General features: G+C 41.8%; 2 protein-coding genes across 12 annotated transcripts in view; both read right to left on the reverse strand.

Moving 5' to 3' along the window:
• Positions 1-7,842: 7,842 nt before the first annotated feature.
• PUM3 (pumilio RNA binding family member 3) lies at positions 7,843-73,308 on the reverse strand. Of its 5 annotated transcripts, XR_003432663.1 has the most exons (21): positions 73,199-73,308; positions 69,030-69,342; positions 49,127-49,218; positions 47,983-48,201; positions 45,245-45,380; positions 44,576-44,651; positions 42,403-42,496; positions 42,075-42,141; positions 40,494-40,668; positions 39,406-39,509; positions 38,331-38,409; positions 36,090-36,188; positions 35,115-35,168; positions 31,162-31,242; positions 23,884-24,026; positions 23,000-23,222; positions 21,283-21,370; positions 18,851-18,941; positions 15,038-15,170; positions 14,639-14,732; positions 13,177-13,672 (listed from the first exon to the last, which is right to left on the reverse strand). XR_003432663.1 is itself a non-coding variant. In XM_027105775.1 (20 exons), the coding sequence occupies exons 2-19, from the start codon at positions 69,035-69,037 to the stop codon at positions 15,038-15,040; spliced, it is 1,962 nt and encodes a 653-aa protein (XP_026961576.1). In that variant the 5' UTR covers positions 69,038-69,342; positions 73,199-73,308; the 3' UTR covers positions 7,843-9,789. The 5 variants fall into 5 exon arrangements, 4 of the variants coding, with proteins under 4 accessions (XP_026961576.1, XP_026961575.1, XP_026961574.1 ...); XM_027105775.1 differs by lacking the exons at positions 13,177-13,672; positions 14,639-14,732 and adding an exon at positions 7,843-9,789; XM_027105774.1 differs by lacking the exon at positions 14,639-14,732.
• A 19,907-nt stretch (positions 73,309-93,215) lies between these two features.
• LOC113620093 (histone-arginine methyltransferase CARM1-like) overlaps positions 93,216-144,179 on the reverse strand; it is a 271,720-nt gene continuing 220,756 nt past the window's right edge. For 3 of the 7 annotated variants that reach the window (XM_027105782.1, XM_027105781.1, XM_027105777.1), the window contains 7 exons: positions 142,983-143,073; positions 128,137-128,218; positions 126,819-126,904; positions 124,173-124,262; positions 122,145-122,282; positions 105,420-105,509; positions 93,216-96,243 (listed from right to left, as the gene is read on the reverse strand). In XM_027105782.1, coding sequence (XP_026961583.1) covers positions 96,210-96,243; positions 105,420-105,509; positions 122,145-122,282; positions 124,173-124,262; positions 126,819-126,904; positions 128,137-128,218; positions 142,983-143,073 — 611 coding nt within the window. In that variant the 3' untranslated portion in view covers positions 93,216-96,209. Of the gene's footprint in view, positions 96,244-98,715; positions 100,079-105,415; positions 105,510-122,144; positions 122,283-124,172; positions 124,263-124,285; positions 124,678-126,818; positions 126,905-128,136; positions 128,219-142,982; positions 143,074-144,179 lie in introns of those variants that run through there. The other 4 variants (XM_027105778.1, XM_027105779.1, XM_027105783.1 and 1 more) reach the window with 4 other exon arrangements.

A 144,179-nucleotide genomic window follows, 5' to 3' on the forward strand; every position in this document is an offset into this window, starting at 1 on the left:
CTACAGCAAACATTATTAAGAGAGAAACAAATGTCAGGACTGAAGAACCGATTAGAACTCTAGTTTCTTTCCATAAGGCAGGCCTCTAGACCCACAAGAAATTGCAGCTCTGTTGGAGGGAAAATAGATTTTGGCAAAATTACAAAAATAAAAATGATAAAGGTTAGACAAAATTCCAACTCTCATTTCTGACTTCTCCCATGGCACATACCTGAAATAATCTGTGAAAGTGAAGAAAGACTGGACACAGACCATGTTCAAGTTTTCCAAGTGGGGAGAAGGAGAGATTCCAGAAACAACTGGCAAGCAATAAAAGTCCTCCCCCAGAGTGCTTAGCAGGTGGTTTGCCATTTAGAATGGAAAACAGTGGTCTTCAGGAGGCAGCATGGGTCACTGAAGCAAGCCATGACAAGGTGACTCCACTTCCTACAAGGACTGGACTGACAGCACAGAGGGATGCAAGAATGTAGAGGACTTGCCATTAGCAGAATTCCTGACATTTTCTTGTAATAGTGGACAAAGTATTTAGAAACATGGGCTGGATTTTAGTAAAAAGAGTTAAATCTGTAGCTTGCTGGGCTTGCCCGAAGAATGTTGACTGACGTATCCAGAACAACTTGGACAACAGAAGAGAGTTCTCTAGTTGGCTTCTGAGCTTGATCCTTGGCTTGGTTTTGATCAAAATTTTTATTAATATCTTGAGTAAAGATATAGAAGCCGTAGTGTGCTGAAGCTGGCTTATGAGCATAGATCATTAAATTCTTAGAAAATTTGTGAACAGGTTGACATGTTAGCTTGTAATTGGTCACAGCGGGGTACTTAGACTATAGAAATTAGCAAGCACTGTAAATCAGGCCCTTTCCTTTCCCTTCCCAACGAGAACTGGTTGTTCAACATTTACTACCACACCACTAAATAGAAAACAGTATACTGGTTAGGACTCATTTGACTGAAGCTAAAATTGGCTTAAGCAAACAAACAAAAGAACAGCAATTTCAAGTAACTGGAAAGTCCAGGTCAGAGCCTTAGGCAGAGTTGGACACTGGCACAAATGGTGTCACAAAGACTCAGTCTCTCTCCCTCTACCGCTCTCCCTCTATTCTGCTTTCCTCCATGTTGGCTTCATTCAGTAGTAACTCAAGGCTTTTATCATATTGGTATTGAAATGCCAGTGGAAAGAGAGGCCCTCTTCCTCAATAATTTAAACGAACGATCTACACGCTATGATGAAGGGAATAGTGTTTTGATTGTTCAGTCCTGGGCTGTGTTCCTATCTCTGGGTATAGACTGAGAATGCGGAAGTAACCAGCCAAATCATGATGACGTTACCAGGAGAGAGGGAGGTGGATGCCGGGCATCTAAGGAACGTGTGTCCAAAGTGCATTTACTTGATCTGTGAAAAAGACTGAGAAATTACAATTCAGCTAAAAAAGTATAATCTCGGGATGATTGAATCAATGGGCATAGAGTGCCAAATCAGGAAATGTAAGAGCTGTTCTATAATTACTTAACTACTCGGAGTGTTGTATTCAGTTCTTGGCACTGCAGTTTACAAGGGCCATTAAATATTCATGAGAAAGTCCTAAAACCATGTATGTAGAAGAATGTACTAAAAATGGCTGAAGAAATCAAAGAATGTTTGCTTTGGAGAAAAGAAGATTTAGGAGCATATGGGATCTCTGTTTTCAAGTATTGAAAGTCCTCTTCTCACAGAGGCTGTCCTGTGTGTGACTCTAGAGGGTAGAGTCACAGGACCAGGGGACAGACTTGGTTCAACATAAGAAACTACTCCCTGACCCTGAAGGCTGCCCAACAACCTGAATGGGTTGCCTCAAATCAGGGAGCTCATGGAGGTTAGACTCTATAGTCGGTAAGGCAAAAATCACATGCAGCCAAAATCACCTTGAAAATTACCTATAAAGAAGGGTTAATATAGATCACGGGTTTGTGCCTGTATATGTATATATAAACATACAATGTATTTAATAATGTACAACATAATAGAGAGCACAATCTTTTAAACACTGGCATGACAAAACCTTTAAGAAGTGTGTGACGACCAAGTAAAACCACCACTGATTCAAGTCTCCCATTCACATTCACTGTGGGGCACATACCGATCGGGTGTGACAGTCACTCTTGCCTCCCACTCCTCTGCAAGCACATCCTTTGTCCCTGCTTCCTGGGAGAAAGACTCTTAAGCCTTAGAATTTCCCAAGTAATAGGAGCATGTATTTATTCATGAGCCTCTTGGATCACACCTGAGTTTATGCTACGAGATGAGGTAAGTCAGGGTGGGGGCTGGTCACCAGAAAGACTACATGATTGGAGTTTGGGGACTTGGAGCCAGCCCAACCTCCAGGGAGGGGAGGGGGGCTGGAGATTAAGTCCAATCCCATAACCAATGATTCCATCTATCATGCCCACTAAAAACTCTAGAGATCAGCTAAGTGTAATTTCCTGATTAGGGAACACACTGAGGTACTGAGAGAGTGATGTGTTCCACCAGGAGAGAGCACGGACGCTCTGCATTTGAGACCCTCCCACACCTTGCCCTATGCATCTCTTCATTTGGCTAGTCCTGATTTGTATCCTTTACAATAAAACTATAGTCACAGCATGGTGCTTTCCTGAGTTTTGTAAGTCTTCTAGTGAATTATTGAACCTGAGGGGTTGTGTGAACTTCTGAATTTGTAGCCAGTGGTCAGGAGCGTGGGTGGCCTGGGGACTCCTAAAGTGTGGCTGGCATCTGAAGACAGGGCAGTCTTGTTGGGGATCATGCCCTTAAGTCTATGGATATGACACTAACTGGGTGATTAGCATCAAAAGCACACAGCAGTATTCTAGTTGGTGTCAGAGCAAGCGTTAACTTAAACATGGGATGTGATTGTACAGTACATCTAACAATAATTCTCTAATACCTCCAAAAGTCTACTTTTTTAAACTACAGACTTAACAAAATTAATACTTTTATTTTGGCCCATAGAAAAGCCAATAGGCAATAGTCTTGTATTATCTTACTTTACAAAATTTATGTTTAAAAGAGGCAAGGGGGCTTCCCTGGTGGCGCAGTGGTTAAGAATCTGTCTGCCAATGCAGGGGACACTGGTTCAAGCCCTGGTCCGGGAAGATCCCACATGCTGCGGAGCAACTAAGCCCATGCGCCACAACTACTGAGCCTGTGCTCTAGAGCCTGGGCGCCACAACTGCTGAGCCCGCGTGCCACAACTACTGAAGCCCGTGCGCCGAGAGCCCGTGCTCCGCAACAAGAGAAGCCTCCGCAACGAGAAGCCCACGCACCACAACGAAGAGCAGCCCCTGCTGGCCACAACTAGAGAAAGCCCGTGTGAAGACCCAGTGCAGCCAAAAATAAATTAAAAAACAAAAAAAAAGAGCCAAGAAAACTGGAATCTGAGAGTCTTTGGCTCATGCAATTTCACATTACTGATTCAGGTTACCAGAGAGCAGCTAAGGTCTAGGGACGCAACAGCTTCTCCACAGTGGGGTCAGGCCAATTCGGAAAGGAAAACAGACACCCTCTTTCTAAATCAATCAGAATATGACCCAGGAGACACTAGCACCGTAATAACAAGATGTGCACTCCCATGCCTAACGGCTTACAAGTTTGCCGAGATTTTTCTTTTCCTTTTTTCTTTGAGACAGATGTGAATCAAAAATATCCACTGCCAATTTCACAGAACTTTAGAGAGAGGGCAAATCCCCTTGCAAGCTCTTTCAGGGCAGAAAGGACAATGCATTTTTTCCCAGCCCCTTCAGTCAGAGGCCAATGGCAGCAGTATTCATCCCCAACACAACATCTATTCAAATCCCTTAAGATGCCCCCAGAGATGTTGTCCTGCTCCCCCGGTGGTAAAGGGCAGGGAGTGAATTCCCAGAAAGCAGAATTGATCAAGGGGGGAAGTTATAGGGGTCCTTCTCAGCTGAGTGTAAGGAAGGACTTTCTGAGTGGAAGGGGCTTCTCAGGAGATTGGGGATGAACTCCCTGTTACTAGCAGGTCTAAGTTCAGGGTCACAGCCAACTCATGGGGACAACTGGACAAGGAGATGTGCAAACCCGATAAGGGATGAGGACATCAGAAGACATTTCAGTCCCTGCAGCTCTGACAGCCGGTGGTTCTGTCTGTATGTTCAAAGTAAAACCAGGGAAAATAATCCCATGCAATGAGACTCATCTGCTGTGTCCTTACCACAGATATTTCTCAACAATAAATCCCACTAGAGTACTTCCTGGATGATGTTATTTAGGGAAGTTAAGGGAGATTTTGGAACTACTTCAATGCTCTTAAATTCATTATCTAATGCTAATTAAAATGATCTGTTCTGCTGTCACCAAGGAAAATCTTGTTAGCGAAACTGATGAGTTGCAGCGAGCTCTCTGTCACCGAGCTGGGAGCAGATGCACGCTTACAGCACCACACATCCTATGTCACGGACAATTAAAGGCGAAGGGGAATTAACCTGGCCGTGTACCTGGCCTCGAGCAGGTTTCTAGGGCCAGCCACACATCTGACGAGCACTCCTGGATAGCAGGGGGCCTGCCTCTGACCCTCTATGCCACCTTGGGGCCGGCACCTCATCTCTCTGAGTTGGTTTAGCTCAGCCTTATTCAACCTATTAAAATCACCACAGGAACTTTCAACAATTCAGTACCCTGGCTCCACCCCAGACCAGTCAAATCAGAATCCCTGGAAACGGGGCCCAGGCATCAGTATTTTAAAGCTCCCTAGGTGATTCCGACGTGCAGGTAAGGTGATTACCACTGCCTCTGATGGCCTCTAAGGACCCCTCCCTCCAGCCCTGTGCCCCTACCCGTTTCCAGACTAATCAAATGATGAGAAGTCATTTGCTCATTTCATCACTCTCTTGCAGACACTGGTTATAATGAGTCTGATTCAACGGGACTTCCACATGAGTATCAGCTGTTAAATCCTGGAGGTTAATCAGGTTAATCACTGTTAATCATGACCACGTCTCAGTTATTTCTGTACATGCCTAGCACATACCAGGTGCTCAGTACCCATCTGACATGAATGATGCAGAGGCCCAAAACTCCTTGTGCAGTTCATCCCATCTCTCTGCTTCGCTCTGAGGGGCATTTTAGTCGTGTTGCTGCTCCTCAACACTCAGCAGAGCAAGAAGAGTTACTTACTAAAGTTAAATAATGTGTAAGACGCAACTTTAATAACAAAATAGCCCCAAATCTTGTTTAACCCCTTAAACAAGAAAAGTTTATTTCCCTAAATGCGTAAAACCTTGGCTTTCAAAACATGGTTCTGGGACCAGCACAATCCGTATCACCTGGGAACTTATTAAAAATGCAGACTCTTTGGCTCCAAACCATTATCTACTGAATCAGAGACTTTTGGGGTAGGGCCTAGAAATCTGTTTTAACAAGCCATCCAAGTGATTTGAGAACCCTGCCTTTATAAAAGCATTTGAGAGCTGATAGTCCAAGGTTAATGTAGCAACTCCATGAAGCTGGCAGGGACACAGGCTCCCTTCTGCTCACACACCTATAAGGTAAAAACCTTGTCCACATGCTCCAATACAGATGCTGAAGTTCCAGCCATCACATCTAAGTTCAAAGGAGTGAGAGAAAGAAAAGACCAGAGGAGGGCACTCTTTCTCCTTTAACGTGACTTCCTGCATGAATACATTTATTCTTACATCTCATTGGCAAAAAAACTTTTCTGTGAACAAGGCGGAAATGTTTTTGAGTTGGGCAGTCCACCCAACCAAAAACTGGCGTTCTGTTTCTGAGGTACTGAGATAGGAAACTAGTTGTTTCTATCTCGACTAATCACCCAATGATGATAATAAGGAAAACGAAAACTTATGAGCGCTTTTCATGTCCAGGCACTGTGTTCAATACATCACATGACAGTATTCTATGGGGAATCGTTACACAGTATGCGTTCTTAGCCTCAAAGCTATGCTACTCTGATAATAATGCTGGTGGAGGAGAAGAAAGAAGATGAGCAATAACCAATATTATATATCCATTCTTATTTAGCAGGAATAATACAGCACTGGATTTGCCATCACTTAATAAAGTTGAGCTTGCAAAGCAACACCCACCCCATTCCAAATGGCTGGTTTGTTCTTTCTAAGGGTGCACGTTCAGTTCACTAGGACGGGTGTGTAGTGATGTCGGTACATTAAGAAGCTTGCGTCTTGGGCTTCCCCGGTGGCACAGTGGTTAAGAATCCGCCTGCCAATGCAGGGGACATGGGTTCGAGCCCGGGTCCGGGAAGATCCCACATGCTGTGGAACAAGCAACTAAGCCCGTGCACCACAGCCACTGAATCCCACGTGCCTAGAGCCCGTGCTCCGCAAGAGAAGCCACCGCAATAAGAAGCCTGGGAACCACAACGAAGAGTAGCCCCTGCTTGCCACAACTAGAGAAAGCCCACAGCACAGCAACAAAGACCCAACACAGCCAAAAGTAATAAATAAATTAAAAATAAATTTCTAAAAAAAAAAGAAGCTTGCGTCTAACGCAAGGGATCCAGGATTCGTGGGGCCTAAAGCCTGTACAATTTAGGATCTCCCCTTAAGAAAAAATTAAAGTATGAATACAAAATGATGTAGCAGGCTTTGGAATGCCAAGCAAGCAAGCGGCCCAGATGCTTAAGCCTCGTGGCTTCACAGGAAATCTGCTCGCAGTCTAATGCCTCCCTTCTGGCCCAGCTTGCTGACTGCATGCAGCACTGAGGACACCGTGCAGGAGATTGCAATCTCAGTGGTTTTCTAGCTTTTTGTTTGTTTTTAACAGCAGAACCCTGTTACAAAAAGAAACCTAACTCCAAATCTGAACGTGTTAAACAGATATTAGCGGGGCTGCTCTCACTGGAGCCTAGGTGGCTGGTCAAGAGCCCCATCGGCTCTGCCCCCACCTCCTACCACAGTGCTGCTCCCCAAGGCATCTCAGGGCAAGCTGGGACTTGGAGCATCCCATCTAGAAACCACCTGATCTACTGGTGGGTTGCGGGTTAGAACTCACATCTATCCCAAGCTCCTTTCATTCTACCATACTAATCCTTCGATTCCCAGGCCAGGCCAGGCCTCAAACGCCGTTTGCTGAGCTCTCACCTTATCCCAAATGCATGATTTGTTGTACTGTAGAATCAAAGTACCACGTATTACCTGCTTCTAAGGTGAGTCAGGACATGCCTGTCCCCCCACAATCCTGGTGGAGGAGAGCTGTGTACTCCTTGTATTAACTTAAGTCACCGAAGGTTCTTCCCCTGGAGAAGGTCCTTTCTCCCCTTCTTCCACCCTGCACCTCTGGCCGAGTCCCCGGCACACTGCAACCCTGTGACTTGGGAACCAAACAAGGCAAGGAATATCCAACCTATCTCGGGAATCATGAACACCTACAAAGTTTTACAAGGCATCTTCACATACACAATCTCATTTGATTCTGACCTCAACCCTCTGAAATTTTCAGGTACTATCTCTATTTTTATAAATAAGAAAACAGAAGTTTCTAAAGATTGTGACTCACATTCCTGGTCAGACTCAGGGCCGCGCTTCAAAGCCAGATCTTCTGAAAACACACTCCAAGTGCTTTTCACTGCGGTACTGCTCTCAAAAACCCCTCCCAGGGGCTTCCCTGGTGGCGCAGTGGTTGAGAGTCCGCCTGCCGATGCAGGGGACACGGGTTTGTGCCCCAGTCCGGGAAGATCCCACATGGTGCGGAGCGGCTAGGCCCGTGAGCCATGGCCGCTGAGCCTGCGCGTCCGGAGCCTGTGCTCCGCAACGAGAGAGGCCACAGCAGCGAGAGGCCCACGTACCGCAGAAAAAAAAAAAAACAAAAAAAACCCTCCCATTTGTAGTGAATGTTCTTGTTTAAAGAAGTCTACTAATTGAGGGAACGTGAAGCAGGTGGCTTGTTTTGTAGATGAGAAAACTGAGGACCAAAATCACCTGCCTAGTAAGGGGCAGAACCCACGCTGGGTCCAAGCTTCTCAAACAAATCCAAGGCAACTTCCTCTACAAAGCAATCACCTGGAGTTGGCCCAGTGTCTCCCGGTGCTGACTCACACCCATCTCTGCATGACAAGACCACTAAGCAAGTTGAAACCCTGGACTTCTCTGCTGTTCCTAGGCTTTTTGGCCCAGGTGAATGACCTCAAATTACCCCTTGCTCCTTCCCAAGGAAACAACTCCCTCTCCAAGCTGCCTAGCTCTCAGCATTCTACCCGAAAAGTTGATAGACTTTAAAGGAAGGTGTTAACCACGGGCTACAGCTAAAGGTGCTGTTCCTATCAGGGTTATTTGCATTTAAAAAACAGCCAATTTGGGCTCAAGTGCTTTCACCCTTGCTTCCTAACCTGTGGGCAGAAGAGACTGCAGGGGGCCTGCAGACCCTACCTTGCCCCAACCCCTAGCTACAAATGGAGTGAAGCCTTTTCAAAGGTACACAGCTGCTTTAAATTGATTGTAAATTATGTATTTAAAAGTGGTAATGAATTCATGGACCTTCCTATGTGATTTCTTAGCCAATACAAACTCAAAAGTGCAAGTGTAATACTGCATTTTGGGGCAAGGGTTGCTGAAATGTTTGATGTCAAAAAAACTCAACAATGGGAACTCTGACTTCCAAGTCACGGCTTTGTGACAACAAAGCTTTCCAGCAATCTCCAAATCTCCCATGATTCTACCTGGCCATTAGAAAGCCTGGCCCTGGGACTGAGCCCCAACCTGTGTATTCAGGCCCAGTTCTAGGTCCTTTTCACATGTAAACTCAATTGAAGTTGAGTTAAACCTCACAGCGATCCAGTGAAGCCCCAGAGCTCTAAATGCTCTTGTTTTGGTCCCATGCCAGATTCTGATTTGATGCTATTTGTTAAAAGGCGCACTTTACCCATTAACTAAACACCGTGGCCAAGTGAATGGTGCTGTGATTTGGGAGCCCTGGGTCACGTGCATCTGATGAAGGCAGGTCATGATGGGCTCACCCTACACAAACGGGACGACTGAAACGTGAGACGAGGGGAGCCCCCAAAGAGGCGCCAGCCAGACCAAAACACACGTCCACCAGGTTACATTACACGCAGATGCAACGGGTTTCAACACATCTATGTTTAGAGCTAGATTTAAGTATTAAGCAATACAGATGGGGCAGAATAGTTGATTGGGCAAGAAAAATAACACCCAAGACTTGTCCATTTCCTCAAAAGCACTTCCTTGCTGTTACACAGGTCTTTAAAAATCATGTTCATTCTTTCTATCACTGTCTACTGTGGAATGTAACAGCAGCAAGTCAATGTGTTCACTGGCAGGTTTATCAATAAGAACATGAGTTTTAAATGCAAGAGGATTTCTATCTAAAAGCAAAGTCTGTTTTCAAGCATCTGGAAGTCATTTAAAATACCTAAATTATTCATTATGCTTAATTATAGTCATCAAGAGCACAGTCAGATGATTCTCATAACCTTACCAGATTTCTATCACCTTCCACTTAAGTGCTATCACATATCGGCACAACGAAGAACTAATCATTTTCCCCAAGATAGAATTAATTCCCCTAAAAACAAGACAGCATGGACCAAAATTTCTCATTACCATGTTTTTGGAGCTCTCTTCGTCCACTTACATTCAGCAATGGGCATGAGGCCATGTTTAAACATTAGAAATCATTTTGATGAAAGATTCCAAACACCACTCCTTCACAGGGATGCAAGTGGAAACATCGGCACTATCTTCCAAGTCACTGTTTTGGGTACAAACATGCCCACAGCAATCAGTGTCTGTTTGCAAACTCTGGAATGCAGAGCAGAGCGGGCCGTTTAGTTACCATTCAGAAAAGACCAATCCAAATAACGTATCTACTGGTTGACTTCATTTAAACCCTTAAGAGTTCATCTGGGAAAAAGGGTAGGGAATTTGGAGGCACTGTGGTGGTAGAGGTTTTGAATTTAGAAAAGGTGTCTTAGTTTCCTAAGGCTGCCTAACAAATACCGCAGACTGGGCGGCGAAAACAACAGCAATTTATCTCCTCAAACAGCTTTTGGAGGCTGGAAATCCAAGATGAAGGTGTCAGCAGGGTTTGTTTCTTTTGGAATCCTCTTTCCCTGGCTTAGGGATGGCCCTCTTCTCTCTTGCCTTCACATGTTCTTCTCTTTAGGTGTGTCCTGATCTCTTCTTACAAGGACACCAGTCATACTGAACTAGGGCCTACCCATAAGACCTCATTTTACCCTAATTACCTCTTTAAAGACTCTATCTGCAGATAGTCATTTTCTGAGGTACGGTACAGAAGTGGGAGTGGCGGTTAGGATTCCCACACACACACTTGAAGGGGACAAAATGAATTCAGTCCTTAACAGATGGAGATGATTATAACCTGTTTCCTTACGTTAAACGGTTTCAGAGGTGAGAAAAAAGTTCAAGTGGCAGATTTTTATGCTTATTTAAGTTCATTAGTTTTAGAAATAGTTTGATTAGCGGCTCAGTATAAACTGTTGCTGCTTTTTCTGAGACCCTGTACTCTCTTAACCATTATTCTAAAAATATACACACACTCTTGTCTTTGTAAGATGTACTCTTAAGAGTGACTAATCTGCTATAAATAAGATGTAACCTTTTCAAAATTTCATTGCAAACAGAAACAAGTGCCATCACATATTTTAAAGAGCCTATCCTTTGCGTTCAGGCAAGCAGGAAGCCTTATTCCATTAGGCAAACACATATTACCCCAGGCTTAAAGGGGAACAGGTTCTCCTTCATTCTAGGCAACGTCAGATCGATCCCTGAGAAAAGCATGGGGTGCAATCTGAAAGCTACAAAAGCTAAATTTTAAAGTTAAAGACATTCTCAAAAGCAGGAAACTTTTGCATGGAAAATACATCCTCCATTCAGCCAGGCAGGTTGTTCTCAATTTGGTTAAAACCATTTGTTGATTTCTGCTAAGAATAAATTAAAATGGTAGAAAGTCAAAACAAAGAAAGAAACAAACAGGAGAGAAGTCATCGTCAGTGAACAACAACAAATATCTGGAAAAAGAGGAAGCCACGGAGAAAGTTATCAGGGCCAAGAAAGCTGAACACCACGTATAAGCAGGGGAGCAAGTTAATTCTCACTCTGATCTACAGAAAATCCCAGCAAGCAGAGGTGCTAAGTACTGGGAAAAGCTGGAGTGAGGCCTAGGATGGAAAACAGGAGGATTGGCTAAAACTGGTTGACTACCCCTCCACACACTGGCAGAAGGCTGAGAGTTTAGTTTGTGGACTCACAGTGGTTCGATTTCTTCAGACAAGGGGGTCCCAGGCATACGAGAACATGAGGGAGAGGTGCTGTACTCAAAGCAGGTGGGTTAATGAAAATCTGCACACAGTGTTGAGCACCCAGAATTCTGGCTGCCAGGTGGACTTCCCCCTAGAGGCACAGAATGGCCCAGACACAAGGCCCATGGATCCTGACATCTGGAGGACTCCAGTGAAACAGGAGCATCCCTACCTCATCACCTGTGTAACGAGCAGTCAACAGTCCAGAAGGGCCTGCCCCCTTTCTGATCAGCTTTAAATGTCTTAAGTATACAAAGGAGAGCCAAAGATCTCTCCCAGAAAGTCTCAAACATGAGAGACCAAAATAAACAAAAAGTGCAGACACAGGAGAGAAAGCAAGGTAAAACAAACAAACAAAAAAGACAACATTCCCAGGGATTTAAGAGATACTTCATTCAAGAAACAAGAAAAGAACAGGTCAACGGAAGGGCTGACAGAGAAAGTGGAGGAAATATCTCACACAGAAAGCAAAACAAAGAGCCAAAGAATTGAAAAAGAAAATTAGAGGATCAAATCAGCATTCGAAATCTGCAAAACAGATTTCTTTCAACGAGAAAGAATAGAGAAAATAGGGTTGGAGGAGCAGGGGGTTAGGGAGACAATACAGATACAGCCCCCAAATGGAAGGGCTTCACGTCTCCGACTAAAATCCTCAAGTACCCAGCACGAAGAATAAAGAGCAGACACACATGACACATAGCAATGCACGTGATCCTGAAATACAAGGAGGCTGGGGATAAAAAAAGTCCTGAAACCTTTCAGAGAAACCCCTCACAAACCCCCCCCCCAAAAAGGCCACATATAAAAGACTGAGAATAAGAATGGCATTAGACTTCCATAGTAACTCTGCAAGCCAAAGAAAATATTGACCAATGTCTTCAAAATTCCAAGGCAAAATGAATTTCAAACTAGAACTCTATATCCAGCTAAACTAGGTGTCCAGGTGTGAAAGGGTAGAACAGACATTCAGACTTTAAAATTTTCCCTCATATGCATTCTTTCTCAGGATGCTACTAGAGATTGTGCCCCATTCAAAAGAGGATGTTAAGCAAGAAAATGAAATGCATGGGATCCTCAAATGGGCTCTCCATAGGAGACATGAAGGGAAGGCCTGGGATGAGGACGGCTGTGCTGCAGGTTCTTAGGACGCCCAGAAAGCCAGGTGGCTCCAGCGGAAGTGTCTGCCAGTTGACCTGATGTAGTGGATAGTGTGGAAGTCAGTATTCACTGACAGGTTAGCACAATTTTGGCTTCAAGTTTCTAAAGATTCAGCTCAAAATGGCCTCAATGATAAATGAAAGTTAATTTTCTCACATAACAGGAAGTTCAGGGGTAGGGCAGCTCCAGGAGTTGATTTATTCAGCAGTTCAACATCAAAGTTTCAGATTCTTTCAACCTTTTACTCAGCCATCCTCAGTATGCTTTCTGCATATACTGAAGTCAGCCGGCAGGAAAGGGACTCTGTTCCTTGTGGGTGTGAGACCAAAGGAACCTCTCCCAGGAATATACTTCTCTTCTGAGGTCCATTGGCCAGGCTCCTTCCTAAATCCATCACTGACTTAAGGAAAGGGCCCCTGGGATTAGTTCATACCAGTGATCTTTTGCATGAACCACACAAGGGAAATGTTTGTATGGCCTGTTGGAGTAAGGGCTGAAGCTGTTAAAATTTCAGCACATCTATGACCCACTGGAGGCACACTAGATGGGACATACTGGAGCCATCGGGAAAGGGGTTGACCCCAGAATAACATGTGAGCCTTGCCAGGCTGAAAAAAGAGGAAAATGCCTACTGGAGAAGAGTGTATGCAATTCTGATGGACAGTTTGAGAAAAATTAATTATAGGAATGTAGGAAAGTAAGCAAATAAAAATAAACGAGGCAATTTATTAATTCCAGGAAAAAAAATGGTATAGGAAATGTCATGACAACTCACTACTTCCTTCAGTATTTAACAACTGACGTCAACATAATCATATAAACTGAACATCAATTTATCAAAGATGATGCAATTCTACTGGGAAAATGGAAAGAAAAGAAGTAGGGAGACAGTGGTGGTGAAGTCTCAATCTGTATTTTTCCATAACAGGAAGTTAAAAGAAAATGCCTAAAACGGATAGCTTTTTTTTTTTAACCCACAAAAATCATATATTTAAAAACTTAGCAGAGCTAAAAAGAACTGAAAGTCGTTGCTTCTGGGGAGGACAAGGCAGGGGTGTGGAGGAGTGGGGCAGAAGAAGAATTTCTTCTTTCGTTATATGCTTCATAATATTCGAACTTTCCAAACTACGGATGTTATTTTTTTAGTCTTACAGATGGAACAAACAGCAGAATTTCTGTCCCCCTCTCTTTCCAAATGGGCCCTTTATATGGAAAACAAACACACAATATATCAGTCAAACAAAAGCAAGCTCTTCCCCATTGTCTCCCACACCACCCCCAGTTCCCCCAACGGTCCCACCTCTACCCTTAGACCTGGCTGGGTCGTGGTGGTGGGGGGGCGGGGTACAGGGTGGGGGGTAGGAGGAGAATCCATGCCAAAAGAGAATTACAGGCATCGGCTCTTTTGCTCCTGCAGGGTTCAATGCACCCACAGGAGAGGGCAGCAGGTAACGTCCTGGCAGCTCATCCATTGGGAGTAGTCCTGGGACGCAGCGGTCTGGTAGGAAAGGCACAGCTGTTCACCTGAGGTGTAACTGCAGTGACAGACCTGAGTGGGTGTCCTGTGACATCAGGCTACTTAGAGGAAGCCCCAAGGCCTGGTTTTGAAAGCAGTCAGGTATTCATAGGCAGGGCTACATGAGCCTGGCCATGAACTCTTCCAAGGTTCACCAATCCTTCCAAGCTTTGTTGCTTGGAAGCCAAGTGTAGTTTTAAAATTCAAACATCCTACTTGTACTTAAATTCCAACTTCTGCACTATTAACAAATTGCATATCCTTCTAACTCAAACCCTGTAGGCCTCAACTACTTCAGGGAAAGTCCCAAGAGAGAAAGTCTCACTACAAGGAGCTATTTACTTGGAAGGCCCAGTTTCAAAGACAGGAAAATCTCTCCTGTGACAATGACCTTAACACTGCTACCCACTATGATCCCCTAATTCATTCAGCACATTTCCTCCTAAAAATCTTAACTTCCTGGAGTGGCTTGTTTCAAATAAAATCTAACATGGCACCCAATCCATAAGGCAGCTAGGAATGCAGCTGTCCTGGATGCAGAGTATCCCCATGACGGTACCCAACAAGCCCCAAGCCTTCCTGAAGTTCAGTTCAAAACCACTGACTGCCACCTCACTGCTCCCACCAAGGACTCCCCGTGGCTCTCCTTTACCACATCCTGCCTTCCTCTGAAGCAGGAAACTCTCAGGTTCCTCCTCCTCCATGAAGCCCTCTCAGACTACTGTTCACTGAAGATGTCTTCTCCCCTGAATCAATGCACAATTAAATAAAATTAAATTTTATATAAATTTGGTTGGTCTCACTGTGCATGACTGTTAAACATTTTACATTGTAATCTGCTTACTATTCAATATGATAAAAGAGAAGGCTGAGATTTTTTTTCTTAAAAAGGCCATTTTTAGAAATCATTTTATCAATAGATTCTTATACAAAGAAGAAACACATATACAGAGCACCCAAATTACCAGTAAGATGGACCCTAGCCCTTCTTTTCTGTACTGGGAAAACAGAAGAGGAAAAATGACTCCAACTTGTTCTTAGCAGTTTCTACCTAGGCAGTCAGTTTTTCAAGTAGCATTTCTATTCCTTTGCTGGTGTTTTTGCTTTTTTCCAATGTGGGAATAAGGCTTTTCAATCCAGCTTTGACTTTATTTGCAACATCTTGATCAGAGCTCTGGAGAAGGCTGAAGAGAGAAGACAAAAATTAACAAACAAAAAATTAAATTTCATAAAAAACCCTTAGATTGTCTGCAAATACTACCTTCGCACACAGTACAAAAAATTCATTGACTTGTGAGACAAGTTGTGTAACTATAAATACTTTTTTTTCCCATTGATCAGATGAATGATGGGGGCTAGTAGCCTATATTCTAAAACCACATAATAGGTCCTGCTTTCACTTTGTCTTAGGACGAACACCCTGCCTCAAAATTGTTTACTACATTTATTCTACCTTTCCTTCTCCACCTAGAAAAGCTCAGGAGCAAGGACCCTGTGCTTTATTTATCTCATGGCACCATGTACACAGAGCAGACAGTCAAGAAATGCTCAGAGTGACTGAATTAACATGCGTGAATAGGTGTACACGGAGGAACGGTGGGGAGCATGAAAGGTAAGCAGTTAATGAATGGCCTTCTTACTGAACTCTATTGCCAAAACACTGAGTGAAGGCGTAAAGAGCTTTACCTTGGAGCTTAACTGCCCAGATCTGAAACCTGCCTCTGCCACTCAGTAACTATACAACCAAGAGCATGCTATTTAAATTCTCAAAGACTCAGTTTCCTGGCCTGCAGAATGGGAACAAAAGAACCTGCCTTCTTCACAGGGTTGTGTTTTGAGGCTCACATGATCCTGTATCTGAAACACCTATAGCCAGAGCCGGGCTCCTAGTTAACCACTTGATCAGTGTGACTCATTCAACAAAATGAGGTCAGCTCTGCTCTCTGAGACCTTGCTGGCGTACTTTATCACAGGTGAGCAGAGCTCTTCAGACTGGCAACAAGTAGGCCCCTTGCTCTAAATAGGGGCCAAGTCACAGGCACTCAACCACCAAACCCCAGGGCCGAATTTCCTATTCTCCCCTGACGTCCTCACGACCACGTTTAAATGCTGACCACTGAAACACAACCCAGAAAGAAATCACGTGGCATGTTTGAAAGACCCTGGTCCCAATAATTTCCATCATGTCCACAGAGAGGAGGACATGCTTGTGGAAGACAAGCAACAAGTACTGCTTGCCACCTGCAAAGCTGAAAAGTAAAGTGCCCTCTCAATAGACTTGTGACTCACAGGTGTTCGTATTTTCTAAACCTTGGCTAAACACACAGTCACACAGTGCATAATAGTGACACAAGTTAATATTTACTGAACACACGCATTAAACATAATGCTAAGCACTATGTATGCATCATCCCATTTAGTTTTCATAACAACCTAGGATTATTATTAATCTCATTGTACCTCCAAGAAAGTTAAGGCTCAGAAAAGCTGAGTAATTTGCCTAAGGCCACACAGTGAGCTGGGACTGGAACCCAGGCAGTCTGTCTAGAGCTCATGCATTTAAATGCTAGAGAATTATGCTTCTCTGAGTTATTTTTCAGACTGCATACAAGGCTGACTTTTTCACCCAGAATGACACTTTGTCACTCTAAAAAAGATTTAGCAAAACAAACAAACAAAAACAAACACGCACACACACACATACTGCACGAGTTTTAAAGAAAAATATAAACAAGGAAAGAATTTTGCCAAACAAGCACATGACAGTATTCTAACGCCAAATAAAAATAATTATTATATTAATCAATTATTAATTTATCTCCAGTTTCACTTCCCTTTAGAACCTCAGATACTTTATGTTCAGATATTTCATATTCCCGTTTTAAGGAATATTCCATAATAAACCTACAGTATCCTTCTCATGTTTGAAATCCACCCAAGGGGAGCTCTGATTGATGAGCAATCTTTAAAAATTAATTCTGTTGAGGATTTTTGCATCTATGTTCATCAGTGATATTGGCCTGTAGTTTTCTTTCTTTGTGACATCTTTGTCTGGTTTTGGTATCAGGGTGATGGTGGCCTCGTAGGATGACTTTGGAAGTGTTCCTCCCTCTGCTACATTTTGGAAGAGTTTGAGAAGGACAGGTGTTAGCTCTTCCCTAAATGTTTGAGAGAATTCGCCTGTGAAGCCGTCTGGTCCTGGACTTTTGTTTGTTGGAAGATTTTTAATCAGTCTCAATGTCAGTGCTCGTGACTGGTCTGTTTATATTTTCTATTTCTTCCTGGTTCTGTGGCACATATACAATGGAATATTACTCAGCCATAAAAAGAAACGAAATTGAGCTATTTGTAATGAGGTGGATGGACCCAGAGTCTGTCATACAGACTGAAGTAAGTCAGAAAGAGAAAAGCAAATACGGTATGCTAACACACATATATGGAATCTAAAAAAAAAAAAAATGCTCTGATAAACCTAGGGGCAGGACAGGAATAAAGACGCAGACATAGAGAATGGATTTGAAGACATGGGGAGCGGGGAGGGTGAGCTGGGACGAAGTGAGAGAGTAGTATTGACATATATACACTACCAAATATAGATAGCTAGTGGGAAGCAGCCGCATAGCACAGGGAGATCAGCTCGGTGCTTTGTGACCACCTAGAGGAGTGGGAGAGGGAGGGTGGGAAGGAGATGCAAGAGGGAAGGGATACGGGGTTATATGTATACATATAGCTGTATAACAAAGTGAATCAACTATACTCCAATAAAGATGTTAAAAAAATTAATTTTACGGCATTGCCATAATTTTTAGTTAATTGAGTGTAATGAAAGAATGTGTCAGTAGGTGTTAACATTCCAAATGCCCAGGAAAGAAATTCATGTCAAAAAGTTCATGTTTCAGCTAATAGACTCTGGCTGTTCAACACCAACTGGAAAATTAGCTAATTTTAATGAGAAATAAACTAGTGATCTGTATCACCCATATATTTGGAGATACTGATATACCTAAAAATAATGAATGCCCGTTTGGAATGTACGTATTTGTGAGTATATGTGTACCAAATCAAAATATATATTGAAGAAATGCCTACAACATTTATAAACATATACAAATTAAACTGCATAGTAACTTGCATGTGAAATACTGTGGGAAATTCAAGCTGAGACTGGTAACTGTTTTTCCAAATCTCGGTAACACAGCAGGGCAAAAAAAATCAACAGTGATTACTTCAAAACAACACACAAATCTATTTTAAAATGAATATCCTTAATAAAAGGATCTTATCTGGGAATAGAATAGATGGAAATTTCAATGACCTGTAAATTATAAACTCAACCTATGTCCAAACAACAATATACAAGTTAAGCATATGTCTCAATTCACAAATCATCAGTTTTCTAACATTTTAATTAGAAACAAAGATTAATTAGCATGCAGACTTTAATAGCAAATGCTTCTCGAATCCTTTTAGAATAGTTGAAAACAAAGTCAGTAAAGTCAGTCACGATTTGAAAAACAACTCTGTCAGTTTTTACAGGAACAAAACTAATCCATTAAAAAAGAATACAAGTAAACTTTGGCCCAAACCATACATGTGGTGAAACAATCCAACGACGCCTTGTGAATGCCCTAATTCTATGATCCAAAAGAGGGCGTATGAGAAAAACTGTAAGGACTGATGCAAGAGTTACATTTGCTCTCTAATATTTGGTATCCTTGTCTAGACCAAGAGTAACTGACAGGAATGCTGGACTATTGGAAACAGACATTAGAACTGAGAAGTAAGCGTGAAGGAAGCATGCTGCGCACCCACGGGCATTGAGGACAAGGACCCTAAGCAGAAAAAAGGCACACTTTCTACACACCTGGAAAGAATAATGGCTCCTCGATTGACACTAGCCCAGGACTTCAGGTTCTTCATACCAACAAGCTCTACGAGTGTTTTTGCAAAACAACCTGTAAAATAAACTTCATGAACATCATATACCCAGATTTAAACTCCCAATCTCTCTCCCTACTAGGCTTAAAGCTGGAAACCTGTTTTAATGAGAAAGCTAATAAAGCGTTCTCACCCAGTATCACTTAACACTAAAAATTCTAGCTCAGCTTTATGTAATGAGTTTTTAATACAGCCATTTCTCTCCACTCTGACCCAAATCCTCAGCTATGTTTAGCAGTAATTACTCAAGAGAAACAATGACTTCTTATAAAATGCTCGCTTGGTCACGTTTACATTTCTTTGTACTATTTAATGATTTAACCCTGACCTGAAAATTATTCAGGAAGTAAATGTTTGACAGCAGCACCTCGTGTTTGGTTAAAGTCAAGTTTCCCCTCAAGGAAAATGCTCACTCAGAAGGTGCCTTGAACCCAATTAACGGTCAAATGACTATTCTGGCTTATACCTGGCAATTTCTCTCTACAATACTAAACATTCGTTCACCCATCAAAAATACGATTCATGTTTTGTTATTATAGTATATCCGATTCCCAAGGTCTCAGAGTGTATTATCTTATTCACTGTGCCACCTCAGTGTTAACTAACTCTTGGACAAAGGAGAAATTCTGAAGACTAGGATCTGGTACAGATGGAGGTGGGGACAACCTATCTTAAAGGCAAACGTCTTGGGGAGGTAGCACGTAAAATTCAAAGATACCCAAATATGAGGAGCCTTTAAAAGCCAAGAGGCCCACGACTGTTTTACTCTTCGTGGCACATGCTCAAGAGGGACAGAAATCAGCTGGTGAGGCAGACAGTGTTTTCCAAAGGTGACCACAACAGTATCTCCTGTCTGTGTATGCTCCTAGAGTAGTGCCACTCCCTCATCTAAAGGTGGAACTGATGTCTTCTCCTTTCGAACTGGGTGGGCCTTTGTGACTGACTTACTCAAGAGAGTACGATACAACTGCCCTTAAATAACTTCTGAGGCCAAATCATGAAAGTACCATGCACCTACTTTGTCCTTCTAAAACCCAACCACTATATTGTGAGGAAACCCAACAGCCTAGGGAGAGGAAGCGAGGCTGCTGGACGTAGCCACTGCCAGCCATTATGAAAGTGGATAATCCGACCCCAAGACAAGCAGCCCTAGATGACTCAGAGTAGAGCTTCTGAGCTCCACCAAACACTGACCAAATGACTGTTGTTTTGAAAACTAAGTTTTGAGGTGGCTTGTTACACAGCAACAGATCACCAAGACAGCTAGCCACTCATTTGGTGCTACATGAACATGACAAATACATCAAGTTCAAACAGATGTGTTTTAGGGTTGCCAGGGCAATTTAAATGAGGAGAAAAGTCACTAGAAAATTGCTTGGATTTTAAAAGCAAGACAACTTTTCTGACATAAGCTCAACTATGCACCAACTTTTTAATAATAAAAAGATAATTCAATACATTATTTTTTCTTCAAAATTTATTACCAGAAGCTTCCTCTTTTATAAAAAATTTACAGTGAGAAATAGGCCCAAGTCTCTGTTCTTAAAGTTAGAGTGAGAAGTAACAGTTCTATTACTATACTGGTTGCCTCGCTAGCCATTAGAACTGCAACTTGCCTCAAGACATAAATTCATGATCTGTCACTCTTTTCAGACACAGTAACAGAACGCCCAAACTGTTTTAACTCAGTGGCAGGAAGCCTCTTTAGTGGCTAAAATACCAGATGGAGTTTGAATTTAGAAAGAGAAGGTCTGGTCAAAGACAGGACTGAGAGAGGAATGATACGCAAGTTTTCACTCATCAATAAATAAAAGATGCTGTCCTCCTCTTGAGAGCTGAGTTTCTACAGAGCAGCTGTAAGGTTTATGAAAAACCAGGAAGTGCCAAGGCCTGGCTTGCTCTTTGGTCATATATATTTCAATGCCAAATAGGCACCAGTTCAAAATTCTCTGATGAGGATAATTTTCTTCTGCTTATCCTTTCCTCAAAACTAAAGATAAATATGCTTTTCAACTGGGATGATGATACTCACAAACTGGCCCTCCTACTCTGCTCTCACCATCCTCAAAGAATAAAATGGCATTTTAGAATGTTGGACAAGCCCGTTTTGAAGTCTGAAGTAGCAGAGGAGGGAGGAGAGAAAGGGAGGGAGGGTGGGAAAGGGAAAGAAAATGAAAGGATTCTAGGAGACAAGTTTCCAGGGGGAAAAAGCATTATTTGCAACCACTAAATCATTTCTTACTCACAAACTCAACAGACTCTCATTTGAACTTAAATGGCCGGCATAAAGTTCAGGGATGCCAGATATGACTGAAATTCCACATCCAATACAAGAAAAGGTCAAGTTGCACAGCCTACCTTCTCGTCCACTTTCTTTCATCTTTCTATCTTGCTCTATTAACCACTTCAGAACTAGATGTCCTGCAGGATGTTCTGCAACGTGAAGCTGTGAGGGGTCAAGAACATATTAATTAAAAAGCTGTTTTTATCCACTCTATATCACCACATACGGATAAAGTCTCAGGCGAGTTGAAAGTTCCAAAAGGCTTAAGAGGTCTTTATCTACAATGACTACTACACCTGGAGGGACGAGAGATCTACTCCAACCCTGACTGAAATGAAGATGGTTATTCAAGATAACATGGCCACTGAGGCAGCTCACATTCAGCTTCATGAGCTCCAGTTTGAACAGCTCCACCACCAGGCTCATCTTAAGATCATGCTAACCACTTTCCAGATTGTCATACGCAATTCTGAGGAGCAAAGAAACCGATGGGACAGAACACTACAGCAGAAACATTAAAACCTAAATGCTGAATGATGTTTAAATCATCCTTTAAGGTGATGCCCGAGGAGCACTAGCTGATGAGCAGGCTCACTCCTCTTCAAGGGCCATACCAACTGCTCGCACAGAGATCCCCTAGGACCTCTCCTTGCCCAGCACGGGAGACAACAGGCCCTGTGTCCTTACAGAGGAACTTTCATTACACATGCATCGTCCCAATTTGTTAACAGGATCTGCCCTGTGAGGGCAGGAGCCAGGGTGTCTCTAAGATCCATGGCCCATTTCTTTCCCCATCTCCTGTGTCAGAGAACAGTGGGCTCCCCATCCATGTGGGTCCATCAGGAGCTCACAACCCAGCGCGGGGCGAGGGCCTGGCAGGATCTGGCTTCCGCCTTCCTCTTCCCTTTGCTCACTGATTTCCAGCCCCCTGAGCCTCCTGTTCTCAAACATGCCGAGCTTCTTCCTTCCTCCAAGGCGGCCGCACATGCTCTTCTCTCTGCCTAGAATCTTCTTTCTTCACTCAGCTACCAGTCCTTTGGGTCTCAGCTTAGCTTTCACTGCCTCAGGAAGCCCTCCTAGGACAGGTTGCCTCCCATTTGTATATAATCCCATAGAACCTGGCGTTTTCCTTCACAGCACGTATCTCTATTCTACAATAATCATTTGTGTGCATATTTATTTAAGTATTGTGTTTCCCCAAACGGTATTCTCTTTTTTGGGGGTGGGGGGTGTTGACCACTGCCTAGCACATATTCAGTGCATGAACCAAGAAACTTAAGATACAGGCAGAATAACACAAGGCCCAAATAACACAGGCAGGAGCTTTCAGAAAGAGGGAAAACTTTCTGATTGAGAGGGAACTAAGGGAGACTTCACGGAGAAGGATTCCAAGGCCCTGGAAGGATTAATAAGGCTTTCTACAGGAAGAGCGCAGGAAAATGGAAACATAAGTAGCACGTGAGGTTGAGAAAAGAAGTACATACAAATGAAGGAAGTGCAAAAGTCCACAGCAAATTCAAAACAAAATTAAGAACACAGAATATGCTGGAAAGACAGCCTGGGTCAATCACGGACAGCATTAAGAGGATTTTGTTTTTACTCTACAGGTATGTGGAGTCATCAGAAGACAGTGAGTGTTAACAGCACTGTTTTGAATTCGCAATTTCCAAATGTACTGTGGGTATGAGGTGAGTTAATTATCACTAAAATTCTCTTTATAGCAATGTTCCCAGTGATTGGCGTTTTTGCAGCCACTGTGGCTTTCCCGCCTGTCTCACGATAGCACAGTACCTCTCCGTCCTTGCCACCAGGATGCAGCTCTGCCGCTGCCAAACTGGCGACGGCATTCATGGCGGGCTGCACATCTCCAATGGCAGCTCCCAGGATGTCAGCCACAAGCACACACGCAGACTTATCCAGCACCACCTCTTGGGCGTGTCCTTGCAGGTAGCTTAGCAAAGCTGGAGAAATGGATTCTAAGAGTTCTCGTCGGCGGATCTCTGTATCTTTCTTACTGTGGTAACATGTTGAATGAAGAATTAAGGTAAGATAAATAGCAAAGGAAATATGGTGTTTTATTATCACAGAAATCTCTAAGGGCTTATAACAGTTTGTGCCATGCTCTGTTGTCTAATTTCTGTTGTGCATGTAGATAAGCAGTTTGAGGGCGGGATATCTGGCTTTCATCTTTGTGTCCCCAGGATCTGAACAGTGCCTGGCACAGAATGAGCGCTCAATAAGTGAAGCTTGCCTTGTGTAATACAAAAAAAAAAAAATCCCGAACCAACCCCAAACCAAATAACGACAGTAACAAAATATCTTACAACACATGTTTAGACTACTTTATGGATTCTGCTCCCTACAGTACTTGATTAAGTGGTACCAGTTGCTTTAAACATAAAGCAAAACACACACCCGAGCGCCTGCTATGTGCTGGGCCTCAGAGGCGTTCTTTTGGCGTGATGCTTTCATTTCCTTTTCAGGATAAAAACTTTAAGAATCTGCCAAAACTACAGGCTGAAAAATGGAATTCACCTTTGGAGTTTTAGAGAGGGAGGGAGCATGAGAGGTGTACACATGTGAGTAGATTTATGGAAGCACATGCCACTCAAAATGAATGAACAATCAGAGCAGAGGAATAAAGGGCCCAAGCCCTTTATTCTACTGTCCCTCACCTGTGTGCGTTACCGTCTCCTTTCTGCAGAACTTCAATGATCTCTCTTACCGTGTGTGCAGGATCTCTGGGGCTTAGTAAATACAACAGGACCTTCCTTCCATATTTGTCATTTACTATGTTAGGCAAGGAATTAATAATTTCCTGTAAAATTATAGAAACAAAAAGTGAATCTATATGCTTAAAATAAACTATGATTGGAATCTGAATGGTAAAGAAGGATACATAACTTTTCCCCAATGTACTTAATGAAAAATGTAGAGCTAGTTCTGAAGTCGTCTCATTAAAGCACAAAGAAATTTACACTCGGAATACAGAACTGCCTCTCTACTGGGACTAGCATTACTGAACAATCCATCTGTATTTAACCGACCAAGCTCAAGAACTTAAAAAATATATGTCTAAAGGAGTTATCTCATTCATTGTAACCAATATTTCTTAGGCCACTATTACTAGGGACATTGCTTGCTGGGCCCACTGAGCAGATACAGTTAATTTGCAGCTGCACTTAAATGGAGCAGCAGCATTGATGACGACCATTCTTATTAGAATTTCCCTAATGAGATGTATGTGAAAGGAGATAAAGAAACTCCGTTAAATAGAACAAGTGGATAAAGGCTTTTAAAGTTAGGTTACTTACTCATGGCAAATGAAGGCTGTTTAAGTATCACGTGGAAAACAAAAAGAGCGGGGAGGGAAATAAATGCAGAAAGACTCCATGGAGCAGTTACAAATAATTGCATTCTATGACATCTCCAATCAACTTAACAAGAACAGTAACCTCCTTTTCTAGTTGTTTGATTAAGGAACAAAGGCAATGTCATCCCCACCCCAACTGAGCTCCTGTGTAGATTTGGCGATACTTGCAAGGACAGAAAAATCATTGTTTAAAAATTCGTTTACTCTACGTATGCAACAGAAAAATCATTAGTCTTTCCCTCTCTAACATTCCTATTTCTTACAGCAAACCTAATATTCAAAGCCAAGTGTGTCTGAACACCAGAGATTCTTCAGAACTGGCTGGGGCCACAGAAAGAATTCAGTCCAACCACCCAGCTTTACAGATGAGGGGCCCAGAAAGGGGGGAGGTGACCTGCAGGAGGACATGAGAGTGGCAGTGCAAGGGCTCTCACTAGTTCTGCTCCTCTGACTTCAACTCTAGTCTCTTTCAAAGAAAACATACACCCCATTCTTAAGGAAAGGAATTCTCCAGATGATATACTCAGATCTGCTATTCTCTTGAGTGCCTACTGATTACGAGATTAGTAATTTAGGTGCAGGAAAAAAAAAAAAAAAACAAGCTAGAAAATAGGTGCAACAGATCTAACCACCTGAAAATGAATATAAATTTTAACCACTCAGAAAAAATGACTTAAAATTTCAGTACTAAAGGGGAAGACAGAAAAAAAATGTACATCACTTCATGGGGATGGGAGCTCTTTTGCAATTTCAAGGTAAACGTGTCCCAAAGTAGACTCAAAATATGCATTTTTGAAAAAGAGGCATTTAGTGCCACAAATATGGGCTACTTTTAGTGTGGCTTTATTTAAGGTTTAACCAACTCATAAAAGAAGATAAATGCTTTAATCAGTTTAAAGAGGAGACTGAGAATGATACATAGCTTAGGCCAATCTGTACAATCATTAAAAAACCTCCACAACTTTGCTGTCCTTAAAAAACCCTCTGGGGTATTATACCTTTAAAACACCTGCTTTGGGCTTCCCTGGTGGCTCAGTGGTTGAGAGTCCACCTGCCGATGCAGGGGACACGGGTTTGTGCCCTGGTCCAGGAGGATCCCACATGCCGTGGAGCGGCTGGGCCTGTGAGCCATGGCCGCTGAGCCTGAGCGTCCGGAGCCTGTGCTCCGCAACGGGAGAGGCCACAACAGTGAGAGGCCTGTGTACCGCAAAAAAAAAAAAAAAACTTGCTTTAAAAAAAAAAAAAAAAAAAGGGAGGGGGGGAGTAGGCAGTGAAGAACATAAATGGCTGCTATTTATTTTTAATTAACTTTTCTTTTCTTGGCCTAGCAGGAAAAGGGGTGGCATGAAGCCAGCAATGTAGTCTTCAATGTACTTGATCTTCTCTGTGGGTTCTACACTTAAGGACTAGTGCATCGTATCTGGCTTGGGCAGAAATGGTTTCACCTTAACACAAGATGCATATAAAATCCATGCAAAAATACTACTCAAGGACTAGTGCCCAAATTCACTGAACTTTTACTACCTTTCAGTCTGTAATTAAGGAATTTAGAATCTACACTTATGTTGGTCTAAGATTCTGAAAAGAGTGCAATGTTTATAAACTAACAATCATATGAAACTAAAAAATGTTTACTTAAAAATGTGATATCAGTTAATTCTCCCCCAACTCCCCCTTATTCCTGGTTTCCTACCATCAAAAACATTCATCTTGGAAAAAATAAAACAGTATGAGTGATGCTATTTTATGGAGTACTAATTCATTTCTCTTTAACCTGGGTCACACACAGAGGAGAGAAATTTCTAGATGATCACCTGGAGAACACTGAGTGTCGAAACACGTAGAGATAGGGAAGAGGCAGCTACAGAGCAGTTGATTTGTGCTGAATTTGGTCTTTGGGTTCAAGCTGTGTAGCCTTTGGAAAATCCTTTAACCTCTCTATACATCAATTCCCTTATCTGCAAAAGGAAATGATACACCTGCCCCACCTGTGGGCCACTACCAGGAGCAAATCAGAAAATTCACGCTATAAACTGGAAACTGCTATAAAGTAATTATTTTCATATGGAAAACACCCATCAATATACAGCATCTTTAACTATGGAGGTTAAATAAAGCTGATGGGAGTCATGAGTTTGGCATCCTCAAAAGAGCAAAGAGCCCCAACAATGAAGGTTCAAATGTAAAGGTTTTCAATTCACTTTCCCTCTTACTTAGAGAAAATCACAAGAAGGACCACTGTTGTAATATCTTCCCCTTATGCTTTACTCTAAAGCAGGTATGTAAACAGAAGAAAAGTGCAAGAAGAACAAAAGATCTCCCTTGTGAAAATGTGTGGCCATTCTGACCTCGTGTTGGACGCTTGTCAGATTCTTTGGCATTCTTGTTTTGCCAACCCTCTTTTAAAAGGGAAAGGTAAAGGTCAAAATGAAAGGTGAACACTGGAAGTAAGGTTAGAGCACATATGCATTTTCAGTGGAAGAAGAAATGCAAAATGCAACACACATTACTGAGCACCATGCCCATCCATGGTGCGTGTTCCTCTATGGAAGGTTGTGTGTGAACAAAGAGAAACACAGGCTGACCTTAACCTTAAAGAGCTAAAATCTAGCAGAAGAGGCAAGAGGAACTCTTTAAAAGTTAGAAATAAAAATAAGAGATTTAAATAATGGATAAAAACAGAAGTGTAAGAAGAAGGTTAGATCACTGGCAGTGACTGCAGCCTCTTGAGTGTTTTGTTTTAAAAAATGCGGTGATTTTATACAAAAGTCCAACTTTTTGGCTGCACTCAAAAAATTGGGATGAGGTTATTAAACGTACAGAGTTTTGGTTTTGCAAGATGAAAAAGTTCTGGAGATTGGTTGTACAACAGTGCGACTACACTTAATACCACTTAACTATATACTTACAAATGGCTAAGATGGTAAATTTTATCACAATTAAAAAAGAAAAATAAATTGGAAGATCTATCACCATGGGGCTCACACTCCCAGAGGCTGGAGCCAAGGGGGGCTACCGCCTTGGACAGGGCAGGTGCATTCTAGTCCCCCCCCGCCCCTCCCAACCTGGCCTGCCTCGCTCATTTACCTGTCTGGTCAATGAATGTTTCTGAGTTTGTAAGCCCTGGGTCGGAGCACAATTAACTGCTAAATGAATAGACGGCAAAGACAAAAATTATAAGAGTTGAGAGAACGGGGAGAGCAGGTCTGGCTGAGAGATCAGAAAACATTATCTGGAGATTGAATCGGAGCCTGGTCTTAAAGAGAAAAGGAGTGTTTGTTAGGCTATGATTTCAACCTGACATTTCAGGATATCCAGTTACTCTGAATAGAATGCTTAGCAACACTAAGTTTTCTTGGCTATTTTTAAAAGCACTGCATAATGCAACAGGTTTTGTAGTGGCTGCGTGGGAAACACAGACACATGACTCTATATAACATATGGGCAGCATATCTGGCAACCCACAGTTCTGCTAAGTAAATGCCTTTGAGAAACGAGGAGACATACAAGAATGCTTACAGAATTATTTGGAATAGCAAAAAATAATATGAATGTTTAAAGTTACAAATACTATAAACAACCTAAATGTCCATCAACAGAAAAAATGGAAAAATCAACTGTGGTATATTCATAGAGTAAAAAACTATTTGGCATTGAAAAATGAATGGTTTAGAACAGTGGTGGGTAAACCATGGCCTGTAGGTCAAATCTAACCAGCAGCCTGTTTTTGTACATCCTGTGAGCTAAGAATATATATATATATATATTTTTTTTACATTTTAAAGTGTTGCTAAACAAAAAACAAAGCAAACAAGAATATGCGACAGAGACCATACACGACTCACAAACCCTAAAATAATTACTATCTGACCCTTTATTAAAAAAGCTTCTTCCTGGGCTTCCCTGGTGGCGCAGTGGTTGAGAGTCTGCCTGCCGATGCAGGGGACACGGGTTCGTGCCCTGGTCAGGGAAGATCCCACATGCCGCGGAGCGGGCTCACTGAGCCTGTGCTCTGCAATGGGAGAGGCCACAACAGTGAGAGGCCCACGTACTGAAAAAAAAAAAAAAAAAAAGCTTCCTGACCCTCCCTGATGATGACTCACAAACATAATGCCAAAAGGAAAAAGCAAGTTGCAGGAGAAAACACACATCACTTATACAGAATTTGTAAACATGCAAAGTAATACCATAAACATCTACATATAGCAAAAGGATAAGGGAATGCATGCAAATAATAAGCACCAATCCATCACAGCAGAGGGGGGTGGGTACAAGGATTTGCAAAAAAAAAAAAAAAGTACACAAAGGGCTTGAACTTCAACTGTATTTGGCAAGTTTTACTTCTTCATGCCCAATCAGGTGGGAGGCTGGGTGTACACTGTTATTATCCTTTATATCTTCTGTATAGCATCTTAAAGATACTACACTTTAAAGTATGTATCAATATTCACTCTCAAAGAGCAATTGGCCAGTGTACTTACTTCCTTTTTAGAGGATCACTGCTGTCAAAGCAGTTGCATCATACCAACAATTCCAGGGTCGGATTTTATAAGTATGTTTATTTTAGAAAGTACAGTAAGTGGGAAACAGTGTGTATCCATTTTGAAAGGTGAGGGCTCAAATGACCAGGCTGTGATTTCAACCTGACATTTGCAGGAGTCTGGTTACCCTGAACAGAATGTTTTGCAACACTAAGCTTTCTTGGGTATTTTTAACAAGCACTGCATACTGCAACAGGTTTTGTAGTGGATGGTGGGGAAAATGCAAGAGCAATTAGCATTCCATAATTTTATCACTGGCTACGTAGTTTAATGATACACAAAACCCGTTGAGCATTTGTCAGCTGGAGGCAAGACATCAGCAAATGAGGCCATTCTCAGGGAAAGCTGCCTTAAGTATGAGAAAGTCACTAGGAATGTGGGTTAAACAGTTGTGCTTATCAAACTGATAAGCACAAAGAATTAAAACTGTTTCAACAGTGACTTTAAGTGGGATAAATCTTTGGAAAAAATTAATCTAGCAGACAATTGTGGCAAATCCTGAAGGGAGTTTGGTTTCTCTTAAAATCCATTTGGAACAGTTATGCAAATTTTAGTTGTCATGAAAATATTAAACAAAAGCAAGCTTTCAATAGCCCAGCCTGTTTCCATTTTCATGAAACAACTTTATTCATTAGCTAATCTATGGCCTCACATTTCTGTCACTGGAATGAAAAACAATCATTATTGATTGGAGTCAAAAGGGTAATAAAGTCACAAGGAACATGTCAAAATACTCAGTTTGTAACATCAAAGTCCTGCCAACTTGTTTCTTCCCACAATCCTATCCCAAAGAAAGTCATCACAATCTTAAAACAGTCAAGGGGAAAGCTGGAAAATGACAGCAAGGGCATGAGAAATTCACACACTGGGACCTAGAGCTGGCATCTGAAAAAACAAATCTCCTATCCCTCCACTAGTTGGGACATTTTTCCTAATCAGCCAGCTCTAACTGGTCCAGATAGGCTACAAAGAGGCCACAGCACCACCACAGGCCAACAGGTAAATTCTCTTTCTGAACATCCATATGCTTCTCCCTGCAGATGGTGTGGAAGTCGCTTTTGTCACTAAGATTTCTGCAAGGGCCCCATCCATGTGTACCAACTTTCAAATGAATAATCTGTGTCTATACAGATTATGTGCTTTTTAAAATATTTCCAGGTTCGGTCCCTGCTACCAATGTTGCAATTTCTTATGCCTTCCCCCGAAACCTCTATCATACACCTAACACAACTTGCATGCTAGAAATAAAGGAAGGAAAAATAAAAGAGGATCGCAGAATCTCAAGTCAGAAAAGGGGCAGTCATTGCAGAAAGAAGAAAATTATTTCATAATACAGTTTTTACTTGGGTGTAGTTTTTATAAGAGAACAGCTCAGTTGTTCTGAAGGCAAATTTAGGGTTAAGTAAACCGCATTCAATTATTACCACTTTATGGTCATTATACCAGGCTAAAAAATTGAAATGAAAAAAGGAATCTAGTATTCTAATTTTAGTTAAAATTTTTAATCTAACTCTACACCAGCTTTCATGAAATCTCTAAGAAGCCATCACAATTGAGTGAACTTCATCAGTTTTTCTTCTCCAGTTCAAGTCAGGACAGATGTATCGATAAGCTATGCAGAGGCAGTTTCTCCAAAGGGAGAGAAAAAAGGTCATGGATAGCTTCTGCCTGGGTGGACATGAGTTCTTGAATAACTGAGGAATTACTATGAAAATAAATTTCCGATCAAATCTAAACACTGCATCGCTAATTTTTCTTTTAGTATGTTACGTGGTCTAAAAAGTCACATTACCCTAATTTAAGCAGTCTTTTACATATTTAAAGCAACATTAATTAGTAATAATCAAGTAACAGGACTATGGTTTGTATGGGAATAAAGCAACCCCCCAAAATAGGCTTAAGGCAACTAAAAAATAAATACTGGCAGAAAGTATTTACACATTTCAAAATCTTTACACATCTACGTGTGAAATCAAACTTACACACTCACAAATGATGTATCAATTTAAATTAAATTCAAGACTATGTGAATTACTTACTGATATGATTATCTGCTTCACAAGCTTAGTATCATCAATACAGTCAAACGCCGCCAATAAAACCAAGTGGGAGTATTGGCCCTGTAGGAATTGAAAGCCAGTAAAGGTTAAAAAAATATACAGATTCTCCCTTTTCTTCCACCTAAGGAGTTACGTTAAAAGGTTATCACCCGGGGGCTTCCCTGGTGGCCCAGTGGTTGAGAGTCTGCCTGCCAATGCAGGGAACGCGGGTTCATGCCCCGGTCCGGGAAGATCCCACATGCCGCGGAGCGGCTGGGCCTGTGAGCCATGGCTGCTGAGCCTGCGCATCTGGAGCCTGTGCTCCGCAACAGGAGAGGCCACAACAGTGAGAGGGCCGCGTACCACACACACAAAAAAAAAGGTTATCACCCTGACGACGTATCCAGCATAATATAAAGGAGATGGATAAAAGTCATTCCAAAAAATGTGCTCTTATATCAGGACCTAGTTAATTATATTCTAGGGTAAGAAAAAGAAACAGGTAAGCACATCCTTCAATATTAAATAGCTGAGACTCATTTTTTTAAACTAATCAGAATATAACACCACTCAAAAATAGGTATCCTGTTAATGAATAGCTACTTGAAAATTAAACTCAAAGAAAGTTACAGTGACAAGTGGGAAAAAAAAAACTAGAGTACTGCAATCATAAAAAAGAAAATATATAAACTTAGATATAATTATATATACAAAATATACATAATACACATACACAGAAAATCCTGGAAGGAAAAACACTGTCACCACTGTGTTGAAGGATTACAAATAATTTTTCATTTTCTTTGGTATATTGTACAATTTCTTTAAAATAATCCTATATAATTAAAATAGAAACACTAAAAAAAAAGAACTAGAAGAATATACTTATATGCTGAATATGAGAGTAAGATAAAAACAATTGCTTTCAAAAAGGAGAGCAGCACGAGATCATACAAATATACATTAGGACTTTCAGAATCATTACTATTGAAATAACAATTTTTTCCATGATGCTGATATTGTTCCAAGATTTAAAGAACTTCTACTTTGTTAAAAAAAAAAAAGTTTTCAAAGCTTGTGGCATATTCCTTTTAAGTATCCCAGATGATGATATAAATCTTTTTTTACTTTAAGAGGGATTTGACTTTTGCTACCAGCCAACACTCATTCAGAGCCAGATCCGATGAATATGGCAGGAATAACATCTCAACTAGAAACAAACTGGAGAAAAACACCAAAGTCTAACATTTTTACTATATATAAGGCCAACAATCAACTAAGAATGGGCTAAGAACATGAAGAATCAGTTCACAAAGAGAAGTACAAATGGCTTTAAGCATATGAAATAATGCTCATTAATTAAGGACTATAATTAAAACAATGAAATACTATATCCCACCTGTCCTATACACAAAAGTGAAAGCCCTTGATAATATACTAATTTGGCAAAGGTTTGGGGAAAAGCAGGCACACTTTTATGTTGCTGATGAGACTGTAAAGTGGTTCAACCTCTTTAAGGGCAACTGACAACAACACTAAAAATTTTAAATGCATGTACTTTCTGATCCAGCAACTGTAGTTCTAGGGAGGTATCTTACAGACATGCTCCCACATATGAACAAAGGATATGCCCTGGAGAATTATCTGAAATAAAAAACTAGAAACTAACATGTCTGATAGTAGGGACTTGTTAAATGAACTATGGAAGTCATATAATAAAATATCATAAAGTCATTAACGAGAGAGGTAGATAGATGAATATATATTGACATAAAATGACCCCTGAGATGAATTAAATGAAGGAAACAAAGTAGAGAATGTTGTGCATATAGTACACAACCACAGGTTTCTGGTTTTTTAAGTCCCACACACAGAGGCACACCAAAGCGTAAAATCTCTCTGGGTGAATACAAAAAGTGGAACAGAATTTAAATGAGAAATAGACAATTCTACAATTATACTTGGAAGTTTGAACACACTTCCCCAGCAACTGATAGAACTAGACAATGATAAGTAAAATCAGTAAAAACATCCATGATATGAAAACACTACAAACCATTTTGATCTAACTGACGTTTATAGAGGACTACACCCACATATTCTTTTCAAGACATTAACGTAGACCATCCATTGGTCCATAAAATAAGTCATTATAAATTTCAAAAGACTGAAATAATACAGAGTATATCAAGAAATCCCTAATATTTGGAAATTAAATACTTCCAAATAACCCATAGACCAAATCCATGGGTTATATTAGTTTATCTCACTCCTTTAGAAGCAACTCCTTGAGATAAAAGAGACACTGAATTGTTAATTTGCTAACATCGCAATACCTTGTGGGGATGAGGTTGTCCAAAAAAATTTACTGTTGATGTAACCAAATTGTAAAATTAAAACAATCTAATTTTATTACAAATGAGTGTCTTTTACTATTAATACCTTTCAGAACATTTTTTCTGATGTCATTTTATTTTTATATTTTTATTTTATATTGGACTATTGCTCATTTACAATGTTGTATTAGTTTCAGGTGTATAGCAAAGTGATTCAGTCATACATATACATATATCCATCTTTTCTTCAGAATCTCTTCCCATCTAGATTATTACAGAATATTAAGTAGAGTTCCCTGTGCTATACAGTAGGTCCTTGTTGATTATCCACTCTATATAGTAGTGTGTATATGTTAATCCCAAATCCTAGTTTATCCCTCCCTTCCACCTAATAGAACTTTCTATTAACATTCTATTTTTACTCATTTCTGATTTAAAATATTCAAACTAAAATGTTATACAAAAAGATTTACTTAATGATGAATTATGAATCATAAAATTCTCTCATACTCTGAAAACTCCTCACTAGAGAGCCTCTTATTTCATTTTGTTACAGCCAAGTTAGCTGCCTTCTATGTGGTTTTATACTAACTCTCTTCCTAGTCTTGAATCCTACAGAAGACAACAGATATGTATACAATCACAGAGCACCGGTTTATCTGAATTTGAATTAGCATTTACTATATCACGTATTCACTAGATGCCAGTAGTTCTTACTGGATTTTTCAGAGGGAAAAGTTGTTGATATCACTAATTTTAGTTCACCTGTAAATTAGAAGCTATAAAACATAATATATAAAATAGTTCAAAAATTGAAAACTAATGCTTACTACTACATATATTTTAGAATTATTATGGAAAACTATTTAGTATTTAAATACACAGAAATACTATTTTTTGAGGCAACTAATCCTTTAGAAAAAACTTTTTATATCCTCCAATTTCATTCGAAAAGCTGTTATACCATCTCCAAAAGATTCCAAAGAATTATAAAACTTAACTAAAATTTTCTTTGACCACACTACAAATTTAATCTAAGAAAAGAGACAAGTTTCACTTTCTTTTATGTTTTGGTGGTAATGAAAATTGGTAACAAGTTTCTGAAGTGCAATTTACCTAGAGACTAAATATCAGGTCTTCAAAACTTATCTAATAAAAATGGAAAATTGCCACAGTACAATGTTAAATGAAAAAAGGAGAAATTCATTTTGTGTAAATTTAATAATATATAAAAAGACATGCATATGCATAAAAATAGATTATAACAAAATGAAACAATAAATAATTTTCTTGGTAATTTTCTGAACTTTTCAAATTTCCTATAATAGATATAAATACGTTTTATTGTTAAAAATAGTTGAAAGAAATACGTAGGTTTTTTTTTTTTTTTTAAGAATTTTTTTTTTTGATGTGGACCATTTTTTTTTTAAAGTCCTTATTGAATTTGTTACAATATCACTTCCGCTTTATGTTTTGGTTTTTTGGCCCCGAGGCATGTGGGATCTTAGCTCCCCAACCAGGGATCAAACCCACACCCCCTGCATTGGAAGGCGAAGTCTTAACCACTGGACCGCCAGGGAAGTCCCCAAGAAAGAAATATGTAGTTTTTATACTTACATTAGCCACCTTTTCAACATAAGTCTTCATTGTTTTCACAATCACTTTCCTGTCCTTAAAAAAGAAAAATTGTCTCAATGAACTTATAGCTACAGGTTTAGTGATGGATTAGTTATAGATTAAGGTATTTCATAGTTAAAAATTTTATATAATATTAAACTTTCATTGGAGTGGCATACTTTTCATTAGTGGAAATAGTTATTCAACCAGAACCAAAAAATGCAATACACTATAAGTCCTCTCAGAGCTATTATAATCTTAGACTTCTATGTGACAATCCATTGAGACATAAATATGGAACCATAAAATTATTAGTTGCAAGGCAAACCTAGTGAAACTACCTCCTTTTATAGTAAGAACTGAGATCCCTCTTCCAATGTCTGAACTGTCTTCAAATGCATAAAAGTCTAGCATACAGATGGCATTCAATACATTACTTGTTGAGGAGAAATTAAATTTGTATTAAAAAGTGGACGAAAGAAAAAAGTGGACAAAATACAACTGTCTTTTAAAGGCAGAATTATACCAATCAAGGAAATGAGGATAGTTTCTGTTAAGTTTCTATAATTAATATGGATCGTTACTTTTTCCCTCAAAGTACTTAAGAACCATGGGAGCAAATGCACAGCTGCTTATTTTCTTCTCTTTCCTCTCCCTCTCCCACAACAAGATCATTAAATGAGGAATCAAAGAGGCTGACAGGTACCAAAACTTTTATAAACTTAAGCCTAACATAAATAGTGTGTTTACTTGCTTGACACACGCCTCCCCATATGAGACAGCCCAAGGTTTTCAAACTTTAAGAAGACTCCAGTAGAGAAGAAACAAAAGGCTCAAAGGGGAGCCAGTTTCTGTGAGGCCTTGAGGCACAACTTTGCAAAGATAATATTGTTGTGCGCAAGAGGGCAAAACCCCAACCCCAAGGAGACCGAAAAAGTCTAAGGAGAGGCAAGTCAAGCCCTGACTGACGCTTACCTTGGGCGTGCCGTGCCACAGGCAGTGCATGGCCACCCTGGCACCATCGTGTGTGTGCGCCAGGTATACCACTGCTTCTCGGATGGCTTCAATCACTTCCTGGGGAATAAATGCAGTTCAGGGCTTTGGTTTACTCTTTCTTTTTACTTTCTCACAATCTGTCTACTAAGGAGCAGTTATGCACAGAGGATGAAAGGCAGAAAGTATAGGTAGCAAACAATTTAACAACCGCTTCCTGGAAACATTCTTTTCCATCAAGAGCAGTAAGTACTGCTGGCAGGCAATTTCTATTAAAATCCCTGAGTTTTACCAATGTCTGTTCAAAAAAGTACGTATACGGTTGACCCCGAGTGCGATTTGAACCAGGCGGGTCCACTTACACGCGGATTTTTTCAGTAAATATGTACTATAGCACTACACCATCTGAAGGTGGGTAAATCTGCAATCAAAACTGCTGATGGGGAGGGCTGATTATAGGCGGATTGTCCACTGAGGGGGACGGGAGTGTCGGCACCCCACCCCCCATGTTGTTGTAGGGTCAACTGTATACGTATAGTATATTCTAAAGGACTTCTCAAGAAAAAAAAAATCTAAGAGTTGGCTGTGGGAAGAAGGGAGTTTTTAATAAAAAAGCCAGATAAAATAAATAAAATGTTCTTCCCTAAAAGAGTCATGTATATAACAAGCAGAAAACCAAAACACTAATTTTGTCTGAAAAAGTTTTTCTTTTTTAATTTATCACTGGATTACCTCTGGAAATCATATTAATAATTCACCGTAAAGACACTTAAATAACATTTCTCTAAGAAATATTTATCCCTACATTAACATTTAGACTAGGTCTTCACTAGGCCTTTACTCAATGACCTTTAAGTAAAAACCCAATCACTAGTTTATTACAAGGTAATTTTAGCTTATTTTTAATCTTTATTCCTTATTTTCAATGTATATAATTTCATAATTATATTTGGAAGTCTAGCATATAGGACATAAGTGAGTTCTGCCAGCTAACAGCTGCGGGGCCAGTTTAGTCCATTCCCAATTTTAAAATTTATATTAAATAAATACAAAGTCTCCTGCCAGGAAGGAGAAAAGTGGCCTATTTTTATCAATAAGGAACAGCAATTTCACCCTTAACTATCTCACAATCTTTTTCCAGGATAAATCTCAAGAACATAGCTTTCAGCTTACATACCTGAACTTATGAATCTCTTCAAAGCTATCCAGTTGGGGAGTTAAACATATATTCCAATTATGCTTCTTTTACCTCCAGAAGTTTTTTTTTTAAAGTCTCTCTATTGAAAATGCCCCCGGGGCCACAAAGACCTGTCTGATTATTTTATATTCACACTAAGTTCCCAATGATTTTTTGCTATTACTAAAACATATTCAACATTAAAAAGATAAAGACTTTCTACTATGGAATATATTCAAATGATTATTTTCTCAGTTCTGAACATAAAGTCCTGCCTCAGTAAATCCAGAACTGTGAGATACTGTGCGGTGCCAGAACAAGAGAGAAATCCCCTAAAGAGAATCAGCAGCTGCTGTGGTCACTGAACCACATGCTTAGGTAGGCGGCTACTCTTGGAAAACTATTCTGCATGTCAATTTTGAGAGGGTCAAAATTCCTATGAATGTTTAATCTGGCATATTTGTTAAAAAGACATGAGTCTCGTTACTTGCTTATCGCTTATTATTAGAATGAGAACAAATGGATGATGAGTTTACAGTATGATGAGGCAAGCAAAATTCAGGGGACTAAGTGAATTCTCATCTATATTCCCATCACTGACTTGAAGGGCAGTACAATTTACCTTCACGCTCATGTAAGGTCCAGTTTTTCACGGTTCACTTAGTGTCCTCCCGTAACCTTTTAACACCAATATAATTTTTTGTTTTTGTATCAATACAGGTGAATTTTGAACTCCCTGAATGCTGAATATTCCTCCATGTTAGTTAATTTTCTTATTAGGTTAAGCTAGAGGATGCTCTCTGGATTATAATTAAAATATAAAAATTCAATGAAACTGATAAAATTATGGTCAATTCTACTGTCTTTCTGGCAAAAATCTAAATGGAATTAGTAGACTTCTTCAAAGGGAGTTTAGAACATTATCTTTTCTAAATAAGGAAACAATTGTTTAAAATTTTCAAAAGCCAATATACATCAAAGCAGTATTCCACGTTTTTTACACAGTTCTACATGTTTCAGTTTAAAACCTAAAACCGAGAACTTACTGATCTCAGCTTTGGGGGTGCATAGGTAAAAAAGTCCAAGAATACTTTATGTACCAGTGAGTGCTTAATCACAGCTTCTCTGAAAACAGAAAAAAAGAAGAAAAAAAAGTCAGAAATGGTACCACAATAATACAGAGATAGGTAACCTCGGTCGCCCTAAAATAATCAAAACAAGTGAAATGGTTTTAGCAAATTTCATTTGTCATAAAATAAATCATATCTTTAGCAATACTAAGACTAAAAAAAAAAACTTTTAGACCTATTAAAAAATATATAGGTCTTGGTTGCCATCTACAACCAAGACCAGAGTACAAGTTTCTAGTATCTAATCAGCAAATATGAAATTATCGTTCAAAATACACTCGACTTTCTTAAATAAGGACATCTATATTCTTTTACACAACAATGGACATGTTATTAGAAATCCACATGTAGACTATTTTTTAATGGCTATTTTCTTTCTGTCAAGCCTCCTTTATAATGCGTCAGTTTCACAAAATCATTTTAGGAGTTAAATCCTAAATAGATCAAAACAGTATCAGCAATCGCAACAATACCTAGTTGATCCAAGCCTCCTAGTGTGACACTTGGTGAATTCAGGTGTACAGTGGAGGCTAACGATCAGGCACCAAAGACTTCAAGTTCACACGGAGTATCCACGGAGACGGCAAAAACATGTTGTTTTTAACAGCAAAGCACTGTTCTGAGCGCTTTGGAAATATTAGCCCATTTAATCTTCATAAAACTCTATGAAATATATACTACTATTATAGTAATTTTACAGATATGGAAACTGAGGCACAGAGAAGTTAAGTTGCCCAAGGTCACAGTTAGTAACTGAGAGAGGCACCAGGATTCACACCCAGGAAGTCTGGTCCCAGACGTAATGCCCTAACCACTCCACTGTGGTACAAATTCCACGAAGGCCAAATGCATGGGCTTTTAGGTCTCACAATCCAATTTAAATAACAGACTATAACTGGGAAACTATCCACCTTTTCTCTGCAAAGGCTATGTAAAACTTTCCTCCTTCAAATGCCATTTGTTAAGAAAAAAAAAAAACCAGCTTCCTTACTTCTGGGCCATTGGAGTTAGAATCTGTTTCATTTCATCCATGATAAGCTCTAGTTTTTCTGGTTGTACCTCTAATACTTTGTCCAGAGTTGGGTGATCTGCTGACTGCAACAGAAGAAAAATCAAACCCCTCTAAATTTAATCAAGTTTCTTCAACTTCGGAACAAAGAAAATCAATTATTGTCGTTTTACATAAACTTAAATTTTTAGATTTGCCATATTTACATAACAAAAGCCCCGCTGTAGATACACTCACAGGGTAATTTTTGATTATCTAATTCTCATTCTATACACCCACCATCGTACTTCCAGAGCCAAGCTAAATAACCAACCAGCCAGTTCATACTTGCCAAGCACCTAGCATGTGCCTAATCATAAGATCAAGTAGTCAGTTAACAAATTCTTGCCACCAGGTTTTGTAATTAGCTGGATATTCCTATAGTGACTGTGACAAAGGAAACAAAGCACTAAGTTCAACCCAGGGGCTGAAACTGACTAGCAGAAGAAACTCAGGAATCAATCCATCTCCCTTGAGATAAATATGTGTATTTGTATCCTAAAGTCTGAAACTGATCCTTTAACTGTCCTAGTCCCATTACTAGCCTTGTACTAAATCCAAGGTTGGGTCTCTCTACTCTGCTTCCTCTCTGCATATGACCCAGGGAAGGGTAATCCACAAACATGAGGAAACATGAGAGAAGGCAGCAACAGGGAGCTCGATGCCCTTCAACCAGAGCTGGTTAAGGGGTGTTTACAGAGCTTCACTGACTATTAAGAATCTTCTTCCTTGGTCTATCTGACTGTAGAAACAGAAGTACCAAAGCATTACACACAGTACTTGGGAAGGAGTAACAAAAGTAGTTTTAATTTATAGGGGATTTAAAGATTGTGTTCTGGGAGAATGAAATGTAAGTATGATCACTTGCTTATTACACCAGAGACAAAATAATCCAAGAGGATAAAGGCTATGAGGTAGTCTCTTAAAGGAACAACCAAAGTAAAAATACATTCTGAAAACAGGGCATTGGAAGGTAAGGAACAGCACACAGAGAAAGTAAAATCTCTAGGAAAAATGTCTTGAAATCTCACCTTGTAAAGCTGAAATGTGTTCCCATAGAGCTCTTCTGTCAGCATGTTCCTCTGCTCCAAGATGGCTTTATCATTGTAGGCGTACTCCACGATGGCGGACGCTTCCGCATGCCGCAGCATCTTCCTCACGTGACCTTTAAAGCTTCTCATTATCTCTGCAATCTGTGCTTTACTCCTAAACCCAGCGTGACCATGGGAAAAGAGAAGTGATAGAAGGAGAAAGATGGGTGGCAACAAAACATAACACACTTCTTCTGAGACCAGCTCATCATTGTGTGTGGAGGTGGCTAACACAGAGAAACGCTACGAGAAGGAAAATCAAATTGCCTTGTATTTCTACCTTGTATTTCTTTCTTTTCTTTTTCTGTTTTTTTTCTTTTTTTGGCCGCGCTGCACGGCTTGCAGGATCTTAGTTCCCCAGCCAGGGATGGAACCTGGGCCCTCAGCAATGAAACTGCGGAGTCCTAACCACTGGACCGCCAGGGAATTCCCTCTACCTTGCATTTCTAAGTGACTCGGGGGCCAGCCTGCCTAGGTCTGAAAAGACCTAGGGTCTTACCAGCTGAAAGACCCCGGGCAAGGTATTTCACCACTCTGTGCCTCAGCTTCTCTAGTCATAGAATAGAAAGAATAAGGTTGATGTGAGGATAAATGAGTTAAGATGCACTGAGAACTGTAACCAGCACATAGTAAGTGCTCAATAAATGTCAGTTCCCATTAGTAAATTGTTCAGCTTAAAAGAAGCGGGGTAGAAGGAGAAAAGGAGACGGTAAAAGTCAAACATGCAGGATAATATGAATAAAACATATTCCAGGATTCTTTTTTTTTTTTTTTTTTTGGTAGTACGCGGGCCTCCCACTATTGTGGCCTCTCCCGTTGCGGAGCACAGGCTCCGGACGCGCAAACTCAGCGGCCATGGCTCACGGGCCCAGCCGCTCCGCGGCATGTGGGACCCTCCCGGACCGGGGCACGAACCCGTGTCCCCTGCATCGGCAGGCGAACTCTCAACCACTGTGCCACCAGGGAAGCCCCAGGATTCTCTTTTAAAACAGGGCTTAATCACAAATATTTCTATTCTATCCTAAAATAATCAAGCGGCCAGTAATTCTAGTCAGGAACACAGTTTTTGAAAATTTGTCAGCTGTACTTTTTGTTGTTGGTTAGCATATTTTGGCCCATTATTATACTTGAGACAGGAAGACAAGTATCAATTCCACCTAGTTTAGGAAATCCTCCCATCTCGACATTTCCTAACCCACTAACCCTGCTTCTGAGCCTACTCACCTGCCCCTCCCATCACTCCATCTTCTAAATAACTGGTGACTAATTTAAAGTTCATTATAACCATTTCTCTTCTTCCAGGGCTTCAGGATATACTCGTAAGAACAATGAAGACAATACCATCATTGTACATTAATTTTAATAACATTAATTTTTTAAGACCATACTCATTGCAAACATCACAAGCATCTGCTTAAGCCTCCTATTATGCAACTTTTAAGCAACATTTATTTGCACACAATAGGTATCCACACCTTTAAAAAACTAATAAAAAAATATTTTATAAATAGAACAACTCACCCATACATGAGAAACTTCTTAACAATATTTCTGGAATACTTAGCTTTACTTAATTCAACCAAATCACCTGAAAAACAAAATACATTACATTAATGATAACCTCATTCCAGTCCTCCAGAAACAAGGGAAGAACTAACTGCACAATCTTGGGAACACAAACGAATAACTCCCTATTTGTCCCAGGCAAAAAATACAAATAAACAGCAAAGGTCCTGCAGAGGACACACTGCTATCCCTCAACAGAATTCTTTTCCAGGACAGTGTTGGGTATTTCAAGAGAAAACAAGCGACTTCTTACAAACAATTACGAAATATATATAAGAAATACCTCGCAGTTCTTCAAAAGCCTGTTTCCTCTGCTCTTCGTTGCCATACTGAATGTAACACTGGATCACACGAGTTGAATCATGTGCAAACGCAATCTGCAGGAAAACAGGTGGGGCCTTTAGACAAATTCTCTCTGAAAATATGTTTCTATCATATTATTTATGTTGTATTGCTGCCTCTTTTACAATTCCTTGTGAGGAAAAAAAAGTAGGGTCTTCATAGCTAATCAAACCTAGTTTACTTGGGAGTAGAAATTCTTGTTTAATTGTTCAGAATGGCATTCTTTGGTTTTGCTGGCTACCGTACAGCATCGAGACAGGAATGCATTTAAGTATTCTGCAAGATTCTATCATAATTCAAATCAAACCTGTCTAATGATTATACACACTTCATTTTTCATTTCTCTGATAGTTACTTTCCCTAAAAGAGGAATTTTTCAATGCAAAAATTCTATTATTCTATGATTTTTTAAAAAATATAAATGATCTAAGAATGTTTGGCTTTGGCAACCAAAGTATTACTACATAAGTAATTATACCTAATTATTATAATAATCTAGATGCACACTGGCAATTACATTATGAGCTAATCACTCCATTTCTCACATTTTCATTATAATCCCTGAACATACATCCAGTTATATTCCTAGAATTTCAAATCTGATTCTCCAACCCAAGCCCCCTCACAACTGAAGCCTCCTTCAGTGAGGATTAGATCCTCACTGAAGGACTTGCTGATCAATTTTCTAAAGCAATAACCACAGATAATCAGTCATGCACTATTATTTTTTATATGCTACAGTCTACTTTAATAGTGCTTATTACTTGTTGCTGAGTCTGTCTTTAAATTTTTAAATTCTAACAAGTCAGAAGGTGAAGGTATACCTTCATTAAAGTCATGGATTTCCGAAGAATTTCCTTAAGGGAGATTTGCAGAGACATTTTTGATAAAACTTTAAAAATAATTTTTAAAAAGAAATAAGGCTGTTTTGTGCATATGTTGATTACCTACTATGTAACCAATATATGTGCTTAAGTATATTTTTCTCATTTAAACTCAAAGCAACCTTAAAAGTGGGTTGTTGTTATTAGCACTTTATAGATTAAAGTAAGTTTATGAGAAGTTAAGGAACTTGCTATCCTTGGGACCCTGGGGATGAAACTCAACTTCTCTGAGCCCAGATGTATCAAATGTTTAATAGGGATGATGACTAAGTTAAAGGATACAAAGTATGCACTGGTTAGCATAATTCCTAGCACACAGTAAATAATCAATAAATAGGCTGTTATTGTCTAAAGGCACACGTATGTTAAATAGCAGAGTGGGTATTTGAATACCAGACTAACCCCCAAGTCCATGGGCATGCAGTAATAACCTAAGGGTAATTGGGAAAGGATCTTGAGTGTAAAATATTTATAAATTGAGTGTAACAGACTACTGCTAGAGACGAGGAGGAGTTCCAACCTAAAAAGACCTTGCTGGCTTTAAGAAAGTCCTTCAAAAAAAAAAAAAAAGACAGTCCTTCAAACTGCAATACAGCATCTGGTTAGACCCACGTACGTGGTTCGGCAAAGGCTGCCCCTCAAGGGTCTCCAAACATACTGAGTCTGTTGGCTTACAAGTGAATATCACTAAGTATTTATCCAAATACACAAGAATCAACAGAAGTTTACTATAAAACAGGATTAAACAGCAACAACAAAAATCAATTCAGAAGTCCCAAATCTATTATAAAGATCTTTGCATGATGCTTGTAAACGCAGGAAGAAAGTAATCATGTGTTTGCATCACACATACAAAATAGCCAGCAATTTAAAACATATAAAAGTATAGAGTTCACAGCAAGACATTCTAACAAACACTGTTGAACTAATAAATTTCTCGAGATAACTTTAAGAGAACACTGATTTTTTTAAGTAAATTAAAATAAAACACTGATATTTTAAGTAAATTATTTTAAAATGAACAGCCAAATACTTGATCGCCTTTTTATAATTTCCCGGCAGTAAGGTCTCTCACTATTAAATTTTTTAATCAGTATTATAAAAGGTATTTGAAATTTGAGGCCAAATACATTAAAAACAGAAACAATTTCACCTGCCACAATGGTCAACTACCCTTTATTGAGAGTCAATTTCAACTGTTAAAATTGCAACTAAGTATGCCCTACTTACAGTTTTAATTTTCCCTTGAATCAACTTCTGCAAATCATTCATCAACTTCACTCTTTTTTCTTTGTCACAATCTTTTCTATAAAAGAGGCAGGAAACATAGCCTAAGTAAAGACATTATTTTAAACACACAAAAATAAAAACCATACCATTGTATGTTCACCCAGTTCAGTATGATTTTCTCTTTGGAGAGAGCAAACTGGACATTAAAATTACTATTCCAGAGCAGCCAGAGAAAAGTAATTTTCTCAAAGGCAGAAACTCATCTCACAAGGTATAATTTTACACATCAATCTAAATCTTAACAGCCAGAACTTCAAAAGTAAAGAAAATAATAAAACAAGTCCAAGACACCAAGTACTCAAGTATTTTAAAACCTAGCCGAAAAGAATTGTCCTTCATTTTCTCAGAAATTTCTCAGGAAGGACGTCAAATCCATTTTAACTCTCATTCATTTTCATAAGCAGATCTGACACCATCCGAATGATTCCACACATTTCTGCAACAGGCAGACATCCAAACACTGATGCCTCTACTGGAGTATTACGAGTACTCCCTAAATAACCCAAGCGCTATGTCATTTATCTTAGGACATTTCACTATTTACTAGGTACACTGTTACTCCTCCATCATCTCAAAGGGCCTAATAAAGATGCCATTAAGTAGCATTACCTTCTTAAGATCTCCCAGATCTGCTTTGCCCGAACAACAATGTCGTAGTTGGTTTTATCACTGAGTTGCCTGCTCTGCTTCAGTTCTTTTTTCTTTTTTTTGAACTCATCCCATTTGGGTTTCTTGACTGCTGGGTCTAGTCATTACAAAAATTATTTTCAATTACATTTAACATTCTCAGTGCCATAAACAAGGACAAATTAGGCACCTATGGCAATCACTAATCAAGATCATTACTCACTGAGGAAACCAGAAGGAGGAAAACATCATTCCCTACCAACTTATACTTTATTTCATTTTCTGAGCAGTTTACACATTTTAAATTTGGTTGACACCAACCGTTCATTTATTCAACAGCTACTTATTTAATCTTAACAGGATACCTATTAAGAAAACAAAAGGAAACTAAACAGATTATAAAAGCAATTTAAAAAGTTTAAGCATCTTTCTCAATTGTAAAATAAAATTTTACTATAGAACATTAAGGTCATTGGACTTTAGGTATAATCAGTTCTCAATGAAAACAAAAATTAGTCCAAACTAACACAGGAAAAACCATATTCAAAAATTCACTCTTCTGAGTGCTGTTATGTATTAAGTGATTTAATTCTTACAACAACCCTACGAGGTAGGTACTATTATTATCCCCTTCATGTCAGGGAAACAAAGGCACCGAGCAGGTAAGTTCCTTGTCCAAGGTCACGTTAACTCCTAAGTGACAGAGTCAGGATTCAAACCCAGACATGGCTCTAAAGCTTTATTCTCTGCTGTCTCTTACTCATGACAATGCACAATCAAAATTCCTCAGTTCTCTACAATTAGGGTCATGCTATAAAAGTTGAGTATCTTTCTATAGGTTATTGTTGGTCTTCACAATCTAAATAACTTATTAATTGAATGAAAAAACCCAAAGAGGCCAAACAAAAAAAAACTTAATAAAATGGGTATTATTTAATGAGTACCCTGCAAAGAACCCTTAGGAGAATAAGTTATTTCTAGATATCTCCCCTTCTCTGATTAGAAATACACTCAAAAACCAAAATTCTCCTATAATCTCAAAACCTAGGGATTAACTATTTCCTTCTTGTCTTTTCCCCTACACATTTTATATGAATTTCCTTATTGTCTTTACTTAAACATTATTATACTGTAAGTATTCTTCCATGAAACTAAATATTCCTCAAGAATATAATTTTTAATGGCATTCAATATACTACAGTGTATTTAGTTACTCCCCTTTCTGCTCACTTGCTTATTCCCAGCCTGGTAATAGAGGATGACAGGCAACAGAAGGCATATTTACCATTAATATTAGGGCATCATGTACTATGCAGCAGAGGATAATAACCAATCCAGAGTTCATTTAATTCTACAAATATTTGGGCACCCTTGACATATGCCATGCTGGGTTGCAGCAGATACAACCAATTCTGGGGATGTCTAGTATCCAATCCCCCTCAGTTGCTGGTATAAAACTGAGAAAATAAAATCAAAGTTCCATTTTGAGATGCCGGGAACTTATCTTCTATAGCAAAAGGAACCAGAGCTCCACTATAATAAGACGAGGATGTGTGTGCACTTAAAATGCAGGGGTCAAGAATTCCAGTGTGGAAGGGAAGATTTAGGACCTAATAGAGAAGCTAGGAAAGAGTAGGTAGGAAAGAGAAGCTGGAAGAGAAGGGGAAAAGAGAAAAAATGGAAGCTAGAGCATGTAAGAGTCCTCCAGGCCTAATGAGAAATAATGAAAATTTCCCTCCTTTCCTCTCTCCCTACGCCCCTGTCTTGGAGCAGCCCTAGGCAGAGGAGAGAACAGGGACCAGGTCTAAAGAACTGGAGTAAAAAGGCCCCATGGCAGTGGTCTCAGTTGGCAGCAAAGGAGCAGTGTCAGCCTATGCCACACTGGAGAAAAAGAGTATGAAAGACACCAGAGAAGTTCTCGTGATGCTGCAGAGAAGGCATATGCATGACAGCACGCGTAACCTGGAAGCTGCTCGTTTGAGACCAGTGCAGGAGAGATGATGCACAGCAAGGGCAGGCTGTACAACAGACAGCAAAGCTCTGGGTTAGAGACAACCGCTTAAACATCATGACGAAGAGATCAGTAGTTTGTTTCAACAAAGAGGAGCCCTGCCAACACTTCTAATCAGTTAGCAACCTAGCCTGTTCAACCAATTCAAGTCAAATCTGTCACATGTATACTATACCTTCTCTGGAACTGTTTACCGGGTCTGAGCCATCTGATGGGTTGATGATATTAGAGTGGCCTGAGCCCTGTGAGGGCAGGGTCTATATGTTTCTTGTTCACCAGGGCATCCTTAGCCAAGGTGGATGTTTAGCTGGGACACACTGGTTATTTAAGTATTAAATTTAAGTATTAAGTATTTGTTTGTTGAATGAATGAGTTCATTAATTTTAGCCTACAGAAAGGAATGTTTTACTGAGGTTCCAATGCATAAAGCCAATACAATTTAGCCTAATTCCACAGCTAGGGGAATTCAGCAAGGGCCTAGGAAGTAAGGAATTCTAGGTACCAGAGGACAATTTTGACCAGGGAAGATGCTTTCTGTTTTTTATTTAATCCCATCTACCTTCCCCCGCCCCCACCCCAAGTGTTGCCTGTCAAGGAACAAGAACAGGTCTCTACCAGACTTCTAGAGTCCCTGTGCACGGCGGTTCAGGCAATAGCTCAGGCAAGGCAACGCTTCTGCAAAAACTCTGCTAAAGGAATCAGTGCTTACCATCATTTTTACTGTCTGGCTGGAATTTTCTCTTCCTGTTGAATTTATCTGCCTGCTGGAATTTGTTCTTTGGTATTTTATCCCCTTGCTGCTTATTCTTGAACTGCTTCACGCCTTTTTTCCCAGGTTTTGTGGCAGTTTTCTCAAAGTTCTTAGTTGTGATTTTAGGTCCACCTTCCTTAACAACTTTTTTTGGGAAAGTCTTTGAAGAACCAAAATCTAGTAACAATAATAAATAATTGTTAGTTCAATGATCCTGGGCCTAGATCTTTTATCCACTGGATTGTATTTGTTACAGAAAATTACACACTCTTTAGTGAAACATACTTTGTTTTATTCTCAAAAATGGAGCACAGTAGGACTTAAAAAATCAAAACAAAATTTAAAAACTTACTCTGATTATAAAATTATAATACAGGTTCATTATAGAAAACCTACGAAGTAGAGAAATACATAATAAAAACTACCCATAATTCGAGAGATAACCACTATTGTCAATTAGGTGTACTTCTGTTTTAAGCACATATCACAAGATGAGATATTATTTTTATGTTTGTGTGTGTCTGTGTGTGTGTATTTAGGGCATCAATAACATAATAGGAATCTAAGAATAAAATGAACATTTAAAATTTAGAAAGTATATCATATATAAACAAATTTAAAATGTTTATTTTTCAGAATTTCTAGTTGCAAGAAAAAAAAAGATTGCTTAGGAAACTAGTCATTGACACAATTCCTGACTTTTCTATTTTGCAATACTGACACCTGATGGAACAATAAAGACATCACAATGAGAAATCCTGAAGATCTGGCTCACCAGTACACGTATTAATCAGCCACAACTTATCAAACGTTAAAATAAAATGTTGTGAATTAGCGTGACTGAAGTGAGGGAACAGCATCACTAGCCGACATATCTTTCAAAAGTACAGCATTCACCAATTATCCTGGCAATTTCTGAAAGGTCTAAGTTTCGCAGGGAACATGCAAACTCATATATAGTAACACCTACTTTCTCCTACTACTTTAATCCTAACTCTAACCCATGAATAGATTGGAATCTGCTACATGCCCCCTCATACCACCAACTGCTCCCTCCAAGGGCCAAAAAAACTACATGGGAAGCATGTTTTGAGTATCTTACCACTGTTTTTATGAAATCTGTTTTTTTCTTGTGATGGCTTTGTACCTTTTCCTGTGATTTTTTTTTTCCCTTTGACTTCCATTATAGCAACTCTGGAAAACAAAAACAAAATCCAAAAAAGGATCACTGAATTGCTCTCATCCAATAAAAGTCATTAGTGGTCACTGCCACATTTACTCCTTGAGGTCACAGATGCAGGACAAATTAGCTGCATCCAGCACAGGCACCCATGAGTCCAGGAACTACACAATCATGACTTCTAAGATTGTAAGAGCGAAAATAAATACGATACCAATACAAAAACTAAGAACACACACACACCTTGGCTAGTGTGTGATGTTTTGGAGGCAACATTTCAGCAATAGTAATGGCTAAAAATAAATCATTATTTACACTAAGCATGATAAAACTGTCAGTGTTTGCATTACTTACAACCTGGGAAGACTTTGTGATGAGAAAATGACAATATTACCACTTGATTTTTTGGTCTCTATCCTAAAAAGCCAGGAACAAACATTGCACTTATCATATATTCAAATTTAATGAAAAAAGATTATCTAAAAGTTCTTTATGTAACCCAAGGTAGCTAAAACAAAAACTAACTTCGAACGTTTAATCTGTTATTCTTTAAGAGGCAATCAAGTAATTTTCAAAGACCTCCGAAATAAGATTATTGAAATATTTAATATTTCATTTTAAAGAAATCTGCCTAACAGGCTGCTTCTGGATAGAGACCCCACCGTGCACATGGCAAACAACAGATAACCCCTCAGCTGCCCAAGGCTCCTGAAAGCACCCGAATGTATCAAGAGCAAAAGTTATTATGTTTTATTTGTCTATTTCTGTACCTTCCAAAGTTGCATACTCAACTCATTTCAAAATTTCTAAAGTTGACCCTCTCGAGTAGATGCTAGGGATCCCTAGACAATTCCAGATATTTCTAGACAAGAATTTTCCATTGAAGAACAACAAATTTCTCAAGATATTAATAGATATAAGAGAAACAAGGGGTTCTGGGGTGAAATGTATTTGGGAAACTCTTAAATGAAAATAATGAAGGAGGCATCTTTAAGGAAAGGCAGATTCTTGTGCTAATTTAAGCCATTAATCACCAAGCACAAGCTAAAGTATGCAGGATTTTCCAACCGTGGTTGAACCACTTTTTCCTGGAATATCTCTAGGGACCAGTAGGGTCTCAAAGAGCACTCTGGAAAATGAATGGCCTCTGAATTACTCCGTTTCCTTAGATCATTAATGACTGTAGGGTCACTGTCACTTGGCTATAGCCTTCATAACCACATCTGCATCCCTTAGCTCTTCTGTGCACGAACTTTTTATTTTGATATGTTTAGTTTTAAAGAAGAGTTGGGAAAGACACAGAGAAATGTCCAGTATACCCCTCAGCCTCCCTTAATGTTAACATCTTACCATGATGCATTTACCCAAACTAAGAAATAACATTAATATGATGCTATTAAATTTGGATTTCGCCAGTTTTTCCACTGACGTCGTTTTTCAATTCCAGGATACCTTGCATTTAATCATCAAGTCTTCTTAGTTTCCACCAATCTGTGACAGCTTCTCCATCTCTACTTGTTTCTCATGACCAAGACAGTTTTGGAGAGTACTGGTCAGGCACTGCGTAGAATATCCTACATTTGGGGTCTGTCTGACATTTTCCTATGATTCTACTGGCCTTACGGATTTGAGGGAAGAATACCATAGAGATGAAGTGCCCTTCTCATCCCATCACATTAGGAGGAGCATGATATCGACATGACTAGTGATATTAACCTTGATCACTGGTTAACATAGTGTTTGCAAGGTGTCTCTGCTGTAAAGTTACTGTAGTGTTTGCAAGGTGTCTCTGCTGTAAAGTTACTATGTCTCCCTTTCTTTTTTTTTTTTTTTTGCGGTACGCGGGGTTCTCACTGCTGTGGCCTCTCCCCTTGCGGAGCACAGGCTCCGGACGCGCAGGCCCAGCGGCCACGGCTCACGGGCCCAGCCGCTCCGCGGCACGTGGGATCCTCCCAGACCAGGGCACGAACCCGCGCCCCCTGCATCGGCAGGCGGACTCTCAACCACTGTGCCACCAGGGAAGCCCTATGTGTCCCTTTCCTTACTCTGTTAGAAGCAAGCCACTAAAATTCAGCCCAAACTTAGGGAGAGGAGAATTAAGCTCCACTTTCTAGAGCGGGGAGTATTAAAGAATTTGAATCAATGCATTAAAATCCCCAAAGCAATTAATAAATATTTTGGATATGTTTTGAGATCATGCAAATATCCTGTATCCCTCACTGATTTTAGCACTCTCCAGTGGATCTTGCCTGCAGCGATTTCCGTGGTGTTTACATGATGATATTCTATTTCCCTTACTTTTACCTTCATTATTTTGTATTCTTCTGTAGGGAACATTTATTCCTTCTCCTCATTCATTTAATCATTTATTTACATCAGTATGGCCTCATAGTATTTTATTATTTGCGATATGGACTAACAGTATCTTTGTATTTTGTTGCTAAACAAAATGTATTTTGTTGCTTATAGTATTTTATTATTTGCATATGGGCTAATAGTATCTTTGTATTTTGTTGCTAAACAAAATGTATTTTGTTGCTTAGTATTTTGTTGCTAAAATTGTTCCAGCTTTGAAATCTCTAAGGTTGCTTCTGTGTCCTTTTCATATGGTCCATCCTTTTTTATTTTTTTTTCCTTAGCATGTCCTTAATTCCTGGCATTTGTTCCAAGTTTACCTTTTATTTTCCTTGCACAAGCCCTAAAACCAGTCATTTCTCCAAGGAACCCTAGAGAAACCCTCTTATTGAGATCTGAGTGCTAGGTGTGCTTGTCACTGGGGTGTCACTGCTTCTAGGTCTTTTCACCAGACAGGGCTAGGTAATATATGTATGTATATTAGCCTATGTGTATACACAAACCTGTATTTCTGTACCTATTAAGTAAGTTCATACTAATGTCGCCAACTCTAATCACGTGCCACAGGGTTATAGTTGGTAAAAACAAATGTACCAACTATAATGTGGTGTTTATTTACAGTTCTTTTTGTTTTTTCCCTCACAGTATCCATTCAAAACACTGCTTTCCAAAGTTACTTAGGTCAGCTCTTTTCCCTCCACTCCTTCAGTGAGGTCTTTTTATACATCTGTACTAGTTAGATGCATTTTGTTCCAGTCTGCATTCCATTTCCTGACATGTCAGTTGACTTTCTTTTCATCTGCCTATAGTCAAGTTCATTCTTTTTGGTGTACAGTGCTGATTTTGACAAACCCACAGTCATGTATCCTCCACCCCAGCACCTTACAGAACTGTCCCACACTCCTAAAAGTCCCCTGTGGAGCCCCTTTGCAATCATCCTCTCCTGGCTCTCTTGGCAATGACTGATCTTTTTTCTACCCTCTAGCTTTGTGCCTTTTCAAAAATGTCCTATAAATGGAATTAGACAATATACAGCCTTTGGGGTCTTGCTTCTCTCACTTAGCAAAATGCATTTGCTTGGGGACCCTGTACCATCATATACAACCATCACACTCCAGTGTCTTGGAATTGTCTCCTCTTTTTCCCTTCCCTCTACTACCCCATTCAGACTCTATCTCTCGCTCACATTGTTTTCTGCCGTTAGACCCAGTCTGCTATGATCCACCGCCTGCTGCCCAATTAGTCTTCCACTATCACAGCCATTTCATGTCATTTCCCTGCTCTAACACCTTCAAAAGCTTCCCACTGCTTATAGGAAGAATTTCAAACTCACTCTGGCATTCACGTCCATTCAAAACTTAGTCCTAACTTACCCACATCACAATACCACACTGAAGCCAACCTTACTCCCTCACTGTTCTTTTTCAGGAGCCAAACTTTAAAGCCATTCTCTATCAATATAAATCCTACCCATCCTTCAAATCCAGCCTAAATGACAATTCTTATCATTCCTCCTCCAGATGCCTTCTTTCTCAAATGATTCTCCTTATTCCTATGGCACATTTTGATGACCTTCTTATAACAACGCTTTGGACTTGAAATGTATTGCATACCTACATACTATCTGCTAGAGAGCTAATGGGTTTTAAAAATATATACAAAAAAAAATCAAAGTGTGGTGTGATAGAGACAGGCAAGCAGAAAATTAAAACATGGCATAGTTAAGCATTATAACTGAAGTATATAAAAAGTGTTCAGAGAGCCACAGAGCTGAAAGAGCCCAATTCCGCCTCATGAAGGAAAAGAGCAGAGATTTCCCAGACATAGAGGGACAGGTGACTGATCATGACTGATCCTGACTCCTCTCAGCAGGCTCAGCATTGCACTTTGAAAGTAATGACCATTCAATACCCAACTTCTAAATGCTGGCATTCCTCAAGTCTTCCCCTCTCTCTTCTCCCTAGGTGATCTTGTGCAATCCCATGGCTTTTTATGCTGGACTCCCAAATTATCTCTCCATTAGGAATATCTCCTTGGGCTCCAGGCTTCTGTATCTAACTGCCTACCTGAAACTTCATTTAGGTGTCTAACAAACACCTTACACTTAATAGAACCGAAATAAAATTCTTTAACTATATGACCACTGCAAACCACCCCCGAACAATAACATCCTCATCTAATTTTCCGCACCCTATTCTTCCCCATTTCAGCAGTGGCACAGCATCCACTCCACTGCTCAAGAAACCTAAGATTTACCTGTGAGAGTTTACTCTTCCTTGTCTGCTACATTCAATTTTTCAATAATTCTTCTCAAATCTTTAAAAACACCTCTAACCCTTCAACTTCAATCTCCAGTACCACCACCCTAATTCAAACCATCATCAATAATTCAACTATATAATCAATAATAATCCAAATTATTATCCATTTTCCAAAAAGAACCAGGGCCTACTGTGTTTCTCCCTTGCTTATAAGCCTTCACTGTGTACTAATAATGCGAATATTTTTCCATTGTAGAGAAAATCGAAACTCCCACCATGGCCTTCAAAGCCCCACAGAACCTCCTTTCACCCTACTGCTTTATCTTATATGGCTGAACTTCTAGCTCACGAACATCGGTCCCCCTTCCACCTCAGGGACTTAGCCCAAGTTACGGCCTCTGGGGAAAGTAGTTTTCCCTGGGCTTTCAGATTTCGGGGTTGCCTCTCGCCACGCTCTAGGTCTCGGCTTCAGGATCACGTCAGACTCCCCTATCTTGTATCTCGGCACCCAGGTCATTTCCTTCCCAGCGCTTACAACCTGCAACTGTACATTCAGGTTGCAAACTGGGCATCTAGCACTGACCGGGCGCAGAGCGGATGTCAAACATACGACAAAAAGGCTGAAAGCGTGATAGGGAGAGGAGTTGTAAACCGCCCTTGTCCCCAGGCTCCCGTCAACCCCCAAACTCCCAGAACAGAAAAGGGCACAGAAGGTCGCCCAGCGTGTGACATGTGTGAACACCTCTACCCGATAGACCCTCCGACTTCAGCGCCGAGCAAGCCGCAAATCTTTCTCGGGAGCGGCCTCCTCACTCACCGCACACGTGTAGCCCAGCTCCGCCGCCACGGCTTCCGCTTCCGCGCTTTGCCCCGCCCCCAGTCGCCTTTTCCTTTCTTCCTCGGCCGAGTTCGGTTAAGGGGTGGGGATTAGCCGGAAAAACGGAAATTCGGCATTTCTATTGGCCCACTTCTATTCTCCCTTCGTCCAGAAGCGCGAGGGCTGCGTCACAGGCGGGGTTTGGCCCTTGAAAGGATCCGTGGGCCAAGGACGTGATAGCGGCTCCTGAAAGTGACGTCATTAACCCTGTCGCTTGCCGGCCGGGGGAGCCGGCGGCGTCCCACGAGGGTTGACCAGTTGTGGAAGCGGAGGCTTCGTTGGCTCGGCTAATTTGTAGCTGGAACTGAGGCTAAACTAGTTAACGCTTTGAGAGTGCGTTCATTTGCATCCTCCCTGGCAGTCCAGCGGGAGACGTTAAAGGGAAATCTCGGGAGTCGGCTAGAATTGCGATCTCGGTTTTTTTCCGCTTCTTAGCTGTATGCCTTTGGGCAAATGACTGAATTTCTCTGAGCCTTGGTTATCTGATTAATAAAATAGAGATGGCTAAGTCACACAGGGAAAGCGCCTAGCACACTGAATGATCAGGACAAGCGCTCAATAAACGTTTGCCGTTTTAAACGTCTGCTTCCTCCAGACAGCAGTTACCCCACTTAACATTTCAGGAAATGAGACTAGGATGTCCCCATTTTACAGATGAAGAAACACCACAAACCTGGTCTGGTCAAACAACAGAATTTATTCTCTAACAGTTCTGGAGGTTGGAAGTCAGAAATCATGCTGGTAGCGAGGTTGTGCACTCCCCGAAGGATCTAGGGGGAGCATTCTTTAGCCCTTTCAGCTTCTGGTGGTTCCAGGCGTTACTTGGCTTGGGCTGCGTGACTTCAACCTCTGCCTCTGTCTTCAGACGGCTTTCTCTTCTATGTCTTCTCCTCTTGTACGTTTTATAAAGACTTGTCATTGGATTTAGGGCCCATCAGGGTAATCAAGGATGATCTCATTTGGAGGTCCTTACTTAATTACATCTGCAAAGATCCTTTTCCCGAATAAGGTCACTTTCATAGCTTCTGCAGGTTGGTACACTGACATATCTTTTGGAGGGCCACTCGGAAAGTTGAGGAATGGGACTTGATCTCAGGGGTGTCAAGCATCAGATTTTACTGTCTTCTAAATCACATTGCTTCCCGCCTCTTAAGGCACTGGCTTGAGACTGATGATTCACTAGACTAGGCTTCTTGAGGGCGGGGGCCATCATTACTTCCCAGACACCTATCCCACTCTTCAGCACACAGACCGTTGATAAGGACTTATTGTCTGCCTTAAGTATTATGTTTGGATAAGCTCATTTAAGTCTCATAAGAACAGTTAAGTACATCTTTCCTCCTCATGTTATGGACAAAGGGGAAACATTCAGTATTTCTGATCCAGTGAGTCTGACTCCAAACTCAATGTGACTGACTCTGGATGGCTTTCTCTAATTCATTAGTTCTCCAGTGAAAGCTCAAAAGGAGAGAATACAGAACAGGAATGGCAGGAGGTCCATCAACAGCACCTATTAGGCAAATAGTATGGTATGTGCTAGCTAATAATAAAATCTTAACATATACACCCTACCTGGAAGAGATACATTTGTCTTTTCAACACCACAGTCTGCAGCACCCCATATCCTCTAAGACACAACCATGTAGCTGTCTTAAACATATACATCAAACTCTAATATTCTTCCGCCTTCTCACCAGGGAGAAAAAGTTGTCACATACCTAAGTCCTAGATTATTATTTATGGTGTTATCAAATCTGTGCTGTCACAAAGTTGACAGGAAAGATTGACTTGAGTGTTTTATTTGTTTGGAGTGAGTTGGAAGTATCTTGCAGTTTCGCAGACCACCACCACCACCACCAAAATTTTCTATAATTTTACAGTTGACCAAGTTAAGCCCGTTAATTCTTCAAATATTTAATGACCTAAATGTTGAATGTTTTATGTATTCCTAGAAGCATACAATGCTCTTCCTAAATGATATGGCATGCAATTTAATCAGGACAACTAGACCTGTACACATGCAAGAGGTTTATAGCAACATAATTAAGAGCACTGGCATTGGAATCAAAAGAACCTGGCTTAAAATCCAAGGAATATATGACCTCTGCTGGGCTATGCTGAGGACAAGATAACTGATTTGTATGGGCCTCAGTTTCTGCATATGTAAAATGGGAATAACAGCACTTATCTTTTGGGGTTGCTGTGTGACTCAAAAGCTGATAAAGTTATCAGCTAATAGTAAATGTTTAGTGATTTGTAGCTTAGAGGGGGAGAGAGAGAGGGCGAGCACATGCCAAGGTGTATCCATTCGAAATTATTTTGGGTGCAAGTAATGGAAAGTTCAGCTAATAGTGGCTTAATCAATAATTTCTTCCCCCAACAAAAATTCTGAAGGCAATTGGTTGCTGTAGTTCAGTGGCTCAACAGTGTCATCACAGACCCAAGCTGATTTCATTTTTTCCTTTTTCGTTTGTACCTTTGGACCACCTTCACCCATTTCCCCTATGCTTGATCCCCACCCCCCGACAACCACCAATCTGTTCTCTGTTTTTATGAATTCGGGTTTTTTGAGATTCCACATATAAGTGAGATCACACAGTATTTGTTTTTCTGTATTGATTTATTTCACTATTGTCTTCTGACTGCAAGATGTACTTCTCAGTTTCCGGATTTATATCAGAGTTCAGGGCTAGGAGAATGGAGAAAAGATGAAATCCACTTTTTTTCCCCCCAGTAGGGCGCTACCCTTTTATCTCAGAGAGAAAAGACCTGGCAGGGTTCCCCTTCTATTTAAGCACCTAGAACTCAGTCACATGGCCACCCCAAGGACTGGAAGACCATCAGACATAATGTTAACCAGGCATTTGGAGTTCATTCTTTTTCCAGTGCTCTAGTAAAATTAAAGGTAACTTGGCAAATATGCTTTCATCCAACAGTAGAGATTTAATTTCTAATTTACACTGGTTTAAAACTTAAAATAACTGTAGTAAGCTTAAACTTAAAACAACTGTAGTATCCAAGGTAGTGGATCTGAATCTTGGCCACACATCACCTGTGGATTAAAAAACAGCAACAACAACCGCAGTAACTCTGATTTAATTAGTCTGAAGTGGGACCTGGGCACTGAGAATTTGGAAAGTTCCCCCAGAACATGCTAAGGTGCAGCTAAAATTAAGAGTTGTTTATTTAGGGAATGGAGTTCAAGTTGGTGATTTGATTTGATTTGACTTTCCAGTTAACTGAGGATTAAACCCTGTTTAATCCTTTTGCAGTCACTAGAATTACAGAATTAAATGTATAGTGCACTTGTTTTGGTAAGTAGAATGTCTTGGACATAACTGTATCTCTCTTGTTGCTTGAGGTCTCCTGCAGTGATTTAACATCATTAGATATTGAAAATGGTTTAAATTTGAACTATACACTTCCAAATGTATTCTGGAAAATATTCACTCTTTTTTTCAATTCATCATGATTCTGTACAATTTTTCTCTTTTTCACAAAAATAAAGTGTTAGGTGTCAGCTCCCACACATCTCCCCTCCCTCCAAATCCATTCTTTAGAGTTCTAACTAATAGATTTTTAACTAATTGGTATAGTTTCTCTGTTTCCCAAACGCATAAGCAGGGATAAAGGGCATGTTATTGATATAAAGCATAAGTGAGATTTTGGCAAAGATTGGGTTTTATTTTCAGGACCTATTAGAGTCATAAATCCATGGAAACGGAGCAGTTGCCAACACATTTTCATTTAGTAAAAAAGAACTGCTTCTGACTAGAGTGGATTATGTTTTTCAATACCATACATTTGCTAAAAAGTGCACAAATATAGTCTAAACATTAATTGTGCATTTAGAATGTTCTAGTTACTGTCTAGTAAACATAACATTGACCTTGTCCTAATTTTACTTTCTTTGGTGACACCCACAGGAGCCACAGAAAGAAAAATCAGACCATCAGAATGAAAGTGTATCTGACTATAGGTTAAAATACCACCTTTAATGAAAGATCGTGTCAAAGATTAGTTAATATCACTTAAAGCCCACGAGTTATCACTTATACATGGAGCATTAACAATGCACTATGGTAAAACAAAACTCCTCAAGCAAAACGCACCAGCCCCAGGTTTTAGCGAGGATGAGAACGATGAACATGGTTTTGGTCTAAGTTTTTGTTAAATTTTTGTTTTCGGGCTTTGTGAGAAGTATTTCCTTTGGAAACTAGTGACTGGTTTGGGTTTGTGATTTCCTTGATCTCTGAGCAATAAAGACTTGATAACCAAGCTTATTAATAAATTACTAATTTTCTAACTATTTCTGCCATTTTACTTTTAAAAACTATAGACAGGTTAAGTCAGGGCTTACAATGATGTCTAGCTCTAGGTACCTACCCAACTTTCCTCTTACTTTTAAGACGGAGAAAAGATTAGCCAATTAACCGAAGCCCATCATGTCAGTTTGAATTCTCCACGAAACAGACGCCAAGATAGAATTAGAAGGCCAAGACATTTACTGGGGGGAAAGCCTGTGAAAGACAAGGATAGAGGGGACAGGAGTAAGAGGGAAGCCTCAGACCATAATACTGATCTAATACTGATCTGACACCTGTGAAGGGAGGGACAAAGGGAGAAGGATGTGGTAAAAAAAAGATCTTTTAATTGAGGGTTCTGAGACTCTGGTAAGCATACCCTTGTAAGGCAAGGACTACTACAGAGGTCCACTTACAGATATACTGGGGGCTAAGGAGTACTGAGAGGCACCTAAGTGGATCACCTGGGCTCTACAGTGATCCCACACGTCCCCGCCTCCTCCTACTGACGAGAGTTCATCTCTCCTGCCAACATGGTGACTCCTCACGGTTGGTCCTGGACACAGTGAGTCCAAAATGTCCAGGTAGCATCCACAGTTCAGTGGAACTCCTGCTCTGTCCTCTGCCGAGAATATGGCCCCTCTGAGACAAAGACCTCGAACTCTGCAGAGCCCAGAGCTGTAAGAACAGGAAACACAGATGGCCCCAGGGGGCCACTTAGAATGATGGCAAGTGAGGCCATTCCTGCTTCTGCTCCTTAGGTCTCAGGCCTAGGTAGTCTTCTTATAGCACTATACAGAGATCTCTGATTTAGATTTATTCTGCATTCTGGAAGACAGCATCCCATTTTTGCAGATTCTGGACTCTAAGCTGGTGCTTCAACTGCACCTTTAAAAAGCCAACGCAAAGCTCTGTCAGGTCGGCTGCCTCTGGATGGTGCAGTATGCGATATGTCCTGTGGATCACATGACCTCCCTTGCTGTGAAGTGTGTTCCCTACGCGATGCCATGTTGTGTCGTTTTCCATGAGCATGGATCAGGCACTTCTTAGCTCCTGTAGAGCGGTGCTGGCTGAGGCTCTTGGGCAGGAAAGGCGAGTCCATACTTGGAATAGGGCTCTATCCCTATGAGGAGAAACAGCTGGCCGTTCCATAATAAAAGGAGCCCAGCGTCATCAACTTTCCAGCAGGTGGTCTGTTGGTCTCTGGGAAACAGGGCCGTATCAGGGGTTCAGCACTGGTTTCTGTTGCTGGCAGGTTCTACATTCAGAGGAATCACTAGAGACTGGCTTTGGTAAGTGGAAGTTCATGCTGTTGGGCCCATGTGTAGCCTCCGTCTCTGCCATCGTGGCCTCTCTGTTCATGTACCCATCAGGCCAGCTCTAGAGTGCCCAGGGCTGCAAGCTCACTGATGTCAACTGGCCAAGTCGTTTTGTCTTCTTGGTTGTTCAGTGTTTATTGCAGATGCCTTTTGATGGGTATTAACAATGTGAAAATTGTCACTTGCTGTGTCCACTCCCATCTGCCTTTACCCTGGACCTCACTGCTTCCCATTGTCCTTTTCTTTCCAGGTCCCTGACCAGCTGGTTGGGGCATTGGCCAATGATAGGAATTTCTACACGTTCTCACCTTGGGCCACTTCTCCTTCCACATCAATTGGATGACCAGGGGCACTGCCTGCCCATTAGGAAGATTCTCCCCCTCTGCTGTCTTTCAGCCTGAATGAGGTTGTAATGCTACTATTTAGTTTCAGTTTGCACCCCCGAGCCTAGCCAACTCACCTGTAAACTACGCTTGGGCTTTCTCCTCCTCCATCAGCTATTTGTAAGGCACCCTGCTCTGTGGCCATCAGGGAGAGACGAGGAAGGGGGGCTGGTGTCATCACGTGGGTGATATGGAGGTCTGGGTTTTCTGTTCGCGCAGCTGACTCATGCCCTCCGGTCTTACTTGGGTTCGATCCCTGATATACCATTTCCATGTTATAATGGATTGTTGCTGGGCCCTTTTCACTTTATGCATTGACAGGTGAGACAGAACCTACCTCCTAACTGGCAGCTGTGGGTGGAGGGTCATTGGTACACTATAATCAAGCACTCTGCCTCTATGAGGGCTCAGTAACATGCTAGGAGCTATTTCTTCAGATGCACGTAATTCTCCATTACAGATGGCAAGTCCTTTGCTGAAGAACCCCAAGGCCCTGTGTTATACGATCCTCCTACTTGGGTTTACCATGAACTCTGCGCTTGCATCTCTTCTCACTACTGACACTTCCCACACCACAGGGTCTGCCCATTGTTCTGCTCTAAGCGGAGAGGCTGCTTTCACTACAGCTTAGACCTGCTGTACAGCTCCTTCCTGACCCAGGCTCCACTCACAGGTGGCAGCCTTCCACACCCTCCAGCGCATGGACCAGAGCAAGATTCCCAGATGTGGACTATTTGGCCTCCAGAACCTGAAGAGGCCCCCCAGATACTGTACTTCCTTGTTTGTAATAGGGAATCCAAGAGGCAACAACGTTTCTTTACTTTGGAGGGATATCCTGACATGCCCCTGACCCTAAAAATGTGTACCTCCTTTAGCTTTTTAGGACTCCTGAAAACTTTACTGAAGTGGCCTGTCCCTGAAACTCTGTAGAGTTTATTTCCCACCTTCTTGAACACATGCTTCTTACCAAGGTCTCTAGCACGCTAGCCATGTCTTTATTTTACAAATGTAATGGATCAGTGTGATGTTCTGCGGGATGTCCAGATGGTCCAGATCTCTTTGGACTATATTAAGACAGAAGGTGGGCGAGCTAACATAGCCCTGGTGCAAAACTGTAAATGAATATTGTTGTTCATTCCAAGGAGTGTGAACTGTTTCTGATCCTATTTTCCATCTGTTTTTTCCATCCTATTTTACCATCTGCTGTGGTAACTCAGGCATTTCACCTCTGCTCTGTGATTTGAGTAAAAACATAGTGTTTGCCCCATTCCTCCAGGGTCCTCGCTGGAGTGTTAAATCCCATGTCCCAAGAAAGTGACCCCAAGTCAGAGTTTTCCCGCTTGTTCACTTTTACCTTCCAGCCCCTTGGTCAAGCATCCGCCTAACCCAGTCCCTGGGTAGTCTTCTCCCCTGACAGTTACATGCTGGCCAGCTTGTGCTGGTCCCATGGGAGGGGGGTAGTTTCTCTTCTCCTTCATCAGGCCCAGCATGTCCTCTGCTGGGCTATGCTGGACTTAACCCTAGTTACTGGCCTGGCAGCCAGGAGAGGCAGTGGGGGCAGCTCCTGAGAGCAGGGCGTCGGGGAGCAGGTGTTGTCTTGCAGGGAGAGGGCTCTGCAGTGTCTTCCTGCTCAAGCAGAGTGTGGATTTTTACGAGGCAGTGTGGCCACCTCTGCAAGCTCTGCGTGTTCCGGGCAGTCAGCAGAGCAAAACTGGGGGCACCCACTCATGTCCCCATCCCGTATCTCAGGGTCTCAAGTTCTCCCAAGCGGGCCACTGGCCTCAGTGTAACAGGCTGCCTGGGCTAAGCGTTTTAAAGATTCTGGAGATCCACGACTCTCTTGGGCTTGCTCTTCACGTTGTCCTCTTCCGCAAGGGACAGGAGCCTCTTTGTAAGTGACCAGAGATGCCTCTGCTTCCTCCGCTCGCCTTTAACTATCTGTTTCCGGGCCCCACTGTCACTCTGCAGGGAGTCCTCCAACTCCACTCCCCTTAGATACACGGAAGCCCCCCATAACATTCAAATGCCTGAACCACCGCCCTGGCAAGGGCATTCCTCTCCACCAGGGGACCCCCTGCTCATCAGTGGTGATTGTTTTTAGTAGTTGAACAACCATCTGTGCCAATGACTAGCTGTGCCCCACTTACCACTTGGATTGGGACCCTCCTCACCAGCCTGTGGTGAGTGACCCCGTCTCCAACCCCATCTTCTTGCCAGCTTTCTGGAACCGCTCCTGGTACCAGTGGTGCTATTTCAAGTTTTCTGGGAAGCAAAAGCAGAGTTAGCAACATAAGATTTATGCAGGGAATAGCCTGTAAAGATAAAGGGAAGAGGAAGTGGGGTAAGAGGAAGGGCCTCGGACTGCAATGTGGGAAGGAAAGATTGTACAGGAAGAGCCCCAGGGAACAGCTCTGAGAATGCTTTGGCCAGGCTGGTGTGGAGACTCAAAGCAAAAACGGGCCGTTAGAAGAGTCCTGAGTTGGGCAGGGATGGCCTGGCCCTTGCATCGCAGCCACGTTCTGTTGTTGGCTTGGAGCAGCCCCGGAAGCCCCTGACCTTGGCTTGGACACTGTGGTGGATGCCGAAGGTCTGAGAGCTGGAGGCTTTCAGCTAACCCCACCGCTCACCTCCTGCAGCAAGTTCTCTCCTGAAGGAAGACCTGAGTGGTGCACACTCTGCCTGTCACTGTCATATGACTGGTTTAGTGTCAAGACCAGGACAAAACCCAGAACCATCACCAGGGTTTTAGAAGCCTAACCTTATGTCTTTTCTATATTTAGGGGGACAAGATAAATTTCTACCATATACTCTTTAATGTATTATCTAGTATTTAGCAACTCAAAGCAATAGGTCTTCCAAGAAAAATCTCAAAAAAATAGCTCCTGGGACAATAAATTATATAAACTATTGAATCAAAACATGACTTCGCATTGAAAGTAGAAGTTAGGTTTTTGGGGAGCACACAATCCAGTGTTTGTCTTAATACACTTTATTGCTGAGGTTTAGTATGTGCAAGGCAGGGTGCTCTTGGTGTCTGTCCACAAGACAGGGACGTGAAAATAACGATCTGGAATTTTTAATCTGGTGGCTGAGTATTTCACATATATTAACGCCTGAATTTTTACAACATCATATCATTTCACAAGGATTAGCTGTGCGAAAGCAGGGAAATTGTTCCTCTGTTTGCTGTAATATCTCTAGGGCCTTGCAGATCGCTTGGCACGTATTCAGCTGTCGATAATATTTGAGAAATGGGTGTAATTGTTAAACTATAATTGCACAAGTATAAGGATCAGAGCTATTTTATTTGTGGGCACATAGTAAGAACTTGAGTCAACAAATTCAGCAACTATATTTATTCAGTGGCTACTCTGTCCCAGGCACTGTTCTAGGCACTTGGGATATATATTAGTCAACAAAACTAAGACTTGCTGATAATACACACCAAACAATAACAAACACTATATAAAGGCATTGTAGGATACATGAGAAGTACTATAGTAAAAAGAATAGGGCTGGGTAAAGAGAGAACCAGAGTGGGGGAACCGGTTATAACATCAAATAGGGTGGTCAGAGTAGGTGTCACTAAGGAGAGGTTTGAGGAGAAATCTGGGGAGGTTGGGAGTTCGCCAAACATGCATCTGGGAAAGGAGCCTTCCAGGCAGAGGAAAGAGCTGGAGCAAAGGACCCAAGGCAGGAGTCAGGACCCCACGTGACTATGTCTTTGAGGAAAGGAGGCAGGCCGAGGAGGCTGGAATCAGCCAGGGAGAGGAGTAATGGGAAACAAGTTCAGGAGGAGGGCGGGGCCGGTTGGCAGATGGTGAAAGGGTTTTTAGGCCATTTTAAGGACTCTGGGTTTTATTCTGAGTGAAAAAGAAGAGCCGTCTCAGGGTTCTGAGCAGGGGAGAAAAATGATCTGACATTGAAACAATAAACTTCCGTAGGATGAATGAATATGTGAGGTAGATAGAATCATGCTACTCGATTGCCCATGAACCGGTTCAATAAAACTCAATGTAATGCTACATACTTTTTTTTGCTGATTTTTCCTGATACTCATTCTTTATCTCTAGGGAGCTGCTTGTCTTACGTACCTTTATCATTCCCACTTGCAGCAGCAGCAGAAGGAATTATTTGCCAACCACTTAATCACGACTAACTAGATACCGCTGGATAGTTTCGAGAGCACTTTTCATATGTATTATGTCACTCAAATCATCACAACTATATCTAGTGTTACATGACTGATCTATCACTAATACAGAAACAAATTCAAAGAGACAATATATATATTGCCCAGTCACACATTTAATAAATGGCAGAGTATGAATTTTGTGTCCTCTCCTAGTCTTCGTAAACCTACATTCTAGGTCCTAAAGACAGAAAGTGGTTTAACTACCCTAGGAGGGGTTCACAGTTAGGTGGGAGGCCAGGAGAGGAATAAAGAAAAAGATGGTACATATCACAATAAAGAAATAAAGGCGAAGTGCCAAAGTTATGGTGTGTTCAGCAAAAAGATCCACAGAGAGGACAAGGGTCCTGATGGTGGGTGGCCTCAGGTACACTGAAGCAGCGGGGCGTGCGGCTCAGGTGGTGGGAATAGTGCCGGCAGATGCTTGGGGGTCAAGATGAGCATTGTGTCCTTTGGGAATGGTTGGAACCTCCATTGTGAGTGGAAGGAAGTTGTAGGAGACAGGATTACAGAAGGTCGAAAAAAGCCACATGATATAGAATCTTAAGCCATAGGCTAAAACCATCTTTACTTTACCCACTGCAAGTTGCCAATGATTTCTGAGTGGAGATGGTGATGTTGACAAAAGTTTTGGGGTTTTAACCTCCTTGAACTTATAAAGAAAGTTCAATATAACATGACTGTTTAGTGGGGGTTGACACGAGAGGCAATGTCTTAGAATGAGTTCCTCCACAAGTCAACCTTAAAACCAAGATTCAAGCGAAAATAACTGATTTTGGGGGTGGTGCCAGGACATAACCAACATGGGACTGGGGGAGAGAGATAGGGAACAGAAGGCAGACAGTAAAGTATTCATTGTCAAGTAATTTATCATCGTGGATAACTGGACATTAGTCTTGTTGGGGGACTCTGGGAGCCAGTGTAGAACATACAGCTCAGAGGCATCCCACCCAAGGGATGTAGGAGCTGAGATGTTTATACATGAGCTCCCAGCAGTCATTGGCTGAGGGCTTGCTCCTGGGGGCAGGGATTCGAGGTTCCCCAGAACTGCCAGCCTGCCACATGAGCATCAAAATGGCATCTGGTAGCATCGGAGAAACAGACATAAATGCACCTGCTGGCAATGGGGTGGGGGGCAGTGTGCAGAATAGAAAGGGGTGGGTGATACGGACAGGCTATTGGCAGGATCTGCTACAGGCGGGAGCAGCAGTAGATTAAGACCCCTAAGCAGAGAGTCACATGGGTCCAGACCAATGTGCTGACAGCAGGAAATGAAAAGAAGGAACAGATTTCAAGAGCTTTTATAAAGGAAGAGTTGCAAGGCTTGGTTTTATAGATCCTTGCCTTATAAGGCAACAAGGGACTCTGTCCACTTAATGACTGTGGAGTTAACCTCTGAAAAAAGTTCACCTGCCCCACATGTATTCTTTTTAATACATTAGGGAAAATAAACACTCATAAGACTAATCATTTAGAACACCTATGAAATACACATATTAGGGAAAGATCTGGGGAAAGGTATGGTAAAGCTTATAAACATACTCATGGGAGAGTAACACACATCCAAATTCCAGACTTTCTCATTTCAGCCAATCTGTCTTTTGCATGGGAACAAAAGAAAAAATAATGAAGAAATAAATGTAAACCAAGAAACATTACCTATGGATAACGGAGATAAAAAATAAGGTAAGTATAAGCTAGCAGTTTGTTCAAATATTTCAAGCAGGAGCTTTTGAGAAAACTCACCAAAGACTGAAGACAGAAAATGGAAGAAGCATGGGAGAGTAATTTACGGAGGCGTTCATTCAACCTCACTCTCAAAGCTGTCACTAAAAAATAAGAGGTCTTTCCCCCTTTTCTCACCCCTATGCTCCTTGGCAAGATAGTCAGACTTATTAAAAAAAAAAAAAAAAAAAGGGAAAAAGAAGAAAAAGGCTGTGTTCCTGGAAGAATGGAGCTGAAATGTCCAAGAGGGAAAACACTGCGGGGATTGGAAGGGCAAAATCGAGGAGGTGATGGGCAGTGGAGTGGAGGCGGGGTCAGGGACTCCTGGAATGTAGGGGATACAAGGTGGAGCAGGGCCACCTGCCTCAGAAGGTCACAGGACCTGGGAAAGGGGCATTTCCTCGGCCGCCATCACAAACTAAAGATTAAAGCCTCACTCCTCAGTTTTGTGGGCAGCTGACATCCGGTAGGATTCTTTAAGATCCACGAGCGAGGGAGCGGTTTCCACAAGCCCAGCTGAAAATATTCACTACCTCTGGCGGTTGGGAGTACAGTCAAGTCAATCTGATTTCAAAAGAAAAAATGCTGATTCCTGCAGCAAGTTCATCCCTGCAGTAGAGGAAATATATAACCTTTACTTTTTTTGTTTGCTTTGTTGGAACTATGCGCGCCGTTCTGAGGTTCAGATGGGAGGGCAGCGAGTGATATTTTGCCAAGTGTATGGATGGAACCATCCTCCGCGTGACTTTTCCCAGACCTTGCTCGTCTGTGGAGGCTCCTCCACACTGACATTCTCAGTGACGCAACGAGAATTGATTTTTTTCCCCTTTCTTCTCCTAAATTCTTCTCATCTTTCCATCACATTTGACAGGAGAACAAGAATGGGCACATATGCCCAAGGGGATGGAGATCTTTGAAAGGTACATATTTGAAAGGAAAAAGGAAAAAGCAAGGAGAGTAAGCAAAGCAAGGAGAACAGGAAGGCGAAATGGGAGAGTGAAGCAGAAGAGGAGGCTGGGGTGTAGGGGGGAGGCAGTGGAGAAAAAGCAGAGTAGAAAGGCTGAGAGAGGAGAGGGAGGGAGGGGACAGGCTTGGTCACCCTCGATCCTTTTGCTTAAAGAATACCACGGATGCTGACCATTCAGGTCTCCTTCCTGTCAGTGAGACAATCTGCAAAAGTACATTTGGGCCAACTTTTATAGACATAGGGGAACTGGCCAAATGTCTCCTTGTAATATTTAATTTATTTAGTGACATGAACATACTCAAAGCCACATTTAAAATAAGATACAAATTTGGAAATATTATTTGCTTTTATGTTTCATTTAATAAAGCCTTCATATTCATTGTTTGTTTTTTTTGTCTAGGATGTCTTTTTTTTTTTTAGCTTGCCTTATTCATATTCTTTTTTTTTTTTTTCTTGCGATATGCGGGCCTCTCACTGTTGTGGCCTCTCCCGTTGCAGAGCACAGGCTCCGGACGCGCAGGCTCAGCGGCCATGGCTCACGGGCCCAGCCGCTCCGCGGCACGTGGGATCTTCCCAGACCGGGGCACGAACCCATGTCCCCTGCGTCGGCAGGCGGACTCTCAACCACTGCGCCACCAGGGAAGCCCTATTCATATTCATTTTTGATGGAAGTATCCTTGTCATCAATAGAGGCACTTTTGGAGTTACCCAATACTGTTTTCAGAAAGGACTTTCAACATTCAAGTTTACCACCCAGGAATAACGACTGTATAATATTTCTTTGCCCCTTAAAAAAAAAACCAAAAAATAAAAAAAACCTGATTCTCTCAGGAGCCTTCTACTCACATCCAAAATCTGCATCGATCTGAACTAGTTTATGGCTCATCTTTTCTAAGCAATATTCTATTTTTCAACATAAGGTAATTGAGAGAAAATCTTATAAATGAGAAAGTCTGTAAGGACTGGATTCAAGGGTGATTTGCTTTCATTTTTCTTTGAAGTAAAATTCAGGCAAGTATGACACAGTTTCTCTAGAAGAAAGAATCTGACGCTCAAGGCAAAGCTCCTTAGTGTTAGCTTAAAATACTCCAGAGACTCCTTGAGACCTCTGCTGTCAGACCAGACCTGGAACCAACTCCAACTGAATTACACACAGAGAACACCTTCTAGGAGGTATTTTAGCTTCCATTAGGTTCTGGACTACTCTAGCCAGGTCAGCCTCTCCAGAAACTATGCCGTGAGGGAGCCTCACCCGTCACCAGCGGTGGTTCTCAACTGAGACTATTCTGCCCCCCAGTGGTCACCTGGCAATGCCTGGAGATACTCTGGGTTGTTACTACTGGGATGTATTCGTCAGAGTTCTCCAGAGAAAAGAATCCACAGGATCTGTGTATATGTACATAGAGAGAGAGAGAGACGCTGATTTTAAACAATTGACTCACGTGATCATGGAGGCTGGCAAGTCCGAAATCTGTAGTTCAAGTCGAAAGGCAATCAAGATGAAGACCCAGGGAAGAGCTGACACTGCAGTTCAAGTCCAAAGGCCGTCTGCTGGCAGAACTCCCTCTTGCTTCCAGGAGGTCAGTCTTTTGTTCTATTCAGGATTTCAACTGATTGGATAAGGCCCACCCACCTGACAGAGGCAATCTGCTTTCCTCAAAGTCAACCAATTTAATGCTATCTCATCCAAAAGCACCCTCACGGAAACAGGAGGTGATGGGACTTTTCCACTTTGTAGGGAGCCATTAGGTTCATCTGGAAAGAAATTGATGGGTGAACACATCTTAATGAAGATCACTCTTCCCTTCTCTTTCCACTCTGACTTGCTGAGAAAGAGAACTATTCCACTGAGGCCTACCTATAACGAGCCCACTGGTGTGGGACTTCTGAGCAGACAGAATGTAATTTCTTCATGCCGATGCCTCAGTCAATCTTTCAGCTGCAGAAATGTGCTGAGGAAAAGGGAAGAAAAGAGGGTTCATGGCAGCTCCCCTGACCTGGATAAAATGTGAGCTCAGATGTCCCTGGAGTAAAACCAGCATCTGAGTGGAACTGTCACTGGACAGTGTAGCCAACCGAAGCAGCGCAAAGGCACCCAAACTGACGATGAACTTGCGGAGAACAGCAGAGCAAATGCGCCAATGGTGCAAAGGTTGCATTCACTCATTCCTCATTCATTCACTCAGCAAATAACTTGCGCTAGGCTCTGAGCGAATAAGGCAGCCTGGTCTCTGTTCTCATGCAGCCTCACGGAGAAAGAAGTGCAGTTAGAAACACGCCATCGAGGAGAACGTTGCTCTGGATGGATTTACAACCTTATTTAGAGGTGACTTTTGCTCTACGCTGGTGGGAAACAGTCCCGGATTTGGGGCCAAAGGTGGATTCAAATCCTAACCCTTAGACTTCCTGGCTGCCAAGTCAGCGATCTTCTTGGATCTCCTGTAAAATGGGGCAAAAAACATCTGCCACCCCACCTGTCACGTGGACGTAATGTGAGAAGCAAAGACAGTAACGCATGAAAATGCTTTGCCAGTTCTAAAGTCCTGAATCAGGGTTTCTCCTCCCTGGCTGCACACCTGGTAGCTTATTTAAACTACCAATGCCTGACACCCCACAACGCCCCGCCCCTCACCACTAGCTCAGACTAATGGGGTCAGGCTCCCTTAGCGGAAGGATCTAAACAATGGTATTTTTTAAAAGCTCTCAGGAGAAACTACAGCAAAGCCACCCTATACAAGCACTGCCAATTTGCATACTGTTACTTCCCCAAAGTAATCATATTGAAAACCTGCCACTTAGTGATCCCTGCATCCCAAGGTTGGTTCAAATTTGACAGAAAAAGTAGATTTGGGCCACTCTGCTTTGGGGGGGTCCTGCTTTAATGCTACAAGCAACAGAGAAGCCTGCTATATAGCTCGGAACAGGAAAGTCATCCAGTGACCTCACAGGCCAGGAGAGTCTTGAGTGGCGGCTGGGGGACAGATCTCACTGCAGGCGTGAAAGACGGTCCATCCATCAGGTAGAGTGTGACCTCCTAATGGCAGGAAATAGGACTCATACAACAGACACTGGATTTTCTGCTGTGACTGGTACTTTTTTAGATGTTAGGGATACTATCATAACCTGAAGAGACAACAATCGCTACTCTCACAGAGATCATGTTTTAGCAGGTGGAGGAAGACAATAAAAATTAATAAGTAAAATACATAAGATGTGAGATGGTGATAAGTACTACAGAGAAAAGTAAAATAAGGGGTATGGGTCTCTGGTCCCATGAAAGAAGTGAGAGAGTGAGCCATGTTGGTCCCTGGAGGAACAGCGTTTTAGGCAGAGGGAACAGCAAGTAAAAATGTCCTGAGGCAGAAACATGCCTGGTTTGGTTGAGGAACAGCAAGGAGGCCAGTATTGTTGCTGACGGTGAGGGTAGTAGGAGGTGAGATCAGAGAGTTATCCACAGGCCTGATTACAGAGGCTTGTAGGATATCGTGAAGACTTATTGTGACTCTGAGTGAGATGGATTTTGAGCAGAGGAGTGGTACGATTTGACTTGTGTCTCTATAGGCTCACTGTCTGCCACATGCAGAATGAACTCAAGGGGACAAAGGAAGAAGGCAGCCCAGTTAGGAGGCTGTTATGACAACCTGAGAGGAAAGGCTGGTGGCTTAGACCAGTGAGGGGGCAGTGGAGGGCGTGGGAAGTGGCTGGGGAAGGGAGGAGAAGTAGCAGAGACCGTGTCAGGAGCTGGCGCCGCAACGGATGATTCAAGGACATATTGACCAAAGCGAGGAAGCAAACCCAGGGTCAATGTGTCAGAAACCCAGAATCCACTAAGATCAATGCCGCCTGAAGCCTCCAGACAGACAGAAAAGGAGTCCCCCACAGCCTTCCTATCTCTCTGTGCACCTTGCATTTGAAACGCTCCAAGCACTAAGACAAATAAAAATGCTTTTTTGAGGGGAAAGAGACTGTCACCATTATAGAAGCCCTGTGAGCATGGGAATTTAAACACTGCCAATCACTGCCCACTGATGAACATTTCTAAAAGGGGACATAAAGTGTGATTCTGCAAAACCTGGCTTGAATATTATCATGGATCAAATCTGTGATATTGGGAATTGGCAAGCCTGGACACAGGTAGTGGAAAGAAAGTACATGGGGTAGGGGTAGAGCTATGCACAGACCATTCTAAGTGCCAATGTGTTCTGCCCTGAATGTTCCTACCTGCAAGACAGACAGAAGTGTGTGGCTGAGGAAGAACATCTGCCACCAGGCGGCACTATTTCCCCTGAAATGTCTGACAGTATCCAAACCCACAGGATGGATGGGTGACTCCTTAGCAAGCTAGAAAGGAGAGTCCTGATTACTATTAGTCTCTCCTAAAGTCGAGTGCCTGGAGCCCCAGAGGCAAGGGGTGAATGCGGTCCTACCTGTTCTTTGGCAATCCTGCCGGCTCCCTTGGCACAGAATGACTTGAAGGATTTTGTTCTTCCCAGTCAAGCTCTTGACAGAGTGTAATACAAGAGTTCTTAGCCCTCTGGCATTCGGCTGGGGCTTCTGAACTCCTTCTCAGCATTATGTTTTTAAATGCATAATATTTAGAATGCAAAGGATTACAAAGTAAGCCAATTATATTGAAATGCAATCAACAGAATACTGAAGAAAATGTGAGATACAGTGATACATGTGCTTCTTTATTAATGCAGTAAATGAGATCCAGGGGTGGACCTCCTGCCCATGGTGGTTTTGAAATACTAATGAGCAAAAATGATATTTCAAGGTATCTGCAACAACTGTAATGTGATGTTTGTGGTGGTTATATTTGACGGAATAGATTAATTTTAGTGAGAGGTTGATGAAAATAAAGATGTATTTGATTTTTCTCTCTGTCGTACCATTTTAGTTCATGGGCCGCTTGAATTCTGTCCAGAGACCTCTTGAAGACTGGAAGACCCCGGTTGATAATCCTTGTTCAGTGCCTCTTTAATGAGCCAATCACGCATATTGCCATTTGAAGAAAGCAAAACATCCCTCAAGCTAGCCAGGCTCCAGTCGAAGAAGGAATGAGTGCATTACAATCCTTCCCCTGTCTAGTCCCCCTTTCTGGTCACGCCTCTGAAGCACTGCGATTTCTTTAACACCTTCTCTTCCTGGAGTCTCTCCTCTCCTATTTGGCAGCTAAAGCCAAAACCGCTTCCTGGCCCCTCTTTGCTCCTCTCTTTCTTTCTTTATCCAAAAATCAAGATGAAGGACTACTTCCCTGGTGGTGCAGTGGTTAAGAGTCCGCCTGCCAATGCAGGGAACACGGGTTCGAGCCCTGGTCCGGGAAGATTCCACATGCCGCAGAGCAACTAAGCCTGTGCGCCACAGCTACTGAGCCTGTGCTCTAGAGCCTGCAAGCCACAACTACTGAAGCCCGCGCACCTACAGCCTGTGCTCTGCAACAAGAGAAACCACCGCAATGAGAAGCCTGCGCACCGCAACAAAGAGTAGCCCCTGCTCGCCGCAACTAGAGAAAAGCCCATGCACAGCAACGAAGACCCAACCCAGCCAAAAATAAATAAATAAATTTATTTTTAAAAAATCCAAAACACAAAATCAAGATGAGTCTCACTCAGTCCCAGAAATAACGCTGAGTCGTTTGTCCTTTGGTTTTCCTTGCCTTTCTTCTCCCTCCAGAGGTGAGAATGAAGAGGGAGGGTGTAGTAATTGATGAAAGCCAGCAAAGTCCAACTGTTAGAGTAACAGAAAATATGGCAACTTTTGAGTCTCTAAGTCGTTCTACCTAAAAACCTCCTTCCCTCACTCCATTAATCTCTAGCCCCCATCCTGCTTTACTTTCTTCACCACTTTTAACCTTATCTAAATTATCTATATATTTACCTTATTGCTGTCTGTTTCCCACACTAAAACTGACCTACAAAAGGGCAGGGATTTGTCTGTTTCATGTCAGTCTCCCTAGTGCCTAGAACAACAGGACTGTGTGTGTGGTAGATGCTCAAGTAATACTTGTTAAAGGAACGGGCCAGACTGGAATGGGATGGGAGTGCAAATAATTCATGAATTTCAATTTTTCAGTCTTTTTTCTACCACTGTATTTTATTGATGCTGGAAGAACAAAAATACCATGGGTGAGTTCCCCAGAGGGTGACTTCTTAAGGATTAGACAAGTAAAACAGAGAACAAGCTTTGGTTTGGTAATTATAAGTAACACACTCTGCATAAGTATCTTAATTTTATGTAATGCAAATGCATTTAAGCCTTTTTATTTAGGTTAGAGATATTTTACGAAAATAAATATTTTCTCCTCTTTTGAATTTGAAAAAAAGAAACCCTGTTTCATACTATCTCTCTGCAAACGGCTTGTGGGTCCTGAGTGAATTTCTATTAAATATGATATCAAATATATATAATAAGCTTATACTTAGCTATATACATATTGCTAAATAATAGAGGCTGGGATAAATTTTATACAAACACACAATCTCTTAACAGTACAAATGAAAATTGGTACTTTTATTATTAATAATTTAATTTCTCTGTAAATTGTCTTACTTCATCATTATGCACAAGATAGGTAAGGACATTTTGTCATTTTACTTTTGTGCCTTTTGGTCCAGGCAAATCAAGGTGCAGGTAATGAGATACTGAATTCCTACTGGAGGGACTTCTGTAACCTGAAGAGTAACATGGGTAACAGAAGACTGTAAGTAGGAAATCCACGTTATTCTCATTTTCCAAGAACGGAGAAAAATTCTGCAAGCTGCAGAGTGGGTAGCTGAGTCTCAGTTCCAGAGAGTCAGCCAGCCTGGAGAAGCTGTAAGACACCCTGGTGCCAGTGGGTGGAGCCAGAGAGCCAGGCCCAAGGACAAGTGGCAGCTCAGTAACTTCAATTTCTTTTTCCTGGAGCACGCTACGCTGGCCAGCACACTAGTCATGCATGAGTTCCCTGAAAGACATTTGAGGACCTCCCTGTACACTTTCTGACAAGTGGAGAGATGTGGGCTAAGCACAAATTAGGTGAATTTGGAGCACTTAAAAAATAATTGGCTATTCTCATATCTTATCAAATTGTAAGATTGACTATTCTATCCTTTCTATGACCAACCAATTTCTAGATTCACATTGAATCACATATGAGATTGTTTTTATCAAATGAGTTAATAACAATCAGAGTCGATCTGGGCAATTTTACAATACATTAGGAAATAAAAACAAAAATAAACAAATGGGACCTAATTAAACTTAAAAGTTTGCACAACAAAGGAAACCATAAACAAAACAAAAAGTCAACCTAATGAATGGGAGAAAATATTTGCACACAATGCAACTGACAAGGGATTAATTTCCAAAATATACAAACAACTCATACAACTCAATATCAAAAAAACAAAAAACCCGGGCTTCCCTGGTGGTGCAGTGGTTGAGAGTCCGCCTGCCAATGCAGGGGACACGGGTTCGTGCCCCGGTCCGGGAAGATCCCACATGCCGCGGAGCGGCTGGGCCTGTGAGCCATGGCCGCTGAGCCTGCGCATCCTGAGCCTGTGCTCCGCAACGGGAGAGGCCACAACAGTGAGAGGACCGCGTACCGGGAAAAAAAAAAAAAAGGGCAGAATATCGAAACAGACATTTCTTCAAAGAAGACATAAAGATGTCCAACAGGCACATGAAAAAATGTTCAACATGGCTAATTATTAGAGAAATGCAATCAAAACTACAATGAGGTATCACCTCACTCTGGTCAGAATGGCCATCACCATAAAGTCTACAAATAATAAATGCTGGAGCGGGTGCAGAGAAAAGGGAACTCTCCTGCACTATTGGTGGGAATGTAAATTGGTACAGCCACTATGGAGAACAGTATAGAAAGTCCTTAAAAAACTAAAAATAGAGCTACCATATGATCCTGCAATACCACTCCTGGGCACATATCTGGAGAAAACTGTAATTAGACTACACTAAATGAAGAAGTATAAAGTCTAGAATAAGAGAGATGAAGGGCTTACTCTCCTCTGGGCTAGTACACCTAGAAAGTTGTTTGTACTGTTTGGAATATCACATTTTTAAAGTGGATATAGGCAAATAGGAACACTATTAGCAGAGTGACAAGGATGCTGATGACTTGGGATATGTATATGAAATCTGTACAAAAGATCTGAGGCCGTTTAAATATGAGGAGGATCATGGGTCATGCATGGGCAGGTGGAAAAGCACGTTGCTCAGATCTTGAGGCTGACAAATAAAAGGCTGTACAGTCTGGACAGGATGTGCAGTCGCTGATCTAGGACCGATTAATCAAAAGGGAAAGAACTGGAATTAGGTTCAACAAACAGAAGAATGTTCAAATAGTTGCAGATGTTCAAAGATGAAGAGATGTCATTACGGGGGAGTGAGTTCTCATTCACCAGAAGTATTCAAGCAAATGACACTTCCTAGGGATTTGGGAAGAAGGCTCAAGTATTAGACCAGTGGTCGGTGAGGTCAAGGTTCACCATATGCTAGTCTAGGGACTGCTGATGGTCCACTATAAAATTTTTACAAAGTCCCTGGAAAGATATAGGCAACATATCTTATAAATGCAAGTTTCTAAACCTTCATTTATTCAATTTAAAGGACTACCATTTATTCTATTATTTACCTCTTTATAAGGGTGAAATGCTATATTATACCTTGTATGAAATAATGGTAATGATAGTAGTATGTTTTTAAATATACCTTACTTGGTCAAATTAAAAGTTTGGAAACCCTCTGTTGAAATCTCTAAGTTGTCTTGAAACATAATAAAGAAAATTGAAATGAAAAAAATCAAAGGGCTACTTATCTTAGTGATCTTTAGGATTCCTTCCAATCCTGAGATGCTATATATGATTCTAGAAACTATTCAGCATCCTTAGGGAATGAGAGTTTCTTAGACTTGATTTCTCTCCCTAGTGAGCCTAGAATGGCATTAGTGCATGTCAGCCCTGCTCCTCTGCCTTGCCCATCCTTTTTCTATTTTTTATTTTTTTGTTTTTGCGGTACGCGGGCCTCTCACTGTTGTGGCCTCTCCCGTTGCGGAGCACAGGCTCCGCACGCGCAGGCTCAGCGGCCATGGCTCACGGGCCCAGCCGCTCCGCGGCATGTGGGATCTTCCCGGACCGGGGCACGAATCCGTGTCCCCTGCATCGGCAGGCGGACTCTCAACCACTGCGCCACCAGGGAAGCCCGCCCATCCTTTTTATGCTCATCCCTTCCTGGGTTTTCTTCACACTTTTACCATATAAGCGTGCACCTCTAAACACCACAGTTTATATTTTGCATGTTTTTGGATTTGATGAAAATGGAGTCATAGAAAACCTGTCCTTTGTATTGGTCCTCTTTTGCTCAATATTAAAAAAAAGAAAAAAAAAAGATTGATCCAGATTGCTGTACCTAGCTTTTATTTTGTAGCTGAATATAGCCAAAATATAGCACGATTTATCAATTTCACTTTGATGGACACCTTTTCCTGTTTTATTTGCTATTTTGAATAACGCTTCTCTGAACATTCTTATCTGTGTCCCCTCATGCAGAGTAAAGAAAAACTGATGTAAGTTAAATATTTTATATGAAATACAACTTTTGTGAAAATCAAATATTCTTGCTGTACATGATCACTGACTCAGTCATTATTGCCCAGGAGAGACACATGATGAAAATACTTACAATGTCTTAACAAAACCAGAAAACAAACATCTCAAAGTATGATGGACGTTACTTGAAGTATGAAGAGGTCATTTATCAAATCTACCAATTTCCCCCGATTCATATATCCGCATGAATTGAGCCTCTTCAGTTTTTGTTTTTTTAAACTTCATTTGGAAAAAAAAATTTACACATGTACAAAAACACATGAAACATAAATATGCAGTTCAATGAATAAGTGTAAAGTGACTGTCTGAGGAACAACCATTTGTGTCAAGAAATACATTTCCAGCACCCTAAAAGTCCCCCAAGTCCCTCCTGATCCCACTCCCACTTTTATGCTCTTCTCTTCCTTGTTTTTCTTCCCTTTTACCACATGAGCATGCATCTCTCAACACTGTATCTTAGTTTTTGCCGTTTCTGACCTTTATAAAAATGAAATCATGGGGAATTGTTATGGTCTGAATGCTTGTGTCCTTCTGAAGTTCCTATGTTGAAACCCTGCCCCACAGCATTATGGTATTAGAAGGTAGGGCCTTTGGGAGGTAACTTAGATGAGGTCATAAGGGTGGAGCCCTCATGAGTGACATTCGTGCCCTTTTGAGGGTCATGAGAGAGCTTGTTTCTTCTGTGCTCTGCTCTCTGCCCTGTGAGGAAGACAATGAAAAGTAACTGCTAAGAAGGCTCTTACCAGAACCCAACTGTGCTGGCACCCTAATCTTGGACTTCAGCCTCCAGAACTGTGAGAAATAAACTGTGACTTGTTTCTAAGTCACCTTGCCTGTGGTACTTTGTATAGCAGCCTGAAGGGACTAAGACAGGACTCATTCTGTGTCTATCTTCCTTTGCTCAACATTAAAAAAAAAAAAAAGATTTATAGTAAGTCCCCTACATATGAACCTTCAAGTTGCAAACTTTCAAAGATTCGAACACGTGTCACTGGATCGCTTTTTCAAGAGGGTAGACAGAATTGAATCCAACAAGGAACCAGAACCTGTGCCATCCATGTCAGGCGTGAGTGACATTGCAGCTCGCCCTCCGTCTCCTGTTGCTGACGACCCTTCAGCTCTACCGTCTCCCACCTCCTCTCCCTCCTCCAGTCAGTAACTCTGTTTGCCTGTTCACTTGATGCCAGCCCCTGTATGCCAGCTGTTGTACTGCACTACTGTACTTTTCAAGGTACTGTACTGTAAGATTAAAAATGTTTTATTTTTTGTTTGTTTTTTATGTATTATTTCTGTGAAAAGTATTGTAAACCTATTGCAGTACAGTACTATATAGCCGATTGTGTTAGTCAGGTACCTAGGCTAACTTTGTTGGACTTACAAACAAGTTGGACTTATGAATGCGCTATCGGAATGGAACTCATTCATATGTAGGGGACTTACGCTACTCTTATTGTAGCTGTTGTTCATTGATTTTTGCTGCTGTATGGAATGCAATTGCATAAAAATTTCTCTATCGGTTTTACTTCGGTGGTCATTTTTTCTGGTCTTTTGTTATTATGAACAGTGTTGCTCTGGAGATTCTTCTACATGTCTCATGATGTGCTCATGCAGACCTTTTCTAGGGGTAAGACTGCTACATCAAGAAGATGAACATCTGAAGTATTACTAGATGGTGCCAAACTATTTCCCAATGTGGATATCCAAATGTATACTTCCACCAACGCTGCATATTAGATCTCACTGTTCCACGTTCTTATCAACATTTGACATTGTTCGACTTTTAAAATTTAGCCAATCTAGAGAATGTGCAGTGACAGTTCATTGCAGCTTTGATTTTTATTCCGCTCTGAATTAATGAAGGTGAGCACATTTTTATTTGGATTCCCTCATCCAAAGGGAAGTAGCAATCAAAACCCTTTCCACTCTCCTTCCTTCTCTCTTTCCTTCCCTCTTTCTTTTTTCACTTAAGGATATTCAATTCTTACAGCACCATTTATTTAAAAAGACATCCTTCCCTGTGACTTTGCAGTGGTTCTTTAGATATAAAGTGATTGTCTATGTATGAATCTGTGTCTGGGTTTTTAAAAAAATTTTACTGAAGTATAGTTGATTTACAATGTTATGTTAATTTCTGCTATACAGCAAAGTGACTCAGTTATAGATATATACTTTTTCATATTTTTTTCACTATGGTTTATCATAGGATATTGAATATAGTTCCCTGGGCTATACAGTAGGACCTTGTTGTTTATCCATCTTATATATACTAGTTTGCATCTGCTAATCCCAAACTCCCAATCCTTCCCTCCACACTGGCAACCACAAGTATGTTCTCAATATCTGTGAGTATGTTTCTGTTTTGTAGATATGTTCATTTGTGTCGTATTTTAGATTCCACATATGAGTGATATTATATGGTATTTGTCTTTCTCTTTCTGACTTACTTTGCTTAGTATGATAATCTCTAGGTCCATCCATGTTGCTGCAAATGGCATTATTTCATTCTTTTTGACGGCTGAGTAATATTCCATTGTATATATGCACCACATCTTCTTTATCCATCCGTCAATGGACACTTAGGTTGCTTTCACATTTTGGCTATTGTAAATAGTGCTGCTATGAACATAAGGGTGCATGTATCTTTTCAAATTATAGTCTTCTCTGGGTATATGCCTAGGAGTGGGATTGCTGGATCATATAGCAACTCTACTTTTGGTTTTTTGAGGAACCTCCATAGTGTTTTCCATAATGGCTGCACCAATTTACATTTGTCTGGGTTTTTTATTTTGTGCCACTCTCTACTTGCTCATCCTTGCACCCATACCTGGATGTCTGTCTAGAGCACCACAGTTAGTCTTGATATATGATGGAGAAAGTCCTCCCATCTTCTTCTTCAGCAGTGCCCTAGCTATTCTTTGCCCTTTGCTTTTGCACTGAATCTTCAGTAATGAAAAAACAGATCTATTTAGTTTCATTTCTTTCCTCCCTCTTCCCAATGTTTGCTCCTAGGAAGTCTTTTCATCCAAACTGTTTTTTTTTTTTTTTTTTCTTTTTTTTTTTTTTTTTTTTTTTACTATTTACTTATTTATTTTGGCTGCGCCGGGTCTTAGTTGTGGCATGAGGGATCCTTAGTTGCAGCATGCGGACTCTCAGCTGCGGCATGCAAGAGGGATCTAGTTCCCCGACAAGGGATCGAACCAGGCCCCTTGCATTGGGGCCTGGAGCCCCAGGAGAACCAGGGAAGTCCCCATCCAAACCTGTTTTATAACAACATCTCATTTACGTAATTCTTATTACTTCCTTTTAGATTCAGAAGACTTGAATTATGAAAAAATTACCCTCTCATATTTTTTCAGTAAAAAATAACGTTTCTACATATTTAATAGGATAGGAAAAGAGACTACAGATGAACTCTCCTTAATGTCTTAACATCTCATTTACAAATGACCTCAGTGGATCAAACTAACTTTGTATTTCACGTGAATTTAAACAAGACGACATACAACAACAGAGTGCCTGAGTGCCAGTGTGTGTTCACCCTTACTCCACCTATGCCAGTTGGTCCCAGTCACCTCCTTCTTTCTTCCCAACCTCTCCTTGGTAATGTCTGGCCTCATCTACTGGTAAAATCTATTTCACAGATGTTCTTTCCATTGTAACTGGTAAAGCCCTTTAACATCTGCTCACTGTCGTGTATTACTTGGACAAGACCTCTTCATGCATCATCAACCACCTGCTCCAGAGCTGTCACAGAACAACTGGATTTGAAAAATTTAGTTAGAAAATAAACTACTCAATGATTAACGAGTTTCATAGCATTTCAGGAAATGGATGTCAGACTCACCCAAATGCCTGCAACCAAAGAGAAGTTTATGGCAAGTGTGCTAGTGAACAGAGGTAACTAAGCTCAAAATCTTCATTAAAAGCCGTTAGATTTAAATTGCATTTGACCGCTGGTAATCAGAGACCTGATCTGAGTAGCTTAAACGGATGAGGGGTACAATTTCGACATAAAAAAGGATCCAGAGGTAGGCAGTCCAAGGTTGGTATGATGACTCACTGCTACCAGGAATACAGGCATCTCCTTTTGCCTCCCCACCCCGGGTCATGGCTGTATCCCCAAGGATGTTACTTCCTCATCCAAGATGGCTGCCAGAAGGCAACCACTCTTCTTGTAGTTTAACAAAGCCTCAACCTAGACCTAGAATGGGAGGATGAAGAGGCTTTGCCTTTGAGGAGAAGAGAGGAGAGGAGATGGAGGACATGTCCCCTGACAGGGCAGAGGCTGGAAGTCAATGGAGGTCACAAATGTTTGCCCACATCTCTGTATAGATCTCTGGACTACTAGTAGGTCAAAAGGGTCTTTTTTTTGGCTGCGTTGGGTCTTTGTTGCTGTGAGCAGGCTATTCTCTAGTTGCGGCAAGCGGGGGCTACTCCTGATTGCGGTGCAAGGGCTTCCCATTGCGGTGGCTTCTCTTGTTGCAAAGCACAGGCTCTAGATGTACGCGCTTCAGTAGTCGTGGCATGCGGGCTCTAGACCACAGGTTAAGTAGTTGTGGTGCACGGGCTTAGTTGCTCCGCGGCATGTGGGATCCTCCTGCACCAGGTCTCGAACCCGTGTCCCCTGCGTCGGCAGGCAGATTCTCAACCACTGCGCCACCAGGGAAGCCCTCACCTGGTTCTCTTTTGATATTTTGTTTTGTATATCTAACAGCCCTTATCACAGGCATTTCTTGTGTTCATTTAAATTCTTGTTCCAGCAATGCTGCTTTGGATGGAGTCTGAAGGGCTCGTGTGTGTGACTTTGAAGAGAGGAAAGGATGAGCCCCATGAGTTACCAGGCAACTCCTGTGATCGGAAATGCGTCTTTAAAAACTTAGAGAACAGGGCTTCCCTGGAGGCGCAGTGGTTGAGAGTCCGCCTGCCGGTGCCGGGGACACGGGTTCGTGCCGCGGTCCGGGAAGATCCCACATGCCGCGGAGCGGCTGGGCCCGTGAGCCATGGCCGCTGAGCCTGCGCGTCCGGAGCCTGTGCTCCACAACGGGAGAGGCCACAACAGTGAGAGGACCGCGTACCGCAAAAAAAAAAAAACTTAAGAGAACATATAAGTCCATGCCACTCTCTCACTTTGTCCCAGCTTACCATTCCCCCTCCCCCCGCGTCCTCAAGTCCACTCTCTACGTCTGCGTCTTTATTTCTGTCCTGCCCCTAGGTTCTTCAGAACCAAGCTAGTGGGAAGCAGCAGCATAGCACAGGAAGATCAGCTCAGTGCTTTGTGACCACCTAGTGGGGTGGGATAGGGAGGGTGGGAGGGAGACGCAAAAGGGAGGAGATATGGGGATATATGTATGTGTATAGCTGATTCACTTCGTTATACAGCAGAAACTAACACACCATTGTAAAGCAATTATACTCCAATAAAGATAAAAAATAAATACATAAATAAAAACTTAGAAGCAGCACTGTGGGGAGGGCATCTCTTCACTACATTATGTTATAAGCAATCGCTCTGGGGTAGAGGTGGAGGAGAAGAGGAGTGAATCCTTCAAGACTGCCCTGTCCGGTAGCTCCTTTCCTTCAACACCTTTACCCTAGGAGGCGTTAGGGCCTGCCTGCATCCCGGTTACACGGACAGAGGGAATCTGAAGGGGTGGTCGGTGATTTCTCCCAGTGAACTGGAGGAGAGGAAGGGCAGACTCACAGGCTTTCCTACAACTTCTCTTCTCACTGTGGCCTCAGGCCACCCTTCTGGCTGTAGCCCCCCACTGGTCCTCCCAGAAAGCAAGGCAACTCGCAGAGGCAGAGCACTTTTTTTTTTTTTTTTTTTTTTTTTTGCGGTACGCGGGCCTCTCACTGTTGCGGAGCACAGGCTCCGGACGCGCAGGCTCAGCGGCCATGGCTCACGGGTCCAGCCGCTCCGCGGCATATGGGATCTTCCCGGACCGGGGCACGAACCCGCATCCCCTGCATCGGCAGGCGGACTCTCAACCACTGGACCACCAGGGAAGCCCCACATTTTTTATCACTAGTTTCTAGAATCCATATTTCTTCTTAGTACTTGAGTTACTCCAGGGTTGATTCTGGAGCAGGGAGCCAGCAGCCTGGGTGGTTGGTCATTGTATGGGTTCCTAAGGCTGCTGTAACCAGTGACCACAAACGTGGTGGCTTAAGACAACAGAAATGTATTCTCTCATAGTTCTAGAGGCCAGAAGTCCAAAATCAAGCTGTTGGCAGGACTGGTTCCTGCTGAAGGCTCTGAGTGAGAGCCCATTTCTTGCCTCTCTCCTAGTTCCTGGTGATTTTTGGCGATCCCTGGCACACCCTGGCTTGTAGCTGCGTCACTCCAGTCTCTGCCACCGTGTTTATATGGCCTTTTCCCCTGTATCTGTGTCCTCTCCTCTTCCTATGAGGACACTTATCACTGGATTTAGGGCCCATTTGGATAATCCAGAAAGAGCCCACCAGGAGATCCTTAACTTACTTACATCTGCAAAAGACCTCTTTCCCAAGGACCTACTGTATAGCAGAGACCTACACTCGATATTTTATAATAACCTATAAGGGGAAAGAATCTGAAAAAGAATATATCTATATAGATCTATATCTATCTATCTATATATATATGTATATATAGCTGAATCACTTTGCTGAATACCTGAAAATAACACAACATTGTAAATCAACTATACTTCAATTTTTTTTTTCAATTTTTTTTTTAATTTTAAAAAAAGATCTCTTTCCCGAATAAGGTCACATCCACAAGTGTCTAGGACCACCAGTCATAGTGGCAGAAGCTAAAACCTCCAAGGGCAGCTGGTTCACCTGTGTCTATTTTTATGAACTCATCCAAGCAGGGCATTTGTGCTACTCTGATATCACCTGTCCCTCTTGTGAAACATGCCTTCTTGAGCCCAGAGGCCAAATTCTTTCAGTATCCACCAAAAGGTTCCTTTCTTTCTTTCTCAAGTCTTTAGGAGGTCATAAGAATTCTTGTTAAGGAGACCTTTCTTGGTCTGGCTTGGAGGAAAGCCACGCCCATGTCCCAGGCTCTCTGACCTTCTCTCACCTCGGACAATCTTATGGGAGAATTAATAGACATGCCTAGTGGGGCCAGACGATCTAGAAATCTATAAGCCATTAACTATAGCCATATTAAACCAATAAGAATCCATTCCCACGCTTGCCTTCAAAGCATGCCAGGCTCCAGACGGGGCCTGGAGAGCGACAGTCTGCAGCTGGGCTTGTCATCCGAGGGGGCTGGCCGGGAACAGTCAGCTTCTCACACTTCACAAACCGTCCGACCCTCAGGAGAAGGCTCTCCAGCTTCACCTGAGGAGGAGGGTTCCTCAGGGGTGGAGAAGGCCGTTCCTTCACATCGAGACAGAATGAAGGCCCGGGAAGGATTTAACAGGGATTGAGTAATGGCCAAGCTCCTGAAATAATTGGGCTTTGAAAACCCCGAGTTTTGCTTTTCTAAATGACTCCGGGTTGCATTATGCCTATTGATCTTCCTGAGTTTTCGCAGCCTGGAAATGATGAGCCTTTTACCGCGCTCCATGACTGAAGGGCACACGACTGTGAGAACAGCTCATTTCATTTTTTTCGATTTATACAAAAGATGCCGTGGCCTGAGCCCTCTAGGCACCCATCTCAATACATAAATATGCCAATTAAGCTAAATGGAAATCCTGCAGGTTAAAAGTGCCTCATAAAAGAAGGAAGCTTCTCCCAAAGCCACGAAGTTTATCCACAGAGGAAATACCAAATCAACAAAAGTGGGTTTGCACCAAACCATTAATGTCAAAAAAAAAAAAAAAAATCAAGAATTCTGAGATCCAAAAATGAAGAAAAATCATTCCCTTCCCCGCTCAAAGCAAACAGAGGGACAATATCTTGAAGCTGTGAATTCAAGATGCTAAGTAACTGTTGTTATTGCATTTTTATTTATTGCATTTTCCTGGTGAGGGTTGGTGGTGGGGAGAGGCGAAGGAGAAGAGACCAGTGCTAGAACTGAACTGACACCAAGAGTGTGTCAGGTACCCACCACATGTCACAATGGGTGTGGGCAAACCAAGGTCAGATATGCTATGGTCTCGTTACCCAAAGTATGGCCCATCATACTGGCGCCCAGCAGCACAGCCAGCAGTGCCAATAGGGAGCTTGTTCCAAGTAGAGACTCTTAGGGCCCACCCAGATTAATTTAGGCAGAATCTGCACAAATGGTAGTAGGTGAAAGGATTTTTTTACCTAAGGCTCTTGGTAAAGATGTGTTTTGGGGGGCTGAAAATATTATATAATCCTCCCAATTTTTCTCCCACCAGTATTACTAAAAAGGCATATAGGTGCCACAGACTAAGCAACGTCAACGTTATCAAATACATTTAATCAAACCTTAAGCATCTTCATTCACTCACTCAGTCGCTCTCTCAGCCCCCTGATAAATCCTCAGTGAATATTTATTAGTCATCTACTTGACATATCCCATTGCCCTTGGCCTGCTGCCTCTCTCCTCTGCTTTCTTTTCGTGCCACACTTTATAAAGAGTCCTCGGTACTGCTTTTATTTCCTTAAGATCTTGCTCTGTTTCTCTGCCATCTGTCTTTATCCCCACTGCTCCACAGAAACAAGTCTTGAAAGCCCCGTTATCTCTTTGTCAAATGCAAGACAGAGATTCTTGAACATCCACTAGGAAGCAGGACCTGAGGAAAACACCTTCTCTTTCTGTGGCTTCCATGACAGGGCATTTTATTTGCTCTCTTACTCCCCGGACTTCTCTCTCCCTTCGCTGCCAGCATTTCCTCTAATTGTTTACCTTCTCCAGGTAGAAAGAAGAATCACGTATTTTTCCATTTCCAAGCACAGACTGATAATAGCTCCTACTTTTGCGTAGATGTGATGTGGGACAGGCACTGTGTTGGACATTTCACTTACATTCTCAGTTAAACTCACAGCATATCATCAAGTACTTGTTCCCTTTTTAAAGGTAAGAAACTCAAGAATCAAAGGACTTCAGTAACTTACTGAGGTCTCAGAGCTGGTTGGTAGGGAGCCAACTCCATCCAAAACATGGCCAGCAGGAATCTGTTGTCCTCTGGAGGAATCCAGAATAACAGGTGCTGGAAGGACTGACCGACACTTTAGGAGAACAGGAGTCCTGTTTGGACGAGCGCTGAGCGGAGAGGGCTGGAGGGCGCCTGTGTCGCCCACAGGTAGAGTCAAATAGGAGACATCGGCGGCGCTGCTAAGCGGGTGGAATAAACCTGGGAAGGAAGGCGGCTTCCACGGATGCTGACACTGAGATGAGGAAGAAACGCGTCCAGAGACAAAGTCCTAACCGTATTATCTCTAAGCACCATGACCCCAAATTACCAATTTTCAAGTAGGTTCAGTCCAGTGGGCAACACTATGGGCTTTTTCTTCACCCCACGCTGTCTACAGACAAAATAGGTAGAATCACATTGATTTAAGGGCCCAGGCTTTGATTATTAGAGAGACATGGATGTCAAGCTGGGCTCTACCCACACTTGCTATGTGGCTTTGTACAAGTAACCTCCCTCTCTGAGCCTCAGCTTTCTCCACTGTAAATGGTGGTAATAATAATGCCCAGCTCATTCAATTGATACGATGTCTAGAGAGACCATGCAAACGAAGCCCTTAGTACAACAGAAAAGTTTGCTAGGTTGGAGGCTGGGGAGGGAGGGGAGTCTTTGCTCTCAAGGGCTTATAGGGGGTGGCGGAGGAGAGAACAGACCTTGAACTGGGTAACTGAACCATTTAGCCATATTTTTCTCATGGGATTCTTGTGGGGAAGCATTTGTTGGGAAAACGCGTGAGGTGACAGATTCTATCTTTATAGCACAGAACAGCAGGATGATAAAAACGGATGGAGATTGTGGGGAAGCAGATTCCAGCTCATTATAAGTAATAACTTTCTAACAATAAACATTGTCAAACAGTTCTTGACAGTGAAGGAGTGAGTTTCCCAACATTGGGATTCAACAAGCCAAGCTGGGTGGCTGTAAAAAGGCCTTCAGGGGAATGAATTCCTGAACTTAGGTTGATTTGCTCCTACCCATCTTCCTGACCTTTCTGGGAGGCTCTCCAGTTCAGGCATCTTCCTCCTCCATCTCTTTTCTTTCATTCCCTCCCACTGAACACTCCACCACTTTTCTCTGTCTGAGGTCTCGCTTCTGAGCTCCAGACAGGTGTATCCTGTTGCTGCCTGAACTTGGACGGCTCCGATTCCCCAAGTCCCAAGCAGAACCTATGATCTCCCGCCCCGCCCCCCCCCGGGACCTCCTCAATCTGTGAGCACGGACTCAAAGGCATTTCACAGGCTTGTCGCTTTCAAAGGACTTCCCTGCTGGGTTGTGAAGGAGAAGTGAGAGGATGTACTGTCAGTAGAGGGAGATGTCAGCTAAGAAAAGAATCTCACAGGCCGGGTCGATAGTTTTAAGGGCATTTTTTTCTCAACTCAAAAAAAGCTTTTAAAATTGGCTCTTTTTGGAACTCTGAAAAAATGAATGATGTTTTGTAACTTCTGACAAGGTATTTTCTATAGTTGGGCAGGTTCTTTCAGCTAATTCGCCTTATGCGAGTGAAGCAATCTTTGCATTCAGGCTTTAACACAGACAATCCTCACAATCACACACATTTAGGTCTGCCTTTCCACTGCCACCTGTGGCAAAGAGCGGCCAACCCACCCACCCAACCAGGTGTGCTAAGTCCAAGCAAGACATGACCAAGGAAGACACACTTCACAGCCCAGAGCTCCAGGTTTAGCAAGATTCTCCCTCTGGTCGTGTGTGTCACTGACTCTCACTGTCACAGGCAGCCCCTCAGCCATCCAGCCCAGCACATGGGGGTGAGCCCTGCTCTCGGCTCCGTTTTGTCCCCATCCTTGCATTTCTTTGTTATTCTACCCAGTTATAGTTTATACTATGTCATCATATATACTTTATCCTTGGAAACGCACTTAAATCCTTTTAGAAAAAGGCAGGATGGATGGATAGATGAGTGGATGGAGGGATAGATAGATATATAGGCAGATGGACAGATACTCTTTAACACCCACCTGGGAAAAGGGCTATTGATAAATCCTTACTGTTTCCATTGATTCTACTCCCAATTTCCCTCTCTTCTCCCTCTAATTCAACTTCTCTTTGCTCTTATGCTCCCCTCTCCTACCTTCTGTGTCCCATCCCTGCCACCCTCCTCATCTGTGACCCAGGAGAGGGTTTGGGGTAAGTGCAGGCTTAGCACTATTAGAACTTTCCAGGAAAAACAGCCCCCTCAAGTGTGTTCCAGAAACGCTAGGTCAGTGTTAATCTTCTTGGCACCTTTCCCACTCTTGTTCCATGCTCTTGGCCATCACTGGTCTTCATTCTGGAGAGCTCACCTCTACCTGTGTCCTACCCATTTTTTACTCATTTGGGGACAGCTGTAATCTGATGGATGAGTTGTAGAGGGAGGGGAGTCTTGAGAAGAGAACTGTCAGAGAAGAAAGAATTCTGAATGCTGGCTCCTGGTGAGAAGGGTCCCATGCTGGGAACTTCCACAGTCCAGGAATAAAGGAATGATACCTACATACACGCACATGCTCAGACTCATCACACGGTAGTGATGCCCGTAAGTCTCACACCTTCCCATACATTCACCTGATTCAAGGGGGAGAATCAGTCTTTTCAACAGTTCAGCTCTCACTTTCTCATCAGGACAATCGCTTCGCACACGAGGAGTTCCTGGGAAATGAAGCCCTCTGAACCCATTCAGCGGTGGAGCCTCATCATGCTCTAAGAAAGAGAACTTTCATTCAGTAAACATGTATTGAGTACCTACTGTATGCAAGGGAACCTGATAGGCAAATGGAGTGAGGGTGGGAAGTAGAAACACAAAAATGTGTTCCAGCCAGTTCCGCAAAACTCTGGGGAAAGCACCATAAAGAAAATACGTATTCACAATTGGCCAGTCAAAATCGCCACTCGGCATTCATCAAGATGAATTCTCCCACAATTTATATGGATAGAGTGTGCATTTCAGCTTCTGAGACAAACGATAACTACGAGTGCCAACCCTCCAGGACATGCGGTTATCATCAGTTAGGTCCATTCCTGAGTCATCAACAGCTAGGATAATGTTGATTCCCAAACCACTGGAAGAGACAGCAGGTTGGTAAAGACTTTACAGGGAAACAAGGACCCCCAATTTACAGCAGCAAATTGGGGTTCTCAGTGGAGATGAAATTCAGGCAAATGTTTCCAAGAATGTGGCCACAAGAGAGGCTAGACAGAGAAGCCTAAGATATACTGCCACTTTCTTTCAGGTTTATCTGAAGTTGTGATATTTTAATACAAAGCTATGTATTACCTATGCGATAAATAAAAGAACAAGCAACCTACTTTGGCCAAACAGTCGTCTAACAGCCCTCCATCCTGACACTTTGTTATAGGAGCTCAGTTTGGCTTGACTCTCCTCCCACAATATATCTATCTTGAATTGACAATGTTTTCATCTCGGTCTCTCTGGGTTTGGCGCTGGTAATGCTTATTCTTTTGTGCTTAGCTCTGTGGTCTCCTTTTGAAAGAACCTGTCCGTTTCCTCACCACTTCTAAGTCTAGGCAGTAACATACTTCAGTTTTGTTCTCTCCTTGGAGCCACCATCACTCCCTAACATATATGACGACAGTGTACATAAGAGTGCTTTATCAACAGTAAAGCAATGGACAAATGTTAATTGATGTGATTCTAAGTAGCTGCTCTAAATATCTCAAGGTGATTTCCAATCATAATTCCTGTTATCAGGTTAAATTTGAAATAAAATCGCCCTCCTTTCTTCTGTGATGACTGAGCCATCCAGGCACAATGCTATTATGACAGCTGGGAATCATCTGAAAATGAGCTTCACTTCACTTGGCATGTCAGATGGTAATTTAAAAAACTGGGTCCTGTTTTTTTAAATATTAGAGTTGATTCACATTCAAGAGGCACACCCACCCTGCTAGGAGAGGGGCTCAGATATGCAGCTGGTGGCGGGGCATTAAAGCAGGAGCACGGGGACCTGGTCACACGATAAATCCTGATGGGGGCACTGCAAGGGTGGCCAGCCAAGACGGAGGCATTTGCGATACAAGGCCAATTTTGACAGAGAACAGGAGGTGATCTTCGTAGGTGACTGACTTCAGAGGGATCCAGCCAAGGACCCCTGTGGGTGTGCTGGCAGGAGGGCAGAGCCTTCCCAGAGCGCTGGAAGGGATGGGGTGATGGCGAGCAAACACGTCAGTGATGGCAAGGTTCAACGACAGACCTGGGAACTTGTATGAGAATTCTTCGGCACAAATGTCACATTTCCTGCCTTGTTCTCCCAGGTACCTTCTACCTGCTCACAGGTCCACCCCATTCAACAGATGCTCCCAGACACATGAGATCTCAACTTAGACTCCATTTTTCATACCTACTACCTAATAAAAAACTGCTTTCCTGAAAGACATTTCTCATGAATTTCACAGCTGTTAGGTGAAGCTGCAAAAATCCACTTCTCTCCAAGTTGCCAAATTCCTGTCTTTGTAGATGCAGAATCGTACGTTGGCTATAATACCACTTTTGCCAAAAGGTGGAGAGAGGGAACAATGCATGTGTATTTGCATGTGTGTACTGAAGGATGGACAAGAAACTTACAACCTTAGTTGACTTAGGGGATGGGAACTGGAAGGCTGGGGACAGGGCTCACATGGAGACTCCACTGTACATTCTTTTTACTTCATGAACTTTGAACCATGTGAATGTACTGACAATTCAAAAATTAAATGCAAATAATTCCTGGCACTGTGAGCGTCTGTCACCTTGCTTATAATTGCTGACGATGGGAGGTCTCTGACCTCTTACCTTCAACCGTCATCGTTTTGATGGTCATGCTTTCTGAAGACCCAGCATCGTCACTGACTGCCATCAACTACATAGAACTTGTCTGGTTTTGTAAGGAAAATACTTAATAGAGAAAGACAAATACCATATGATATCACTTATGTGTGGAATCTAAAATATAAGACAAATAAACCTATCTATGAAACAGAAACAGACTCACCGACATAGAAAACAAACTTATGGTTACCAAAGGGGAAAGGGGACGGGGGAGGGATAAATTAGGAGTTTGGGATTAGCAGATACAAAATACTATATATAAACTAGACAAACAACAAGGTCCTACCGTATAGCGCAAGGAACTATATTCAATATCCTGTAATAAACCATAATGGGAAAGAATACGAAGAAGAATACGTATGTATGTATAACTGAATGACTTTACTGTATACCGGAAACTAACAAAATGTTGTAAATAACTATACTTCAATTAAAAAAAGAAAGAAAAGACTTACCTCTTTCCTTCTCTTTTTGTCCACATCTCTCCTGGGTACATGGTTTACTCTTACTTTAAACGGAGACTCTAGTGGGCAGAAACTTGTCTTCAGGGTCGTCGGGCAGACGGTTGTACATTGCCAGACGTGGGGCTAAGATTCAGGAAAAGACTCCAGCCTACGTGTAGTCTATAAAGACCAAGCTGCGGCCCAAGTCCAACCGGAGGTGGAGAAAATGAGGTGCTATGTACATGCTGTCAAGGCAGAGATTCAGATAGAGGCACCCAGCTCTCACCCCATGTCTCTGCTATTCTTCACATCATGACTCCTGGGAAGAGCTGTCTAGATACACTTTGCCCACTTTGTCATCCTCCCCTTCACTCTTCACCCCTGAAATGGCTCTTATCATGGCCATTGATAACTTCCATGTTATTTGTCCCAAGGGCTAAGTCTGTTCCCATATCATATTTGACCTCATAGCCACATTTGACGCAAATTGTTCACCCCCTCGTCCTTGAAGCAATTTCTTCTTTTGTTCTGTCGCTCGTTCCTCCTACTCTACTGGGCAAACTGCTCAGACTCTCTGGCAGACCCTTTCTACTCTCTCCAACTTTTCAATGTTAGAGTTCTCTGCTCTGGGCTCTCTTCTCTTCTCTACGTTGTCTCCCAGGGGACCTCATCCAAGCCTGTGCTTTAATTCCCACCTGCATGCTCTGTGGCTCTCCCGCCCCTACCTCCAGACTGGGCTCCCCCTGAGTTCCAGATGCACACATCTACCTGCCTGCTCTCAACTCTCCTCTGACACAAGCGGCCATCTCAACCCCAACATGCCCACAACACAACTCTTGATTTCCCCTCCCAAACCTGCCCCTCCCCTAGTCTTTTCCATCTTAGTAAGTAGCCCTTTGTCACTCAGACCAAACACCTGGGAGTTGACCTTGATTCTTCTTTTCGTCTCCTACTGACAGCCAATCTATTGGCAAGTTCTGTTTCTACTGTCTCCAAAATAGATCCTAAATCTGGTCACTTCTCAGCATCTTCACCACTAAAAACCTTGCCCTAACTCCTCAACGCTCATTTGTTCTATGGAAACAGCTTCCTAATGGATTTCCCTGTTTCCATTCTTGCCCACATACTGTTTATCAAAAGCAGCCAAAGTGAACCAGTACATGGGATAAATCCCGTCCCATCACCCCTCTGCTTCAAACCTTCAAATTGCCATTATCTCTGCAATAGTAAGTACTCTGCAGATATTTGTTAACAACTGAGTAAGAAAGAAAGAGACCCAGTTACCAGCTTGATGCACAACATAGAAATGTACAAATACTGAAGCACCAGGTGAGAACAGGACCAGCAGCAAAAGCTACCTTGGCACAGAGCCACCCACTGGAGTACGCTCCCTCACTACTCAAAGCGTGGTCCATGGCCAGCAGTACTGGCATCGCTGGGGAGTGCGTTAGAAATAAAGAATCTCAAGTCACACCCCCAGATCTATTGAATCAGATTCTGCATCTTAACAAGCTCTCCAGGAGACTCATATGCACACTAAAGTTTGAGGAGTAGCACCCAGAGACCACCCGCATCTCCATTTCCTGCCCTAGCCCAGCACCGACTTCTCTAACTGACCATCAGGGCCAAGGAGGTCAACACATCTGCTCCTCCAGCAGGAGGCAATTCCAACTGCCCACAGGTTTTGCCAAATTGCAAAACCTAAAATTGCCAGTCTCCACGCACATGCAAACCTAGTGTGTCCGATGCTAAAGCTCGTGGTGTTTAACGTCTCCATTTTTGAAAGAACATGGCCCTGGAGTTTTTGTTTTGATAAACACATTCTTTCATTCTAATTTCTAGGTATTTCCTAATACCTGGGAAACAGTGCCAGTCGCCTCTGGTGCTCCTGAGGTAGAACTGCTTTTGTTGTGTCCCCCAAATGATCTCTCTTCTAGTGAGTTACAGATAAATGGGATTTCCATATGACTTCACTTATATTAATATAACACTGATGGATTTTGTTTTTAATGGAAACAATATACTGCAAATATTAAACTAATCTATTTTTATTTCTTCCTTAAGTCATCACCCTTTAGTTCATCTTTTACATAGACTTTTTGATCCAGGGCAAGAGGGTGAATGAATGAAGGCACGAGTAAATGAATGAGGTGACGTCTTTAGCCACAATATGTTTAAAATTAGGTTATGAACAGAAAGTGGAATTTTCTAAATTCCTTTCATACGAAAGTGACCCAGACAAGAGTTCCTTCTGTAAGTAGATAAGATGCTACTCCACATTGGACAGCTAGATCTTGAGACTGCTATCCTAAGGTAGAGGAATACGGTTATAAAGCAGGGGAAGTAATAGTCACTCCTTCTGCCCCAAGGAATTATAGGTTCCAGAGGGGAGAGAGAGTGGCAGATGGGGGTGGTCAGGCATGTGCCCCTTTTCCTCTTATAAATGGAAGCACAGAAGTTTTAGAAAGGGTATCAACATGGAGCTGGGAAGAGAAGCCAATAAGAATCTATTTCCTACGGCAATAAAATAGGATAACAGCTATATTTAATGATGCAGGCACTGTGTTAAATGCTTTATGTATATCACTGCATCAACCCTCCCAAGAACCCTATTGCTATTACTTCGTTTTAGCAGATAAGGAAATTGCATCTCAGAGAAGGCAGGTGACTGGCTCAAGTTTATATATCTAGTAAGTGACAGAACCAGGATTTGAATCCTGCTATACTCTAACTAAAGAGCCCTCACCTGTAACCATGGTGCTGTTATATTACTTTCAGTACTAACTGATGTAGAACGTGGTCGATCTGGCTGCCTAGGGTCAGCTGAATTCCTCCTCCACACTGCCCCCAAAGAAACGCATGTTTGAGACAAATCTGATTATGTCACTCCTCCACTTAAAAAACGTGGAATGGTTCCTGGTTCCCTGTCTACAGGGTAAAGTCCAAAGTCACCATGGCATACCTCAGGAGAGGAGCCACTGAACGGAACCCGGGATGAACACTTGTACAGAGAGCAGTTACTCTCTTCATTGTCTAATTTCTTCCCCATCCCCTGAGATAAGCTCATGCATTCAACCAGCTTTTGTATAACAGCACGACTTAAAAGGGCGTCTCTCTTCTCCATAGATGGATATTCACATTTAAGCAAGGCACTACAGCTCACCTCTGTGGCCAGGGCGTGTGATAAGTGCAGTTGCACAGGGTCCTGTGGTTTAACGCTCTGTAGTTGCTGTCCTGAGATCCTTAATACTTTTATCTTTGAATTTGTGTTTTGTCAGTGGTGTCTGCTGGGACTACAGAGCACACGCCCGGGGCTGGTAGCTTCGGCTCACAGGGGGTCCCGCCTTCCCACTGTCTCTTTGGGATCCATCCACTAAGCCCCAGGCTCTGGCGGGCTTCTCCCTCCCTGCCCCTGCCCCTTTGACTACAGTAGCAACCAGGCAGGGTGGCCTGAGTTCTACTCTTACACTCTGCCCCCAGGAGGGTAGAGCTGGAATCAGGCATATGTCCAGCTGTTTCCAGAGGTGGGCAAGAGCAATGCTAGTTCCTGTTCAGGGACTGAGCTCAGTCTGCAAATCCGCGGGGCCCTCGCACCCACTCTCAATCTCAGTACTGGGAAGTCACAGTCTCTTGCGGGGTCACGTGTCCACCGTGGTTTGGAACAATAAGCTCATGAAAGGGGAGACGGACTCATCTACCCAGGCTGGGTCTCTGCATCTTTTATTTTGCACTGAGTGGTACAAATTATGAAGCCTGCTCTGTCTATGGCGCTCTGATGTGTTTCGTTAAATATAGTAGAACTGTCAAGTCACAATAAAATGTGACATTAATGTTACTTCCAAGGGTGCTGAGTGCAAGACACTAACAATTTAATAAGTTTAGGCTTTTGTATTGACCTATGTTAATGTGTGATTTCATGCTATTTTGCATGGCAAGGGAAGTTTCTCAGAATTTATTTGATTGCTAGATCAATGTGAAAATGCATTACCGGCCTGCCTTGAGCATGGCCAACTGTTGACCTCTCCAATTAAGTAGACTTGAGAATGAAAATTCAATTATAATGAACAAACGTTTCTTGAACACTTTCTATGAGCCAGGCCCTATGCCAGGCCCTGTGGGGAATATGCAGATTTGTAAGATTTGTTCCTATCTTCGGAGTGCTTGCAAGCAAGTGGGAAGAGGGAGACGTACGTGTGTGGATGACTACGGTATAATACCCCGTCTTACCTTATAAGTGCAGAGGAAATGGAATCAGTAGTGCGGCTGGACTGTTTGTAGGCAGCCCCTCATAAGCAGGTGACAGTGGTTCCTTGCCTTATGTCCATTCCCCTTCTTGGGGAATGGAACCCTACTTTTTTTCAGGCTGAGTCCATCTCCAGCTCAGAGATAAATCTTGTTCAGTTTAGCCCCTCTGTAGTAATCCCATGTCTCTTGTCACTGACTGGTTTAGAGGTGGGCATGTGACTCACGTCTGGCCACGGAAGCATGAAGGCAAGTCTGTGGGTTGCTTCTGAAAAGCTCTTTTGCGGTACGGAGAGCTTTGTGGTTAAGAGCACAGACTCTGGAGTGGGCTGCCTGGTTTACAATCCTGGCACCACCACTTACCAGCTGTGTGTCATCAGGAAAATTACTTAACCTTTCTGTTTCCATTTCCTCATCTGTTCAATGGGGTTAATAATAATACATACCTACAGGGTGTAAGGATCACAATTAGTTTACGTTTGTAAAGTGCTTAGAAGAGTGCCTGGTACATAATAAGTGTTATATAAGTGATATAACCAGCATACCTTTAAGAGGCGACACCAGAAGTGACAGCCTCTTCTTATGACTCTGGACATCGGTGTGTGTAGATGTGACTCCTGTAACTTTCATGGTCTCCTTGTGCCTCTTAAGGGGGCTGACCCATGAGGGAGGATGGCAGAGCCAAAGGAGGGAAGAACCTCAGTCCTTGGTGAAAACACCAAGCCACTGAGTCACCAATCCTGGAGTCCACTCTACCTCTGGGCTTTCTGTTCTGTGATATGATAAAGTTACTGTTTATTTTCAGCCAGCGCCTCATTTTACTGGCAGTCAAAGGCACAATTTAACCTCTACAGCCACTGCCTGGTGTGTGTCCTGGAGCTCCTCAGCCTGTGCGACCTCTAAGTCCCACAGTTGTCCTGGTTGCACTTCCTGAGATGCGGGCTACCTCAGAGCAGCTCCTGACATCAGCTCCTGACCAACTTGCCATGACTCCCCAGGGCTCTGGCCTTGTCTTAATTACGATGTGATGGCTTCATGAAAGACTGAGGTCTCCGAGGTTTCCCTAAATTCAGAATCTACTCTTGATATTCACAGGGGACAGGCTGTAAGGTCACTTTCAAATTTGTAAGTAATATGGTAATGTAATTTCCCCACAAAACACAGTAAATTAACACTTAATAAGTAATTCCCTTTGATTCTTAATAATTCTATAAGATATAGGACTAGAATAAGTAGTAAAGTTACTAGAGTCCTCCATTAAAGTAAGCTCTACTCTACATCATTTGTTTAGTAACACTAAGAGCTTACTTAAATTTCTAAAAATAGGGTGAAGATGATGACAAACGATTTTTAAGGAATACCTTGGGATAGTTATTGATGACATGGAGGTGCATCCTCTGAGTTATTGACAAAAAGACCCTCCCTATCATCCACCCTTGTAGCAGGTATCTGTTATCAAATTTGTGCTTCAGCACAAATTATAAATTATAAATTCATAATATTATAGATCTTCAGGACTGTTCAAAGATTGGGAAATAATATCAATGTTTTGAATCATTGAAAGTCATGGGTTTCATCTCTTGTGTCCACATCTATAGATAGATAATGGCTTCCTAGGGCGTCAGGCTGAGAAGGACTGTGAGGTCACATCAGGCTTCGGTGGGAAAGAGTGTGGGGATTGATTATGAATGTCTGCCCCGGGTGTGGGTGGAGGCAGTGGCAGCGGCAGCAGCCATATTGTGTTTCTGTAATCCAGGGTTTACAGTTTCTTGAAAAGCAATTAGAACACTGTCAGGCCTCATAAATTGTACCAATGTTTTCTTAGGTCAGTCTCCCAAGGCAATAGAAATACAAACAAAAATAAACAAATAGACCTAATCAAACTTACAAGCTTTTGCACAGCAAAGGAAACCATAAACAAAATGAAGAGACGAGCAACCAAATGGGAGAAAATATTTGCAAATGATGTGACCAACAAGGGCTTAGTTTCCAGAATATACAAACAGCTCATATAACTCGACAGTAACAACAACAAAAACAACCCAATCAAGAAGTGGACAGAAGACCTAAATAGACATTTCTCCAAAGAAGACATACAGATGGCCAATAAGCACACGAAAAGATGTTCAACATTGCTAATTATTAGAGAAATGTAAATCAAAACTAAAAGGAGGTACCACCTCACACTGGTCAGAATGGCCATCATTAAAAAGTCTACAAATAACAAATGCTGGAGAGGGCGTGAAGAAAAGGGAACCCTCCTACACTGTTGGTGGGAATGTAAGTTGGAACAGCCACTATGGGGAACAGTATGGAGGTTCCTTAAAGAACTAAAAATAGAACTACCATATGATCCAGCAATCCCACTCCTGGGCATATATCCAGACAAAACTATAATTCATAAAGATACACGCACCCCTGTGTTCATAGCAGCACTATTCACAATAGCCAAGACATGGAAAAATCTAAATGTCCATCAATAGATGAATGGATAAAGAAGATGTGGTATTACATATATACAATGGACTACTACTCAGCCATAAAAAACAACGAAATAATGCCATTTGCAGCAACATGGATGCAACTAGAGATTATCATACTAAGTGAAGTCAGAAAGAGAAAAACAAATATCATATGAAATCGGTAATATGTGAAATCTAAAATATGACACAAATGAACCTATCTATGAAACAGAAACAGAACCATGGACATAGAGAACAGACTTGTGGTTGCCAAGGGGGAGGGGGCTGGGGGAGGGATGGAGTGGGAGGTTGGGGTCAGCAGATGTAAGCTATTATATATGGGATAGATAAACAAAAAGGTCCTACTGTATAGCACAGAGAACTACATTCAATATCCTACGATAAACCATAATGGAAAAAATATTTTTAAATGTATATATATATGTATAACTGAATCACTTTGCTGTACAGCAGAAATTAACACAACACTGTAAACCAACTATACTTCAATAAAAAAATATTGATTAAAAAAAAAGAACACTGTCAGGCCCGATTCCATTATTCTAATTACTCTTAACTTCAGGATAGATTTATTTATTTTACCAATGTACATTTATTGAGCACCTTCCATGCACTGGGTGTACTGTTAGGCATTGTGGAAAATTAAAAAGTGAATCGCTCTCTGATCCAACCCACAAAGAACCAGTTAATAGAAGAGAAAGATGTGTGTGTTTATGGTAGGAAGTGATAAAATGCTGCATGAAAGGGTTCGTTCAAGAAGGGAGACACATTAAAGGTAGGAAAGGGTACTTTTAGAGAGGCACGCTGGTGAGGGTGAGTTGCAAGGAAGCCTTGCAGTCTTGGGAGTAGGACTGTTGGAATGGATAGAAGGAGAAGGCTATTTCAAACTGAGCTGCCAGAAGGAGTGAAAGCACCGGAGTGGAAAGCTGACGGCTGTGGGTGACCGGCTGACTGATGAGAATATGTAACTGCTCTTTATCCCAGGTTCCCCCACAGAGCGAGCAGGTTGCCTCTTGGGCTTCATTAGACTGTGGTGCTGACGTGACATCCATTTTTATAAGGGTTGTTAAGCCAGGGGAAAACCCGCTCTTTAGAAAGATCATCTTTCACCACCATTTGAAGTGTGACTTACAACAAATGTCTTAACGTAAAGGAGAGGCCTCACTGGTGTCTCACACTGTACATTTTTATTGTAAACCTAAGAGGACTGACAAAGTTTCCATCTTTATTTTCTTAACTACACACAGAGTCATCAAATATTGCCAATGAGGAACATTCCTGACATCATATTATTCCATGACCTGAATAAAGCAAAAATTCTTTAACACATCGCTGAGCTAGGCACTAAATATTTACTGAAAATATTTGCAAGAACAGATTAAAATTGCAAATAGATCACCCCTCACATGCTCTAATGTCATGTCATACATACGCATACGTTATAAACATGAGGTAGGATTTTGTTCAATTTCTTTTTTAAATACTTCAAAAATTAAAGCAATGCTGTTGGCTTTACTATAAAAAAAAAAACAAAAAACAGAAAAGAAAATCATTGTTCGGCTACATGCAGAAAGCTGTTAAGGACCAGTCCAGGTAAAGAAGCACCAAGAAATAGATTTGTCAGTCAAATAAGGATGCACATTTTAAAGGTAAGGTGGAAAAAAGGAATTTAGATAAACCTAAACATCCTTGTAAAATTTAGAATGCATGTGAACATAAAGGATTAACTTGCATGTCAAGGGACTTCTCGGGCCTTCATTTACTTATGGCTTGGCTTGTCACTATCTTCTAAGCAAACCTAGAACAGAGAAGGTGATTCTATGACACTGAGTAATTAAATTCCACCAGATCCAAAGCTACAGGCAAGCCGGTTGTACGTTCACATCCCCTCCTTCCCTCCCTGCCCCCTCTTACTTCCTTCTTCCTGCTCCATGCTGTTTCCTGGAGTTTTTATGGGCAGCCTTAGATCTGTATTTACCCACTATATTTAGTGAGTTTGATTATGCATAGCCTAAATTCAGATCTGAGACGATGATCCAGATTTTTGTTCACTGAAAGACTTTTTGCTTTTTTTTATAGGTTTACAGCAAAGACTAAGCGGCTTATTTCTCTCTTTTCTTGCTATTCAATAGGCTCGTTTTGCCTCAGGGCTTTGCCCTTCCTGCTCTCCTGCAGAAGGCTCTGCGGGCATGTCTGCCCAGGCTGGTTCCTTCCTGACATTTATGTCTTCACTCTGCGGCTACCTCTTTGGAGAGGCCTAGAAGATCACCCCACGTAAAGAACACCCACCCCCGATCCCTGGCCTTGCCACTGTCCAGCACATCACTCTGTTCATTTGTTTTCTGCTATCCCTTTTTCATTCTTGTAAGTTTTTATATAACTAAAGTATTTTTATAGATACAGTAAAGTTCACCCTTTTTAGTGTCCAGGTCTGCAAGTTTTGACAAACACATAAAGACATACTGCCACGACTACAATCAAGACCTAGAAAAATTCCATCGCCCTGCACCATGTTCCCATACCCCCTTTATAGTCAACCCTCTACCAACCCCAGCTCTGATCTGTTTCCTGTATCTACAGTGTTCCCTTTGCCAGAATGTCATAGAAATGGAGTCACATAGTATGTAGCCTTTTAGGTCTGGCTTTTTTTCACTTAGCATAATGTAGTTGAGATCCAGCTGTATTTTACATGTATCAGTACTACATTTCTTCTGACTGCTGAAAATTACTCCATTGTATGAATGTTATTCATTCTCCATTTGAAAGACATTCCATCTATTTCCAATTTTTTGTGACTATAAATAAAGATACAATAAACATTCAAATACAGTTTTCATTTCACTTGTGTAAATACCCAGGAGTGGGATTGCTGGGTGATATGGTAAGTGAATTTTTAATGACAGAAGAAACTATTCAACTGTTTTCCAAAGTGGCTGTACCATTTTGTATTCCGACCAGCAATGAATGAGAGTTCCACGAATTTCTCAGCACCTGGTATTGTCAGGATTTTTATTTTAGTCATTCTAATAGGTGTGTAATGGTACGTCATTATGGTTATAATGTGCACTTTCCCTAATGACCAATGATGTTGACCATCTTTTCATGTGCTTATTTGCTATTATACCTTCTTTGATAAGGTATCTGTTCCAATCTTTTGCTCTTTAAAAAAATCATTATTTTCTTATTATTTTTCTTATTATTTTTGAGAATACTGCATCACACCTTCTTTTTATATTCTGGATACTAGTTTTTTTTCCAGATAAATGATTTCCAAATATTTTCACCCAGTTTGTGACTTATCTTTTCATTCATTTTTGATTTTGATAAAGGACAGTTTATCATTTTTTTCTTTTCATGAATTGTTTCTTGTGCCGTATCTATGAAATTACTGTCTAATCCAAGGTCACAAAAATTTTCTTCTATGCTTTACATTTTAATCTATGATCCCTTTTGAGTTAATTTTTAGAGATGGTGTGAGATATGGGAGGAAGTTTTTTTTTTTTTTTAATGGCATACTGATACCCAATCATTCCAGCACCACTTTTGAAAGACTATCACTTCTCCATTGAGTTGCCTTTGCAACTTTGTTGAAAATCGATTGACATATACGTTTCGGTCCGTTTCTGATCTCTATTTCTTTCCATTCATCTACATGCCATTCATTCATCAGTACTGCACTGCCGTGATTACTGTAGCTTTCTTGTAATTCTTGAAATCAGGTAGACATTACTCTGTTTATCTTTTTCAGAGGTTACGACTATCTGAAATTATCTTATTTATTTGCTTACTTTCCTGATGTCTTTTGGGAGACATCAAACCATGAGACCAGGGAGTTTGTACCTATCTCATTCTCTCTTATACCCCAGCACTGAGAAGAGTGCCTGGCACACAATAATTACTTAATAAACTGGTTGAAAAAAAGCATAAAGGAAACCAATATTTAACTTGAGGAAATCAAGGGAACTTAGTATTTTGGGGGAAGAAGGGTCAAATTGTTTTGTGAGAAGCCATGAGTAGAACAGAGGCTTGGCTTGTGGTGTGAGCATGGAAGATGAAATGCTCTTTGGGCCATGGCATCTTGGTCACAGTTCTATTAGGAGCCATCAGGAGCTCCAAGGGGCCACATTCATTCACTCATTCATCAAGTCTTTATCTAGCACCTAATGTGCTACATACTGCATTACACTGCATTATAAACGGCAGTAGGCAAAATCTTGTGTTCAAGGTATGTGGCGTTGCAGACAAATAATAATTGAGACAGAGTCACCCAGGTACCCTAAAAGTGGTTATTTGCACAGGGCTCTTTGAGTGATGTGCAAGGGGCATCTCAGCCAGCCTCGGGCTTGGGAGGCTTCTCAGAAGTGAGCAAACTTGATTAAGGTCTCAAGTTTCAACAGGAAACTTTGGGTCCTTAGTGGGACCCAGCTTTCCTTAGTGGGACTTGGCAACAGTACCTCAGAGCTCTCTCTCCTGGTGCTCTGAAGCAGCTTCAGCTGTTTCTGGGTTTGGGGCACCCGTGGTGGTGGTTTTATGGATTTAACGCTCTCTTGGTGACCTCTACTTCTCCTGCGTGTCACTTACTGCAGTAATGATGATATAATTAATTATGCAGATAGCTATTTAATGCCCACTTCCCTCCCACTACAATGAGAGCTTCATGGAGGCAGGGGCTGCACCTGCCCTGGTCACAGCCGCATTTCCACAGCCCAGCACAGTGAGTGGCCCAGCCAGGTCCTGGGACAGACTGTGTGGGACCCTAATGATGAAGGACTAATCTCACAGTTCTTGGAAGATCTACTAGGTTACCGGAGAACTCTCCCTCCCTGATAGAGTAATTTTGTGCCTTTGCTCACTTTTAGGAACAGCTGTTAGCTCTTCTTTTATTTTCAAATTACTTTAAAATAATTAATAGTCAAAATAAAAGTCCCCCCGACACTGCCCAAGGAGAAAGAGAAACTTTCACATTATGTGTAATGGTGGATGCTCATGTGTTCAGCAATTAATTTGTTGATCTTGACATGTTTTTAGCCTGTCACTGGTGGCCAGACGGTACTGGGGATCTGCCAAAACCCCAAAACGAATCTTTTGCTTTTGTGTGTCAGTAGGGCCTACTGTGCCCTAAAAATGGGCGGAATAAAAAACAAATGGAGAGAAAGTTATTCTGAGGCTGTATTACCAATTGTACCTCTGAGTAATGCCATTTATTTTAATTCTCCCAAATACACACATACAACACACACACACACACACACACACACACACACTCACTCTCTCTCCCCCCCCCCCCTTGGGCTGCTGCTTCTCGGTTGCTGCAATAGCAAACTGGAGTTGCATGTGGGGGAGGAGGGGAAGGGTATTAACACTGTTGGACATCTAACTAAGCACCTACTATATACCAAGTACTCGTCAAAAATTCTGTCAGTTAGCCCACATCTCCATTGAGGATACCGAGGCCTAGACATCAGGAAGGGATGGTGAAGAAATATACTCAAGGTCTGTGATCCCCAGGGAAGTTACATTTTCAAGCACCTCATTTGCTTAATTAAATACATGAATCAGACTTGCTGCTGAGTGAGGGAAAAGCGGAAAAGGAAAGGTATATGCCCCTTGCTCCACTGTCCATCTGTTTGACAGGACTGTAGCCATCTTAGGCATCAGCAGACCTTTGACACTCTCACTTTGACCTGTGGCTACTGTGTTTATGTCTTCGTGCGAAGCAGGGGCTGGCCAAGGCCTGGGCCCTCTCTCCGTGGTTTTCTGGTTCAAACCTTGGTCTTGTGCGATGAAGTGGAAGGGGGACTCAGAGTTACTAGCTTATGTGGTTCTTTCATTCAAAAGTGGGTTTTCTGAAACCCTACAAGAATTCATTTGCTTTTCCAAAACCCAAATGATTCTGTTTGGAATGAACTACAAATCCACATCTATTTACTCAGAGAGAGAGCTGGTGAGCCGAGAACAGGAAGAAAAGAAAGTGGCATTTATTGAGCACCAGTTATGTGAACTACTACGTACTTGGACATGTTATAGATCCTTGCAATCGCCTGGTGAGGTATGCTGTTTATCCCGTCTTACAGATGAGAAAACTGAGGGCTAGGCAGGTTCAATAGTACTGGTGAGTAGTCAGCCTGTTCTCTCCAAGCCCAAAACCTGTGCTCTTTCCTTAACATGGTAGGAGTGTGCAAAGGGATGGGAGCGAGGACTTCTCTCTTCCCTCGGAATTCGAGACAGATCCATATCCCTAACTGGCAATAGGTTTCAAAGAGTCACACCGTGTGTGACAGCCTACATACGACATATACAATTACAGCCTTGCCTCCCCTGCTTCAAGGTCAACATTTCATTCTCCCATCTTGGCCAAAGAATTCTTGGTGTGGTTTCCTGAGTTTCCTCTTTTCTTTAAGCTTTTTAATACTATACAGACATGATGCCTTGAATTAAAGCCTTGGGGAGACATTAAAATATGAGAGAAAAGTCACTTTCTATTAAGAAAGTCAAGAGTGACAGTGTCCCGTGGTTTTGTGGGGCTGATTTCATGAGTGGATATTTAATTGGCTCATACTGAATAGTTATGCAAATGGGGAGATTTTCCACAAACATTTGTTGTATCCAACCCACTGTGGCAAGTTCTTCGTATCAGACAAAATCTGATGGCCAGAGACAAAATCTCTGGCACAGCTGCCAAAGAAAATTATGTCCTGACTTACATGCTCTCAAAAAACATCTAAAAAAATTTACTTTAAATGGACTCGTGTTTTAGGTGCATTGGAATAACTGCTACGTAAAATCATCCCAGAGTGAATGAAGGGCAAAGAAGATCATCTTTAAACTCTACATTTTGCAGATGAGAAAACTGAATGCCAGAAGGAAAGTGACTTTACCTGAGGTCACACAGCTGTAAGGAGGATTCACTTTGTAGGACTCTCCTGTGCTGTATGAGGATCAGACTGTTCTATATAGATTTCTATTTAATGGAACATAAAACACTCAACTCCATATAGGGATCCAAGTCTCCTTAGAGAAGAATAGATGCTTTTTCTCCTCTTAGGAAAGATGGAATTATTCTAAACCTCTTTACCTAGTCATATGGTCAATTGAGATCCTATATACATAGGTGTGAAATGGATGAGGGCAGTTCTTACCTAAAGAAAGGATTCTTTAAATCGAGGGTGTTCCCAGACCTCAAGCCTGTCTGGTTTACCAGCGCCACGATCTGAATGTCATAGCTCTGTCTGTAAGGCGGAAAAAGAAAACCAACATATCAACTCACAAGGCTGGTGTTAGCCAGTCACATATATTTAGGGCACATTCTTTTTTCCATTTTTTCTACTTTTTTGAGTGCACCATGTGGCATGTGGGATCCTAGTTTGCTGACCAGGGATTAAACCCATGCCCCCTGCAGTGGAAGCATGGAGTCTTAACCACTGGACCACCAGGGAAGTCCTGGGCATCACCTACGCATACCTACTTCACGCGGGTTTTAAGAGCATGTGTTTGGCATCTTATACGTTTCTGTATCTGTTTATTTGGATATGATTAATATTGGTAGAGGTAATTGAAGGCTTGTTTGCTTGCAAACTGTTTATTACAAGAGTCTCATAGCTATAATTTCTTGGTTTAAATATTACAAAGGTAATGGTATTTCTGGTTGATTAAAGTATTAAAAAAAAAGCTTTATTAATATCAATGGCAGAAATGGCTTTAAGTAACAGAGACCCTTTATGGGTCACCACTGATGTACCAAAACAATCTTAATCATGCGAGAATTGGCTAAGCTAAAACCTCAAACTGATGTAAAACAGCCAACAAATGTGATTGATTTTTAAGAGACCCCAGACGAAGCCTCAAGCAATTACAGTGAGAAGAAGCTGCTAATAATAACAGGTAATATGCTATATCCTTGATGACTAATCTGAAGGGGCTATGTTTGTGGGATTTTTATTAGTCATTCTCAAGAACATATGTATTTCTTTTGGTTATAAAAGGGTGACATGCTCACTGTAGAAAAATAAGGAAAAATAGAAATAGAATAATCCATAATGTCATTAGACAAGGATTCCTTCAACTAGCATTGTAGAATATTTCCCTTCTATGTAATTTTCCCTACATTTATAAATATAAAATTTTAGCAAAATCATGCTTAAATTGCTTAAATAGTCCTTCTTATCTCCTTATTTTATTTAACGTTAGCATTTACCCTATAATTCTCAACAATGTATTTGTCAATACCATTATGTGGGTATAGCACAATTCATTTAGCAATTTCTGATTGTTAAATATTTATGTTTTTATAATAATATATTGTTACTTATGGTAACAAAAATCTGGTTTTATGACAGAAATTCTCTGCAAAAGACATTCCTGTAATACATCTTTACGTACTATCTGGGATTATCTTGCTTGGGATAAATTCTTAGAGGTAGACTCACCAGGCTAAAGCTTATAAAACATATTTAAGGCTCTCAAGACCTGCTGCTAAAATATCTTCCAGAAAGTGTACCAAACTACCTCCTCACCTACAAAGCATAAAACTACTAATTTCATTATACTTTTTCCAATTCTTAATATTTAAATGTTTGGGATTAAAATATTATTATTTTAATTTGAATTTCCTTGAAAACTAGGCTTCTTTTTTAAATTCCAGAAATTAGTGAGTGATATAAATCCCTCCCTATCATTCCCAATAGTGGCCTGGGTAGGTTTAAATATAAGGTCAGATTCTGTGAAACCGAACAGAATAAGAGGAAGACATAGTCATATATATATTTTTAAGCACTCATTTCTGTGGGCTTTTTTATATTTTTAAACATCTTACTTGGAGTATAATTGCTTTACAATGTTGTGTTAGTTTCTGTTGTATTACAAAGTGAATCAGCTATATGCATACGTATATCCCCATATCCCCTCCCTCTTGCATCTCCCTCCCACCCTCCCTATCCCACCCCTTTAGGTGGACACAAAGCACTGAGCTGATCTCCCAGTGCTATGTGGCTTCTTCCCACTAGCTATCTATTTTACATTTGGTAGTGTATATATGTCCATCCCACTCTCTCACTTCGTCCCAGCTTACCCTTCCCCCTCGCCATGTCCTCAAGTCCATTCTCTAGGTCTGCGTCTTTATTCCTGTAGAGTCCCTAGATTCATCAGATTTATTTTTTAGATACCATATGTATGTGTTAGCATATGGTATTGGTTTTTCTCTTTCTGACTTACTTCACTCTGTATGACAATCTCTAGGTCCATCTACGTCACTACAAATAACTCAATATCATTTTTTTATGACTGAGTAATATTCCATTGTACATATGTGCCATATCTTCTTTATCCATTCACTGTCGATGGACACTTAGGTTGCTTCCATGTCCTGGCTACTGTAAATAGTGCTGCAATGAACATTGTGGTACATGACTCTCTTTGAATTATGGTTTTCTCTGGGTATAAGGTCAACAGTGGGACTGCTGGGTCATATGGTAGTTCTACTTTTAGTTTTTAAAGTAACCTTCATAATGTTCTTCAGAGTGGCTATATGAATTTACATTCCCACCAACAGTGCAAGAGGATTCTGTTTTCTCCACACCCTCTCCAGCATTTATTGTTTGTAGATTGTTGGGTGATTCCATTCTGACGGGTGTGAGGTGATACCTCATTGTAGTTTTGATTTGCATTTCTCTAATGATTAGTGATGTTGAGCATCTTTTCATGTGTTTGTTGGCAATCTGTATATCTTCTTTGGAGGAATGTCTGTTTAGGTCTTCTGCCCATTTTTTGGATGGTTTGTTTTTTTGATATGGAGCTGCATGAGCTGCTTGTATATTTTGGAGATTAATCCTTTGTCAGCTGCTTCATTTGCAAATATTTTCTCCCATTCTGAGGGTTGACTTTTCATCTTGTTTATGGATTCCTTTGCTGTGCAAAAGCTTTTAAGTTTGATTAGGTCTCACTTGTTTACTTTTGTTTCTATTTCCATTACTGTAGGAGATGGGTCAAAAAGGATCTTGCTGTGATATATGTCATACAGTGTTCTGGCTATGTTTTCCTATGAGTTTTATAGTGTCTGGCCTTACATTTAGGTCTTTAATCCTTTTTGAGGTTATTTTTCTATATGGTGTTAGGAAGTGTTCTAATTTCATTCTTTTACATGTAGCTGTCCAGTTTTCCCAGCACCACTTATTGAAGAGGCTGTCTTTTCTCCATTGTGTATTCTTGCCTCCTTTATCAAAGATAAGGTGACCATATGCGTGTAGGTTTATCTCTGGGCTTTCTATCCTGTTCCATTGATCTATATTTCTGTTTTTGTGTCAGTACCATACTGTCTTGAATACTGTAGCTTTGTTGTATAGTCTGAAGGCCAGGAGCCTGATTCCTCCAGCTCCGTTTTTCTTTCTCAAGATTGCTTTGGCTATTCAGGGTTTTTTGTGTTTCCATATAAGTTGTGAAATATTTTGTTCTAGTTCTGTGAAAAATGACATTGGTAGTTTGATAGGGATTGCACTGAATCTGTAGATTGCTTTGTTTAGTAATTTTCACAATGTTGATTGTTCCAATCCAAGAACATGGTATCTCTCTCCATCTGTTTGTATCATCCTTAATTTCTTTCATCGGTGTCTTATACTTTTCTGCATACAAGTCTTTTGTCTCCTTAGGTAGGTTTATTCCTAGGTATTTTATTCTTTTTATTTCAATGGTGAATGGGAGTGTTTCCTTAATTTCTTTTTCAGATTTTTTCATCATTAGTGTATAGGAATGCAAGAGATTTCTGTGCATTTATTTTGTATCCCACTACTCTACCATATTCATTAATTAGGTCTAGTAGTTTTCTGGTAGCATCTTTAGGATTCCCTATGTATAGTATCATGTCATCTGCAAACAGTGACACTTTTATTTCTTCTTTTCCAATTTTGATTCCTTTTATTTCTTTTCCTTGTCTGATCGCTGTGGCTAAAACTTCCATAACTATGTTGAATAACAGTGGTGAGAGTGGGCAACCTTGTCTTGTTCCTGATCTTAGAGGAAATGGTTTCAGTATTTCACCATTGAGAACGATGTTGGCTATGGGTTTGTCATATATGGCTTTTATTATGTTGAGGTAGGTTCCCTCTATGCCTACTTTCTGGAGAGTTTTTGTCATAAACAGGTGTTGAATTTTGTGAAAAGCTTTTTCTGCATCTATTGAGATGATCATATGGTATTTATCCTTGAAGTCATTAATATGGTGTATCACACTGATTGATTTGCATATTGTGAAGAATCCTTGCATTCCTGGGATAAACCCCACTTGATCACGGTGTATAATCCTTTTAACGTGCGGCTGGATTCTGTTTGCTAGTATTTTGGTGAGGATTTATGTATCTATGTTCATCAGTGATACTGGCCTGTAGTTTTCTTTTTTTGTGACATCTTTATCTGTCTTTGGCATCAGGGTGATGGTAACTTTGTAGAATGAGTTGGAGAGTGTTCCTTCCTCTGCTATATTTTGGAAGAGTTTGAGAGGATAGATGTTACCTCTTCTCTAAATGTCTGACAGATTTTGCCTGCGAAGACATCTGGTCCTGGGCTTTTGTTTGTTGGAAGATTTTTAATCACAGTTTCAGTTTCAATGCTTGTGATTGGTCTGTTTATATTTTCTCTTTCTTCCTGGATCAGTCTCATAAGGTTGTGCTTTTCTAAGAATTTGTCCATTTCTTCCAGGTTGTCCATTTTATTGGCATAGGGTTGCTTGTAGTAATCTCTCATGATTCTCTATTATTTCTGCAGTGTCAGTTGTTACTTCTCTTTTTTCATTTCTAATTCTGTTGAGTTGAGTTTTCTACCTTTTTTTCTTGATGAATCTGGCTAATGGTTTATCAGGTTATTTTATCTTCTCAAAGAAACAGCTTTTAGTTTTATTGATCTTTGCTATTGTTTCCTCCATTTCTTTTTCATTTAATCTGATCCGATCTTTATGATTTCTTTCCTTCTGCTAACTTTGTGGGGGTTTTTTTGTTCTACTTTCACTAATTGCTTTAGGTGTAAGGTTAGGTTGTTTGTTTGAGATGTTTCTCGTTTCTTAAGGTAGGATCGTATTGCTATAAACTTCCCTCTTAGAACTGCTTTTGCTGCATCCCATAGTTTAGGGTTGTCGTGTTTTCACTGTCATTTGTTTCTAGGTATTTTTTGATATCCTCTTTGATTTCTTCAGTGATCTCTCAGTTATTTAGTAGCGTATTGTTTAGCCTCCATGTGTTTGTATTTTTTACAGATTTTTTCCTGTATTCATATCTGGTCTCATAGCACTGTGGTCGGAAAAGATACTTGATACGATTTCAATTTTCTTAAATTAACCAAAGCTTCATTTGTGACCCAGGATATGGTCTAACCTGGAGAATGTTCCATGAGCACTTGAGAAGAAAGTCTATTCTGTTGTTTTTGGATAGAATGTCCTATAGATATTAATTAAGTCCATCTTGTTTAATGTGTCATTTAAAGTTCGTGTGTCCTTATTTATTTTCATTTTGGATGATCTGTCCATTGGTGAAAGTGGGGTGTTAAAATCCTCTATTACTATTATGTTACTGTTGATTTCTCCTTTTATGCCTGTTAGCACTTGCCTTATGTATTGAGGTGTTCCTATGTTGGGTGCATAAATATTTACAATTGTTATATCTTCTTCTTGGATTGATCCCTTGCTCATTCTGTAGTGTCCTTCTTTGCCTCTTGTAATAGTCTTTATTTTAAAGTCTATTTTGTCTGATATGAGAATTGTTACTCCAGCTTTCTTTTGATTTCCATTTGCATCAAATATCTTTTTCCATCCCCTCACTTTCAGTCTGTATGTGTCCCTAGGTCTGAAGTGGGTCTCTTGTAGACAGCATATGTATAGGTCTTGTTTTTGTATCCATTCAGCCAGTCTATGTCTTTTGGTTGGGGCATTTAATCCATTTACATTTAAGGTAATTGTCAATATGTATGCTCCTATTACCATTTTCTTGATTGTTTTGAGTTTGTTTTTGTAGGCCTTTTCCTTCTCTTGTGTTTCCTGCCTAAAAAAGTTCCTTTAGCATTTGTTGTAAAGCTGGTTTGGTGGTGCTGAATTCTCTTAACTTTTGCTTATCTGTAAGGGTTTTAATTTCTCCATCAAATCTGAATGAGATCCTTGCTGGGTAGAGTAATCTTCACTGTAGGTTTTTCTCTTTCATCACTTTAAATATGTCCTGCCACTCCCTTCTGGCTTGCAAAGTTTCTGCTGAAAAATCAGCTGTTAACCTTATGCAGATTACCTTATATATTATTTGTGGCTTTTCCCTTGCTACTTTTAATATTTTTTCTATTTAATTTTTGATAGTTTGATTAATATGTGTCTCTGCATGTTTCTCTTTGGGTTTATCCTGTATAAGATTCTCTGTGCTTCCTGGACTTGATTGACTATTTCCTTTCCCACATTAGGGAAGTTTTCAACTATAATGTCATCAAATATTTTCTCAGACCCTTTCTTTTTCTCTTCTTCTTCTGGGACTCATATAATTCGAATGTTGGTGCGTTTAATGTTGTCCCAGAGGTCTCTGTGACTGTCCTCAATTCTTTTCATTCATTTTTCTTTAATCTTCTCCCTGGCAGTTACTTCCACCATTTTATCTTCTAGCTCACTTATCCATTCTTCTGCCTCAGTTATTCTGTTATTGATTCCTTCTAGAGTATTTTTAATTTCAGTAATTGTGTTGTTTATCACTGTTTGTTTGCTCTTTACTTCTTCAAGATCCTTGTTAAATATTTCTTGTATTTTCTCCATTCTATTTCTGAATTTTGGATCGTCTTTACTCTGAATTATTTTTCAGGTAGGTTGCCCATTTCGTCTTCATTTATTTGGTCTTGTAGGTTTTTACCTTGCTTCTTCATCTGTAATACATTTTTTTGTCATTTCTTTTTTTTTTTTTTTTTTGATGGGTGGTGCTATATTCCTGTCTTACTGCTTGTTTGGCCTAAAACATCCAGCACTGGAAGTTGCAGGCTTTGGATACAGCCAGGTCTTGGTGCTGAGATGAGGACCACTGGGTGGCTTCACTCTGATAGATATTCCATGGGGTCTGAGGTTCTCTGTTAGTCCAGCGGTTTGGACTCTGAGCTCCCATCACAGGAGCTCAGGCCTGACCTTTGGCCTGGAAACCAAGATCCCACAAGTTTCGTAGCATGGTAAAAAAAAAAAAAAAAAAGAATAAAGAAAGAAAGAAAGAAAAAGCAGTACAATATCAAAGAATAAAAAACAAAATAAATTCAAAAAGATAAGAAATATATTAGGAAAAATAAAACTATAATTGAAACAACTGCAACAAGGTAAAATAAAACCAGAACACATAAAAAAATAAAAAAGGGGAGGGGGGTGGGACAAGCCAAAAGGAGAGAATAACAAAGTATAAAGAATAAAATGAGAAAAATAGAAGATTAGGAAAAATAAAAATATAAAACAATCAACAACAATGAATCAACAAGGTAAAACAGAACCCCTATCTAAAAGAGAAAAAAAGAAAAAAAAAAAATCCTTGCCTATGGGGGCAGAGTTTAGGTGAGGGTGGAACTTAGGCAGGGGTGGGGTTTAGGGTGGGGTGGGACCTAGGTGAGGTGACGTTCAAGCATGGGGCGGGCCCTCTGCTTAGGACCTGTGTGGAAGGGGAGAAGCAGCACGTGGAGAGGAGGGCCTCTGGAATGTGGAGTTCTGGAGTTTGGAGGTAGGGCCCTGTGTGAGGGTGTGTGGGTGGGGTTTAGGTCCAGCGCGTTGGAGGGGATCTCAGAGTGTAGAGGTGGGGCCCTGGGTGGGGTGTAGGGGTGGAGCTTGTGTTCTGCGCAGCAGGAGGGATGCTCCAAGGGCAGAGGGTTAGGCCCAGGACCCCAACAAGCTCCCCAGTGCCGAAGTGGACAGGGAAAGCACTGGTCGTGTTCCCTTCCATTCCTCCACGCACCGCCCCCACCGTCTCCCCCACGGTCTCCCCTGTCCCCGCTGGACCCCTAACCATGGGTGGGTCCTGCTGGGTGTAGAAACTCCTCCCTTCCCCCAGCTGCCCATCAGGGGTGCCAGTCCCATAGTCCAGCCTTTACTTCTGCTCCCCCTTCCTTCCCTCCGACTCCCTCAGGACCTGCAGGGCTGGAGGGGACCTGGGTGGGCAGAGGATCAGGCCCAGGATGTCAGCAGGTTCCTGGGTACCCAAGTGGGCAGGGGAAACCTGGCCACACTCCATTTTGATCCTCTGCCCTCCCAATGGTTCCCCAATTTCCCCCTTGGGGCGTGGGATCCCTTCCCCTCCCCCAGCCACCCCTCAGGGGCGCCAGTCCTGTCCTGCCTCCACTTCTCCTCCCCCTTCACTCCCCCCATGCCCCACACCCTACCCGGTCACTGGGGGTTCCTCCTGTCCCCTTAGGTGCCCGTGGTCCCCCACTGGTGCCTGGTAGGTGCCCTAGTTGTGAGGAGATGCAAACTCCGCGTCCTCCTAGTAGGTTGTCTTGACTCCGCCCCTCCATAGCCATATATTTTTTAAAATGTCCTTTGATCCTATTTCATTTCAACTCATCTGACTTGGAACTTTTTGTTTGTTTTAAAATGTCTCTTCCATGATACCCACATCCAGTCGTTCACAGCATTTGTGATACCTGAAGGCAGACTTGAGAACTAGACATTGAAACGGTGAGCTCCTCAGGAGGGGGCAACCTTTGCTGGCATCGTAGAAAGGCTGACAGATCAGCCTGGCAAACAAGTCAGGGAAGGACACACCAACACATTTCACGTAACAGAAGACACCTTATTAACAATACTTGAAGTAATTAATGTAGAACTTAGAGCATAAACCGAGCACTCGGAAGTTTTTTCAAATGTGTGTGTCTGTGGATGCGCAGAGTCAGATTGGTCGCAACTAAGAGCTGGACGGTTCCTGCTGTGATTCGGAAGAACAATCAGTACGTTCTTGCTGCGGGCTCTTCAGCAGGGCTCTTTTTCATATACTAAATATGATAATATTGCCACTTTATACTTTTTACAACCCACTCCTCTTCTTTACCTCTCATCAAAGTCCTATCTCCCTAATGGAAGGAAAAAAGAGCTTCATGTCCTGCCATGGCTCAGTGTGGTCAGTGAAAAGTTCAGATTTGTTCCTTCACTGCACCTAAGTGTGCACAATAGTTTCCCCCTAGAATTCTTTCCGCTACAGCTGTCTGAATCCATACCTTGTGAGAGGTTTTGTCTTCGCTGAAGTCCAAGGTGAAGCAGTTTCATGCTGAGCATTATAGCAGCAGCACTTGAAGCTTCCAAAGTGTTCATTCTTCGGTCAGCACGTCTTCTAGTTTTATAAACCACGCATCTCATCAAAGTCTCTGCAAACCAACTTCTCTGGCAGCACACCTGAGCATAGCAGACCTTCGCTAGGGATCCAAAATTTTTAAATTTTGTTTCAAAACATTTTGGCACAGGATAAGCAGCTGAGCTAGATCCAGCGATAAGCCATATTGATTTTTTAGATTCTTTTTAGTTTTATTTTTGTGTCTTACAAAATGCACATTGTATGAATTTCTGTATGTGTATATGTACACAGACCTCTCTATGCCTGTGTGTATATATATAGTGTGTGTATATATATATATATATATATATATATATATATATACACATACACACACATACACACACATATATATACATCCATATAGGTCTATCTATAGCACTTGGTTTTGTATTTTCTACTATTATTACTGTAGTACATTCACATAATTAAAGCTTTTTCTATATATATTTATTTTATTTTTGGCTGCGTTGGGTCTTCGTTGCTGTGTGCGGGCCCCCTCCAGTTGGGGCCAGCCGGGGCTACTCTTTGTTGCGGTGCGTGGGCTTCTCCTTGTGGTGGCTTCTCTTGTTGCAGAGCACAGGCTCTAGGCACACGGGCTTCAGCAGTCGCAGCACACAGGCTCAGTAGTTGTGGCTTGTGGGCTCCAGAGCGCAGGCTCAGTAGTTGTGGCACACGGGCTTAGCTGCTCCATGGCATGTGGGATCTTCCTGGACGAGGGCTCGAACCCGTGTCCCCTGCATTGGCAGGCGGATTCTCAGCCACTGTGCCACGAGGGAAGCCCATATTCACATAATTAAAAGAGAAATGTTAGTGTACTTGGGGAACACATGCATAAAGTGATTTTACTCATAGGTGCACATAATCAAACAACTTTGGAGACCATTTCTGTGAACTTTAGGGATATAAATTTCATAAACTGCATAAAAAAGAGATGTTCTCTTTTACTGTCCAGAGCAATACAATGAATGACAACTCAAGAATGATGGGAGGCTGTCAGAAGTAAAATGCTACCAATACAATCATAAATGTTCCTGGCAGGGAAGAAAAGGGCAGTCATTGTCACACTGGTGTGGTTGCACAGGGAGTTCTCCCAGGAGGTCAGAGTTTAAAAGAATATTTGATGATAAGGGAAGGGGAGGTCCAATCTAAGGCAGAACAAAGAGGCAGCCCCTTACTGAAAAAATAGTGTGAAAACCCTGACATTAAGGAAGTGCTGAGGTTTGCAGAAAATACCAAGGAAAACAATTTTAAAACAAAAAAAATCTCATGAGATACAATGAGAGTAAGAAAGAGAGCAAGGGAAGAGGAAAGGGAACTAAGGTTTACTGTGGACATATGTGTTAATTACTATACTATGTTTTCCCCTTAATATCTGCAAAATCCTAGTGAGACAATTATTATACATTCTACTTTATAGATGATGATGTAAGGAAACTGGGGTGTTACAGAGATTCATTAACTTGCCCAAGATCACTCAAGTAGCAACCAGTATGGAAAAGAGACTGGACAGAACCGGGCTACATCCAGACTCCAAAACCTAGTCTCTTTCACTACACAAGGGTGCTGGTCTAATAAGATACAGAACTTCCTCCCTTTCTTCCTCCTGCAAAAGCACTGCATGCCCATGGTATCTCCGCATCTTCTTTCAGTTATGCTGGGCTACATTTTTAATCATAGAGGAATCATCAGCATATGACCCCATCATTCCGGTAGTCATTCCACACCACTGCTGAATCTCTGGAATGTATTAAGTGAGGAGGGGCACCATAGAATACGACTCAGGCCCTCTTTTGTGGGAGCTCACATATAGACAAATAACAGCAACATAACAAAGGCGCCATGATGAAAGTGTAGAGGGCTGTAGGAGGGAGCCCTGGGAGTCATGAGGCAGCGGTGTGAACATGGTTTGCTTTGCTTTCTTCTTGCCTATTGGGGGAATGAAGGAAGGGAGGGTAGAAAAATATGACTGATAAGGATGAAACCCAAGATACGTTAGAAAAAAGGAGCGGGAGAAGAAGATGACTTAAATTCACTCACCTAATTACACCCTGAGATACCTTAAAATATAAATATTTGAAAGCAAATGAACGTTATCCTGGTTTGCACAAAGCAGAAAAGGCAAAGTCCAAAACTCCAGGCAGATGCTGGTTACTGCTCCTTAGCACTTTTTAAATAACTAGTCATTAAACAGGTGACGTATAAGGATTTAGGAATAAAGTGGTGACTTCCAGGAAGAACTGGGTATAAGTTAGTATTTCTCACTTTTCCTCCTAGAAGCACTCCCCAAACAAGGAGAATAGAAAGATACTGCAGACCACAGACCACATGTTCTGTAAAACTGGGAGAAAGATATATCTGCCATCTCCAACTTAGGTGTAAGGGCTGCAAAAGCACTTGAGATTGATTGTAAGCTGTATGGGAAAAAGTACAGAAGTGCAAAGAGGGGCAAGACAGTCCCAGGTCAGCACATCTCAGAAGGTACTTACACAAATACACTACCTGCAGATACATTTTCTGGAACACAAAAGCTTTATTTCTTGTAACATGATGTGCAGGAATTGGGGTGAGCAAGGCTACTGGGCAGAAATTCTCATGGAACTGGAACATAAAGAATTATATAAAGAATCACAAGAGGAGCCATATTTGCAGGAAGCAGTATGACTCTGTAGCAGCACAGAAGGAGAGAAAGTGTGAGTTGAGAACAACAGCATGAAGACGGTCACATTTCTCCCCACCATAGGAACTTCTTTCTTGTAAATTGCTGTCCAGAAAAGTCTCACTAATTGGCTGATGAACAACCATAACATTAATACAAAGATGTTGTTAGACAAAAAGCAGAAAAAGAGTAGAAATTTTACTAACAGCTAAAAAAACACACAGTAGATAAATGATGGCACAAATTGAAAAATGTGAGCAAATATTTTGTTACAAATTTTTAAAACTGCAATGAAGCCCTTACCTCCATGAAGGAAGTGATAATGTTTATGAAGGACAATGATGCACAAATACCGTAACTCAAGGCAGAGGAAGAGAACGATGTATATGTATTCCAATGTACTGATATGGAAATGTATTCGAGATGTATTGTTAAGTGAGAAAATTAAGATGTAGCAAACAGGTATAGAATGTTGCCATTTAGGTATAAAAACAGAGGGAAAAGTATTCCTACAAGTACAGTATTTTCTAACTGTATATCCAAAATGAAACTCTAAGAGGTACACAAGGAACAGTTAACGGTGGCTTCACGCTGGAGCAGGAGGAGGGGAATGAATGGGGTCTGGCACCGGGATGAAGACTTTTCACTGTAAGCCTTTTTTTTTTTTGGCGGTACGCAGGCGTCTCACCACTGTGGCCTCTCCCGTTGCGGAGCACAGGCTCCGGACACGCAGGCTCGGCGGCCGTGGCTCACAGGCCCAGCCGCTCCACGGCATGTGGGATCTTCCCGGACCGGGGCACGAACCCGTGTCCCCTGCATTGGCAGGCGGACTCTCAACCACTGTGCCACCAGGGAAGCCCACTGTAAGCCTTTTTGTACATTTCTGTTGTGTACAGTGTAACTATATTATCTATTAAAAAATTAAACAGCCATTTAGGGAGATAGAAAGTTATGAAAACTAGAGATATAGTATAGTTTCACAAAAGAATAGTGATAGCTGTGTCCAATTACTTTCATTTCCCTTTGTGGCAGTGTTATTGGACTGGGCAATGAGGGTGAAACTAGAGGTTAAGCTCATCTGGAATCACATTCAATAAAGGTTGGTTCACATTTCCTCTGGCCTGGATGGAGGAATGTGGGCTGGATATGAGCACAGGTGGAGGCATTTTGAGCTGCTTCCAGGCCAGATCCAAAGGGTGTAGATTAGGCTATGCAAATTTTTAAAATTTTTTTGGGGGGGGCTTTATTGAGACATAATTGAGATATAACGTTGTGTAAGTTTAAGGTAAACAACACATTGATTTGATACACTTACATATTCCAAAATGATTCCCACCATAGCATTAGCCAACACCTCCATCATTTCACATAATTACCATTTCTTTTTTTCTTGTGAGAACACTGAAGATCTACTCTCTTAGCAACTTTCAAGTATATAATACAGTATTATTAACTATAACCACCATGCTGTACCTTAAATACCCAGAACTTATTTGTCTTATTTCTAACACAGCTTTATATTAATTGTGGAACAGGCCTCTGAATCAATATCTTATTTATTTTATATTTTAAATTATACAGTACAGTTGACTGCCGCCCCCCTTTTTGCTGTACAGTTCTGTGAATTTGAACACATGTATAGATTTATGTAAATACTGCCACCACAATCAGGATGTTATTATTCCTTTGCAGTCACACTGTCTCCCCACCCATAACCCCTGGCAACCACTGATCTGCCTCCATCACTATAGTTTTGTCTTTTCAAGAAAGTCATACATATGGGATCATACAGTATGTAACATATTAAGACCGGCTTCTTTTGCTCAGGATAATTAGGCTATGCAAATTTTGAAGGAAGGTTTACACCCCGGGCCTCTCTCTGCTTAATAATTTTTAAATAAAAGTTTGCCTATTAAATTTGCAAATGATACAAAATGGTAGGACTCACTAACATGCTACCCCCCCAAAATTTTTTAAGTAAGTAAGATAATCCATTGGCTCTAGTAAGGATCTAAAAACAGCATGATAAATGCATAAGCGGAATAAATACAGAAACTTGAATTGAAGCTGACAAAAATCAGCTGCATACTAGAAGGGAGAAATGACTTAAAGGTCATGTAAAAATATACTTTTTGCTTTTAATAATCTAAACACTCAAGTCAAATGGCCCCTAACTTAACTTAAACTTTAACAGCAGCGTTCACTGTCGATTTGTAGCCAGCACTTGCCAGGACATGTATGCTGTCCTGTATTTAGTTTTGGAGAACTATTTTATTTTATTTTGTTTTTAAACATCTTTATTGGAGTATAATTGCTTTACAATGGTGTTCGTTTCTGCTTTATAACAAAGTGAATCAGCTATACATATACATATATCCCCATATCCCCTCCCTCTTGCGTCTCCCTCCCTCCCACCCCTCTAGGTGGTCACAAAGCACCGAGCTGATCTCCCTGTGCTATGCGGCTGCTTCCCACCAGCTATCTATTTTACATTTGGTAGTGTATATATGTCCATGCCACTCTCTCACTTCGTCCCAGCTTACCCTTCCCCTTCCCTGTGTCCTCAAGTCCATTCTCTGCATCTGCGTCTTGATTCCTGTCCTGCCTCTAGGTTCTTCAGAAACCTTTTTTTTTTTTTTAAGATTCCATATAGATGTGTTAGCATACGGTATTTGTTTTTCTCTTTCTGACTTACTTCGCTCTGTATGACAGTCTCTAGGTCCATCCACCTCACTACAAATAACTCAATTTCATTTCTTTTTATGGACAATATCCCATTGTATATATGTGCCACATCTTCTTTATCCATTCATCTGTTGATGGACACCTAGGTTGCTTCCATGTCCTGGCTATTGTAAATAATGCTGCAATGAACATTGTGGTACATGACGCTTTTTGAATTATGGTTTTCTCAGGGTGTATGCCCAGTAGTGGGATTGCTGGGTCGTATGGAAGTTCTATTTTTAGTTTCTTAAGGAACCTCCATACTGTTCTCCATAGTGGCTGTATCAATTTACATTCCCACCAACAGTGCAAGAGGGTTCCCTTTTCTGGAGAACTATTTTAAAGGGGACATTGAGACCCTGCGTATTTCCAGAGGGAAGGACTTAGAATTTTAAACTATTTCAAAATCACTCTTATAGGAGGGAGGACTTGAGGATGTGAGCCTGAGGACAGGGAGACCAAGAGTATATTCGGTAAGATGCTCCTAATACTTGAACAACTGCCATTTGGAGGCTGGAACAGACCTATTTCTTTTGAATTCAGAAACATAACTAAGATCAATGAGTTGAATCTACAGGAAGTATCAATAGATCTGTGATCAACAGCAAGAATAATTTTTTAATAATTAAAGATGTCTAAAGTAGAAGAAAGTAGTCAACAGTCAATGACTATATGGAAAGTCATAACCTTATAAGTAATTAAAGAATTATAAACCAAAACAACCAGATGCAACTTTAAACACTTATTTCGGAGTCTATTGGATTTGCAAAAGCCATAGAGACAGTTATCATCCAGTTTCAGGAGAGACGTGGAGAAAAGAGTTTGCTTATCTGTTGCTGGTATGAGTGGAAATTGGTGCAGTCACTGAGAAAGGTAGGATCTAGTAGACTGTAACATGTACCTACCCTTTGATCCAGCATTTCTATTTTTAGGCCCCTCATTTAGAAATATTCATGTCACTGTGCAAGCTCTACGTTCAAGGATACTTAGTGCAGAATTTTTTGCAATGGCCAAAAAAAAAAAAATTGGAAGCAACCTAAATGTCAGTGAATCAGGGATTTTTAAAAAGACCTTATGGTATATCCATGTCCTTGGCTGTTCTGCACTTATGAAAAGAACAAAGCAGATCTATCTGTACAGATTTAGGACTTATTACTAAGCGAAAACTTAAGTTGCAGACTGCTAGTGTAACCTTCCTATAAAACAATAACAACTCTACAACGATGTTTTTGCTGGTACATGCACCAAAAATGACTTGAAAGGATAAAGACTAAGGGCTCACATCTGGGGGATGGGGTGAGGGTGGGAGCATGGCTGGACTCTAGACACTTTTGTAGTTTTCAACTTACATGTGAACATGTTTGGTTTTTGTCATGAAAAAAATAAAGACTTTAAAAGTGGAAGGGTTGATTGGTGAGGTAGTGAGCTCTCTGTCACTGGAGTGTTTAAGCACAGGTCCAAGGAAGGTGGTGGGGGTGGGAGTGCCGGTAGGGAGGGAAGAAAGTTGGATGAGATGACCTCTGAGTACCCGTAATATCCTGAGAGTCCTTGAGCTCCTCTATGCCTTTCTCCGCTAATTCACCCAGGAAAAGCTCCAACAAGATGAAAGAAAATAGAGCCTTCTAAAAATGAGGTAAGTCAAAGTATTCACTGCTGAGACCTCGTGAGTCCATTACCAGAGAGAAGCAGCCGGTCCTGCCTCACACACCATGAACCACCCCTGCAGTACTTTCCCCCTGCAGTACAGATCGATTTCCCAGTACTAAATTTGGGGATGTGTGGCTAGACAGATGGAAGTAAGGCCAGGAAGCTGACGTGGGTTTTAGAGCGCTTGATAATTCAAGTCTTTGGCAAGTGCTCCCATAAGCTGATGGATTTCTTTCCTTCCTTCCTTCCTTCCTTCCTTCCTTCATCCCTCCCTCCCTCCCTCCCTCTCCCTCTGCAGTCAGGTGGGGAACACTGCCCTTGACTTATCTTAAGTTTTTCTTCCTGGCCGTGCTCAGTGCAAGGTGACGTGTGCCCTGCAGGCTTTGAGGCTGAGGGCATCTCAGCAAACTCAGCCAGGCCTCTGTAAAGGCTGCTGTCCATTTCTGGTGCTGGAGTCTCAGGGCCCTGCCAGCTTCCTCTCGCTCCCACCTGTCAGCGCCCAGGAAACAGGCGGGATCCGTCGGTACTCTCCTGCTTACCGTTTATTGGCCACAAACAGCACTCTCCCTGAGAGGGTCTCTCCTTCCTTGGCAAAGAGAGGAGTCTGAAGAAGGCACCGCACCTGATACCAGTGAGTCAGAGGCTCAGTGGGCGCTGTTGACAGCCAAACTGTGACCCTGTGGGGCAAGGCAAGAGTTAAAAGCCAGTTAGGCTCCAGGCCCACATTAATGGATTGAACTGGGGACAAGTGGTTTTCATTGTGTATTAACTCATGGAACACTTTTAAGATGCGAATAGCTCAATTTATTGAGCAGTTACTATGTGCTGGGTACAGTGCCAAGAGCATTATGTAATTAGCCCATTAAATCCTACAACAACCCTACGGAGTCAGGCCAGGCTTCAAACCCAGGCACTTGGTCACTCTATCAATCTGTATGGCTATGTCAAAGTTCATTAGAAGCCTGATAACAGCAGAGTTAAATTGGGAATTGATTTGTTGGAAAAGTCTGGCAGGGTGAGAAGTCTGGAGTGTAGCCTCTTACTGTCTCATGCCCACCTGTTCAGGGGTCCTGATGGGGTTTCTGGAAGCAAGAAAAACTACGGGGGCAGATGGCCTCTACTGCCCTTCAAGCCCGGACATTGTGTGTGTGTCTGTGTGTGTGTGCGTGTGCGTGTGCGTGTGCATGTGTGTGTGTGTGTGTGTGGACATTGTGTGTGTGTGTTCAAGTTGATGTTTTTCATTTCATATGAAGACGTGGGGACACCCTGCTGGTGCTTTGAATGCTAGGGTCACCTGTCCTGCGATTAGGCAGTGGTCATGGGCTTGCAGGTAGTAAGGTGCACACTGAACACGGGGAAAATTGCTAGAGAGGACATTTTGCCTTGAAGATTTTCGGGGGGTAATTTTATATAATTTAACTGCTAAGTAATATAAACCACCTTTATATCAAAATATATATTCAGCTGTATTACGGAGTAGAATGCAAATGTTCTACAGCTTTTTAAGACAAAGCATTTAACTTCAAAGAGATTTCCCCCTTGAAGCAGGCGGCTTCACGCTTATCTCCCTTACGCTTGCAGAACAAATTCGTTTACTTGGGATGTTAGTGGGGGAGAGTCTGAGAAATAGATGCACAGATTCCTTGAACACACATGCTGTGTGGAATAGGAATGACTCGTACATTGTTTCCTTTCTCTCTGATTGTCAGCCCACACAAGGCTTCCAGGGATCCCAGCCTCCCCTGAGTCCCCCAAGCCCCCTGAGCTGCATCACAGACCCAAAGACACATCTTTCTCAGTAGATGCTATGGAGAGCCTGGATGTTTTTATAAGAAGTGGAGGAGAGTGTACTGTCAGTTTTCCTTCTGCCTGGTCGCGTGGCCCAGATCAACCCTCACTGCTAGCTGGGACACATGGAGAAGCCTGGGAAGAGAGCAGGGGTGTCAGGAGGAGAGCAGAGACTTGGGGTTCATAGGAGCAGCGCAGCCCTTAAAAGCACACCCAACACTGACAGTCAACTAGTAGGTGGTCTCTCCCCTACAACTTGCAAACCTTTCCAGTAGGGGAGAGAGGAGTGCACAGAGGGGGAAGTTACCTAATGCCGCCTGCCTGATCATTGAAAAAGGATTCTAGATCGTGAAATGGAAACCTGTGAACCAACATGGGGGAAAGTATGATTTGAGATATGACTCAGACACAAGAGGTTCTATAACTAGGTGTGATGGAAACAATGCCAGGGGCTGGCCTCCCCCATGCCCCCATCTATTGTGGAAAAGAACAGGCTGGTTGATAAAGCACAGGCCCTCTTCTGACTCCTCCAAAGCCCAACACAACTGGCCTAAGAGTATTTTAGCCAGAATTGATATGGCAACTACGGAAAACTGTCTTATTTTCATTTCACTCTAAAATCTAAAAGTAACATTAACATCAGTGTTTATTTTCTGGAAATGTGGAGAAACAAATATTACGGCTGTTGAGCTTAGTTTTTTAAAACCTTTAAAGTTATGGGGACAAATAGCAGAGGATGGCATGGGAGAGAGTAGGTAAGGAAGGGGTATGATACCTACAGAGAGCCAACAAAGGCCACGTCGAACCAGAATGCCAGGCCGTGGATGAGGCCAGACTGCGCAATCTGAAACACAAACGGAATTTCTACTCTGCAAGGAAATAAAGAAAAAGAAAGAAAAAAAGAAACACTTGGAATTATTGTTGTTGTTGTTGACAGACATAATGGATACACTTGTGAGATCAGTGGGAACATTCACAGAACATTTTCTTTTTCTCTTAAGCGCTCTTGCTTTGGCAGCAAGATTCCCTTAGTGGGTGATTAATGCTTGGGTGATGTTGCACATTTGAGAATGCTGCTTCTTGATGAAACTCTGCAAGGACCAGCCCACTGTGCTGCAGTGACCCAGAACTCCACAGGGCGAGTGCAGCATCCGGAGCTGGGTTGGACCACTGAACAGGAGGATGACTCAGGACATAGCTGACAACCGTCCTTCCAGAAGCCAAAACATGGGCTGTGGCAGCTCCCCTATGCAGCTGTTCAGAAGGGAAAGGCTGCTCAGGCCCCTAAAAGATGAAATGGACCACAAGGGGGGAACATCAATCTCAGAAGGTCACTGTCATAGTTCATTTATTTTTCAGGGAGGCAATTTAACTTCCCACCAGGCTACAGCAAGAGTCATGCAGAAGTGGCCATCGCTGATGCCAAATGCAGAGTAAGTTGGAAGAGAAAGAATGTTGGAAAAGATACAACGAAATCTACAAGCTGGACCTGTTTTAGCTGTGGAGCTTTGGTAAGTCACTTAATTCTCTGAGCCTCAGTTTCCTCTTTTGTTGAAGAGGGCAAAATCTCTCTTCTACTTCCCTGTCACGGTTCTTGTGTGTGTCAAGTGGGAAAAAATGTATATGAGAGTGCTTTGTAAATTTCAAAGTATTCCACAATTAAAAGATGATATTATTGGTCCACTGCTGGGGCTGTACTGCTCCAGGGAGACACATTTTAGTGAATGTGCTAGAGATTTTCAAAGGAAAATGTTATTTTTAAGATTATTTGCATTTATGGTGCCTCCAAAGGCCTAACTTCTTCTACCCTGCAGTAGTCAAGAGCATTTCTAGAGTTTTCCATTATACTTGTCACATTGAATTTGTTTGTTAATGCACTGTAATTATTTCCTCCCACTTTTGGAATTCCCCTAAACAGACCATGAGCTCCTCAACGAGAGACTTAAGAAATTACTTAATGTATCTGTGCAAGCACCAGTACAGCACCCAGCACAAAGTAGAATCTTAACAAACATTTGCTGAATCAATGCAACAAATGAATGAATGACAGCTCTGAAACGCCAACAAAGACATAATTTTCAAAAAATTCCCTGACTCAGGAGGCAGCTCAGAGCAGCAAATAAAGCCAATGGAAGTCAATTTTGTCTTGACCTGTGGCAGTAATTAGACTTGTTCCCAAATGCCACTTCTCTTGCTCTGAGCACACAGCAGTATTGCATTCATCCACCCTCTTGTGCTTAGGTAGTGCCACGTCATTTGCTTTGACCAATTAAATGTGAACAGAAGTGAGCTGTGTCATTTTGGGCAGAAGCTTTTACTGTCAGTACATGCTTTGCCATGCTCTTTCTTCTTCCTCAGTAATCAGCCTTGTTACAGACAGAGGCTGCTGCACCAGCCTGATGGCTGGGGTTGGCAATGCTGCATGGAGCTAAAGCTGGTGCACATGAATAAAACAGTGTAGGGGAGAAAGGCCCCTGTGTTATCATAAGTCACTGAAGTTTGGTTTTGTTACTGCAGCATGCTCTAGCCAATCCTGACTGACAGAGCATCCTTTGTCCATCATGATCTCAAGATAGGTGATGGTTTGAGTTAGCCAGCTGTACCTTCTGAAGTCTGACTCTTGCTTCCTCGGTAGTCCAGGCAAATTATAACCTAGCTGGGTCTTACATTTCTTACCCAGAAAAAAATACAAATATCAATCTTCTCAGGCAGAAAAGGGTAAAATACTAATGAAAGGTCATCCGAAGGGGATTCATATCACCACCTGAGAAATGAGTCTTCATTTCAGAGTCTCTTCAAGTGGAAAAAAGAGGGCAAAAACTAACACTTACTGAGGGCCCTCTTTGAAAATGAGCCAGTGCGTGTGAAATTCTTAGCATGTTACCTACTATGTAGTAAGCACTCAACAAGGTGTAGCTCCTCTTCCGGTCATTATTGTGGTACTGGCCTGGGTGAGTGGTTAAAAAGCCCAGACTCTGGCCTTCTGAAAGGTTCAATACTCCCTCTAACACACATATTAATTCTGTGCATTTTACATAATTCTGTGTATGCAACTTACTGTTCCACTCTGCTTCATTGCTGTCATTGGTGAAGTGGGGACAAAAACAGTACCACCTGCATAGGGTTGCTGTGAGGATTAAATGAGTCATTATGTGTAAAGGGCTCAGAACAGTGTCTAGCTATGTTAGCATTAGCTACTACTATCTAATTTTTCTCATTCAATTCCTAAAGCAATCCTATGAAGGAGGCATCGTTTCCCTCATTTTGCAATAAATGAAACTAGTAATTGATGGACCATTCCTGTGTGTGACTCACACCTGAAATCTCTTCCCTGTGTGAGCTGTGGAACTCTGTCCTGAAGTTTGGGGGATGGGGGAGGGTAGAGGAGATTTTAAAAATCAAGAGCAACATTGGTTGGTACCAACCTGTGGAGATCTGCCTCTTCTGCATCCATAAAGTTTACTGTGTACTTGACTGTCCGAGCCATCAAAATCCTAATGTCAAATGTGTCCTTGGGGAAAAAAACCAGATACCTTTCTATCAGAATAAACTGAACTCAAACAAGATTGCAGTCTAGCTTTCCTCCCAAAATTTTAAGTCAACAAGAGTTAGAATTTAGAGGGCATGAGCTTCATGAGTAATGATATTAATAATAAAAGCTCACAATTATTTCGTAAGCGCTTTATTTAGTAAGTGCTTTACTAGGTTATATCATTTAAACCTCACCAACGACTCTGGAGCAGGCATTTGGTGGTTTTTGGACCATCCAGAATTTACCTCCTCTCGACACTACGAGAAGTTCCATAGGAATTCAGTCTACCATCAGCTCCAGGTGTGGCCTATGACCTCAGATTGGCCAACGAAGAACATTACTTTTCCCCTGAAGACAGGAATTGGCTCACAGATGGACGCAGGACCCAAGGTAGGACAAGCAGGCTCTATCTAAACTAATTCTGGGGGTTTTGCCAAAGTTATTAGGAAAAGGCAGGCTCTCCTGTGGGACTCAGAGTTGTAAGAATCTGAAGCTGTAGCTTCTGCTGCCATCTTGCTACCATAAGGAGAGATCCTGTCTAGGAACAGAGTAAAACCAGAGGAAATGGAGATAAGTGATGAGAATAGAAAAACCAGACCATTGTGACACTGTCTGAACTCCTGCAACAGGTCCCTGAAGCAAGCTCTGTCTCCAGGCTTTGCAATATTTGAGGACCAATAATTTCATTTTAGTTTAAGCCAGTTTGAGTTGGGTTTCCTTCCACTTAAAACTGAAAGAGTTTCAGATAATGCAAACTTAAGTTGCCTAAGGTTACACAGCTAGATGGGACCACAACTGAAACCCAAATCTGTCTGACAACAAAACTCCTGTTCCAAGCTATTTATTATCCAAAGCTTCCCCTTTTATTATGCCTTGGGCCACTGGAATCAATGGGAGGATGTGAATTATTGAACAAGTATGAGGGCTGAGTATGTGCATGGGGTGAGTCAGGACAGGTGTAGAAGCAGAAGTTACTTACTGAAGGGCACACGGAAAATCTCCTTGCTTTCAACAGTATCATTCTCTGAGAATTCTCCTAATTGCTCGGGAGATCAGAGCTGGAAAACTTGAAACATAGTGCTCCAAGGAGCTCTTTCTTTGCTTCTGTGATGGCTTAGCACAGAGCCTGAGAGCACAGTGCGTCCCGGGTGCCTGAGTTAGTAAGTGAATGAATCAATAGATAAACACATGGGAAGAAAGAACACACTTACTACTATTGGCTGTCTGAAGTATTCGTCCACCGCAGCACCCTGGAGACTGGACAGGTTAACCCCATAGAAACACTGCTGGTACCTAAAACAGGTAGCACGAAAAATCAGCATGTATCTGTCCTGCGTCCCCAAGACCCACAGAGCTGTGATGCGCTGCGAGGCTGCCTCACTGGTCCTCTAAGTTAGCCCTGGAGCAAGTGTGAGAAAGTGTGAAGGGCAAGGGGTAGATTAGAGGAAGAAACCTCTCTAGAGAATCTGCACTTGAACTGGGGTGGGGAGAGAAGGGAGGAGGTAGCTGAGATGGAGGAAATTACTTGTGGGGAGAATACTGACAGGGATATTTGGGGGCAGGAAGGCCTTAGGGTCCCCACCCTTGACCTCACACCACAAGGTGGCTGCCTGCTCCAGGACATGCCTTCCATGTCGCGAAATACAATTCCTTGGCCCTCTCATTATCTCAACCCAGAGCACAACTTGAGATCTCCAAAGCCTCTTGATACTCCCCCAACTGTTTTAGGAAACAGATTTCCCCTTTCTGTTCTTCCATAGCCACTGGCCTGCACCTTGCTGGCATTTGCCATGGTGGCCAACACCACTTAGAGTCACAAGTCAGTGACAGCTGTGTCTGGTGGTGAACTGGAGCTGACTCATCACTGGGCACATTTCTTCCCAATTCTGTGGTCAGGGACATCTGGACCACAGAAATGGACAAATTCTACAAGTGCTTCCTCCCCTCACTGAGCCAGATGTGAAGCGTCTACCGGCACATGACTGGTGCCTGGAGCACAGCAAGAACTCCCTGCCAGCTTGGCTAATGGTCTTGGCTCTTTACAGAGGTCTAGGGTGTGCATTAAGAGTGGCTTTGTTCACACTCTGCCACTGACTGACTGTGTGCAGTGGGCAAGTCACCTGAACTCTGTGCTTCCGTTTCCGTATCTCTAAAATGGGAATAATTATAAGCTGACTTTGTAGGGTTTCAGTAAGGGTTAAATGAGTTACTATAAGTAAAGCACTTTAAGCAGTGCTGGGCATTTCGTTACTACTACATAAGTGTTGGCTATTATTCCCTGAACTTCACCTTCTCAGATCAGCATTGTGCACTAGGGCAGTGCTTCCCAGTGTGACTGCGCCATGGGACTACTTGGAGAGCTTGTTAAAAATTCCAATTCCCAGGCCCAACTCCAGAAAGGCTTGGGGCCCTTATCACTAGAGGCCGAAGGCCTTTATCCCTAGATTGAAAAGAGTTTTCCCTACTAAGGGTGTGTGTGCACATGCTGTATATAGTCTGTGAATCAAATGGAAATTCAATTCATCAGTGTCTATCCTCCCACACCCCTACACCTGCTGACCTGCAGGGAAAAGAGAGAAAAAAGACATAGAATAATCATAAAAACTGGGGGCGTGCAGTTAGATTTTCAAAGTAAGCCTCTTAATCAGGAGGCGATGCCTCAGAGGCCCTCACGAGAGGCAGGGAGGCCTAATATTGTTAAGTCAACAGTTAGTCGCCAACCTGCAAGCAAAACACCATCCCCCAGAGCCTCTTACAGATCCTGAAGGGCTTATACCATTTCTCACCTCTGAGCCTTTGCCTATTTTCCCTCCTGCCTAGAATGCTCCTTTCCTTCTATTGCCCTATTAATTCCTACTCAATCTTTGTGACTCAGCTCAAATATTTCCATTTGAAAATGTAAAACCTGGTATTACAATTAAATATTCAAGTTTTAGGCACTTAAAAGCAGAAGTTATTCTTTTTCTTTCAGTGTATATTTAGCACTTAGCATGGGGCCTCGAATACTATTAGGGCTAAAGATATCTACGTATCTATCTATGCATTTAATGAATGAACGGAGAACTTGGTGTCCTAAATGGCCCTGTGTGTGGGCACTGGTGCCAATAAGGACAATGGGGAAAGAGAAAATCATTCGCCAAAGTTTCTTTGGCTTCATCTCATTTCCTAATCTCCTTCCATCAAGGGCCAGAGCCAGGCTTTCCACAGGTAAAGCCAAACTGCTGTACATCACTTTATAAGTACACATTTTGAAAACAAGACTCCTATAATCCTAGAAAATGTTTGGAAACAGAACACTGTAAGTTTAGACGATCTTTTCAGTATTTAGAAAGAGAATGGAAGCTTTCTTGGGGAAGTAAGTCATTATCACAAAATTTTTTATTGGAGGGAAGGGGGGAGAGAGCGGGAAGGGGAAGAGAGGAGAGGGGTGGGAGGGAAGAAGGGGTGAAGACAGGCAAGGGGAGAGGAGTGGAGGGTCAGACAGAGACAGAGAACTTCCCAGAAAGCCCAGAAGGACTCAACCTTGACTGTCCTTGAGAATCCCCTAGAAAGCTTTTAAAAAGTGTTGATGCCTGGACTGCATCCCCCAAGTTGTGATTTATTTGATCTGGGGGTGTGGCCCTAGCACTTGTTTCCAAAGCTCAACAGGTGATTCTAATGCACGATCAGGGTTGAAGACGACTAAGTTAGCTGTTCTAGAATCCTGGCCAAGTAGGTGAAAGAGAAAATCCCAAAGGCAAAGACAGCCCTCCACCTGGCAGTGGCGGAGGCTGGGAACTGCGCTCTATTCTCTGTGTACTGGAGTCTTTGCATTCAACATCAGCTCTGAGAGGGGCCCAGGATGTGCCATTCCCTTTGTGTGTTCACTGCCAATTAAAACCCAGCAGCCAAGATCAGTGTGGTGCAAACGGGCACCATTCCTGGGGCAGACGGAGAGCTGTAGGCAAAGAGCCCACTCCCTGGGTTTTAAAAACTTTCTGGCTGGACCATACTTCCATTTCTTAGAAATCTCAAATCTCCTTCTGAAATGCATCATAAAATAATGAAAGCAGATGGGAGGTGGCACCTTTCTGGGTTTCCTAAGATACACTGCTGGGGGATGGATCAGGAAATGAATCTGTTGACTTGGAAGCTGGGGATAAGTTCCATTGTTCTCATCGTATGTGGGTTTTATTTTCCACGTTAGCTTATGGCCTCTTTATGAGCGCATAAGGAGGAGTCTACATGCATGTTTTTCTCTTGACTTCAAATTTCAAGTGTACCTCCCTCTTCCTCTCCTCCTTCTCCACCGTAAGACATGCAACATCTGAAAAATCCTGCAAATACAGTCCAGAAGGAAAACAATCTTACAATAGCTACACCTGAACACACCCAGAGTACAGCAAAAGAGGCCACCTATTTACCATCCCATCAGCCTCTCCATGGTCTCCATGCAGAGCTGAGCTTGGAGAAGCATGCAGGGGAATCCTCCCTCTTGGGTCTCTTTTGTTTTTGTCTCTCCTCTAGCTCACCTTGGTCTTTTGTCCTTCCTCCTCCCACAGTGTCCTGGATCTGTCTTAGAAGGATGGTGGTACTGCCCGAGGTTCTCTTGCAGAAGTTAACAGTGGGGGGTTTCTCTAACACACACACTCCTTTGTCTTGCTAATATGAACCACACTCTCGTAGCATAACTCAGATGTTTGACTGTAATAAAAATCTTTCAGAAACTAACACAACATTGTAAATCAACTAGACTCCAATAAAAATTTTTTTTTATATCTTTGCTTCCTCATTCTATTCTAACAAAAAAATTCACTCATCCCCATTAAATACTTCCTTCCTTTAAAAAGGCCAAAAAAAGAGAGAGAGAAGGAAGAAAAGTTAAGGGAGGAAGGAAAATCCTATTCTGCTGTTTGACAATTAAGCAACTTTTGGGTATCTTAATGGAATATGTTCTACCAGAATTAACAACCAGTGATATGCCAACCTGAGGAGAGACATATATAACCCTAAGAACTAGGAAACAAAAACGAGGATCCAAAAACGTCACCTAAGCCGCACACGATGCTGAGGATGCAGCGTAAGAGGGTTGCTGGAATGGCCTGCTGGGAATGCCTGGTAGGAGAAGGATGCATGCCTAGAAACAAACTGCAACTTTGTTTTATTTCTTATACATTCCTTTTATATAGCAGGACTTGAAGCTTGGCTCTTTTTAACAATTTTCTGCATCAACAGCATGCAGACATACCATTCTGTAAAGCGGTATCTATAAAGATGCTCAGCTCATTATGTCTCTGGTTTTGCTGGCTTAAACCCTAGCAAAGTGGCTTATATTTTACATGGGCTATATTTATATGCTTTTTTATTTGTAAAAATAGGGTTTTTTTAGTATAAAGGAGAAAGGGAAATGGGTGCAGAGGCCTTAAAAGAAATCAAGCTTCAGACTGCCTCTTTCATTAAGAAAGGGAAAGCCTGGGATTCTGTAAAGGAATCCATGGGGCACCCCTCGGTGTACCAACATAAATCTAGACATTACCGGTTTGTATAAGAATTGGACCTATGGAAATGGATCAGAAGAAAAAGTGGATCAGTCAAGACAACTATGGTGGACATCTTTTGTTCATTCTACCCAGCAAAGAGTTGCTCTTCTTCTGATTACGGCACCAGATTTTCTTCTGAGAGGCACTTCTTCCTCACTCTCAGTTCTTGGGGTTTGGCTGGTTTGACTCTGACTCTGCCCTCAGCAATAAATTCTGGCATGTAGCTGAGTTGTAGCCAATCAGAGTGTCTTATCTCTCTGGCCTTAATGATGGACTCAGGGTTAAGCATGTGACCCAAGGAAAGTCAAGTCTAAGACTTTTGTTCAAACTGTTGCAACAGAGAAGTGGACATGGAGCTATGAGTCTATAAATCTGGATTTGCTGGAAACCACATTGCTGCTATGAGGGAAGAGCCCTATCCAAGAATGGAGCTGAGCTAAGGGATAGAGAGAGACCTGGACCCAATAAGTGTCTGTGCCCTGGAAGCCATTTGTGCCTGAGAAGCTGAATCTACTCAGGCTTTTCAGATACGTTAGTCAAAAATATCCTTTTTTTTAAGCCATTTTAAAATTCTTTCTTTTGTCACTTAAAACCATAAGTGCCTTAAGTAAAAAGAAAACAGTTAATAAGAGTGTGCCATTATGTGTGCTATGAATATAATTCTGATGAATAGTTTTGCCTAATTCAGGGGAGTCCTAATTCTGTGAGTACAGAACTAAAGTGCTTTAGCTTAAGAGTGTATAGAACCAGGCCCAGGGATGATGAAGTGATGTCTGCAGAAGTTGAACTCTGTTTGAAAATGGAGAGCTCTGATGCGAGAGGATCCAGAAACTGAAATAGTGTATCCCTGACTACACAGATCTGGATGTGTATGGGCCCAGTGGCAGAATACTATGAAAGAGCTATGAGTTTGACATAGGTTACAAAAAAGATGAATACAGAAATTGAGGCTTATTTCATGAGCAAAAGCCTGGTGAGTTCAAGAGCTGCAGACATAAAAGAGAACCAGAGGAAATATTAAGAAGAAATACTGGGTAGCTGAACGAAGGTTATAGTCCCAGGAATCACTGAATGTAAATGAAGTAAGGACAGTGGCATATGAAAGTCCAAACACAATTGTGTTGGTAGTATTCCTGCAAAAGTTCTCTGTGATACTTTGTGCATACACTTGACTTCCGACAAAAATTTGGTTGTATCTCACGGTAATTTGAAATGTTCTTATTTGGTCCATATGGTATTCCTAAGAACCAGTGACTATCAGGGCCAAATATATTTTTGGGAAAGACCAGAAGGCCTAAACTTCTAGCTATACCAAAAGAACCTTTAGTAGAAATTTCAGTTTGGGGGCAGAATTAGCCTAAGAACAAACCATCCAGTGCCTTTGCAGTAGAATGTAGCAGCTTGTGCATTCAGCGGAATGGATTCCCTTCAAAATAACGTTTCTCAGCAACACCATGGTCAAGGAGGCATTTAGTAGAGTCAGAGTGGAAAGGTGCAAGAAGGGAGTCTCACTGCCCGTGGCAGAATTCTGCTTATGTTCATCTTCCCTTGTCCTTTGTAAGCACAGACTTCTGATTTCTGTAAAGAACAGCTGACTACAGACCATCCACCACTAGCATCCCTGCTATCGCTCAACTCGCTCTGCCGTTGTCAAGCATGATGGGTGCGTACAGCCCACTCACAATACTCTGAAAAGGAAACTGGGAAATGTCTTTTGGTTCCTTAAGTGGTATATCACCTTTTAAGGGTCACCTCAGATCCTCTGTCTTATCTGCCTCTGGAGTCCTCAGCCAGGTATTCTGCCCCCGCTGTGTCAAGGTATGGACTCATCTGACTCCACGTGAGCACAACCCAGCAGCGCCTCACCTAAGACCTGCACCGTGTGCTCTCCCCTCCTGCCCTGAGCATCCCTGCAGACTGTGGGGCATGAGGTGCCCTGACCCCCATTTGGTGTCCATGCATGTACAACCCCGAAGTGCAGACTACTTAATGTTAGGGGTAAACAGTTGCCCAATGAGGAGTTAAGAGCCAATGGATAAATACATTTCTCTCCCATCATCTGTGTAAACTGTCCTGAGATACAGTTCATTTGACCTCTAAAGATGGTCCTGAGGGATCAAGCAATCTCTTGGTATTTGCTACCATGTGGTGGTCAGCTCAGTTATGCACTTTTGCATCATCTCTCCCTCCTTTCCTGCCTCCCTCTGTTTTCTCCTCATTCTTGTTTTACTGGGATGGCATTCGTTAATAAAGTAGCTCATGAGCTTTGCCTAAGACCCTGATTCCTGGGGAACACAAGCTAAGACAATCAATATGGGTGTGGCCCTCGAATGTAGAATTACTGGTAAGTGTGGAGGGAAAACTCTTAGCATGTAGTTTCATCACAATTACTAACAGTCTCACTAGTGGCTAATTAGGATGCAGTAAAGGTGGAAGGTGAGGCACTGGGCTATATGGTAACTGCGTGCTTGAAGTTTTGGGGTGATGATAATTATATGGATTGAGGCTCTGAGCCTTTGGACCCCTATTAACAGAGACAAGGCTCTGTTAATAGCATTGGAAGCTTTGCAAAAAGAAGACTATTATCTCAGAGGAGTCAACTCCCAACTTAAGTCACACTGTGAAATCCAGAGGGCTTCCTTAGCAGAATTTCAGGGAATTCATATCTCCTTGGTGCTCCAAGGCCTTCTGTGCAGAAAATCAGGTATAGAATTTGATAGTTAAAAGCCATATTCTTGAAACTGGAACTGCCCCGTCTCCCCACCCCAAACAAGATAGTAAAGCAGCAACAGTGGAAGAGTTGCAAAGGATGTTGGGTGTGCAACCTTGACAGATCTTACATATCACAGCTGGGGCCCTGACAGGAAGAGACTAGGGCCCTGAGACCTGGAATTAAGATAGTAGAGTGGACAAGGCAGAGAATCCTGAAAAGACCTTCCCAACTCCTCTGAATCCTTCAAACCAGCAGAAGCCTAATTCTCATCTGTCCTGTCAGAGAAGAACAGCTTCCCTTTGCCTGAAGGCTGCACAACAACTTCTCTTGAAGCCTGGGCCTTGCAAGATAATCTTATTCCCCTCAAGATCTGCCTCACTGTTGTGCACTGCCTCCAGGCTAATGGTCCCTCATTGCTGTCAGGATGGTAACTCCAGCACAGCCCAAGCAGTAAGTACAATTCCTACTCCAGGAGGAGATAACTTACGTGACTAAAACATTAGAGAAGCTGGTTAATATTTTCTGCTAAGAACCAGGGAAATGGGTATTGGAGTGGACTTTAAGGGTGTTGGACTAGTGGGGGTAGAATATGTCAGCATAGGGTGCAATTCATCAACAACGGCACTCCCAGGATTCAATGTTCTAGCAGATACCACTCCTAGTAGTCTGCTGGGATGTATGTCACTTTGAAGCTCGGTCATCATGATGGCCTGCAGTTAATGAGATGGAGATTCCAGAATTTCTGCAGTATAGTATTGAGGAAGGGGTCCAAGGCTCAGAGAGGTGGAAATGCTAGACGGATTTACTGTGTAAGATGTAAGATTGTTCCACCTGACTATTCTCAGGCAAAGTCCAGGAAACTCTCCATTCATATAGGTAATGGGGAACAAACTAGTGAAAGATTTGAGGCATGCTGTCCTCAGTACATCAAAGACAGTGATGGGTGATGCTGCCACTAAATTCTGCTCCGAAGGAGCATAATCTGGATGGAATTTCAGAATGTCAGAAGCAAGAAAGCAGTAATTAACCATCATAGGCTAGAATGACATAGTTCCTGTGCTGGACGGCAAGACTAGAGTGGCAGTCAGGGTACCTTGATCCAGAGGGACCTGTAAGTGGTTGCTAAAAGGTCCTAGTGTTACCAGAGAGGTGAAATACATGCACAGTGACTAGACAGTACTCAATTTCTATAACAACAACAAAAATCTTGGTAGCTTACGAGCAGGATATCAGCTGTCACAATGGGAAGATTAGGTCCCTCATCCAATTTCCAGATCTAACTTAGACATCTGGTTTATGGATCCAGTGACCACTGGCCCATGACTGAAGTGGAAACCCAGTCCCTTGAGGGAGGACTCTGCAATGCCACTGCAGGAACATATGGTAAACATTCCCCAATTCTTCTCTGTGGCAAAGCAACTATGTAGGAGAAAGGAGAATATCTAGATTTTTTTGAGGAATGTGAGATAAGAAGTGATATTGATATGAGAAATCTTAGGATATCTCTGGTTAGTAAGGGTTTATGGAGGTAGCAAAGGAAGGTCTGACCAAGTCTATTGCACAGGGTGTCCAATGAGTTCATACCCACCATGTAGTTATCTTCCCAGTCCCTGAATGTGCAACTGGGATAGACATATTCAGCAACTGTTAGAACCCTCACAGCGGCCTCTGAAGAAAGGGCTATGACAGTTGTACAAGGAAAGGTCCCATCCCTTAAACTCCCCACCCCCAGGTAGGTAACACTGTTATCTTTAGTTTATAAATAAGAAACTTGGGTCTAAAAGAAATTAGATTAACTTGGCTAAGGTTTTACAGTTAGTAATTGACAGAACCAAGAATTAAACACAGTTGAATCTGGTTCTAGAGTCTGATTTATCTAGTTTTTAACTACTGCCTACTTGCCTACGCTTGTATGTTCTATAACTGTAATAACTGTAATGAGGTAAACTAGTATCATCTCAAACTTCTTGAGAATATTTGGTTACTCCTCTTAATTGATCCTATGTATATATTTTTCTTGATATGAGAATCCATTAAAAATTGTATTTAAAAGCCTTGGGTTTAACCCCCTGAACCAATTATATATTTTCAGTACTGTCAGTAGTACCCACCACCTAAAGAAGTTTTACAGCTGAGAATGATGATTCTTCATGACTGAGCCTTACTCACAGGAGATACTTTTCAGAATCTTAATTAATAAGGGCCGAGGAATCTTAATCAAGTAAGAAAAGGAAATGATTCATTCTGTAGGTGACTGCTACTAACATCAGAATGTAGTAAGCTTGTCTACCAAGAGTGAACCCCATGACTGGTTATTTAAAAAGGCTAAAGTTATATGCTTACTGCACACTTAAATGAATTTTAGAGTTAAATGTATATTTGAAAGACTGTTAAGTGTAAAAAAAGTAAAATATGAAAGAAGTAGAAGGAAGCTAATACCAGACTCAGGGTGGGGAAGCTTTTTTTCAAATAAAGGAAAAGAAAGAAACTGTAAAATAAAATATTGGTAGATTTACACACATAAAAGTTTTTAACTCCTTTTGTGGTAAAAACCACCACAAAGAATATTACAAGGCGAAGAGAAAATTCTGAAGAAACTACAACAAAGTCTTAATACCCTTAATATATAAAGAAATCTTATAAATAATGCATCTGTCTTCTAGTTAACAAAAATGTATTGAGCAATTATGATCATCTAGGTCAGACGATGGGGACACAGCAGTAAATCGAACAGCCACTCTTACAGAACTTGTAGTCTCATGGGGGGAAATGGCCAAGAAATAAAACAGATAAGTAAAAGCATATATGTGGCAGAAGATAATAAGTGCTATAGAGAAAAAGGCAGTGAGAAGTGGGATAAGGGCTTCCAGGAGGGAAGAGATGACAAGTTTTAACTGACAGATGGTCTCCCTGAGATGATGACAGGTGAGCTAAGACCTGAAGGAGGTGAGAGCGAGCCCCAGTGACACCTGCGTTTCAGGCAGAGGGAAGGGCAGTGAGGTGCCAGCAGGCCTAGTATGTTCGAGGGGAAGCAGGGAGCCCAACCAATGAGGCCAGAGTGGAGAGGACAAGAGAGCAAGTAGCAGGAGATGATGTCCGAGGGACAGCAGGGTGGAACTTGATCAGGCGGAGTCTTACCATCTATCGGGAGAACTCTGGACGTTCTTATGGAGATGATCGGAAGCCAGTGGAGGGTTCTGGGTGGAAGAATAACATGACCTAATCATGTGTTACCAAGATCATGTTGGTTGTTGTTGAAAAAGAGGAAATGAGTTAGGAGGCTATTTCAAGACTGTAGTAGAAGCAGGGTTTTTTGTTTTGCTTGTTTTATGTTTGTTTTGCAGGGGTGGGCAGGGGGTGGTGGTGAAAATCAGCAGCTTGCCTTTGGATGTATTAAATTTACGATGCCCAACAGACATCCAAGGTGAGCTGTCACCAGCCACTTGGACATCCGAAGTCTATGGTTCTGGGGAGAAGTCTGGCCTGGAGTTCTAACTATGGGAGTTGTCAACATAAAGACGGTATTTAAATGAGATCAGTAAGAAAGTTATCACAGACAGAAATAGGAAGACATCTAAGAACTAACCAGGAGTCAATCCAACATCAAAGATTTGAGTCATGAGGAAGAATCAGCAAAGGAGAATTAGGGCCAATAAGGAAGGAAGAAAATCAGGCTTAGGCTCAGAAGTGAAGAGTCAAAGGCATCAAGCGGCGGTGTTGATAGTTAAGTCAGGTGAGGACTGAGGATGGGTTGTACCTGGGGATCCCATTTATTTAGCCTGTTGGTTATTCCTCAGTCTCTCAGCCCACTCCCTCAGAATACACCCAGACTCACTTTTTGCATCCCCCTGCCTCCTTTCAGCCAGCATCCACTTCTTTGCCTCTTCTAACAGAAATCAGAAATCGTGCAAGCTTTCACCACCTGTTCCTTGCATCAATACAACAGAAGGCCTTCATGCTAGTAGTCTAATGCAGAAACCCCCTTATAAAGGGACAGAAAGTAGAAACAGAGTGAAGGCTATGAATTTTGATAACTATATATTAAAAAATTTTGTGTGTGTATCTGTTGACTAAAAATAAAACCATTCAAATGCACCAGCTATCAAAGAAATACAGATTAAAAATAAATCGGCCACCATTTTTTTTGCAAATCAAACTGGCATTTAACAGAACATATCCTGTATGGGCAAGACTCAGCAGACATTCTCATATACCACTGGTGGAAGTGTTAATTGGTAAAGCTTTTCTACAGGGCAATTTGGCAACATATAAGAATAATTTTTTTTTTTTTTTTGCAGTACGCGGGCCTCTCACCGTTGTGGCCTCTCCCGTTGCAGAGCACAGGCTCCGGATGCGCAGGCTCAGCGGCCATGGCTCACGGGCCCAGCCGCTCCGCGGCATGTGGGATCTTCCCAGACCGGGGCACGAACCCGTGTCCCCTGAATCGGCAGGCGGACTCTCAACCACTGCGCCACCAGGGAAGCCCCAGAATAATTTTTGTAAAGTTCCTTCTTCACACCTTTTGGTCCAGTGATTCTGCTTCTAGCAATTTATTGTAAGGTAATAATCAGAATGTACAAGATTTCTATAACAGGATGTTCACTTTAGCATTGTTTCCTATAGAATTTATAGAAGTCTATAAAATTCTACATTCTTGTGGAATATAGGAACAATACCTTAGTACTGTTTCTTAACAGAATGTATAGGGTTAAATTATAATTAATAATTTAATACCCAACATTGGATCTTGAGTCGATAAATTACAAGAGAGCCACAAAAGAAATACTCTGCAGCAAAATAATATCTAAAAGACCTGAGAACATGTCCACAAGGTATTAATAACGTTTTTAAAAAGTGCTATAAAATGGTATTTATGGTATGAGTCTAATTTTATAAAGAAAAAGAAAAATGAGAAAGGTATCAACTAAAATCTTGATAGTAATTATTTCCATACATGTTTGAGATCACAGGAGTTTTTATCAGAAATATTTATTGAGGGCCTACCATGTGGCAGGATAGGTAGTGAACAGTGACAATATTCCAGCTCTTGCAGTGCTTACATTCTATGAGGAGGGATACGGACAATAAACAATAATAAGTAAGTCTTTTAGGAGGTGATAAGTGTTGGAGGAAAAATACAGAGCAGAAAAAGTGGGATTAGGAGTGGTATGGCTGCCACTTTAAATATGGTGGTCAGGGTAGGTCCTATTGAGAAGCCATTTAACAAAGACTTTATGGAGTTGAAGGAATTAGCCATGTGAATCTAGAGGGAAAGGTATTCCAGAGAAGGATGAGCAAATGCAAGGCCCTAAGGTGGGAGTGTGTCAGGTACGCCTGAGGATGGGCAAGGAAGTCTGGGAGGCTGGAGTGGAGTGAACACAGCAGTAGAAAATGAGGAGCCAGACTGGGGAGAACCTACTGGAGGGCTTTGGGGATGTTGGAATAGACAGGTTAAGCTACCGTAATAACTGAGATGAGAGATGACAGTGTTGTGATCAAGTGGAAACAGTAAATACAGGGAGAACTGGTCAGATTCTGGATATACAGTTGATCCTTGAACAAAAGGGGGGGTTTGTTCGTGCACCCACCCTCCACACAGTCAAAAATGCTCATTAGAGCTTCCCTGGTGGCGCAGTGGTTGAGAGTCCACCTCCCGATGCAGGGGACAGGGGTTCGTGCCCAGGTCCGGGAAGATCCCACATGCCATGGAGTGGCTGGGCCTGTGAGCCATGGCTGCTGAGCCTGCGCGTCCAGAGCCTGTGCTCTGAAACAGGAGAGGCCACAACAGTGAGAGGCCTGCATACCCCCCCCACCAAAAAAAAAAAAAAAAAAAAATGCTCATTAACTTTACAGTCAGCCCTCTGTATCCACGGTTCCACATGCACAGATTCACATGTAGGGCTTTAGTATATATTTATTGAAAAAAGTCCGCACAGTTCAAATCTGTGTTGTTCGGGGTCAAATGTACTTTGGAAGTAAAACCAACATAATTTCTTAATGGTTTGGGTATGGGGAACAAAGAAAGAAGGCCTTCAAGATACGGAGCCTGAATGATTAGGAGGATAAAGTTGTCAGCAATTGAGGTGGAAAGACTGTGTGTAGAGCAGGTGTGGGGTGGCAGTGGGGGAGATCAGGAGTTGAGCTGTGGACATGGTGCGTCTCTCCAAGGGCAGACGTCCAGGAGGCAGGTGGCTATGGAAAAGTATGGCGTTCACAGGACAAGTCTGGAGAGATACACTCGGAAATCATTAGCATAAAGATGGTATTTGAACTGTGGGAATGGGTGAGCTCATCAAGAGAGTTCTTACTACCTAGAGAGTATTAATAATCACAGTAGACTGGCTGGGCTCCCTGTCAAACATGAAAACATGTTCCATTTATTCCATTAAAAAAACTACCTTTTTTATACCTCACTTCCCTGGTCAGCCACCACCCATCTCTCTAACTCCCTTTGCAGTGAAATTCCTCAAAAGGGGTGTCTATACTCAACAGTCTCCAACTCCGCCCCCACCCCCACCCCCGCCGCCTCCTTGATTTCTCTCAAGGCATTCTGCCAAAACCATCCGTGCAGCAGATGGTACTGCTGGGAGATCACAGAAAAACTGCCTGGACAACCAACCTCCCCTGTGAAGTCTGGCATACTCTGTCACCTGAAATTCCTCTCCCTCCAACCTCTCCATTTAAGATAGAAACATTTAGGGTCAGCATGACCTTACATGACATCATCGCCCCCCTCTGTCACCACACACATACACACTAAGAGGCCATTCACCCCCACTGGAAATTCTGTGGCTTGTAGTTTCAAAATTACAGATTGAATTGAAGCCGTTAAAGGTTATGAAACTGGGGTGGGAAAGCCTATTTTGCCAGAAAAAACTGGGGAGAAAGAAAAATCATAACCCTTCGACCTCACTCATAGCACTTTGTAATGTGGGAAAGCAAAGCACTTCCTATTTCCTGCCCCTTCACCAATGGACGGCATTACAAAGAGAAAGCCCTGGAAATCAACTCTGGATATTGCCGTTGGACGGTTCTGCATCCTCAGCCAGAACTGAGAAGTTTACATTTTCATTCACATCCTCACCCCCCTGCCGCTGCATGCTGTGCTCCCTCCTACGTGCCTCACATCCCCACTTGGATGGTATCTGTTCTGTTTCTCCCTCCCACAGGTCCAATATTGTCATTCTCCTCCCCTCCTTCTCCTTATAAAAACCAGTCTCAGGAAAAGAAGGCAGAAGGAATGGTGGTTGCAAACTGGCAGGAGTTTTGTGTTAGTTCTCATTTTACCAGTGGAAGAAACCAAGTCTCAGACGATGAAGTGAACTGCCCAAAGGTCAACAGCTAATTAGTAGGAAAGCTCCAAAAATTTCGGATCAACTCATATACATGAAGGTATATTGATTGATCTGCTCTCTGACAAAGGCATGTTCTAGCAGAAGCCATAGCCTTGGGCCAAAAGAATGGATGAAGGAAGTGGAAAGGGAGGAACAGCAGGCAGGGGGAGGATGCTATTATTTTAGCCTTAGGGCAGTTTTTTGGATGTTTGATTTTGCCTAACTGGCTCCCTTATTTGTCTATTTCAGCAGTCCTCAACAGGGGGTGATTTTGTCTTCCAAGGGGATGTTTGGTAATCTCTGGAGACATTTTTGGTTGCCACAACTAGGGGGAAGGTGCTACTGGCATCCAGGAAGTACATGCCAGGAAAGGTGCTAAACAGCCTACAGTGCACAGGACAGCCCCTGACCCCAGTGTATGACCCACAGTGTCAACAGTTTAAGAACTCTGGTTTACTCTGAAAGGAGGGGAAGAGAGAAGAGAACGTTACCAAAAGTTGGCTCTGGAGTGGTGTTCCAAGTACAGTTGTTCATCAGAAAAGGGGGCCAGGTGGATGTCGCCGAACGTCGGGAACATCATTCCTATTGAGCAGAAGACAATAGACTCAAAGTTGACTCCTACTGCCTTCTTACTTGAAGACCTGCCACTTGACCTGTTCCATTCTTTCATTCCATCTCAGTTATTACACAGCAGGCTAAAACGTAAACTTGCCTCAAAGCAATGATAAGAAAATCAGGCAGAAGATTAGACGGAATATAAAAAAGAATGTCAAAGCAAGACACAAAGCTACATTATAATAAAAGTTTAGAGTCCTAGGTGAGGCATTTAACCTGGCATATTAGCTTTCTCAGCTACTGGTTGTTTTTTTTTTAACATCTTTATTGGAGTATGATATTTTTTTTAAATTTATTTTATTTTTGGCTGCATTGGGTCTTCGTTGCTGTGCGCGGGCTTTCTCTAGTTGCGGCCAGCAGGGGCTACTCTTTGTTGCAGTGCACAGGCTTCTCATTGCGGTGGCTTCTCTTGTTGCAGAGCACGGGCTCTAGGCTCGTGGGCTTCAGTAGTTGTGGCACGTGGGCTGAGTAGTTGTGGCTCATGGACTCTAGAGTGCAAGCTCAGCAGTTAAGGCGCACGGGCCCAGCTGCTCCGCAGCATGTGGAATCTTCCCGGACCAGGGCTTGAACCTGTGTCCCCTGCATTTGGCAGGCAGATTCCCAACCACTGTGCCACAAGGGAAGTCCCTGGAGTATAAATGCTTTACAATGGTGTGTTAGTTTCTGCTGTATAACAAAGTGAATCAGCTGTACATATACATATATCCCCATATCCCCTCCCTCTTGCGCCTCCCTCCCACTCTCCCTAACCCACCCCTCTAGGTGGTCACAAAGCACCGAGCTGATCTCCCTGTGCTATGCAGCTGCTTCCCACCTCAGCTACTAGTTTTTCTTCCTTTCTGTATGTCCGGTGCTTGGAATTCTGGGCACTTCTTTTATTTATTTATTTTTTCTTTTATTTATTGTAAAAACAACTTAGCTTTGAAAACAACATTCCATCATCCTATCACATTATTATTTTCATTCTTAGACTTTGTCGATGTATAATCATATCGACTATTTATCTTTTTAAGTGCTGTTAGAACCTATGCTTATGTGCAGGCTCACCATCCTCCACGCTGGGAAGCCCGCAG

Source organism: Aethalodelphis obliquidens, unplaced genomic scaffold, assembly GCF_003676395.1.
Source record: "Aethalodelphis obliquidens isolate GAN/ISIS:26980383/991018 unplaced genomic scaffold, ASM367639v1 scaffold7, whole genome shotgun sequence".
NCBI classification, from domain to species: Eukaryota; Metazoa; Chordata; class Mammalia; order Artiodactyla; family Delphinidae; genus Aethalodelphis; species Aethalodelphis obliquidens.

What these genes read in the sequence shown, in the direction of transcription:
- PUM3 (XM_027105775.1), bottom strand. An exon ending in GGCTTTTGAAGAACTGCGAG is followed by an intron (nt 42,142 to 42,402) that starts GTATTTCTTATA and finishes TTTGTTTTTCAG; the next exon opens with GTGATTTGGTTGAATTAAGT. An exon ending in GGAGCCATTATTCTTTCCAG is followed by an intron (nt 15,171 to 18,850) that starts GTGTGTAGAAAG and finishes TTCTCTCTTCAG; the next exon opens with CCTTCTCCAGAGCTCTGATC.